Here is a 121,896-nt window from a genome sequence, read left to right on the forward strand (position 1 = left end):
CTTGTATCCTCCCCAGCGCTTAGAACGGTGCTTGCCACATAGTAAGCGCTCAACAAATGCCATCATTATTAGTAGTATTATTGTCAGCTTGTGATTTGGGGCAAATCACTTCTCTGGGCCTCAGTTCCCTCATCTGGAAAATGGGGATTAAGATTGTGAGCCCCCCGTGGGACAACCTGATCACCTTGTATCCTCCCCAGCGCTTAGAATGGTGCTTGCCACGTAGTAAGCGCTTAACAAATGCCATCATTATTAGTATTATTATTGTCAGCTGTGTGACTTTGGGCAAATCACTTCTCTGGGCCTCAGTTCCCTCATCTGGAAAATGGGGATTAAAATTGTGAGCCCCCCGTGGGACAGCCTCATCACCTTGTATCCTCCCCAGCGCTTAGAACGGTGCTTGCCACATAGTAAATGTTTAACAAATGCCATCATTATTAGTATTATTATTGTCAGCTGTGTGACTTTGGGCAAGTCACTTCTCTGGGCCTCAGTTCCCTCATCTGGAAAATGGGGATGAAGACTGTGAGCCCCCCGTGGGACAACCTGATCACCTTGTATCCTCCCCAGCGCTTAGAATGGTGCTTGCCACATAGTAAGCGCTTAACAAATGCCATCATTATTAGTATTATTCTTGTCAGCTGTGTGACCTTGGGCAAGTCACTTCACTTCTCTGGGCCTCAGTTCCCTCATCTGGAAAATGGGGATGAAGATTGTGAGCCCCCCGTGGGACAACCTGATCACCTTGTATCCTCCCCAGTGCTTAGAACGGTGCTTGCCACATAGTAAACGTTTAACAAATGCCATCATTATTAGTATTATTATTGTCAGCTGTATGACTTTGGGCAAGTCACTTCTCTGGGCCTCAGTTCCCTCATCTGGAAAATGGGGATTAAGATTGTGAGCCCCACGTGGGACAACCTCATCACCTTGTATCCTCCCCAGCGCTTAGAACTGTGCTTGCCACATAGTAAACGTTTAACAAATGCCATCATTATTAGTATTATTATTGTTAGCTGTGTGACCTTGGGCAAATCACTTCTCTGGGCCTCAGTTCCCTCATCTGGAAAATGGGGATGAAGACTGTGAGCCCCCCGTGGGACAACCTGATCACCTTGTATCCTCCCCAGCGCTTAGAACGGTGCTTGCCACATAGTAAGCGCTTAACAAATGCCATCATTATTAGTATTACTATTGTCAGCTGTGTGACCTTGGTCAAATCACTTCACTGCTCTGGGCCTCAGTTCCCTCATCTGGAAAATGGGGATGAAGACTGTGAGCCCCCCGTGGGACAACCTGATCACCTTGTATCCTCCCCAGCGCTTAGAACAGTGCGTGCCACATAGTAAGCGCTTAACAAATGCCATCATTATTAGTATTATTATTTTCAGCTGTGTGACCTTGGGCAAATCACTTCACTGCTCTGGGCCTCAGTTCCCTCATCTGGAAAATGGGGATGAAGACTGTGAGCCCCCACGTGGGACAACCAGATCACCTTGTATCCTCCCCAGCGCTTAGAACGGTGCTTGCCACATAGTAGGCGCTTACCAAATACCAAAATTATTCTTCTTATTATGTGCCAGGCTCTGTACTAAGCACTGGGGTAGATTGAAGTTAATCAGGTTGGCCACGGTCCCCATCCCCAGCGGGGCTCACGGTCTCCATGCCCATTTGACAGAGGTGGGAACTGAGGCCCGGAGAAGGGAAAAGACTGGTCCAGGGTCACACGGCTGCCCAGGGGAGGAGCCGGGAGGAGGACCCAGGTGCTTCTGCCTCCCAGCCCCGGGCTAGATAATAATAATAATCAATCAATCAATCAATCGTATTTATTGAGCACTTACTGTGTGCAGAGCACTGGACTAAGCGCTTGGGAAGTACAGGTTGGCAACATATAGAGACGGTCCCTACCCAACAGTGGGCTCACATTATTATTATTATTAATAATAATAATAATAATGGTATTTGTTAAGCACTTACTATGTGCAAAGTGGGCTCACATTATTATTATTATTAATAATAATGGTATTTGTTAAGCGCTTACTATGTGCAAAGTGGGCTCACATTATTATTATTAATAATAATAATGGTATTTGTTAAGCGCTTACTATGTGCAAAGTGGGCTCACGTTATTATTATTAATAATAATAATGGTATTAAGCGCTTACTATGTGCAAAGTGCTGTTCTAAGCGCTGAGGAGGTTACAAGGTGATCAGGTTGTCCCACAGGGGGCTCACGGTCTTCATCCCCATTTTCCAGACGAGGTCACTGAGGCCCAGAGAAGTGAAGCGACTTGCCCAGAGTCACACAGCTGACAGTGGGCCGAGCTGGGATTTGAACCCATGACCTCATTCATTCAGTCGCATTTATTGAGCGCTTCACTGTGTGCAGAGCACTGTACTAAGCGCTTGGATAGCACAATTCAGCAATAAAGAGAGACTATCGCTGCCCATACCAGGCTTACGGTTTAGGAGAGGGAGACAGACTTACGCGTTCAATCATACTTATTGAGCAGAGCACTGTGTGCGGAGCACTGTACTAAGCGCTTGAGAGAAACGGCGGGGAGACCCTCTAGAGCACACAGTCCCTCTAGATGGTAAGCACCTCGTGGGCAGGAAAGGCGTCTTCCAACCCTGTTCCGCCGTGCTCTCCCAAGCGTTTCGTCCAGTGCTCTGCACGTGGTAGGCGATCAATAAATACGATCGATTGATGGAGACAAGGAAAGGAGAGATGGTCAGGAGATGCCAGTGAGGGGAGAGAGATGATAATAATGATAATAATAATAATAATAATAATAATAATGGTAATGTTGGTATTTGTTAAGCGCTTACTATGTGCCAAGCACTGTTCTAAGCGCTGGGGGAGGTACAAGGTCATCAGACTGTCCCACCTCCGACTCCAAAGCCCGGGCTCTTTCCACTGGGCCACACTGCCGCTTCTGTGTCTCCCCCAGCCCCAAACAAGAGGCCCCGTGCAGCCCCTGCCCCTCTCCAAGCCTCTTCGGGGGGCGGGGAGGGAGCGTCTTCTACAGAGGCAGAAACGGAAGCCGGCCAGTCGGTTACATTTGTTGAACGCTTCCTGTGCGCCGAGCACCGTAATAAACCGTCGCGGTCTATTAATAATAATAATAATAACAATAATGATGATGATGGCATCCGTTAGGCGCTTACTATGTGCCTAGCGCTGTCCTAAGCGCTGGGGGGATACAAGGTGATCAGGTTGTCCCAAGGGGGGCTCACAGTCTTCATCCCCATTTGACAGATGAGGGAACTGAGGCCCAGTGAAGTGACTTGCCCAGAGTCAAAGAGCTAAGTGGCGGAGCTGTACTAAGCGCTCCGGAGAGGACGATGCAGCAGGAAATGGACGCATTCCCTGCCCGCGAGGAGCTGAGGGTCTACGGCGGGGGAGACGGACGGGAAGAGAAATTGATAGGCTGAGCGCTTGGGAGGGTCCAATACAGCGCTAAACGGACCCATTCCCTGCCCACGGGGAGCTGACGGTCTAGAAGGGGAGATGGACAGGAAGAGGAATCAGTAGACTGTGTGCAAGAGCACTGTACTGAGCGCTTGGGAGAGTCCGATATGAGTCCCATTCCCTGCCCCACAAGGAGCTGAAAGTCTAGACGGGAAGACGGACATTCGCAGAAAGAAAAATGCTGTGTGCAGAGCACTGTACTGAGCGCTTGGGAGAGTCCGATACGAGACCCATTCCCTGCCCACAAGGAGCTGAAAGTCTAGAGGGGGAGACGGACATTCGCAGAAAGAAAAATACTGTGTGCAGAGCACTGTACTGAGCGCTTGGGAGAGTCCGATACGAGACCCATTCCCTGCCCACAAGGAGCTGAGAGTCCGGAGGGGGAATTGGACATTCGCAGAAAGAAAAATGTGTGCAGTACACTGTACTGAGCGCTTGGGAGAGTCCGATACGAGACCCATTTCCTTTCCACAAGGAGCTGAAAGTCTAGAGGGGGAGATGGACGTTCGCAGAAAGAAAAATAACGTGTGCAGAGCACTGTACTGAGCGCTTGGGAGAGTCCGATACGAGACCCATTCCCTGCCCACAAGGAGCTGAGAGTCCAGAGGGGGAGACGGACATTCGCAGAAAGAAAAATAATGTGTGCAGAGCACTGTACTGAGCGCTTGGGAGAGTCCGATACGAGACCCACTCCCTGCCCACAAGGAGCTGAAAGTCTAGAGGGGGAGACGGACATTCGCAGAAAGAAAAATAAAGTGTGCAGACCACTGTACTGAGCGCTTGGGAGAGTCCGATATGAGACCCACTCCCTGCCCACAAGAAGCTGAGAGTCTAGAGGGGGAGATGGACATTTGCAGAAAGAAAAATACTGTGTGCAGAGCACTGTACTGAGTGCTTGGGAGAGTCCGATACGAGACCCATTCCCTACCCACAAGGAGCTGAGAGTCCGGAGGGGGAGACGGACATTCGTAGAAAGAAAAATAATGTGTGCAGAGCACTGTACTGAGCGCTTGGGAGAGTCCGATACGAGACCCATTCCCCGCCCACAAGGAGCTGAGAGTCCGGAGGGGGAGACGGATGTTCGCAGAAAGAAAAATAATGTGTGCAGAGCACTGTACTGAGCGCTTGGGAGAGTCCCATACGAGACCCATTCCCTGCCCATAAGGAGCTGAGAGTCCGGAGGGGGAGATGGACATTCGCAGAAAGAAAAATATTTTATGCAGGGCACTGTACTGAGCACTTGGGAGAGTCCGATACAAGACCCATTCCCTGCCCACAAGGAGCTGAGAGTCCGGACGGGGAGATGGACATTCGCAGAAGGAAAAATAATGTGTGCAGAGCACTGTACTGAGCGCTTGGGAAAGTCCGATATGAGACCCATTCCCTGCCCACAAGGAGCTGAGAGTCCGGAGGGGGAGATGGACATGCGCCGAAAGAAAAATACTGTGTGCAGAGCGCTGTACTGAGCGCTTGGGAGAGTCCGATATGAGACACATTCCCTGCCCACAAGGAGCTGAAAGTCTAGAGGGGGAGATGGACATTCGCAGAAAGAAAAATACTGTGTGCAGAGCACTGTACTGAGCACTTGGGAGAGTCCGATACAAGACCCATTCCCTGCCCACAAGGAGCTGAAAGTCCGGAGGGGGAATTGGACATTCACAGAAAGAAAAATAATGTGTGCAGAGCACTGTACTGAGCGCTTGGGAGAGTCCAATACAGCAATAAACAGACACATGCCCTGCCCAGAAGGAGCTGACGGGAAGGTGGGCTTTGTGGGGGTCAGGAAAGGCTTGAGGCTGTTGGTGGGGAATTCCCCATTATTAGTTTTTATTATTATTATTATTACGGTACTTGTTAAACACTTACTAGGTGGCAGGCACTGTAGTAAGTGCCGGGGTGGGTATGAGCTAATCGGGTCGGACCCAGTCCCCGTCCCCCGTGGGGCTCACCGTCTCCAGCGAAGCAGCGTGGCTCAGCGGAAAGAGCCCGGGCTTTGGAGTCCGAGGTCATGGGTTCGAATCCCGCCTCCGCCACATGTCTGCTGTGTGGCCTTGGGCGAGTCACTTCACTTCTCTGGGCCTCAGTTCCCTCTTCTGCAAAATGGGGATGAAGACTGCGAGCCCCACGGGGGACAGCTTGATCACCTTGTATCCCCCCCCGCCCGCAGCGCTTAGAACAGGGCTTTGCACATAGTAAGCGCCTAACAAATGCCTTCATTATTATTATTATTATTATCCCCATTTTCCAGAGGAGGTCACTGAGGCCCAGAGAAGGGAAGGGACTGGCCCGAGGTCACCCAGCAGGCATTTTGAGGGGAGCGGGCCTGGGAGATGAGCCGCGTCTTCACGCGACTGCCAACTCCGTTACGGTGTTCTGTTGGACTCTCCCGAGCGCTTAGTCCAGTGCTCTGCACACGGGAAGCGCCCAGTAAGTATCCCCGCTTGTCTGCCGTGGGGCCCTGGGCAAGTCTCTTCTCCGGGCCTCAGTTCCCTCATCCGTAAAATGGAGACGGAGACCGGGAGCCCCAGGCGGGACGGGGATTGGGTGGCTTGCGTCCACCCCAGCGCTTAGTACAGTGCTTGGCACATAGTAAGCGCTTAACAAGTCCCACAGCGGACCGTCGATGGACGGATGGAGCTGAACCAGGAAGGCCGAAAGAAGGCTTCGGGAAGTTTTTGGAAAACTGGGAGTCAGGAGGCGCCCTGGGTTCTCATCCCGGCCGTGCCGCGTGACCTTGGGCCGATCACTTCCCTTCCCATTCCGCCCCCAGGAAGCGCCCGATCAATCCCGTCGATTGATTCGGTGTGGGGGTGGGATGGAGGGATTTGGGACGTCGGGGGCCCCGGCGGGATGGGGGACGGGAAGGGGCCGCTTCGGGGGGCGCCGAGTCCAGCGGCTCTGCCCGCCGCGGTAAGCGTTCAGTAAGTACGAATTTTAAAGAAAGAAAGAGAACTAAAATCAATCAATCAATCAATCAATCGTATTTATTGAGCGCTTACTGTGGGCAGAGCACTGTACTAAGCGCTTGGGCAATCGTATTTATTGAGCGCTTACTGTGTGCAGAGCACTGTACTAAGCGCTTGGGAAGTCCAAGTCGGCAACATAGAGAGACGGTCCCCACCCGACAGCGGGCTCACAGTCTAGAAGGGGGAGACGGACGACAAAACAAAACATATTAACAAAATAAAATAAATAGAATAGATCAGAGAAGCAGCGTGGCTCAGTGGAAAGAGCCCGGGCTTTGGAGTCACAGGTCGTGGGTTCGAATCCCGGCTCTGCCATCTGTCAGCTGGGTGACTTTGGGCGAGTCACTCCACTTCTCTAGGCCTCAGTTTCCTTATCTGTCAAATGGGGATGAAGACTGTGAGCCCCCGGTGGGACAACTTGATCACCTTGCAACCTCCCCAGCGCTTAGAACAGTGCTTTGCACATAGTAAGCGCTTAATAAATGCCATCCTTATTATTATTATTATATGTGCAAGTAAAATAAATAAATAATAACAAGCAAAATAACTGGGCGCCTCCCAAGTTGACGATGATAATAGCAAAAAATGGGTCCGTAATCCATCATCGTGCAACCGTGGGTGGGGCTGGGAGCCTGAGGAACCTGGGTTCTCGTCCCGGCTCCGCTCCCCGTCTGCTGGGCGACCTTGGGCGAGTCACTTCCCATCTCTGGGCCTCAGTTCCCTCATCTGTCAAATGGGGATGAAGACCAGGAGCCCCGCGGCGGGACGGGGACTGGGTCGCTTGCCTCTCCTCCGGCGCTTAGAACAGCGCTTGGCCCGTAGTAAGTGCTTCGTGGCTCGGCGGCAAGAGCCCGGGCTTTGGAGTCACAGGTTGTGGGTTCAAATTCTGGCCCCGCCAGCTGTCAGCTGGGTGACTTGGGGCCAGTCGCTTCGCTTCTCTGGGCCTCAGTTTCCTCATCTGTAAACCAAACGTATTAACAAAATAAAATAAATAGGATAGGTACAAGTAAAATTTATTTGTTTATTTATTTATTTTACTTGTACCTATCTGTTCTATTTATTTTATTTTGTTAATATGTTTGGTTTCGTTCCCTGTCTCCCACTTCTAGACTGTGAGCCCACTGTTGGGTAGGGACCGTCCCTAGATGTTGCCCACTTGGACTTCCCAAGCGCTTAGTCCAGTGCTCTGCACACAGTAAGCGCTCAGTAAATACGAATGAATGAATGAATGTTGCCAACTTGGGCTTCCCAAGCGCTTAGTCCAGTGCTCTGCACACAGTAAGCGCTCAATAAATACGATTGAATGAATCAATGAATGTTGCCAACTTGGACTTCCCCAGCGCTTAGTCCAGCGCTCTGCACACAGTAAGCGCTCAATAAATATGATTGAATGAATGAATTAATGACTCCCAGCCCCAGGATCTACCTACTAGGCCGTCCCCTGCCTTTCTGTATGTATCTTTCATTCGGTCGTATTTATTAATAATAATAATGGCATTTATTAAGCGCTTACTATGTGCCAAGCACTGTTCTAAGCGCTGGGGAGGTTACAAGGTGATCAGGTTGTCCCACGGGGGGCTCAGTCTTAATCCCCGTTTTCCAGATGAGGGAACGGAGGCCCAGAGAAGTTACGTGACGTGCCCAAAGTCACACAGCAGACAATTGGCGGAGTTGGGATTTGAACCCATGACCTCTGACTCCAAAGCCCGGGCTCTTTCCATTGAGCCATGCCGCCTCTCTAAATTACTATGATGTGCCAATATTTATTTTATTTGTACATATTTATTCTGTTTATTTTATTGAGTTTTATTGAGCGCTTACTGTGTGCAGAGCACTGGACTAAGCGCTTGGGAAGGACAAGTTGGACTGGCTCCTTTTTCTGGTCTCTCTCTCTGTTCTCCATCTTCCTGTGTATCTCTCCTCCGTCTTCCTGTGGTTTCTGTCTCTTTCCCCCCATCTAATAATGATAATCATAATGGTGATGGTATTTGCTAGGCGCTTACTATGTGCCAATATTTATTTTATTTGTACATATTTATTTTATTTATTTTATTTAGTTAATATGTTTTGTTCTCTGTCTTCCCCTTCTAGACTGTGAGCCCACTGTTGGGTAGGGACCGTCTCCAGATGTTGCCAACTTGGACTTCCCAAGCGCTTAGTCCAGTGCTCTGCACACAGTAAGCGCTCAGTAGATACGATTGAATGAATTTGGTCGTATTTATTGAGCGCTTACTGTGTGCAGAGCACTGGACTAAGCGCTTGGGAAGTCCAAGTTGAACTTGCTCCTTTTTCTGGTCTCTCAGTTCTCCATCTTCCTGTGTGTGTCTCTCCCCCGTCTTCCTGTGGTTTCTGTCTCTGTCCCCCCATCTAATAATGATAATAATAATGGTGATGGTATTTGCTAAGCGCTTACTATGTGCCAATATTTATTTTATTTGTACATATTTAGAACAGTGCTTTGCACGTAGTAAGCGCTTAATGCCATCATCATCATTATTATTATTATATTTATTCTGTTTATTTTATTGTGTTAATATGTTTTGTTTTGTCGTCTGTCTCCCCCTTCTAGTCTCTCCCCCGTCTTCCTGTGGTTTCTGTCTCTGTCCCCCCATCTAATAATGATAATAATAATGGTGATGGTATTTGCTAAGCGCTTACTATGTGCCAATATTTATTTTATTTGTACATATTTAGAATAGTGCTTTGCACGTAGTAAGCGCTTAATAAATGCCATCATCATCATTATTATTATTATATTTATTCTGTTTATTTTATTGTGTTAATATGTTTTGTTTTGTCGTCTGTCTCCCCCTTCTAGATCGTGAGCCCGTTGTCGGGTAGGGACCGTCTCTAGATGTTGCCAACTTGCTCTTCCCAAGCGCTTAGTCCAGTGCTCTGCACACAGTAAGCACTCAATAAATACGATTGAATGAATGAATGATTCCCAGCCCCAGGATCTACCTACTAGGCTGTCCCCTGTCTTTCTGTGTGTATCTTTCATTCGGTCGTATTTATTGAGCACTTACTGTGTGCAGAGCACTGTGCTAAGCGCTTGGGAAGTGCAAGTTGGACTGGCTCCTTTTTCTGGTCTCTCTCTCTGTTCTCCATCTTCCTGTGTATGTCTCTCCTCCGTCTTCCTGTGGTTTCTGTCTCTTTCCCCCCATCTAATAATGATAATAACAATAGTGATGGTATTTGCTAAGCGCTTACTATGTGCCAATGTTTATTTTATTTGTACATATTCTATTTATTTTATTTTGTTCATATGTTTTGTTGTCTGTCTCCCCCTTCTAGACTGTGAGCCCACTGTTGGGGAGGGACCGTCTCTAGATGTTGCCAACTTGGACTTCCCAAGCGCTTAGTCCAGTGCTCTGCACACAGTAAGCGCTCAATACATACGATTGAATGAATTCAGTCGTATTTATTGAGCGCTTACTGTGTGCAGAGCACTGTGCTAAGTGCTTGGGGAGTACAAGTTGGACTGGCTCCTTTTTCTGGTCTCTCTCTCCGTTCTCCATCTTCCTGTGTGTGTGTCTCTCCCCCGTCTTCCTGTGGTTTCTGTCTCTTTCCCCCCATCTAATAATGATAATAATAATAGTGATGGTATTTGCTAAGCGCTTACTACGTGCCGATGTTTATTTTATTTGTACATATTCTGTTTATTTTATTTTGTTAATATGTTTTGTTGTCTATCTCCCCCTTCTAGACTGTGAGCCCGCTGTTGGGTAGGGACCGTCTCTATGTTGCCAACTTGGACTTCCCAAGCGCTTAGTCCAGTGCTCCGCACACAGTAAGCGCTCAATAAATACGATTGAATGAATTCGGTCGTATTTATTGAGCGCTTACTGTGTGCAGAGCACTGGACTAAGCGCTCGGGAAGTACAAGTTAGACTGGCTCCTTTTTCTGGCCTCTCTCTCTGTTCTCCATCTTCCTGTGTGTGTGTCTCCCCCGTCTTCCTGTGGTTTCTGTCTCTTTCCCCCCCATCTAGTAATGATAATAATAATAGTGATGGTATTTGCTAAGCGCTTACTATGTGCCAATATTTATTTTATTTGTACATATTCTATTTATTTTATTTTGTTAATATATTTTGTTGTCTGTCTCCCCCTTCTAGCCTGTGAGCCCGCTGTTGGGGAGGGACCGTCTCTATGTCGCCAACTTGGACTTCCCAAGCTCTTAGTCCAGTGCTCCGCACACTGGAAGCGCTCAATAAATGCGATTGAATGAATTCGGTCGTATTTATTGAGCGCTTACTGTGTTCAGAGCACTGAACTAAGCGCTTGGGAAGTACAAGTTGGGCTGGCTCCTTTTTCTGGCCTCTCTCTCTCTGTTCTCCATCTTCCTGTGTGTGTCTCTCCTCCGTCTTCCTGTGGTTTCTGTCTCTTTCCCCCCATCTAATAATGATAATAATTAATAATAATTAATACTCTAATAATAGTAGATAATAGGTAATAATCTAATAGTTATAATAATAATAGTGATGGTGTTTGCTAAGCACTTACTATGTGCCAATATTTATTTTATTTGTATATATTCTATTTATTTTATTTTGTTAATATGTTTTGTTTTGTTCTCCGTCTCCCCCTTCTAGACTGTGAGCCCGCTGTTGGGTAGGGACCATCTCTATATGTTGCCAACTTGTACTTCCCAAGCGCTTAGTACAGTGCTCCGCACACCGTAAGCGCTCAATAAATACGATTGAATGAAAATGCCAAGCCCTGTTCTAAGCGCCGGGGGAGATACAGGGTAATCAATCAATCAATCGATCAATCGTATTGAGTACTTACTGTGTGCAGAGCACTGTACTAAGCGCTTGGGAAGTCCAAGTTGGCCACATCTAGAGACAGTCCCTACCCAACAGTGGGTTCACAGTCTAGAAGGGGGAGACAGAGAACAAAACCAAACGTATTAACAAAATAAAATAGAGTGGATATGTACAAGCAAAATAAATAAATATGTACAAACATATATACATATATACAGGTAGTATATGTATACTACCTGTATGAGACAGTCCCTACCCAACAGTGGGCTCACAGTCTAGAAGGGGGAGACAGAGAACAAAACCAAACGTATTAACAAAATAAAATAGAGTGGATATGTACAAGCAAAATAAATAAATATGTACAAACATATATACATATATACAGGTAGTATATGTATACTACCTGTATGAGACAGTCCCTACCCAACAGTGGGCTCACAGTCTAGAAGGGGGAGACAGAGAACAAAACCAAATGTATTAACAAAATAAAATAGAGTAGATATGTACAAGTAAAATAAATAAATATGTACATCATCATCATCAATTGTATTTATTGAGCGCTTACTGTGTGCATAGCACTGTACTAAGCGCTTGGGAAGTCCAAGTTGGCAACATATAGAGATGGTCCCTACCCAACAGCGGGCTCACAGTCTCGAAGGGGGAGACAGAGAACAAAACCAAACATATTAACAAAATAAAATAAATAGAATAGATATGTACAAGTAAAATAAATAAATATGTACATCATCATCAATCATATTTATTGAGTGCTTACTGTGTGCAGAGCACTGTACTAAGCCCTTGGGAAGTACAAGTTGGCAACATGTATAGACGGTCCCTGCCAACAGTGGGCTCACAGTCTAGAAGGGGGAGACAGAGAACAAAACCAAACATACTAACAAAATAAAATAAATAGAATAGATATGTACAAGTAAAATAAATAAATGTGTACAAACATATATACATATATACAGGTAGTATATGTATACTACCTGTATGGGACAGTCCCTACCCAACAGTGGGCTCACAGTCTAGAAGGGGGAGACAGACAACAAAACCAAACATATCAACAAAATAAAATAAATAGAATAGATAGGTACAAGTAAAATAAATAAATATGTACAAACATATATACAGCTAGTATATGTATACTACCTGTATGAGACAGTCCCCACCCAACAGAGGGTTCGCAGTCTAGAAGGGGGAGACAGACAACAAAACCAAACGGATCAACAAAATAAAATCAATAGAATAGATCTGTACAGGTAAAATAAATAAATATGTACAAACCCATATAATATATACAGGCAGTACACACATGCTATATACTATACATAGCACTATATACTACATACACATGTACGCATATATACATACATATGCATATATATACATCTATATATAGTATATATACTACATAGCACTAGATAGCACTATAGTGCATGTATGTGCATATATGTGCATGTATATGCACTATATAGCTCCATAGTGCATATATATGCATATATGTGCATGTATATGAACTATATAGCACTATAGTGCATATATATGCACATATATATTTATTGTGTTAATATGTTTTGTTTTGTCGTCTGTCTCCCCCTTCTAGCCTGTGAGCCCGTTGTTGGGTAGGGACCAGCTCTATATGTTGCCAACTTGCTCTTCCCAAGCGCTTAGTACAGTGCTCTGCACACCGTAAGCGCTCAATAAATACGATTGAATGAATGAATGATTCCCAGCCCCAGGATCTACCTACTAGGCTGTCCCCTGTCTTTCTGTGTGTATCCTTCATTCGGTCGTATTTACTGAGCACTTACTGTGTGCAGAGCACTGTGCTAAGCGCTTGGGAAGTACAAGTTGGACTGGCTCCTTTTTCTGGTCTCTCACCATAGTGCATATATATGCATATATGTGCATGTATATGCACTATATAGCACTATAGTGCATATACATGCACATATATGCATATATATGCATATATGTGCATGTATATGCACTATATAGCACTATAGTGCATATATATGCATGTATATGTGTATGTATAGTATATAGTACTATATATTCTGTAGTGTGTGTGTGTATATATATATACACATACACACTATAGTGTGTATATATCTATAAACTATAGTATATATGCATACACACACTATAGCGCATATACATATGCACACTATAGTATATATATATATATATGTATATGTATATACACACTGTAGTATATATATATAGTCCCACGTGGGGCTCCCGCTCTCCAGAGGCCCAGAGAAGGGAAATGACTGGCCCAAGGTCACCCAGCCGGGTCGTGGGGGGGGGGCGGTGAGGGCGGAGGAGCCGGGATCGGGCGCGTCCCCTCGGCGCGTCTCCTTGCTGAGCGCCTCCCCGCTTCTGTTTCCCGCAGCCGGAGGCGCCCGGGGGCCCGGAGGAGGAGGAGGAGGAGGAGGAGGAGGAGGAGGAGGAGGAGGAGGAGGAGGAGGCCCGCCCCCGCCCCCCACCGCCCCCGCCACCCTGTCGGACATGTCGGGTCCCGTGCCGAGCAGGGCCAGGGTCTACACGGACGTCAACACGCACAGGCCCCGAGACTACTGGGACTACGAGTCGCATGTCGTCGAATGGGGGTGGGTAGCCGGAGGGGCCCGAGTTCGAATCGAGACGCGCCCCCCGGTCCTATCCCGTTCCACCGCTCCGCTGGAGCGCGCTCTCCCGGGCGCTCGGTACAGCGGTGAAGCCAACTTGGACTTCCCAAGCGCTTAGTCCAGTGCTCTGCACACAGTAAGCGCTCAATAAATACGACTGATTGATTGATTGAAGCAGCGAGGCTCAGAGGAAAGAGCCCGGGCTTCGGAGTCGGGGGTCGTGGGTTCAAATCCCAGCTCCGCCACACGCCTGCCGGGTGACCTGGGGCAAGTCGCTTCTCTTGAGCCTCAGTGACCTCATCTGGAAAATGGGGATGAAGACCGTGAGCCCCCAGTGGGACAACCCGATCACCGTGTAACCTCCCCAGCGCTTAGAACGGTGCTCGGCACATAGTAAGCGCTTAATAAATGCTGTCATTATTATTATTATTTGGAGTCAGAGGTCATGGGTTCGGATCCCAGCTCCGCCACATGCCTGCTGTGTGGCCTTGGGGGAGTCACTTCATTTCTCTGAGCCTCAGTGACCTCATCTGGAAGATGGGGATGAAGACTGCGAGCCCCCCGGGGGACAACCCGATCACCCTGTGACCAGAAGCAGCGTGGCTCAGTGGCGAGAGCCCGGGCTTTGGAGTCAGAGGTCATGGGTTCGAATCCCGACTCCGCCACATGTCTGCTGTGTGGCCTTAGGCAAGTCACTTAAGTTCTCAGAGCCTCAGTTCCCCTATCTGTAAAATGGGGATGAAGACTGGGAGCCCCACGTGGGACACCTTGATCACCTTGTATCCCCCCCAGCGCTTAGAACAGTGCTTTGCGCATAGTAGGCGCTTAACAGATACCATCATCATCATCACCCTGTAACCTCCCGAGTGCTTAGAACAGTGCTTGGCACATAGTAAGTGCTACATAAATGCCATTGTTATTATTATTATTATTATTATTATTATTATTATTATTATTATTATTATAATTATTACAGCGCTCCATGCCCAGGGAGCGCACAGCAAACACCCTTGGTGCCGAAAATTGGAAGACGTGATTGTCACGTCTCTGAGTTCTATATAATAATAATAATAATTTTGGTATTTGTTAAGCGCTTACTATGTGCCAGCACTGTTCTAAGCGCTGGGGAGGTTGCCAGGTGATCAGGTTGTCCCATGGGGGGCTCACAATCATAATCCCCATTTTCCAGATGAGGTAACTGAGGCACAGAAAATAATAATAATAATGGCACTTATTAAGCACTTACTATGTGCAGAGCACTGTTCTAAGCACTGGGGAGGTTACAAGGTGATCGGGTTGTCCCCTGTGGGGCTCACAGTCTTCATCCCCATTTGACAGATGAGGGAACTGAGGCCCAGAGACGGGAAGTGACTCGCCCAAAGTCACCCAGCCGGCAAGTGGCGGAGGCGGGATTTGAACCCGTGACCTCTGACTCCAAAGCCCGGGCTCTTGCCACTGAGCCACGCTGCTTCCCCTATATGATAAATTTATTTACTGTATATATAAATAATGCATATTTGTATACAGTTATTGTAAATTATTTACAGTAACGGCGGGCTCCCCCTCTAGATCGTCTGGGTCTGTTATAGCGGACTCTCCCGGGCGCTCAGTACAGCGCTCTGAACAGGGCGCTCAGTAAATACCGTCGCGTGCACGCTGTAAGCTCTCAGTAAATGCCACCGATGACGGTGACGACGCTCCCAGCCCTCCTGGAGGTGACGGCCAGCGGCGCGCTGAGCGCTGGACTGAGCGCCTGGAGGAGTCCAATACAGCCAGCCGACACCGTCGCCTGCCCTCAAGGAGCTGACGGCCTAGCAGTCCGCCCGTGGTATTTATTGAGCGCTTCCTGCGTGCGGAGCACTGGGTCCAAAAGAGTGGGTAGACAGGATCCCCACCCAATCAATCAATCAATCGATCGTATTTATTGAGCGCTTACTGTGTGCAGAGCACTGGACTAAGCGCCTTGACCGTCTAGCGGCCCGCCGGTGGTATTTATTGAGCGCTTCCTGCGGGCGGAGAGCTGGACTGAGCGCCTTGGAGCATCATTCATCCGGCCCCGGGGAGCCGTGAGCTCGTTGCGGGCAGGGAGCGTGGCCGTTGAGCGTTGTCTTGGACTCTCCCAAGCGCTCAGTACAGTGCCCCGCCCACGGTATATCGATTTCCCCTCATGTCAGGCCTCCCCTCCGGACCATCGGCTCCTCGTGGGCGGGGCCTGGGTCCGTTTACTGCTTTATTGGACTCTCGTTCATTCGGTCGTATTGTTTGAGCGCTCACTGTGGGTACTTCCCAAGCGCTTGAACTGTACCTTCCAAGCGCTTAGTCCAGTGCTCTGCACGCCGTAAGCGCTCAGTACGATTGAGTACTCTCCAAACGCTTAGTCCAGTGCTCTGCACGTCCCGATAAGCACTCAGTACGATTGAGTACTCTCCGAGCGCTTAGTCCAGTGCTCTGCACGCCGTAAGCACTCAGTACGATTGAGTTCTTTCCAAGCGCTTAGTCCAGTGCCTGAACGCCGTAAGCACTCAGTATGATTGAGTACTCTCCAGGCGCTTAGTCCAGTGCTCTGCATGCCGTAAGCGCTCAGTACGTTTGAGTACTCTCCAAACGCTTAGTCCAGTGCTCTACACGCCGCTAGTGCTCAGTATGATTGAGTACTTTCCAAACGCTTAGTCCAGTGCTCCGCACGCCGTAAGCGCTCAGTACGATTGAGTACTCTCCGAGCGCTTAGTCCAGTGCTCTGCACACCGTAGGCACTCAGTACGATTGAGTACTCTCCGAACGCTTAGTCCAGTGCTCTGCACGCCGTAGGCACTCAGTACGATTGTGTACTTTCCGAGCGCTTAGTCCAGTGCTCTGCACGCCCCCATAAGCGCTCAGTACGATTGAGTACTCTCCAAACGCTTAGTCCAGTGCTCCGCACGCCGTAAGCACTCAGTACGATTGAGTACTTTCTGAACGCTTAGTCCAGTGCTCTGCACGCCGTAAGCACTCAGTACAATTGAGTACTCTCCAAGCGCTTAGTACAGTGCTCTGCACGCCCCCGTAAGTGCTCAGTACGATTGAGTACTCTCCGAGCGCTTAGTCCAGTGCTCTGCACGCCGTAAGCACTCAGTACGATTGAGTACTCTCCAAATGCTTAGTCCAGTGCTCTGCACGCCGTAAGCACTCAGTGCGATTGAGTACTCCAAACGCTTAGTCCAGTGCTCTGCATGCCATAAGCGCTCAGTACGATTGAGTACTCGCTAAACGCTTAGTCCAGTGCTCTGCACCCTGTAAGCACTCAGTACGATTGAGTACTCTCCAAGCGCTTAGTCCAGTGCTCTGCACGCCCCTGTAAGCACTCAGTACGATTGAGTACTTTCCGAACGCTTAGTCCAGTGCTCTGCACGCCGCAAGCGCTCAGTACGATTGAGTACTCTCCAAGCGCTTAGTCCAGTGCTCTGCACGCCGTAAGCGCTCAGTACGATTGAGTACTCTCCGAACGCTTAGTCCAGTGCTCTGCACGCCGTTAGCGCTCATTACGATTGAGTACTTTCCGAACGCTTAGTCCAGTGCTCTGCACGCCGTTAGCGCTCATTACGATTGAGTGCTCTCCGAGCGCTTAGTCCAGTGCTCTGCACGCCGTAAGCGCTCAGTACGATTGAGTACTTTCCGAACGCTTAGTCCAGTGCTCTGCACGCCGTGGGCACTCAATAAATACGATTGAATGAACGCAGAGCACCGTAGTCCCTTTTTATCGGACTCTCGTTCATTCAGTCGTATTTTTTGAGCGCCCACTGTGTACTCTCCAAGCGCTCAAACTGTACTTTGCGAGCGCTTAGTCCAGTGCTCTGCACGCGGTTAGCACCCAGTACGATTGAGTACTTTGCAAGCGCTTAGTCCAGTGCTCTGCAGTGCTCTTAGTCCCTTTTCTAGACTGTGAGCCCACTGTTGGGTAAGGACCGTCTCTCTAGGTTGCCAACTTGGACTTCCCAAGCGCTTAGTACAGTGCTCCGCACACAGTAAGCGCTCAGTAAATGAGATTAATTGATTGGTTGCCCTGCACATAGTAGGCGCTCAGTAGATACGATCGAATGGATGAACGAAGGAGCTTCCCGCTGTCCAAGGTTGTAGGGGGAATGGTGCGGGAGACCCCGGAAAGCTCGGGGGGCGGCGGGGTGGGGGGGTGGGAGGGGGATGACGACCCCCCGTTGACCCCCGCGACCCCCGACCCCATCCCCTTCAGCGCTTAGAACAGTGCTTTGCACATAGTAAGCGCTTAATAAATGCCATTATTATTATTATTATTATTATTATTATTATTATTGGGGGGATGGGAGGGGGACAATGACCCCCCGTTGACCCCCGCGACCCCCGACCCCATCCCCTTCAGCGCTTAGAACAGTGCTTTGCACCTAGTAAGCGCTTAATAAATGCCATTATTATTATTATTATTATTATTATTATTGGGGGGAATGGGAGGGGGACGACGACGCCCCATTGACCCCCCCGACCCCCGACCCCAGGCCATTCAGCGCTTAGAACAGTGCTTTGCACCTAGTAAGCGCTTAATAAATGCCATTATTATTATTATTATTATCATTGGGGGGGATGGGAGGGGGATGACGACCCCCCGTTGACCCCTGCGACCCCCGACCCCATCCCCTTCAGCGCTTAGAACAGTGCTTTGCACATAGTAAGCGCTCAATAAATGCCATTATTATTATTATTATTATCATTGGGGGGGATGGGAGGGGGACGACGACCCCCCGTTGACCCCCCGCGACCCGGACCCCATCCCATTCAGCGCTTAGAACAGTGCTTTGCACCTAGTAAGCGCTTAATAAATGCCATTATTATTATTATTATTATTGGGGGGGATGGGAGGGGGACGACGACGCCCCGTTGACCCCCTGCGACCTGGACCCCATCCCATTCAGCGCTTAGAACAGTGTTTTGCACATAGTAAGCGCTTAATAAATGCCATTATTATTATTATTATTGGGGGGATGTGAGGGGGACGACGACCCCCCGTTGACCCCCGCAACCCCCGACCCCATCCCCTTCAGCGCTTAGAACAGTGCTTTGCACCTAGTAAGCGCTTAATAAATGCCATTGTTACTATTGGGGGGATGAGAGGGGGGCGACGACCCCCCATTGACCCCTGCGACCCCCGACCCCAGCCCAGTCAGCGGTTAGAACAGTGCTTTGCACATAGTGCTTAATAAATGCCATTATTATTATTATTATTGGGGGGGATGGGAGGGGGACGACGACCCCCAGTTGACCCCCGCGACCCCCGACCCCATCCCATTCAGCATTTAGAACAGTGCTTTGCATATAGTAAGCGCTTAATAAATGCTATTATTATTATTATTATTATTATTATTATCATTATTATTATTATTATTATTATCATTCCCAACAGGAACCAGGATGACTACCAGCTCGTCCGGAAACTCGGCCGCGGGAAATACAGCGAGGTGTTCGAAGCCATCAACATCACCAACAACGAGAAGGTCGTCGTCAAAATTCTCAAGGTCGGCGGACGGGGGGCGGGGAGGGAGATGATAATAATAATAACAATAACAATGGCGTTTATTAAGCGCTTACTGTGTGCAAAGCACTGTTCTGAGCGTTGGGGGAGGTTACAAGGGCGATCAGGCTGTCCCACAGGGGGCTCACAGTCTTCATCCCCATTATTCCAGATGAGGGAACTGAGGCCCAGAGAAGTGAAGCAACTCGCCCAAAGTCACCCAGCTGACAATTGGCGGAGCTGGGATTCGAACCCATGACCCCTGACTCCAAAGCCCGGGCTCTTTCCACTGAGCCTGTGATTCGAACCCGTGACCTCGGACTCCAAAGCCCGGGCTCTTTCCACTGAGCCTGTGAGTCTCTTAGACTGTGAGCCCACTGTTGGGTAGGGACTGTCTCTAGATCATGATCAATCGTATTTATTGAGCGCTTAATGTGTGCAGAGCACTGTACTAAGCGCTTGGGAAGTCCAAGTTGGCAACATAGAGAGACAGTCCCTACCCAACAGTGGGCTCACAGTCTAAAAGTGTGTCTATATGTTGCCCACTTGTACTTCCCAAGCGCTTAGTACAGTGCTCTGCACAGAGGAAGCGCTCAATAAATACGATTGATTGATTGATTGAGCTCCCAAGACTCTCAGCTCCATGTGGGTAGTTGACGTGTCCGTTTATTGCTGTATTGGACTCTCCCAAGACTCTCAGCTCCATGTAGGTAGTTGACATATCTGTTTATTGCTGTATTGGACTCTCCCAAGCGCTTAGTCCAGTGCTCTGTGCACAGTATATTCATTTCCCATCCTGTCTGTTTCCCTTTCTAGACTGTAAGCTCCTGGTGGGTAGGGACTGGATCTGTTTATTCTTGTATCAAAATCAGCCAGTCAGTCGATGGTATTTATTGAGCACTTACTGCGCGCAGAGCACTGGACTAAGCGCTTGGGAGAGTCCAGTAGAACAGACGCATCCCGTGCCCCCTGTGAGCTTACAATTGCATTAATTCTGGTGTGTGTTGAGAAGCAGCGTGGCTCAGTGGAAAGAGCCCGGGCTTTGGAGTCAGTGGTCACGGGTTCAAATCCTGCCTCCGCCAACTGTCAGCTGGGTGACTTTGGGCCGGTCACTTCACTTCTCTGGGCCTCAGCGACCTCATCTGTAAAATGGGGATGAAGACTGTGAGCCCCCCGTGGGACAACCTGATCATGTTGTAGCCTCCCCAGCGCTTAGAACAGTGCTTTGCACGTAGTAAGCGCTTAATGATGGCACGTACTAAGTGCTTACTGATTAAGTGCTTAATGATGGCACTTATTAAGCGCTTACTGTGCGCTAAAGGCTGGGGTGAGACTGAAGAAGGTGGGGTTGGCCCTGTCCCCCGTGAGGTTCCCCGGGCGGAGATGAAGTCCCCATCTTCCAGGGGAGGCCCGCCCCCTCATTCGTTCATTCATTCATTCCTTCTGTCATATTTATTGAGCACTTACTGTGTGCAGAGCACCGTACTAAGCGCTTGGGAAGTACATGTTGGCAACATATGGAGACGGTCTCTACCCAAGTTGAGGGAGGAAGGAAGGGGGGAAATTGAGGGAAAGGAAAGAAAGGTGAGGGAAGAAGGAAGGGGAAAGAAATGAAAGTTGAGGGGGGAAGGAAGGGGGAAGATTGAGGGAAAGGAAAGAAAGTTGAGGGTGGAAGGAAGGGCGAAAATTGAGGGAAAGGAAAGAAAGTTGAGGGTGGAAGGAAGGGGGAAGATTGAGGGAAAGGAAAGAAAGGTGAGGGCAGAAGTTAGGGGGAAAATTGGGGGAAAGGAAAGAAAGGTGAGGAAGGGAGGGGAAAGATTGAGGGAACGAGAAAAGAAAGTTGAGGGAAGAAGGAAGGGGAAAGAAAAGAAAGTTGAGGGGGGAAGGAAGGGGGAAAATTGAGGGAAAGGAAACAAAGTTGAGGGAGGAAGGAAGGGGAAAGATTGAGGGAATGAAAAGCAAGTTGAGGGAAGAAGGAAGGGGAAAGAAAAGAAAGTTGAGGGGGGAAGAAAGGGGAAAAGTTGAGGGAAAGGAAAGAAAGTTGAGGGAGGAAGGAAGGGGAAAGAAAAGAAAGTTGAGGGGGGGAAGGAAGGGGGAAAATTGAGGGAAAGGGAAGAAAGTTGAGGGAGGAAGGAAGGAAAGATTGAGAGAACGAAAAGAAAGTTGAGGGAAGAAGGAAGGGGAAAGAAAAGAAAGTTGAGGGGGGGAAGGAAGGCGGAAAATTGAGGAAAAGAAAAGAAAGTTGAGGGAGGAAGGAAGGGGAAAGATTGGAATGAAAAGAAAGTTGAGGGAAGAAGGAAGGGGAAAGAAGAAAGTTGAGGGGTGAAGGAAGGGGGGAAAATTGAGGGAAGGGAAAGAAAGTTGATGGAAGAAGGAATGGGGAAAGAAAAGAAAGTTGAGGAAGGAGGGGGGAAATTGAGGGAATGAAAAGGAAGTTGAGGGAAGAAGGGGAAAGAAAAGAAAGTTGGGGGAAGGAAGGGGGGAAATTGAGGGGAAGGAAAGAAAGTTGAGGAAGGAAGGGGAAAGAAAAAGTTGAGGGAAGGAAGGGGGAAAATTGAGGGAAAGGGAGGAAAGTTGAGGGAGGAAGGAAGGGGAAAGATTGAGAGAACGAAAAGAAAGTTGAGGGAAGAAGGAAGGGGAAAGAAAAGAAAGTTGGGGGGGAAGGAAGGGGGAAAATTGAGGAAAAGAAAAGAAAGTTGAGGAGGGAAGGAAGGGGGAAAATTGAGGGAAGGGAAAGAAAGTTGATGGAAGAAGGAATGGGGAAAGAAAAGAAAGTTGAGGAAGGAAGGGGGAAAATTGAGGGAAGAAGGAAGGGGAAAGAAAAGAAAGTTGGGGGAAGGAAGGGGGGAAATTGAGGGAAAGGAAAGAAAGTTGAGGAAGGAAGGGGAAAGAAAAGAAAGTTGAGGGAAGGAAGGGGGAAAATTGAGGGAAAGGAAAGAAAGTTGAGGAAGGAAGGGGAAAGATTGAGAGAACGAAAAGAAAGTTGAGGGAAGAAGGAAGGGGAAAGAAAAGAAAGTTGAGGGAAGGAAGGGGAAAAATTGAGAGAAAGGGAAGAAAGTTGAGGGAGGAAGGAAGGGGGGAAATTGAGGGAATGAAAAGGAAGTTGAGGGAAGAAGGAAGGGGAAAGGAAAGAAAGTTGAGGGGAAGGAAAGGGGAAAATTGAGGAAAAGAAAAGAAAGTTGAGGGAGGAAGCAAGGGGAAAGATTGAGGGAATGAAAAGAAACGAGGGAAGAAGGAAGGGGAAAGAAAAGAAAGTTGAGGGGGGAAGGAAGGGGGAAAATTGAGGGAAGGGAAAGAAAGTTGAGGGAGGAAGGAAGGGAGGAAATTGAGGGAACAAAAAGGAAGTTGAGGGAAGAAGGAAGGGGAAAGAAAAGAAAGTTGAGGGGGGAAGAAGGGGGAAAATTGAGGGAAAGGAAAGAAAGGTGAGGAAGGAAGGGGAAAGAAAAGAAAGTTGAGGGAAGAAGGAAGGGGAAAGAAAAAGTTGAGGGGGAAAGAAGGGGAAGATTGAGGGAACGAAAAGAAAGTTGAGGGAAGAAGGAAGGGGAAAGAAAAGAAAGTTGAGGGGGGAAGAAGGGGAAAATTGAGGGAAAGGAAGGAAAGTTGAGGGAGGAAGGAAGGGGGAAAATTGAGGGAAAGAAGAAAGTTGAGGGAGGAAAGGAGGGGAAAGAGTCTTAAGGGGAAGGGAGAGGAAGGGAGGGAAAGAAAAAGTAGGGGAGGGAGCAGTGGAGTTGGTGAGGAAAGGCAAAGGAACAGGAAAGCACAGGAAGGAACAGGAGAGTGCAGGCGTGGTAGAGGCCTTCCCTGAACTCTCCCGCTCCCTTCCACGTTGCCCTGACTCGCTCCCTTTCTTCCTCCTCGCTCCCAGTACTTACTACAGTGCTTACTACAGTGCTCTGCACACACGGTGAGCACTCGGTCAGTAGGGTTGTTAACGAATAATAATAACGGTGGCATTTGTGGAGCGCTTACTGGGTGCCAGGCACTGTACTAAGCGCTGGGGTGGAGCCAAGCAAATCGGGTTCATTCATTCAGTCAGTCATATTTATTGAGTGCTTACTCTGTGCCGAGCACTGGACTAAGCGCTTGGGAAGTCCAAGTTGGCAACATCTAGAGCCGGTCCCTACCCAACAGCGGGCTCACAGTCTAGAAGGGGGAGACAGAGAACAAAACATATTAACAAAATAAAATAAATAGAAGAAATATGCAGAAGTAAAATAAATAGAGTAATAAATATGTATGAACATATATGCATATATATAGGTGCTGTGGGGAGGGGAAGGGGGTAAGGCGGGGGGATGGGGAGGAGAGGGAAAGGAAGGAGGGGGCTGAGTGTGGGAAGGCCTCCTGGAGGAGGTGAGCTCTCAGTAGGGCTTTGAGGGGAGGAAGAGAGCGAGCTTGGTGGATGGGCAGAGGGATTGGGGGCATTCCAGGCCCGGGGGAGGACGTGGGCCGGGGGTCGACGGCGGGACAGGCGAGAACGAGGTACGGGGAGGAGATTAGCGGCGGAGGAGCGGAGGGTGCGGGCTGGGCTGGAGAAGGAGAGAAGGGAGGTGAGGGAGGAGGGGGTGAGGTGATGGACAGCCTGGAAGCCCAGGGGGAGGAGTTTTTTCCTGATGCGTAGGTTGACTGGTAGCCACTGGAGATTTTTGAGGAGGGGAGTAACACGCCCAGAGCGTTTCTGGACAGAGATGATCCGGGCAGCGGCGTGAAGTATCGACTGAAGCAGGGAGAGACAGGAGGACGGGAGATCGGAGAGGAGGCCGACACAGTCATCCAGGGGGAAGAGGATGAGAGATTGAACCGGCAGGATAGCGGTTTGGATGGAGAGGAGAGGGCGGATCTCGGCGATGTTGCGGAGCTGAGACCGGCAGGTTTTCGTGACGGCTCGGATGTGAGGGGCGAACGAGAGAGCGGAGTCGAGGATGACACCGAGGTTGCGGGCTTGTGAGACGGGAAGGATGGTAGTGCCGTCAACAGAGATGGGAAAGTCAGGGAGAGGGTGGGGTTTGGGAGGGAAGACAGGGAGTTCAAGGTTGGACCCAGTCCCTGTCTTCGAGGAGCTGAGAAGCAACTGAGGGTATCTGTTGAGCGCCTCAACGAGGGGTGTTTATCGAGCTCCTCAGCGAGGGGTGTTTATCAAACGCCTCAACCTGGGGTGTTTTTAGACTGTGAGCCCACTGTTGGGTAGGGACTGTCTCTATGTGTTGCCAATTTGTACTTCCCAAGCGCTTAGTACAGTGCTCTGCACATAGTAAGCGCTCAATAAATATGATTGATTTATTGAGTGCCTCAATCAGGGATGTTTATCAAGCTCCTCAACCAGGGGTGTTTATTGAGCACTTCAACCTGGGGTGTTTATCAAACACCTTAATCAGGGGTGTTTATTGAGCACCTCAACAAGGGGTGTTTTTCGAGCACTTCAACCCGGGGTGTTTATCGAGCGCCTCGACCCGGGGTGTTTACCGAGCGCCTCGACCCGGGGCGTTTACCGAGCGCCTCAAGCTGGGCTGTTTATCGAGCACCTCGACCCGGGGTGTTTAATCAATCAATCAATCGTATTTATTGAGCGCTTACTGTGTGCAGAGTACTGTACTAAGCACTTGGGAAGTCCAAGTTGGCAACATCTAGAGACGGTCCCCTACCCAACAGTGGGCTCACAGTCTAAAAGGGGGAGACAGAGAACAGAACCAAACATACTAATTATTAATAAAATAATTACCAAGCGCCTCAACCCGGGGTGTTCACCGAGCGCCTCGACCCGGGGTGTTCACCGAGGGCCTCGACCCGGGGTGTTCACCGAGCGCCCCGACCTGGGGTGTTTAATCAATCAATGAATCAATCGTATTTATTGAGCGCTTACTGTGTGCAGAGCACTGTACTAAGCGCTTGGGAAGTCCAAGTTGGCAACATATGGAGACAGTCCCTTACCCAACAGTGGGCTCACAGTCTAAAAGGGGGAGACAGAGAACAAAACCAAACAGACTGATTATTAATAAAATAATTACCGAGCGCCTCGACCCGGGGTGTTTACCGAGCGCCTCGACCTGGGCTGTTTATTGAGCGCCTCGAACCGGGGTGTTTAATCAATCAATCAATCAATCAATCAATCAGTCATATTTATGGAGCGCTTACTGTGTGCAGAGCACTGTACTAAGCGCTTGGGAAGTCCAAGTTGGCAACATCTAGAGACAGTCCCCTACCCAACAGTGGGCTCACAGTCTAAAAGGGGGAGACAGAGGACAAAACCAAACCTACTAATTATTAATAAAATAATTACCGAGCGCCTCGACCCGGGGTGCTTACCGAGCGCCTCAACCCGAGGTGTTCATCATCATCATCAATCGTATTTATTGAGCGCTTACTGTGTGCAGAGCACTGGACTAAGCGCTTGGGAAGTCCAAGTTGGCAACATCTAGAGACGGTCCCTACCCAGCAGTGGGCTCACAGTCTCGAAGCAGTTCAGACCGTTCAGTTCATCGACCGGCTCCGGCAGGCGGGCTCTGTACTGAGCGCCTGAGCGCATCCGGTGCCACGCGGCCACCCGGGACCCCCCCCCCCCTCTTCCAGCCGGTGAAAAAGAAGAAAATCAAGCGGGAAATCAAAATCTTGGAAAACCTGCGCGGGGGACCCAACATCATCACCTTGGCCGACATCGTCAAAGACCCCGTGGTGAGGACCCCCGGGACCCCCCGGGACCCCCTGGGACCCCGGGACCCCCCAACCCCGTCTCTCCGTCTCTCTCCATCTCCGTCTCTCTGTCTCTCCCCATCTCCGTCTCTCTCCGTCTCTGTCCTAGTCCCGGACCCCGGCCCTGGTCTTCGAGCACGTCAACAACACAGACTTCAAGGTAGGTGGGGCGGGCGGGGGTCTGCCCCGATGACGGGGCCTTGGGGGACCCCCCCCGTCCGTCCATCACAGCGTCTCGCACCCGTGCCCGGGCGGTGCTGGGCTCCCCCCCGGAAGGGCTCCACCACCGTCGTCATGGCTTCCCTTGGGCGGGCCGTTCAGCGCTTAACTGCGCGTTAAGGGCTGTGCTGAGCGCCGGGCGGGGGGACCCGTGGGGATCGTGTGTCCGCCTCAGCGCTCAGAACAGTGCTGGGCGCCCAGTAAGCGCTTAACAAATACTGTAACTACTATTATTACCATCATCAATCGTATTTATTGAGCGCTTACTGTGTGCAGAGCACTGTACTAAGCGCTTGGGAGTTGGTAACACATAGAGACGGTCCCTACCCACAGTCTGTTATTGTCACGATGGTCATTATCGCTTTGCGCCGGCGTGATGGGACATTCCAGGCCGAACCGGTCAGTCACTGGTACTTACTGAGCGCCTGCCGTGCGCAGAGCACTGCGCTGAGCACTCGGGAGAGGACACCAGAACACTCTTCACAGACACATTCCCCGCCCACGACAAGCTGGCAGTCCAACTTACGGTCTAAACAGCCTCTGTTCTTTCAGCTGTATTTATTGAGCGCTTACTATGCGCAGAGCACTGTACTGAGCGCTTGGGGGGAGTCCAATGGAACAGCAGAACAGACCCATTCCCTGCCCACAAGGAGCCGACAGTCTGGAGGGTGAGACGACCAGTAAGAGATGTACAGAGCTACATAAATTCACTCATTCAGTCGTATTTATTGAGCGCTTACTGGGTGCAGAGCACTGTACTAAGCGCTTGGGGGGAGTCCAGTGGAACAGCAGAGCAGACCCATTCCCTGCCCACAAGAAGCTGACAGTCCAACTTACGGTCTAAACAGCCTCTGTTCTTTCAGCTGTATTTATTGAGCGCTTACTATGTGCAGAGCACTGTACTAAGCGCTTGGGGGGAGTCCAATAGAACAACAGAACAGACCCATTCCCTGCCCACAAGGAGCCGACAGTCTGGAGGGTGAGACGACCAGTAAGAGATGTACATAGCTACATAAATTCACTCATTCAGTTGTATTTATTGAGCGCTTACTGTGTGCAGAGCACTGTACTAAGCGCTTGGGGGGAGTCCAGCGGAACAGCAGAACAGGCCCATTCCCTGCCCACAAGGAGCCGACAGTCTGGAGGGTGAGACGACCAGTAAGAGATGTACAGAGCTACATAAATTCACTCATTCAGTCGTATTTATTGAGCGCTTACTGTGTGCAGAGCACTGTACTAAGCGCTTGAGAGCAGCAAGCCGGGCAGGAGTCGAACCGACAATCTTCTGATCCGTCGTCAGACGCGACTGACTACTGACCGACTACGGACTGAATGAATAAATAAATTCATTCGGTGGTATTTATTGAGCGCTTTCTGTGTGTAGAGCACTGTACTAAGCGCTTGGGGGGAGTCCAGTGGAACAGCAGAACAGACCCATTCCCTGCCCACAAGGAGCCGACAGTCCGGAGGGTGAGAAGACCAGTAAGAGATGTACATAACTACATAAATTCATTCACTCAATCGTATTTATTGAGCGCTTACTGTGTGCAGAGCACTGTACTAAGCGCTTGGGGGGAGTCCAGTGGAACAGCAGAACAGACCCATTCCCTGCCCACAAGGAGCCGACAGTCTGGAGGGGGAGACGACCAGTAAGAGATGTACATAGCTACATAAATTTCATTCAGTCGTATTTATTGAGCGCTTACTATGTGCAGAGCACTGTACTAAGCGCTTGAGAGCAGCAAGCCAGGCAGGAGTCAAACCGACAATCTTCTGATCCGTCGTCAGACGCGACTGACTACCGACCGACTACGGACTGAATGAATAAATACATTCATTCGGTGGTATTTATTGAGCGCTTTCTGTGTGCAGAGCACTGTACTAAGCGCTTGGGAGCAGCAAGCCGGGCAGGAGTCAAACCGCCACTCTTCCGATTTGTAGTTAGACGCGACTGACTACTGACCGATTACTGACTGAATAAATAAATTCATTCGGTGGTATTTATTGAGCGCTTCCTGTGTGCAGAGCACTGTACTAAGCGCGTAAGAGCAGCAAGCCGGGCAGGAGTCGAACCGACAGCCTTCTGATTTGTTGTCAGACGCGACTGACTACCGACCGACTACTGACTGAATGAACGAATAAATTCATCCGGTGGTATTTATTGAGCGCTTCCTGTGTGCAGGGCACTGTACTAAGCGCTTGAGAGCAGCAAGCCGGGCAGGAGTCGAACCAACAATCTTCCAATTTGTAGTTAGACGTGACTGACTACTGACCGACTACGGACTGAATGAATGAATAAATTCATTCGGTGGTATTTATTGAGCGCTTCCTGTGTGCAGAGCACTGTACTAAGCGCTTGAGAGCAGCAAGCCGGGCAGGAGTCGAACCGACAACCTTCTCATTCGTCGTCAGATGCGACTGACTACCGACCGACCACTGACTGAATGAATAAATAAATTCACTCGGTGGTATTTATTGAGCGCTTCCTGTGTGCAGAGCACTGTACTAAGCGCTTGAGAGCAGCAAGCCAGGCAGGAGTCGAACCGACAATCTTCTGATCCGTCGTCAGACGCTACTGACTACCGACTGAATGAATAAATAAATTCATTCGGTGGTATTTATTGAGCGCTTCCTGTGTGCAGAGCACTGTACTAAGCGCTTGAGAGCAGCAAGCCAGGCAGGAGTCGAACCGACAATCTTCTGATCCGTCGTCAGACGCTACTGACTACCGACTGAATGAATAAATAAATTCATTCGGTGGTATTTATTGAGCGCTTCCTGTGTGCAGAGCACTGTACTAAACGCTTGAGAGCAGCAAGCCAAGCAGGAGTCGGACCGACAATCTTCCGATTCGTCGTCAGATGCGACTGACTACCAACCGACTACTGACTGAATGAACGAATAAATTCATCCGGTGGTATTTATTGAGCGCTTCCTGTGTGCAGAGCACTGTACTAAGCGCTTGAGAGCAGCAAGCCGGGCAGGAGTCGAACTGACAATCTTCCGATTCGTAGTCAGATGCGACTGACTACAGACCGACTACTGACTGAATGAATAAATAAATTCATTCGGTGGTATTTATTGAGCGCTTCCTGTGTGCAGAGCACTGTACTAAACGCTTGAGAGCAGCAAGCCAAGCAGGAGTCGGACCGACAATCTTCCGATTCGTCGTCAGATGCGACTGACTACCAACCGACTACTGACTGAATGAACGAATAAATTCATCCGGTGGTATTTATTGAGCGCTTCCTGTGTGCAGAGCACTGTACTAAGCGCTTGAGAGCCGCAAGCCAAGCAGGAGTCGAACCGACAATCTTCTGATTGGTCGTCAGACGCGACTGACTACCGACCGACCACTGACTGAATGAATAAATAAATTCATTCGGTGGTATTTATTGAGCGCTTCCTGTGTGCAGAGCACTGTACTAAGCGCTTGAGAGCAGCAAGCCAAGCAGGAGTCGAACCGACAACCTTCTGATTCGTCGTCAGACGCGACTGACTACCGACCGACTACTGACTGAATGAACAAATAAATTCATTCGGTGGTATTTATTGAGCGCTTCCCGTGTGCAGAGCACTGTACTAAGCGCTTGGGAGAGTCCAATAGGAGAATAAACAGACCCATTCCTTGCCCACAGCGAGCTCACCGTCTAGAGAGGGAGACGGACGTGAGGAGAAATCAATAAATGGAAGATACACAGCCGTGTTTATTGAGCGCTTACTCTGTGCAGAGCACTGGACTGAGCGCCCGGGGGGGTGTCCAATATAGCAGACACCTTCCCTGCCCCCCAGTGAGCTGACGGTCTACATGGAGAAGCAGCGTGGCTCAGTGGAAAGAGCACGGGCTTGGGAGTCAGAGGTCATGGGTTCGAATCCCGGCTCCACCACTTATCAGCTGTGTGACTTTGGGCAAGTCACTTCACTTCTCTGTGCCTCAGTTCCCTCATCTGTGAAATGGGGATGAAGACTGGGAGCCCCCCGTGGGACAACCTGATCACCTTGTATCCCCCCCCAGCGCTTAGAACAGTGCTCTGCACATAGTAAGCGCTTAATAAATGCCATCATTATTGTTATTATGAGTGAAAAATAAATAAAAATAGTAGGGGGTTTAGTGGAGGGAAGCTCCCCCATCCCCTAGAAGTTGGGGAAGTCACCGATTCCCCCCCGTTGCCCCGGAGTGCTCAGTACAGTGCCCCGCGCCCGGTAAATACTATTGACGGGTCGACTGGTGAGAGCCGGACCCGCTAGTTCCAAAGCGTTCAGTACAGTGCCCAGCCGCAGCGAGCGCTCAGTAAGTAGCCGTGATGGGCCCGTTGGCTGTTTGGTAACGGGGGCGCCCCTTCTCCGCCGAGTGACCTTGGATCGGTCATTTCCCTTCACTTAGAAGGACTAGCGGGGAGGGCCCGGGGCTGGGGGGGGGGGGTCAAGGATGTGGGTTGTCACCCCTGTCATCTGTTGGGTTACACGCCTGTACACGCGTGTCCACACGCGTGCCCGCCCGCGCCCTCTGTCCCCACAGCAACTGTACCAGACGCTAACGGACTACGACATCCGGTTTTACATGTACGAGATCCTCAAGGTGAGCGGGGGCGGCGGGGCGGGGGGGGGGGGGGGGCGCACCGCCGACCGGTGCTATGTACTGAGCGCTTCCTGAGCACCTGGTAAGCGCTTAATAAATCACCAGCGTCATCAGTCGTATTTATTGAGCGCTTACTGTGCGCAGAGCACTGGACCGAGCGCTTGGGAGAGTCCAGCCCGGCAGGGTTGGGAGACGCGTTCCCTGACCAGAACGAGCAACCCGTCGGGGCTGTGTATTGAGCCCAAATCAGTCGGTGCTATGTATTGAGCGCTTCCTGTGAGGCGAGCCCTGTAGTAAGCGGTCGGGAGAGTCTGATGCGAAAAGATGCGTTCCCCGCCCACAAGGAGCTGACAGTCTGTCAATCCGGCGATGGTATTGATTGAGCGCTCACTGTGTGCTATTTATTGAGCGCTTCCTGAGCACATAGTAAGCGCTTAATAAATCACCATCGTCATCAATCGTATTTATTGAGCGCTTACTGTGCGCAGAGCACTGGACCGAGCGCTTGGGAGAGTCCAGCCCGGCAGGGTTGGGAGACGTGTTCCCTGACCAGAAAGAGCAACCCGTCGGGGCTGTGTATTGAGCCCAAATCAGTCGGTGCTATGTATTGAGCGCTTCCTGTGAGGCGAGCCCTGTAGTAAGCGGTCGGGAGAGTCCGATGCGAAGGAGTGGGTAGACGCGTTCCCCGCCCACAAGGAGCTGACAGTCCGTCAATCCGGCGATGGTATTTATTGAGCGCTCACTGTGTGCTATTTGTTGAGCGCTCACTGTGTGCAGAGCACTGTGGGAAACGGTTCATTCACTCAGTCGTATTTACTGAGCGCTTACTGTGTGCAGAGCACTGGACTGAGCGCTTGAGACTAATAATAAGCGCTCTCCCCCTTGTAGACTGCGAGCCCACTGTTGGGCAGGGACCCTCTCTCGATGTTGCCAACTTGGACTTCCCAAGCGCTTAGTACAGTGCTCTGCACTCAGTAAGCGCTCAATAAATACGATTGAGGATGATGATGACTTATTAAGCGCTTACTATGTGCCGCGCACTGTTCTAAGCACTGGGGAGGTTCCAAGGTGATCAGGTTGTCCCCCGGGGGGCTCCCGGTCTTCATCCCCATTTGACAGATGAGGGAACTGAGGCCCGGAGAAGTGAAGTGACTGGCCCCAAGTCACCCAGCTGACAGTTGGCGGCGCCGGGATTTGAACCCACGACCTCGGGCTCCCAAGCCTGGGCTCTTCCCACCGAGCCGCGCTGTTTTATCGATTATTAACGTCCGTCTCCCCTTCTCGACCGGCAGCTCGTTGTGGGGAGAGACCGCGTCCACCCACTCTGTCATACTGAACTCTCCCGACCGCTTAGTGCCGCGGTGGAGGCGGGATTCGAACCCGGGTCCTCCCGGCTCCCAGGCCCGGGCTCTTCCCGCTGGGCCGCGGGGAAGGGATGAGCGTCGCGCCTCCGCCGGGGGAACTGCCCCGTTCTGAGCGAAAGCCGACCGGGTTGACTCGCGTAATTGCCTCTCCCCCCGAAAAAAATAATCCCTCTTTCCGCTCACCCCCGCAGCTCTTGGCGAGGAAGTAAAGGACGGTTTTCGTGGGCCCCGGGGTGGGCGTTACGACTCGCATAATTGCCCCCCGTCCCCCGTCCCCCCAATAATCTCTCCTCTCCTCCCGCTCACCCCCGCAGCTCTTGGCGAGGAAGTAAAGGACAATTTTCGTGGGCCCCGGGGTGGGCGTTACGATTCGCATAATTGCCCCCGTCCCCGTCCCCCCAATAATCTCTCCCGTCCTTCCGCTCACCCCCGCAGCTCTTGGCGAGGAAGTAAAGGACGATTTTCGTGAGCCCCGCGGTGGGCATTACGACTCACATAATTGCCTCCACCCCGCCCCCCCATAATCTCTCCTCTCCTCCCGCTCACCCTCGCAGCTCTTGGCGAGGAAGTAAAGGACGATTTTCGTGGGCCCCGGGGTGGGCGTTATGACTCGCATAATTGCGTCCCCCCCCCCGATAATCTCTCCCATCCTTCCGCTCACCCCTGCAGCTCTTGGTGAGGAAGTAAAGGACGATTTTCGTGAGCCCCGACGCTTACACCGGGGTGGGCGTTACGACTCACATAATTGCCTCCCCCCCACCCCCCGATAATCTCTCCTCTCCTTCCGCTCACCCCCGCAGCTGTTGGCGAGGAAGTAAAGGACGATTTTGGTGGGCCCCGGGGTGGGCGTTACGACTCACATAATTGCCTCCCCCCCAACCCCGATAATCTCTCCTCTCCTTCCGCTCACCCTCGCAGCTCTTGGCGAGGAAGTAAAGGACGATTTTCGTGGGCCCCGGGGTGGGCGTTACGACTCGCATAATTTCCCCCTGTCCCCCGTCCCCTCAATAATCTCTCCCGTCCTTCCACTCACTCCCGCTGCTCTTGGCGAGGAAGTAAAGGACGATTTGCGTGAGCCCCGCGGTGGGCGTTACGACTCACATAATTGCCTCCTCCCCGCCCCCCGATAATCTCTCCTCTCCTTCCGCTCACCCTCGCAGCTCTTGGCGAGGAAGTAAAGGACGATTTTCGTGAGCCCCGCGGTGGGCATTACGACTCACATAATTGCCTCCCCCCCAACCCCGATAATCTCTCCTCTCCTTCCGCTCACCCTCGCAGCTCTTAGCGAGGAAGTAAAGGACGATTTTCGTGGGCCCCGGGGTGGGCATTATGACTCGCATAATTGCCTCCCCACCCCCCCGTCCCCCCAATAATCTCTCCCGTCCTTCCACTCACCCCTGCAGCTCTTGGCGAGGAAGTAAAGGACGATTTTTGTGAGCCCCGATGCTTACACCGGGGTAGGCATTACGACTCGCATAATTGCCTCTCCTCTGCCCCCCCCATAATCCCTCCCGTCCTTCCGCTCACCCACGCAGCTCTTGGCGAGAAAGTAAAGGACGATTTTCCTGAGCCCCGATGCGTACACCACGATGGGCATTACGACTCACATAATTGCCTCCCCTCCGCCCCCACAATAATCTCTCCTCTCCTTCCGCTCACCCCCGCAGCTCTTGGCGAGGAAGTAAAGGACGATTTCGTGGGCCCCGGGATGGGCGTTACACGACTCGCATAATTGCCCCCGTCCCCCCATTAATCTCTCCCGTCCTCCCGCTCACCCCCGCAGCTCTTGGCGAGGAAGTAAAGGACGATTTTCGTGAGCCCCGCGGTGGGCGTTACGACTCGCATAATTGCCTCCCCCCCCCCCCGCCCCCCGATAATCTCTCCTCTCCTTCTGCTCACCCTCGCAGCTCTTGGCGAGGAAGTAAAGGACGGTTTTCGTGGGCCCCGGGGTGGGCATTACGACTCGCATAATTGCCTCCCTCCGTCCCCCCGATAATCTCTCCCGTCCTTCCGCTCACCCCCGCAGCTCTTGGCGAGGAAGTAAAGGACGATTTTCGTGAGCCCCAATGCTTACACCGGGGTAGGCATTACGACTCGCATAATTGCCTCTCCTCTGCCCCCCCCCCCAATAATCTCTCCTCTCCTTCCACTCACCCACGCAGCTGTTGGCGAGGAAGTAAAGGACGATTTTCGTGGGCCCCGGGGTGGGCGTTATGACTCGCATAATTGCCTCCCCCCCAATAATCCCTCCCGTCCTTCCGCTCACCCCCGCGGCTCTTGGCGAGGAAGTAAAGGACGATTTTCATGAGCCCCGATGCTTACACCAGGGTAGGCGTTACGACTCGCATAATTGCCTCCCCTCCGCCCCCCCAATAATCTCTCCTCTCCTTCCGCTCACCCCCGCAGCTCTTGGCGAGGAAGTAAAGGACGATTTGCATGAGCCCCGCGGTGGGCATTACAACTCACATAATTGCCTCCCCCCCGCCCCCTGATAATCTCTCCTCTCCTTCCGCTCACCCTCGCAGCTCTTGGCGAGGAAGTAAAGGACGATTTTCGTGGGCCCCGGGGTGGGCGTTACAACTCGCATAATTGCCTCCCCCTCCCCAATAATCTATTCCCTCCTTCCGCTCACCCCCGCAGCTCTTGGCGAGGAAGTAAAGGACGATTTTCGTGAGCCCCGATGCCTACACCGGGGTGGGCGTTACGACTCGCATAATTGCCTCCCCCCCACCCCCCAATAATCTCTCCTCTCCTTCCGCTCACCCACGCAGCTCTTGGCGAGGAAGTAAAGGACGATTTTCGTGGGCCCTGGGGTGGGCATTACGACTCACATAATTGCCTCCCCCCGTCCCCCCAATAATCTCTCCCGTCCTTCCACTCACCCACGCAGCTCTTGGCGAGGAAGTAAAGGACGGTTTTCGTGGGCCCCGATGCTTACACTGGGGTGGGCATTACGACTCGCATAATTGCCTCCCCTCCGCCCCCCCCCAATAATCTCTCTCCTCCTTCCGCTCACCCCAGCAGCTCTTGGCGAGGAAGTAAAGGACGATTTTCCTGAGCCCCGATGCTTACACCGTGGTGGGCGTTACGACTCGCATAATTGCCTCCCCTCCGCCCCCCCCAGTAATCTCTCCTCTCCTTCCGCTCACCCCCGCAGCTCTTGGCGAGGAAGTAAAGGACGATTTTCCTAAGCCCCGATGCTTAGAGAGAGGAGCGGCTCGTGGTGGGCGGGAAACGCGTCTGTCTATCATTGTACCGGGCTCTCCCAGAGGTGTAGTCCAGTGCCCTGCACACAGTAAGCGCCCAATAAATACGAATGAGCGAGGCGAAGCCGGGATCAGACCATCTCCCTGATTCCTGGGTGAAACGGGCTGACAGCGGGAGGGATTTCAGTTAGACGTAAGGCGGAGCCCACCGGCAGCGAAGAGGCGCCGGGAGGGAGGAGAGGGTAGAGCTTCCCGCCTCCCTCACGCGCGCGGGTCTCCGTCCCCCCCGTCCCCCCTCCAGGCCCTGGATTACTGCCACAGCATGGGGATCATGCACAGAGATGTCAAGCCCCACAACGTCATGATCGACCACGAGCACAGAAAGGTACCCGGCGAATCTCCCCCTCTCCTCCCCGCCTCCACACCGGCTGGGCACGGGGAGGCTCTCCCCATTCCCCTCGCTCTTTTGGGATGGGGAGAGGCCGGGGGGGGAGACGGTCCTCGTGGGGGTAACCCTCCACGAGAGGGGTGGGGCAATTACGAGGGGAATTTTAGTCTGGCAGGAAGGAGAGTAGGAGGGGAAGATCGGAGGCCGGGGAGAGACGGTCCTCGTCGGGGTAGCCGCAGAGCAGAGGTGGGGCAATTATGAGGGGAGTTTAATAATAATAATAATAATAATAACAACGAGGGCATTTATTAAGCGCTTACTATGCGCAAAGCACTTTTCTAAGCGCTGGGGAGGTTTCAGGGCGATCAGATCCCGGGGGCTCCCAGTCGTCATCCCCATTTGACAGGTGAGGGAACTGAGGCCCAGAGAAGCGAAGTGGCTCGCCCAAAGTCACCCAGCTTGACAGTTGGCGGAGCCGGGATTCGAACCCGTGATCTCTGACTCCAAAGCCCGGGCTCTTTCCGCTGAGCCGCGCTGCTTCTCCAGGGTTTAGTCCGGCAGGAAGGAGAGTAGGGGAGATCGGAGGGCGGGGAGTGACGGTGCTCGTCGGGGTAGCCCCGGAGCAGAGGTGGGGCGGTTATGAGGGGAGTTTAGCCTGGCAGGAAGGAGAGTAGGAGGGAAAAATTGGAGACTGGAGAGAGAGAGGCCTTGGGGTAGCCCCAAAACGGGTGGGGCAATTCCGAGGGGAATTTAGCCTGGCAGGAAGGAGAGTAGGAGGGAAAAATTGGAGACTGGAGAGAGTCCTTGGGGTAGCCCCAAAATGGGTGGGGCAATTACGAGGGGAATTTAGCCTGGCAGGAAGGAGAGTAGGAGGGAAAAATTGGAGACTGGAGTCCTTGGGGTAGCCCCAAAATGGGTGGGGCAATTATGAGGGGAATTTAGCCTGGCAGGAAGGAGAGGAGGGGAGGATCGGAGGCCAGGGAGAGTTGGCCCTAGAACAGGAGTGGGGCAATTACGAGGGGAATTTAGTGTGGCAGGAAGGGAGAGTAGGAGGGAAAAATTGGAGACTGGAGAGAGAGAGTCCTCGGGGTAGCCCCAAAACGGGTGGGGCAATTACAAGGGGAATTTAGCGTGGCAGGAAGGAGAGGAGGGGAAGATCGGAGGCCGGGGAGAGTTGGCCCTAGAACAGGACTGGGGCAATTACGAGGGGAATTTAGCGTGGCAGGAAGGAGAGTAGGAGGGAAAAATTGGAGACTGGAGAGAGAGAGTCCTCAGGGTAGCCCCAAAACGGGTGGGGCAATTACGAGGGGAAGTTAGCCTGGCAGGAAGGAGAGTAGGAGGGGGAAGTTTGGAGTCCGGGGAGAGTTGGCCCTAGAACAGGACTGGGGCGATTACGAGGGGAATTTAGTGTGGCAGGAAGGAGGGTAGGAGGGAAAAATTGGAGACTGGAGAGAGTCCTCGGGGTAGCCCCAAAACGGGTGGGGCAATTACGAGGGGAATTTAGCCTGGCAGGAAGGAGAGGAGGGGAAGATCAGAGGCCGGGGAGAGTTGGCCCTAGAACAGGACTGGGGCAATTACGAGGGGAATTTAGCGTGGCAGGAAGGAGAGTAGGAGGGAAAAATTGGAGACTGGAGAGAGTCCTCGGGGTAGCCCCAAAACAGGTGGGGCAGTTATGAGGGGAATTTAGCCTGGCAGGAAGGAGAGGAGGGGAAGATCGGAGGCTGGGGAAAGTTGGCCCTAGAACAGGACTGGGGCAATTACGAGGGGAATTTAGTGTGGCAGGAAGGAGAGTAGGAGGGAAAAATTGGAGACTTGAGAAAGAGAGGCCTCGGGGTAGCCCCAAAACGGGTGGGGCAATTACGAGGGGAATTTAGCCTGGCAGGAAGGAGAGTAGGAGGAAAAAATTGGAGACTGGAGAGAGAGAGTCCTCGGGGTAGCCCCAGAACAGGTGGGGCAATTACAAGGGGAATTTAGCCTGGCAGGAAGGGAGAGTAGAAGGGAAAAATTGGAGACTGGAGAGGAAGAGTCCTTGGGGTAGCCCCAAAACAGGTGGGGCAATTATGAGGGGAATTTAGCCTGGCAGGATGGAGAGGAGGGGAAGATTGGAGGCCGGGGAGAGTTGGCCTTAGAACAGGACTGTGGCAATTACGAGGGGAATTTAGCCTGGCAGGAAGGAGAGTAGGAGGGAAAAATTGGAGACTGGAGAGAGAGAGGCCTCGGGGTAGCCCTAAAACAGGTGGGGCAATTACGAGGGGAAGTTAGCCTGGCAGGAAGGAGAGGAGGGGAAGATTGGAGGCTGGGGAGAGTTGGCCTTAGAACAGGACTGGGGCAATTATGAGGGGAATTTAGCCTGGCAGGAAGGAGAGTAGGAGGGAAAAATTGGAGACTGGAGAGAGTCCTCGGGGTAGCCCCAGAACGGGTGGGGCTATTATGAGGGGAATTTAGCCTGGCAGGAAGGAGAGGAGGGGAGGATCAGAGGCCAGGGAGAGTTGGCCCTAGAACAGGACTGGGGCAATTACGAGGGGAATTTAGTGTGGCAGGAAGGGAGAGTAGGAGGGAAAAATTGGAGACTTGAGAGAGAGAGGCCTCGGGGTAGCCCCAAAATGGGTGGGACAATTCCGAGGGGAATTTAGCCTGGCAGGAAGGAGAGGCGGGGAAGATCGGAGGCCGGGGAGAGTTGGCCCTAGAACAGGACTGGGGCAATTACGAGGGGAATTTAGCCTGGCAGGAAGGAGAGTAGGAGGGCAAAATTGGAGACTGGAGAGAGAGAGGCCTCGGGGTAGCCCTAAAACAGGTGGGGCAATTCCGAGGGGAATTTAGCCTGGCAGGAAGGAGAGGAGGGGAAGATCGGAGGCCGGGGAGAGTTGGCCCTAGAACAGGACGGGGGCAATTACGAGGGGAATTTAGTGTGGCAGGAAGGAGAGTAGGAGGGAAAAATTGGAGACTGGAGAGAGAGAGTCCTCGGGGTAGCCCCAGAACGGGTGGGGCAATTCCGAGGGGAATTTAGCCTGGCAGGAAGGAGAGGAGGGGAAGATCGGAGGCTGGGGAGAGTTGGCCCTAGAACAGGACTGGGGCAATTACGAGGGGAATTTAGCGTGACAGGAAGGAGAGTAGGAGGGAAAAATTGGAGACTGGAGAGAGAGAGTCCTCGGGGTAGCCCCAGAACGGGTGGGGCAATTCCGAGGGGAATTTAGCCTGGCAGGAAGGAGAGGAGGGGAAGATCGGAGGCCGGGGAGAGTTGGCCTTAGGACAGGACTGGGGCAATTACGAGGGGAATTTAGCGTGGCGGGAAGGAGAGGAGGAGGGGGAAATGGGAGGTCGGGAAGAGGCTGGGGGGCTCCGGCCGCCCTCCCGCCCCCCAGCCCGGGACCCAGCGCTTCGTCCCCTTCCTCCTCCTCCTCCTCCTCCTCCCGGCGCTCAGTTGCGGCTGATCGACTGGGGCCTGGCCGAGTTCTACCACCCGGGGCAGGAGTACAACGTGCGAGTCGCCTCCCGCTACTTCAAGGGGCCCGAGCTCCTCGTCGACTACCAGGTGAGCGCCCGTCGGGATTGGGGTGGGGGTGGGGGGCGCCCGACGGGAGGCTGGGAGAGACTCCCCCCCCGCCTTCGCCCCCTGAGGATGCCAACCGACCCCTCCCCGGGGATAACTTCCCGACCTCATTGGGCACTCCCCGGGTGCGGAGCGCTGTACTGAGCGCTTTGGGAGAGTCCGGGGGAGCACAGCACATCGTCCCGCGCCCGCGGCCCTGGGCCGACCCTTGTCTCTGATGAGGAGGCGGTGAGACAGGTGCACTCACACTCACACTCACACTCTTCGGGTCAGGCCGGGCACGTGGGCACTATACTGAGCGCCCACTGTCGGGTAGGGACCGTCTCTCTATGTTGCCAACTTGGACTTCCCAAGCGCTTAGTACAGTGCTCTGCACATAGTAAGCGCTCAATAAATATGATTGATTGATTGATTCTGGGCCTCAGTTGGCTCATCTGCCAAATGGGGATGGAGCCCGTGAGCCCCACGGGGTATAACCTGATCACCTCGCGTCTCCGCTGGTGCCTGGCATGTAGTGAGTGCTTGCAGCGTGGCTCAGTGGAAAGAGCCCGGGCTTTGGAGTCACGGGTCCTGAGTTCAAATCCCGGCTCCACCCCTTGTCAGCTGGGTGGCTTTGAAAGAGCGGCTTCACTTCTCTGGGCCTCAGTGACCTCATCTGGAAAATGGGGATGAAGACTGGGACCACCTGCTGACCTAGTAACCTCCCCAGCGTGGCTCAGGGGAAAGAGCCCGGGCTTTGGGGTCAGAGGTCATGGGTTCGAGTCCCGGCTCCGCCACATGTCTGCTGTGTGACCTTGGGCAAGTCACTTCACTTCTCCGAGCCTCAGTTGCCTCATCTGTAAAACGGGGATTGACCGTGAGCCCCACGTGGGACAACCTGATCATCTTGTATCCCCTCCAGCGCTTAGAACAGTGCTTTGCACATAGTAAGCGCTTAGCAAATGCCATCATTATTAGAGCAGTGCTTGGCACATAGTAAGCGCTTAGCACATACCATTATCATTATTATTTACAAATGCACATAGTATTATTAGAGCAGTGCTTGGCACATAGTAAGCGCTTAGCACATACCCTGATCATTATTATTATTTACAAATAGCCCCCTTAGGGTCACTTATTGCACATAGTAAGCGCTTAACACATACAATTATCATTATTTTTATTTACAAATTGCCACCTTAGGGTCACTTATTTTACATAATATTATTAGAGCAGTGTTTGGCACATAGTAAGCGCTTAGCACATACCCTTATCATTATTATTATTTGCAAATAGCACCCTTAGGGTCACTTGTTGCACATAGTAAGTGCTTAAAACATACCATTATCATTATTATTATTTACAAGTAACCCCCTTTGGGTCACTTATTGCACATAGTATTATTAGAGCAGTGCTTGGCACATAGTAAGCGCTTAGCACATACCCTTATCATTATTATTATTTACAAATAGCCCCCTTAGGGTCACTTCTTGCACATAGTAAGCGCTTAACACATACCATTATCATTATTATTATTTACAAATAGCCCCCTTAAGGTCACTTATTGCACATAGTAGTATTAGAGCAGTGCTTGGCACAGAGTAAGCGCTTAGCACATACCATTATCATTATTATTTACAAATAGCCCCCTTAAGGTCACTTATCGCACATAGTAAGCGCTTAACACATACCATTATCATTATTATTATTTACAAATAGCCCCCTTAGGGTCACTTATTGCACATAGTATTATTAGAGCAGTGCTTGGCACGTAGTAAGCGCTTAGCACATACCCTTATCGTTATCATTATTTACAAATAGCCCCCTTAGGGTCACTTATTGCACGTAGTATTATTAGAGCAGTGCTTGGCACATAGTAAACACTTAGCACATACCATTATCATTATTATTATTTACAAATAGCCCCCTTCGGGTCACTTATTGCACATAGTAAGCGCTTAACACATACCATTATCATTATCATTATTTACAAATAGCCCCCTTCGGGTCACTTATTGCACATAGTAAGCGCTTAGCACATACCATTATCATTATTATTATTTACAAATAGCACCCTTAGTAGGGTCACTTATTGCACAAAGTAGTATTAGAGCAGTGCTTGGCACATAGGAAGCGCTTAGCACATGCCATTATCATTATTATTGTTTACAAATAGCCCCCTTAGGATCACTTATTGCACATAGTAAGCGCTTAACACATACCATTATCATTATTGTTTACAAATAGCCCCCTTAGGGTCACTTATTGCACATAGTATTATTAGAGCAGTGCTTGGCACATAGTAAACACTTAGCACATACCATTATCATTATTATTATTTACAAATAGCCCCCTTCGGGTCACTTATTGCACATAGTAAGCGCTTAGCACATACCATTATCATTATTATTATTTACAAATAGCCCCCTTAGGGTCACTTACTGCACATAGTATTATTAGAGCAGTGCTTGGCACATAGTAAGCGCTTAGCACATACCATTATCATTATTATTATTAACAAATAGCACGCTTAGGGTCACTTATTGCACATAGTATTATTAGAGCAGTGCTTGGCACATAGTAAGCGCTTAGCACATACCATCATCATTATTATTATTTGCAAATAACCCCCTTAGGGTCACTTATTGCACATAGTAAGCGCTTAGCACATACCATTATCATTATTATTATTTACAAATAGCCCCCTTAGGGTCACTTATTGCACATACACTTATTGCACATAGTATGCGCTTAGCAAATGCCATCATTATGAGAGCAGTGCTTGGCACATAGTAAGTGTTTAGCACATACCATTATCATTATTATTTACAAATAGCACCTTTAGGGTCACTTATTGCACATAGTATTATTAGAGCAGTGCTTGGCACATAGTAAGCGCTTAACACATACCATTATCATTATTATTATTTACAGATTAGCACCCTTGGGGTCACTTATTGCACATAGTAAGCGCTTAGCACATACCATCATCATTATTATTATTTACAAATAGCACCCTTATGGTCACTTATTGCACATAACACATACCATTATCATTATTATTATTTACAAATAGCCCCCTTAGGGTCACTTATTGCACATAGTATTATTAGAGCAGTGCTTGGCACATAGTAAGCGCTTTGCACATACCATTATCATTATTATTTTTTACAGAAAGCACCCTTAGGGTCACTTGTTGCACATAGTAAGCGCTTAATAAATGCTATCGTTATTATTATGATGATGACGACGGTGACCCCCGGGGGGGCGGGGGGGGGGCCGACGGGCGGGCGGGGCGGCGGCGGCGCCCCCCGGAGGTGACCGGGGGCACCGCCGGGGGGGTCGCGGGCGCAGATGTACGACTACAGCCTGGACATGTGGAGCCTGGGCTGCATGCTGGCCAGCATGATCTTCCGCAAGGAGCCCTTCTTCCACGGACACGACAACTACGACCAGGTGAGCGGCCCCGGGGGCGGGGGGACGGGGACGACAGGGGGGGGGGGGTCCAACGCCTGGGGGGGCGGGGGGCTGGGGGGGACGCCCACCCCGCCCTGAGCGGCGCGTCCCGTGGCTTTGGCGCAGCTGGTGAGAATAGCCAAGGTCCTGGGCACGGAGGACCTCTACGACTACATCGACAAGTACAACATCGAGCTGGACCCCAGGTTCAACGACATCTTGGGCAGGTGAGGCGCACCTTGGTCATCCAGTGGCATTTATTGAGCGCTTATTGTTCATTCATTCATTCAGTCGTATTTATTGAGCGCTGACTGCGTGCGGAGAAGCCGCGTGGGAAGAGCCCGGGCTTTAGAGTCAGAGGTCAATCAATCAGTCCTATTTATTGAGCGCTGACTGCGTGCGGAGAAGCCGCGTGGAAAGAGCCCGGGCTTTGGAGTCAGAGGTCAATCAATCAATCGTATTTATTGAGCGCTTACTGTGTACAGAGCACTGGACTAAGCGCTTAGGAAGTCCAAGTTGGCATCAGCTAGAGGCAGTCCCTACCCAACAGTGGGCTCACAATCAATCAATTAATCAATCGTATTTATTGAGCGCTTACTGCGTGCGGAGAAGCCGCGTGGCCCGGTGGAAAGAGCCTGGGCTTTGGAGTCAGAGGTCAATCAATCAGTCGACCGTATTTATTGAGCGCCTACTGCGTGCAGAGCACTGGACTAAGCGCTTGGGAAGTCCAAGTTGGCAACAGCTAGAGACGGGCCCTACCCAACAGTGGGCTCACAATCAATCAATCAATCAATTAATCGTACTTATTGAGCGCTTACTGCGCGCGGAGAAGCCGCGTGGCCCGGTGGAAAGAGCCCGGGCTTTGGAGTCAGAGGTCAATCAATCAGTCGATTGTATTTATTGAGCGCCTACTGTGTGCAGAGCACTGGACTAAGCGCTTGGGAGGTCCAAGTTGGCATCAGCTAGAGGCAGTCCCTACCCAACAGTGGGCTCACAATCAATCAATCAGTCAATCAGTCGTATTTATTGAGCGCTTACTGCGTGCGGAGCAGCCACGTGGCCCAGTGGATAGAGCCCGGGCTTTGGAGTCAGAGGTCAATCAATCTATCAATCTTATTTATTGAGCACTTACTGCATGCAGAGCACTGGACTAAGCGCTTGGGAGGTCCAAGTTGGCAGCAGCTAGAGGCGGTCCCTACCCAACAGTGGGCTCACAGTCAGTCAATCACTCGTATTTATTGAGCGCTTACTTCATGCAGAGAAGCCGCGTGGCCCAGTGGAAAGAGCGTGGGCTTTGGAGTCAGAGGTCAATCAATCAGTTTTATTTATTGAACACTTACTGCGTGCAGAGCACTGGACTAAGCGCTTGGGAAGTCCAAGTTGGCAGCAGCTAGAGGCGGTCCCTACCCAACAGTGGTCTCACAATCAATCAATCAGTCAATCAATCATATTTATTGAGCGCTTACTGCGTGCGGAGAAGCCGCGTGGCCCGGTGGAAAGAGCCTGGGCTTTGGAGTCAGAGGTCAATCAATCAGTCGATCGTATTTATTGAGCGCCTACTGCGTGCAGAGCACTGGACTAAGCGCTTGGGAAGTCCAAGTTGGCAGCAGCTAGAGGCGGTCCCTACCCAACAGTGGGCTCACAATCAATCAATCAGTCAATCAATCAATCGTATTTATTGAGCGCTTACTGCATGCAGAGAAGCTGGGTGGCCCGGTGGAAAGAGCCCGGGCTTTGGAGTCAGAGGTCAATCAATCAATCGTATTTATTGAGCGCTTACTGTGTGCAGAGCACTGGACTAAGCGCTTGGGAAGTCCAAGTTGGCAGCAGCTAGAGGCAGTCCCGACCCAACAGTGGGCTCACAATCAATCAATCAATCAATCAATCGTATTTAGAGAAGCAGCGTGGCTCAGTGGAGAAGAGCCCGGGCTTTGGAGTCAGAGGTCATGGGTTCAAATCCCGGCTCCGCCAATTGTCAGCTGTGTGACTTTGGGTGAGTCACTTCACTTCTCTGGGCCTCAGTTCCCTCATCTGTAAAATGGGGATGAAGACTGTGAGCCCCCTGTGGGACAACCTGATCACCTTGTAACCTCCCCAGCGCTTTGAACAGTGCTTTGCACATAGTAAGCGCTTAATAAATGCCATCATTATTATTATTATTATTATTATTTATTGAGCGCTTACTGTGTGCAGAACACTGGACTAAGCGCTTGGGAAGTCCAAGTTGGCAGCAGCGAGAGACGGTCCCTACCCAACAGTGGGCTCACAATCAATCAATCAGTGGTATTTATTGAGCGCTTCCTGTGTGCAGAGCACTGGACTAAGCGCTTGGGAAGTCCAAGTTGGCAACAGCTAGAAGCGGTCCCTGCCCAACAGCGGGCTCACAATCAGTCAGTCAGTCAATCAATCGTATTTATTGAGCGCTTACTGTGTGCTGAGCACTGTACTAAGCGCTTGGGAAGTCCAATTTGGCAAGATATAGAGACGGTCCCTACCCAACAGTGGGCTTACACTCTAGAACCTCTTCTTCTAAGAGGTTGCCCACCTTGAACGAGAACAAGAGAGAACCTGATGAGCTTTTTGAAGAGGCCACGGACACCGAGATAAAATCCAGGAATTATGTCGTGTACGGAAGAAGTTTGTTGAGGACCCCCGTGCCGAGGAGCCGCGGGGCCCGGGACTCAAGCGGTCCCTGTCTGCTGCGTGACCTTGGGCAAGTCGCTTGCCTGCTCTGGGCCTCGGTCCCCTCCTCTGGAAAATAATAATCCTAATAATAGCATTTGTTAATCGCTTACTATGTGCAAAGCACCGTTCTAAGCGCTGGGAAGGTTACAAGGTCATCAGGTTGTCCCACAAACATATATACGACCAAACAAACGAACAAAATAAAATAGAGTAGTAGAGTAATAAATCTGTACAAACATATATACGACAAAACAAATTAATAAAATAAATAGAATAGTATATAGAGTAATAAATCTGTACAAACATATATACGACAAAACAAATTAATAAAATAGAGTAATAAATCTGTACAAACATCTATACGACAAAACGAACAAAATAAAATAAATAGAATAGTGAATAGGGTAATAATTCTGTACAGACATATATACGACAAAACAAATGAACAGAATAAAATAAATAGAATAGTAAATGAATAGAGTAATAAATCTATACAGACATATATACGACAAAACAAATGAACAAAATAAAATAAATAGAATAGTAAATAGAGTAGTAAATCTGTACAGACATATATACGACAAAACAAATGAACAAAATAAAATAAATAGAATAGTAGAGTAATAAATCTGTACAAACATATATACGACAAAACAAATGAACAAAATAAAATAAATAGAATAGTAGAGTAATAAATCTGTACAAACATATATGCGACAAAACAAATGAACAAAATAAGTAGAATAGTAAATAAATAGAGTAATAAATCTGTACAAACATTTATACGACAAAACAGATGAACAAAATAAAATAAATAGAAGAGTAAATAGGGTAATAAATCTGTACAGACATATATACGACAAAACAAATGAACAAAATAAAATAGAATAGTAAATAGAGTAATAAATCTGTACAAACATATACGTCAAAACAAATGAACAAAATAAATAGAATAGTAAATAGAGTAATAAATCTGTACAGACATATATATGACAAAACAAATGAACAGAATAAAATAAATAGAATAGTAAATAAATAGAGTGATAAATCTGTACAGACATGTATACGACAAAACAAATGAACAAAATAAAATAAATAGAATAGTAAATAAATAGAGTGATAAATCTGTACAGACATGTATACGACAAAACAAGTGAACAAAATAGAGTAGTAAATAGAGTAATAAATCTGTACAAACATATATGACAAAACAAATGAATAGAGTAATAAATCTGTACAGACATATATACGACAAAACAGATGAACAAAATAAAATAAATAGAATCGTAAATAGAGTAATAAATCTGTACAAACATATATATGACAAAACAAAATAAAATAGAGTAGTAAATCTGTACAGACATATATACGACAAAACAAATGAACAAAATAAAATAAATAGAATAGTAAATAGAGTAATCTGTAGACATATATACGACAAAACAAATGAACAAAATAAAATAGAATAGTAAATAGAGTAATAAATCTGTACAGACATATATACGACAGAATGAAATAAAATAAATAGAATAGTAAATAGAGTAATAAATCTGTACGAACACATATACGACAAAACAAATGAACAAAATAAAATCAGTAGAATAGTAGAGTAATAAATCTGTACAGACATATATACGACAGAACAAATGAACAAAATAAAATAGAGTAGTGAATAGAGTAATAAATCTGTACAGACATATGTACGACAAAACAAATGAACAAAATAGAATAGAGTAGTAGAGTAATAAATCTGTACAGACATATATGCTACCAAACAAATGAACAAAATAAGAGTAGTGAATAAATAGAGTAATAAATCTGTACAGACATACGACAAAACAAAGGAACAAAATAAAATAAGTAGAATAGTAAATAGAGTAATAAATCTGTACAGACATATATATGACAAAACAAATGAACAAAAATAAATAGAACAGTAAATAGAGTAATAAATCTGTACAGACATATATATGACAAAACAAATAAACAAAATTAAATAGAATAGTAGAGTAATAAATCTGTACAGACATATACGACAAAACGAACAAAATAAAAAATAGAATAGTAAATAGAGTAATAAATCTATACTAACATATATACGACAAAAAAATGAACAAAATAAAATAAATAGAATAGTAAATAGAGCAATAAATCTGTACAGACATATATGCGACAAAACAAATGAACAAAATAAAATAGAGTAGTGAATAAATAGAATAATAAATCTGTACAGACATCTATACGACAAAACAAATTAACAAAATAAAATAGAGTAGTAAATAAATAGAGTAATAAATCTGTACAGGCATATATACGACAAAACAAATGAACAGAATAAAATAAATAGAATAGTAAATAGAGTAATAAATCTGTACAGACATATATACGACAAAACAAATGAACGAAATAAAATAGAATAGTCAATAAATAGAGTAATAAATCCGTCCCCTCAGAGCACTGTACTGAGCGCTCGGGAGGGTCTAGTAGGAGCCAGTCATCATCATCATCATCATCAATCGTATTTATTGAGCGCTTACTATGTGCAGAGCACTGTACTAAGCGCTTGGGAAGTACAAATTGGCAACATCTAGAGACGGTCCCTACCCAACAGTGGGCTCACAGTCTTAAAGGGACACACAGTCGTCACAGTTCCCGCCTCCCAGGAGGTGACTCCGGCGTTGGGGGGGGCGCCGCCGTTGCTGTCCATCGCGTGGTCAGTGGGGAAACTGAGGCCGGACGCGTCGTCTCCCCCCCCCCCCCTTTGCCCAGGCACTCTCGGAAGCGGTGGGAGCGCTTTGTGCACAGTGAGAACCAACACCTGGTGAGCCCCGAGGCCCTCGACTTCCTGGACAAGCTGCTGCGATACGACCACCAGTCCCGCCTCACCGCCCGCGAGGCCATGGAGCACCCCTACTTCTGTGAGTCAGGCACCCCCGCCGCCCCCCCAAAAATAATACCCCGCCTGGGTGTCATTCACTGGTGTTTATTGAGCGCTTATCGCGGGCCGAGCGCTGCGCTGAGCGCCTGGAAAGCTCAGGTCGGCAACGGAGACAGACGGTCCCTGCCCGCGGCGGGCTCACGGTCTAGAAGCGGGGAGGCGGGCGTCCAGACGAGACAACAGGCAGCAATAACTTCAATAGAAATAAGTAAAATTATGTGTGTGTGTGCGTGTGTGTAGCATCAATAGAAGTAAGTAAAATTAGAGATATATATATGTGTGTGTGTATATCTATATATATGTGTGTGTGTGTGTGTATATATATAGCATCAATAGAAATAAGTAAAATTAGAGATATATGTGTGTGTGTGTGTATATCTATATATATGTGTGTGTGTATATGGCATCAATAGAAATAAGTAAAATTAGAGATATATGTGTGTATGTATGTCTATGTGTGTGTGTGTGTGCGTGTGTGTATATAGCATCAATAGAAATAAGTAAAATTAGAGCTATATATGTGTGTGTATGTATATCTATATATGTGTGTGTGTGTGTGTATATATAGCATCAATAGAAATAAGTAAAATTAGAGATATATAGTGTGTGTGTGTGTATATATATAGCATCAATAGAAATAAGTAAAATTAGAGAGATGTGTATGTATATCTATATGTGTGTGCGTGTGTGCTTATAGCATCAATAGAAATAAGTAAAATTAGAGATATATGTGTGTATGTATATCTATATATGTGTGTGTGCGTGTGTGTATATAGCATCAATAGAAATAAGTAAAATTAGAGATATATGTGTGTGTGTGTATATATATATGTGTGTGTATATATAGCATCAATAGAAATAAATAAAATTAGAGATATGTGTGTATGTATATCTATATGTGTGTGTGCGCGTGTGTATATAGCATCAATAGAAATAAGTAAAATTAGAGATATATATGTGTGTGTATGTATATCTATATATATGTGTGTGTGTATGTATATAGCATCAATAGAAATAAGCAAAATTAGAGATATATGTGTGTATGTATAGCTATATGTGCGTGCGTGTGTGTATATAGCATCAATAGAAATAAGTAAAATTAGAGATATATGTGGGTATGTATATCTATATAGCATCAATAGAAATAAGTAAAATTAGAGATATATATATATGTGTGTGTGTGTGTGTGTGTATAGCATCAATAGAAATAAGTAAAATTAGAGATATGTGTGTGTGTGTATCTATATATGTGTGTATATATATAGCATCAATAGAAATAAGTAAAATTAGAGATGTATGTGTGTATGTATATCTATATATGTGTGTGTGTGTGTATATATATAGCATCAATAGAAATAAGTAAAATTAGAGATATATGTGTGTATGTCTATATACGTGTGTGTGTATATAGCATCAATAGAAATAAGTAAAATTAGAGATATGTGTGTGTGTATATCTGTATGTATATACGTGTGTGTGTATAGCATCAATAGAAATAAGTAAAATTAGAGATATATATGTGCGTGTGTATATCTATATATATATGCGCATGTATATATAGCATCAATAGAAGTAAGTAAAATTAGAGATATGTGTGTGTGCGTATATACATACACATATACATGTCCAAGCAAGTAAAACAGGTGTTAATATAAATAATATATTAATTATTATTATATTTATTAATATTAAAAATAATGTAAATCAAATAGAATGGTAGATGTGAGTAAATGGAATCACAGGTATGGGTAAGTAGAATTAGAGATAGGTCACGTCAGTCTGCCTGTGGCCGCGTGTCTGTGTCAGGCCGTGGCCGCTTGTGGCTCGTATGTGTCGGTCTGTACCTGCCTGGGACTGTCTGTGTGTGTGTGTGTTTGTTTGTTCAGTTGTATTAATCGTATTCATTCATTCATTCAATCGTATTTATTGAGCGCTTACTGTGCGCAGAGCACTGTACTAAGCGCTTGGGAAGTCCAAGTTGGCAACCTATAGAGATGGACCCTACCCAGTAATGGGCTCACAGTCTAGAGGGGGGAGACAGACAACAAAATAAAACCTGTGGACAGGTGCCAAGTCGTCAGAATAAATAGAAGTAAGGCTAGATTGCACACTGTTAACAAAATAAATAGAATAGTAAATCTGGACAAGTAAAATAAATAGAGTAATGAATCTGTACAGACATATAGATAGGTGCTGTGGGGAGGGGAAGGAGGTAGGGCAGGGGGGACGGGGAGAAAGGAGGAGAGGAAGGAGGGGGCTGAGTGTGGGAAGGCCTCCTGGAGGAGGTGAGCTCTCAGTAGGGCTTTGAAGGGAGGAAGAGAGCCAGCTTGGCGGATGGGCGGAGGGACTGGGGGCATTCCGGGCCCGGGGGAGGACGGGGGCCGGGGCTCGACGGCGGGACAGGCGAGAACGAGGTACGGGGAGGAGATTAGCGGCGGAGGAGCGGAGGGTGTGGGCTGGGCTGGAGAAGGAGAGAAGGGAGGTGAGGTAGGAGGGGGCGAGGTGATGGAGAGCCTTGAAGCACAGGGTGAGGAGTTTCTGCCTGATGGGCAGATGGATTGGTAGCCACTGGAGGTTTTTGAGGAGGGGAGTAATATGTCCAGAGCGTTTCTCCACAAAGACAATCCGGGCAGCAGCATGAAGTATGGATTGAAGTGGGGAGAGGCACGAGGATGGGAGATCAGAGAGAAGGCTGGTGCAGTGGTCCAGACGGGAGAGGATGAGAGCTTGAACGAGCAGGGTAGCGGTTGGGATGGAGAGGAGAGGGCGGATCTCGGCGATGTTGCGGAAGTGAGACCGGCGGGTTTTGGTGACGGCTCGGATGTGAGGGGTGGACGAGAGAGCGGAGTCGAGGATGACACTGAGGTTGCGGGCTTGTGAGACAGGAAGGATGGTAGTCTGTCTGTTTCTCTCTGGGCGTCTGTCTGACTACTAGCGTGTGACTGTGCATGTGTTCATCTTAGTGCTTGTGTGTCTCTGGGGGTCTGACTACTAGTGTGACACTGTGTGTGTGTGTGTGTGTGTGTGTGTCGGCATGTCTACTAGTGTGTGTGTGTGTGTGTGTGTGTGTCTCTCTCTGGGGGGCCTGACTACTAGTGTGTGTGTGTGTGTGGGGGGCATGTCTACTAGCATGTGTGTGTGTCTCTCTTGGGGGGGATCTGTCTGACTACTAGTGTGAGACTGCACATTTGCGTGTGTGTGTGTGTGTCTCTTGGGGGGGTCTGTCTGACTACTAGTGTGTGACCGCACATTTGTGTGCGTGTGTGTGTCTTGGGGGGGTCTGTCAGTGTGTGACTCTGTGTGTGTGTGTGTGTGTGTGTGTGTGTGTGTCTGGGGGCATGTCTACTAGCATGTGTGTGTGTCTCTCTCTCTGGGGGGGTCCATCTGACTACTAACATGTGAGTGTGTGTCTTTCTCGGGGGGGGGGGTCCGTCTGACTACTAGCATGTGACTGTATGTGTGTGTGTGTGTGTGTGTGTGTGTGTGTGTGTGTCTGGGGGGGTCCGTCTGTCTACTAGCATGTGAGTGTGTGTGTGTCTGTCTCTGGGGGGGTCCGTCTACTAGCGTGTGACTGTATGTGTGTGTGTGTGTGTTCGTGACAGAGAGACATTGAGAGACGCAGGCTGAGCGTCCCGGGGGCGCCGGGGAGAGGCCGCCCCCCGCCAGCCCCTCGGTGACCCCCCCCGTCCCCCCGTCCCCCCGTCCCCCAATCTGTTGGTCCCCAGACCCCATCGTGAAGGACCAGGCGCGGATGGGCTCGTCCACCCTGGCCGGGGGCAGTGCCCCCGTCAGCACCGCCAACATGATGGCAGGTCAGTGCCCGGCCGGAGGAGGTGGCGGGGGTGGGGGGGCCTCTGCCCCGGGGACCCCCGGCCGGGGGGTGGGGCCGGCGGGCCCGGGGCGCGACCCCCCAACTTCCTTGCGTTGCAGGGATCTCGTCGGTGCCAACGCCGTCCCCGCTGGGGCCCCTGAGCGGCTCCCCAGTCATGGCCGCTGCCGCCGCCGCCGCCGCCGCCAACCCCCTGGGGCTCCCGGTGCCCGCGCCCGCCGCCGCCGCCGCCGCCGCCGCCCCCCAATAATAGCGCCCGCCCGGCCCGGGGAGGGGGCGGGGGGGGGGGGCGGGGGGCGGCCGCCCGGCGCTTGTGGATTTATAGTAGTTCAGTCATTATAAAAAAACAAAACATGAATTTATCCTAGGCTGACTTATTTTTCTTTTCTCCCCACCTCCCCCCCTTTTTTTTCCCCCGTCCCCCCCCTTTGCGATTATTTTGTACTCACCTTTTGGGAACTCGGGGGGCTCCCCCCCCGAAAACGACCCGTAGCTGAGGGACAGAGCCGGGGAGCGGTTATCCGGTCGGGCCTCTCCCCTCCCTCCTTTCCCGGCCGGGTCTCCCGATCCCCCCTTCCCCGACACACAGACACACGCACACACACACAACGGCCCCCTCGGGATCAGGGGGTTCGGGAACGGGGGGCTTCTCCCCAACCCCGGGGATGGAGGAGGATCCATCTTTAGCGGAGCACAGGGACGGAAACCGGCCGCCGGTCCCTTCCCCATCCCCGGAAAAATTTCCTCTTTTGGACACCCCCCCCAACCTCTCCGGGTCTTGGGGCGGCGGGCCGGCGGGAGCATCCCGCCCCGATTTCCTTTCCGAACGTGGAATTTCGAAATGAATTTTGACGCTGACTCTCACCCGTCTCTTTTGTTTCCCCAAAGAGGATTTAAAAATAGCTCTCGCGCGGAAGGACGCCGAGGTAGACGCTCAACGGACGGAGACCCCCCCCCAACCTCGCGCCCCCAATCCCAGACCCTCCCCATCCCTCGGGGTTTTCCGTCTCCCGCCTCTCCCCCGGACCCTCCTCCGCATCCCCCGGAGAACGGAAGCGGGAGGCCGACGGGGGAAAAGAAATCAGATCACCAACCCGGGGACCCCGGGCCGCCAAGTATGTGGGGTCCCCCCTCTCCCCTCCCTCCCCCCAGCCCCGTCTTCTTTGCTGTGTGTATATATATATAAAAAAAAAAAAATTCCTCGTCCTTCATATGTGAAAGATCCAGTGGTGGAATTCTTTGGTGTAAATAAATGTTTGGTTTTATTTATCGAGGTTAAACTTCAGTGCCCTGTGTAAAAGGTCTCTCGGGGTGGGGGGACGCGATCCGACGGGAGGGGGATTTTCGCTTTTCCCGGTTTTCCCCCGCCCTTTGGGCGATCTGCCGGCGGGGCAGGGGTGGGATCGAGCCGAAGTTATCTCCGTTTTCGGGTCTTTTGCCGGAAAGGCTCCTCGGGGGTGACGCCTCACCGCCGTTCGGGGGATCGGAGCCGGTTCCGGGAGGTGGGTTCGACCCCGCGCCGTCACGGCCGCCCCGTCTAAGCGCGATCGTCGATCCCGTCCCTTTTCCCCCGCTCGGGTCGTACAGAGACGAAGTTTCGGGGTTGGGAGAAGGTCCCCGCCGTGCCTGTGTAAGTGTGGGAACCCCCCAAAACGGGACCCGACTCCCACCCGCTTCCGTCAGGGTGGACGGTGAGATGATGGGGCGAACCGAGGACTCCCGGGGTCGCCGCGGCCTTGGAAAAATCCGCCCGGCGCCGCCGAGGGGGACCGGGATCTTACGTTTCTTCTCTTTTGCTCTCTCTTAAACGACTCGCTAAAAAGGCAGCAGGAGAAACTTCCCGATCAGGAAATGCCGACGGGGACTCCGGGCAGGCGACGAGAACCTCCGGGCCCCGGCGTCGCGGTCCCGCGGCGGTGGGTCGGAGGCCGCTCCCAGGTCAGCCCCCTCCGCCGTGGAAAGCTTTCCCCGTTTTCTCTCCGTCAGCCTTCCGTCGCGCGTCTCGAGCCGGCTCCGTCTTGGCGGGCCCGTGTTCGAATCCCGGCGCCCCCGACCCTGGGTCGACTCTGATTGTGAACCTGCCTGATTGCGGACCTGGTCCGACCTGATGGGCTTACCTCGGCGCTTAATCGATCAATCAATCAATCATATTTATTGAGCGCTTACTATGTGCAGAGCACTGTACTAAGCGCTCGGGAAGTCCAAGTTGGCAACATATAGAGACGGTCCCTACCCAACAGTGGGCTCACAGTCTAAAAGCTTAATTCGGTGCTTGGCCCGAATGGAGGGCTTAAGACATCCCCCCCGATGTGCGTTTTATTATTTTTGGACCTGATTGAAACCGTATCCAGAGTGAGCGCCTAAGACATCCCCCCAATGTGCGTTTTATTATTTTTGGACCTGTTTGAAACCGTATCCAGAGTGAGCGCCTAAGACATCCCCCCGATGTGCGTTTTATTATTTTTGGACCCGTTCGAAACCGTTATTGTGATCATCGCAATCGAAACCGTACTCTGTGTCGGGAAGAAGGCGCTTCCTCGGAGGTCCGGAGTTATTAGAGTTTTTTGGACAAATAATAATAATAATGATGGCATTTATTAAGCGCTTACTATGTGCAAAGCACTGCTGTAAGCGCCGGGGAGGCTACAAGGTGATCAGGTTGGCCCACGGGGGGCTCCCAGTCTTAATCCCCATTTTACAGATGAGGTCACTGAGGCCCGGAGAAGTGAAGTGACTCGCCCAAAGTCACACAGCTGACAATTGGCAGAGCCGGGATTTGAACCCACGACCTCTGACTCCAAAGCCCGGGCTCTTTCCCACTGAGCCACGCTGCTTCCCAAATAAAAGCATTTGAAGCAGCAGACGGTCACCTCGGCCTGAGTTTTGGGTCCGGAGGGCTCTCTGCGTCAGTGAAGCAGAGCGCGCCTTCTCGGGGGGATGTATTGAGCGCCTGCCCATGTGCAGAGCACTGCACTGAGCGCTTGGGAGAGTCCGGTCCGTCCCAGTCGCTCGTTTGATCGTATTTTTTGAGCACTTACGGGCTCCTCTCCCCCTCTCCATCCCCCCAGCCTTACCTCCTTCCCTTCCCCACAACACCTGTATATATGTATATATATGTGGAAAGAGCCTGGGCTTTGGAGTCAGAGGTCATGGGTTCGAATCCCTCTCCGCCAACGGGCCTGCTGTGTGACCTTGGGCAAGTCACTTAACTTCTCGGAGCCTCAGTTCTCTCATCTGTAAAATGGGGATGATGACTGTGAGGCCCACGCGGGCAACCTGATCACCTTGTATCCCCCCAGCGCTTAGAACGGTACTTTGCACGTAGTAAGCGCTTAACAAATGCTATTATTATTACCTTGTATCCCCCGAGCGCTTAGAACAGTACTTCGCACATAGTAAGCGCTTAACAAATGCCATTATTATTATCACCTTGTATCCCCCAGCGCTTAGAACAGTGCCTTGCACATAGTAAGCGCTTAACAAATGCCATTATTATTATTATTATTATATGTTTGTACATATTTATTACTCTATTTTACTGGTATGTATTACTCTATTTTACTTGTGCATATTTATTCTACTTTATTTTGTTAATATGTTTTGTTTCGTTCTCTGTCTCCCCCTTCTAGACTGTGAGCCCGCTCTTGGGTAGGGACCGTCTCTATTCGTTGCCGACTTGGACTTCCCAAGCGCTTATTACAGTGCTCTGCATACAGTAAGCGCTCAATAAATACGATTGGATGAATGAATGAATGAATTGAGGACACTGAGGCCCAGAGAAGTGAAGTGACGCTTCCAAGGTCATACAGCTGAGCCCGTTGTTGGGTAGGGCCCGTCTCTAGATGTTGCTGACTTGGACTTCCCAAGCGCTTAGTCCAGTGCTCTGCACACGGTAAGCGCTCAATAAATACGATTGGATGAATGAATGAATTGAGGAAACTGAGGCCCAGTGAAGTGACTCTTCCAAGGTCGTACAGCTGAGCCCGTTGTTGGGTAGGGACTGTCTCTAGATGTTGCCAGCTTGACTTCCCAAGCGCTTAGTACAGTGCTCTGAACAAAGTAAGCGCTCAATAAATACAATTGGATGAATGAATGAATGAATGGAGGAAACTGAGGCCCAGAGAAGTGAAGTGACTCTTCCAAGGTCATACAGCCGAGCCCGTTGTTGGGTAGGGACCGTCTCTAGATGTTGCCGGCTTGGACTTCCCAAGTGCTTAGTCCAGTGCTCTGCACACAGTAAGCGCTCAATAAATACGATTGAATGAATGAATGTCGAGCACTGGACTGAGCGCCCCGGGGAGGCTGATACCACAATAATCGGACATGTTTCCTGCCCGCGAGGAGCCGGACCATCTAATATCGGGGATCCTGGGGGGGAGAGAGGATTTTTCCCCTGGGACACTGGGGGAATGATTTAATGATAATAATGATGGTATTTCTTAAGCGCTTACTATGTGCAAAGCACTGTATTAAGCGCTTGGGAAGTACAAGCACTGTTCTGAGCGGATTTGAACGGAGCCCTGGAGCCCTAAAAGGCCTGCGGTCGTCACGGGGGGCCGACGGGGCTGGGAGTCGGAGGCCGGGGGTCCTCACCCCGGCCCTGCCCTCGTCCTCTTGGGCGGGCCGCTTCGTTTCTCTGGGCCTCAGTTTCCCCCTCTGGAAAATGGGGATTCGATCCCTGGTCTCCCTCCTCCTCAGACCGGGAGGCCCGGGTAGGACCTGATGATTCTGGAACTGTGGGCGCCTAGTACAGCACCAGGCACATAGTGCACGCTTCACAGGCCCACCCCCCCAACCCCGAGTGATGACGAGGAGGAGGAGTGGACCGTGAAATAATAATAATAGGATTTATTAAGCGTGTGGCTCAGTGGAAAAAGCACGGGCTTTGAAGTCAGAGGTCATGGGTTCAAATCCCGGCTCCACCACTTGTCAACTGTGTGACCTTGGGCAAGTCACTTAACTTCTCTGGGCCTCAGTTCCCTCATCTGTAAAATGGGGATGAAGACTGTGAGCCCCACGTGGGACCACTATGTGCTCTGCACATAGTAAGCGCTTAATAAATGCCATTATTATTATTATTATTATTATTATTATTATTATATGCAAAGCACCGTTCTAAGCGCTGGGGAGGTTACAAGGTGATCAGGTGGTCCCACGGGGGGCTCACAGCCTTCATCCCCATTTTCCAGATGAGGTCACTGAGGCCCAGAGAAGGGAAGTGACTTGCCCAAAGTCACCCAGCTGGCGATTGGCAGAGCGGGGATTTGAACCCATGACCCCTGAATCCAAAGCCCGGGCACTTTCCACTGAGCCACGCTGCTTCTCTATGAAAAGGAGGAGGGGAGGGGAGGAAGTGAATTCAATCATTGTCGTATTTATTGAGCGCTTACCGTGTGCAGAGCATTGTACTAAGCGCTTAAAAAGTACAGCTCCTCTTGAGGAGGAGGAGGAAGATCATGATGAAGAGAAGGAGGACGGTGAAGAGGATCCGGAGGAGGAGGAGGAGGAAGATCATGAAGAGGATCCTGAGGAGGAAGCCTAAGAGAAGCAGCCTGGATGGAGCCCAGGCCTGGGAGCGGGAAGGTAGTGGGTTCTAATCGCGCTCTGCCACTTCATTCATTCATTCAATCGTATTTATTCATCCATCCAATCGTATTTATTGAGCGCTTACTGTGTGCAGAGCACCGGACTAAGCGCTTGGGAAGTCCAAGTTGGCAACGAATAGAGACGGTCCCTCCCCAACAGCGGGCTCACAGTCCAGAAGAAGCAGCGTGGCTCAGTGGAAAGAGCCCGGGCTTTGGAGTCGGAGGTCATGGGTTCAAATCCCGGCTCCGCCAACCGGCAGCTGTGTGACTTTGGGCAAGTCACTTCACTTCTCTGGGCCTCAGTTCCCTCATCTGGAAAATGGGGATTAAGACTGTGAGCCCCCCGTGGGACAACCTGATCACCTTGTAACCTCCCCAGCGCTTAGAACAGGGCTTTGCACGTAGTAAGCGCCTAACAAATACCATCATTATTATTGTTATTAGAAGGGGGAGACGGAACAAAACAAAACATATTAACAAAATAAAGTAGAATAAATATGTACAAGTAAAATAAATTGATAAATACATACAAACGTATATATATACAGGTGTTGTGGGGAAGGGAAGGAGGTAAGGCGGGGGGGATGGAGAGGGGGAGAGGAGCCCATAAGCGCTCAAAAAGTACTATCGAACGAGCGACTGGGACGGACTGGACTCTCCCAAGCGCTCAGTGCAGTGCTCTGCACACGGGCGGGCGCTCAATACATCCCCCCGAGAAGGCCCACTCTGCTTCAGTGACGCAGAGCACTTACTGCATGCAGAGCACTGTACTAAGCGCTTGGTAAGTCCAATGCCATCATTAGAGAAGCATCATGGCTCAGTGGGAAGGGCGTGGGCTTCGGAGTCAGAGGTCATGGGTTCTAATCCTGATGCCGCCACTTAAAGGCCGTGTGACTTTCGGCAAGTCACTTCACTTCTCTGCGCCTCAGTTCCCTCATCTGTAAAATGGGGATTAAGACTGTGAGCCCCACGTGGAACAACCTGATCACCTTGTGCCCCCCCCCCCCCCCCAGCGCTTAGAACAGTGCTTGGCACATAGTAAGTGCTTCACAAATACCATCAATTTTATTAGAGAAGCAGCATGGCTCAGTGGCAAGAGCCCGGGCTTGGGAGTCAGAGGTCGTGGGTTTGAATCCTGCCTCTGCCCCTTGTCAGCTGTGCGACCTGGGGCAAGTCACGTCACGTCTCTGTGCTTTAGCTACCTCCTCTGTAAAATGGGGATTAAGACTGGGAGCCCCACGTGGAACAACCTGATCACCTTGTATCTCCCCAGTGCTTAGCACATAGTAATAATGACGGCATTTATTAAGCGCTTACTCTGTGCAAAGCTCTGTCCTAAGCGCTGAAGTAAGCGCTTCCCAAATACATAGTAAGTGCTTGAGAAGCGGCGTGGCTCAGTGGAAAGAGCCCGGGCTTGGGAGTCAGAAGTCATGGGTTCGAATTCTAACTCTGCACCTTGTCAGCTGTATGACCTTGGGCAAGTCACTTCACATCTCTGTGCTTTAGTTATCTCTGTAAAGTGGGGATTAAGACTGGGAGCCCCACATGGAACAACCTGATCACCTTGTATCCCCCCCAGTGCTTAGCACATAGTAATAATGATGGCATTTATTAAGCGCTTACTCTGTGCAAAGCTCTGTCCTAAGCGCTGAAGTAAGCGCTTCCCAAATACACAGTAAGAGCTTGAGAAGCAGCGTGGCCCAGTGGAAAGAGCCCGGGCTTGGCAGTCAGAAGTCGTGGGTTCTAATCCCGGCTCTGCCACTCGTCAGCTGGGGGACCTTGGGTTTATCTGGGCCTCGGTGACCTCATCTGTAAAATGGGGATTAAGACTGTGAGCCCCCCATGGGTCAACCGGATCACCCTGTAATCTCCCGAGCGCTTAGAACAGTGCCGTGCACATAGTAAGCGCTTTACAAATACCAACATTATTACTATTATTATTCCCAAATACCATAATTATCATTATGAGAAGGAGGGCGATGGTCTGTCTCCCCCTTCTAGACTGTGAGCCCACTGTCGGGTAGGGACCGTCTCTAGATGTTGCCCACTTGTCCTTCCCAAGCGCTTAGTACAGTGCTCTGCACACAGTAAGCGCTCAATAAGTACGATTGAATGAATGAATGATGGCGCCTCCCGGCTTTGCGCATGCGCTGGCCGTCTCCCAGGGCGACGGGGGGGGAGACAGGGGCGTTGGATGAATGAATGAACGGACGATGGCGCCTCTCGGCTTTGCGCATGCGCTCGCCGTCTCCCAGGGCGGCGTGTTGGGGGGGGGGGAGACGGGCGTTGAATGAATGAGTGAACGGACGATGGCGCCTCTCGGCTTTGCGCATGCGCTCGCCGCCTCCGTGGGCGGGGCCGGGGGAAGACGGGCGTTGAATGAATGCGCGATGGCCTTCCGGCTTTGCGCATGCGTTAGCAGTCTCCCTGGGCGGGAGGAGACAGGGGCGTTGAATGAGCGAACGATGGCGCCTCCCGGCTTTGCGCATGCGCCCGCCGCCTCCCTGGGCGGGGCTGGGGAGGGAGACACGGGCGTTGAGTGAATGAATGAATGCACGATGGCCTTCCGGCTTTGCGCATGCGCCCGCCGCCTCCCTGGGCGGGGCGGAGGGGGGGGACAGGGGCGTTGAATGAATGAATGAACTATAGCGCCTCCCGGATTTGCGCATGCGCTCGCCGCCTCCCTGGGCGGGGCGGAGGGGGGTGACTGGGGCGTTGAATGAATGAATGAATGCACGATAGCGCCTCCCGGATTTGCGCATGCGCTGGCCGTCTCCATGGGAGGGGGGGGAAATGGGCGGTGAATGAATGAACAATAGCTACTCCCGGCTTTGCGCATGCGCTCGCCGCCTCCGTGGGCGGGGCGGAGACAGGGGCGTTGAATGAATGAATGAACGAACGATGGCGCCTCCCGGGGCGGGGCGGGGGGAGACAGGGGCGTTGAATGAATGAATGAATGAATGAACGATGGCGCCTCCCGGCTTTGCGCATGCGCTGGCCGTCTCCCTGGGCGGGGCGGGGCAGGGGGGAGACGGGGGCGTTGAATGAATGAATGAACGATGGCACCTCCCGGCTTTGCGCATGCGCTCTCCGTCTCCCTGGGCGGGGCGGGGCGTTGAATGAATGAATGAATGAACGATGGCGCCTCCCGGCTGTGCGCATGCGCCCGCCGTCCCCCTGGGCGGGGCGGGGGGAGACACGGGCTCCCCGGAGGCCGTCGGCGATTGGCCGGGAGCGGCGGCCGCGCGCAGGCGCACGGGGGCCGGGCTCGGCGGCTGGAGGGCGCCGTCGCCATGGAGACCCGCCGGCGCCGTCCGTTACGTGATGACGCAGGCGCGGTGCGGGACGTGACGTGCAGGCCGCTTGGCCAAAGTCGGGGTCGGGAGGGGCGGACATGGCGGTGGGGACCCCCGGAGGGGAACCCGAAGGACCACCGGAAGGAGGAGGGGAAGGAGAAGAAGAAGAAGAAGAAGAAGGAGAAGGAGAAGGAGGAAGAGAAGGAGAAGGAGGAGGAGGAGGAGGAGGACCAGAAGGAGAAGGAGCAAGAGCAGCAGGAGAAGGAGGCCCCATAGGCGGACCAGGCCCAACAGGTAATAATGATAATAATAATAATAATGCCTCAGTTAATAATAATAATAATAATAATAATGGCATTTATTAAGCGCTTACTATGTGCCAAGCACTGCCCTAAGCGCTGAGGAGCTTACAAGGTCCCCACCTTGTAACTTCTCTGTATCTCAATAATAATAATAATAATGTAATGTATTAAGCGCTTACTATGTGCCAGGCACTGCCCTAAGCGCCGGGGAGCTTACAAGGTAATCACCTTGTAACTTCTCTGTGCCTCAGTTAATAATAATAATAACGGCATTTATTAAGCGCCTACTATGTGCCAAGCACTGCCCTAAGCGCTGGAGAGCTTACAAGGTAATCACCTTGTAACTTCTCTGTGTCTCAGTTAATAATAATAATAATAATAATGGCATTTATTAAGCGCTTACTATGTGCCAAGCCCTGCCCTAAGCGCTGAGGAGCTTACAAGGTACTCACCTTGTAACTTCTCTGTGCCTCAGTTAATAATAATAATAATAATAACGGCATTTATTAAGCGCCTACTATGTGCCAAGCCCTGCCCTAAGCGCTGAGGAGCTTACAAGGTACTCACCTTGTAACTTCTCTGTGCCTCAGTTAATAATAATAATCATAATAACGGTATTTATTAAGCGCTCACTATGTGCCAAGCACTGCCCTAAGCGCTGGGGAGCTTACCAGGTAATCACCTTGTGACTTCTCTGTGCCTGTTAATAGTAATAATAATGGCATTTATTAAGCGACTACTATGTGCCAAGCCCTGCCCTAAGCGCTGGGGAGCTTACAAGGTACCTTGTAACTTCTCTGTGCCTCACTTAATAATAATAATAATAGCATTTATTAAGCGCTTACTATGTGCCAAGCACTGCCCTAAGCGCTGGAGAGCTTACCAGGTAATCACCTTGTAACTTCTCTGTGCCTGTTGATAATAATAATAACGGCATTTATTAAGCACCTACTGTGTGCCAAGCCCTGCCCTAAGCGCTGGGGAGCTTACAAGTTACCTTGTAACTTCTGTGCCTCAGTTAATAATAATAATAATAATAACGGTATTTATTAAGCGCTCACTATGTGCCAAGCACTGCCCTAAGCGCTGGGGAGCTTACCAGGTAATCACCTTGTGACTTCTCTGTGCCTGTTAATAGTAATAATAATGGCATTTATTAAGCGACTACTATGTGCCAAGCCCTGCCCTAAGCGCTGGGGAGCTTACAAGGTACCTTGTAACTTCTCTGTGCCTCACTTAATAATAATAATAATAGCATTTTTTAAGCGCTTACTATGTGCCAAGCACTGCCCTAAGCGCTGGAGAGCTTACCAGGTAATCACTTTGTAACTTCTCTGTGCCTGTTAATAATAATAATAATAATGGCATTTATTAAGCGCCTACTATGTGCCAAGCCCTGCCCTAAGCGCTGGGGAGCTTACAAGTTACCTTGTAACGTCTGTGCCTCAGTTAATAATAATAATAATAATAACGGCATTTATTAAGCGCTTACTATGTGCCAAGCACTGCCCTAAGCGCTGGGGAGCTTACCAGGTAAACACCTTGTAACTTCTCTGTGCCTCAGTCGATATTAATAATGATAATAATAATGGCATTTATTAAGCACTTACTATGTGCCAAGCACTGCCCTAAGCGCTGGGGAGCTTACAAGGTAATCATCTTGTAACTTCTCTGTGCCTCAGTTAATAATAATAATAACGGCATTTATTAAGTGCCTACTATGTGCCAAGCCCTGCCCTAAGCGCTGGGGAGCTTACAGGGTACCTTGTAACTTCTCTGTGCCTCACTTAATAATAATAATAATAATAATAACGGCGTTTATTAAGCGCTTACTATGTGCCAAGCACTGCCCTAAGCGCTGGGGAGCTTACCAGGTAATCACCTTGTAACTTCTCTGTGCCTCAGTTAATATTAATAATAATAATAATAATGGCATTTTATTAAGCACCTACTATGTTCCAAGCAGTGCCCTAAGCGCTGGGGAGCTTACAGGGTAATCACCTTATAATGTCTCTGTGCCTCAGTTAATAATAATAATAATAATAACAACAACGGCATTTATTAAGCTTTTACTATGTGCCAAGCCCTGCCCTAAGCACTGGGGAGCTTACCAGGTAATCACCTTGTAACTTTTCTGTGCCTCAGTTAATAATAATAATAATAGTAATGGCATTTATTAAGCACTTACTATGTGACAAGCACTGCCCTAAGCGCTGGGGAGCTTACAAGGTAGTCACCTTGTAACTTCTCTGTGCCTCAGTTAATAATAATAATAATAACGGCATTTATTAAGTGCTTACTATGTGCAAAGCACCGTTCTAAGCGCCAGGGAGGATACAAGGTGATCAGGTTGTCCCGCGTGGGGCTCACAGTCTTCATCCCCATTTTACAGGGGAGGGAACTGAGGCCCAGAGAAGTGAAGTGACTTGCCCAGAGCCACCCAGCTGACAACTGGCAGAGCAGGGATTTGAACCCGTGACCTCTGACTCCAAAGCCCGGGCCCTTTCCACTGAGCCATGCTGCTTCTCGCTTCTCAGTTGCCTCAGTTACCCCAGACTGAGCCCCCTCCTTTTTTTTTATGGTATTTGTTAAGCGCTTACTATGTGCAAAACACCGTTCCAAGCGCTGGGGAGGTTACAAGGTGATCGGGCAGTCCCACGGGGGGCTCACAGTCTTAACCCCCATTTTCCAGATGAGGGAACTGAGGCCCAGAGAAGTAAAGTGACTTGCCCAGAGTCACACAGCTGACAGTTGGCGGAGTCAACCTTGTAACTTCTCTGTGCCTCAGTTTCCTCAGTTACCCCAGACTGAGCCGGTCGGTCGGTCTGTCTGGGGCCCCAGTGTGCGAGGGTAGGGTCTGTCCAGGGGGAGAGTCAGGCAGGGCCCGGGGGGAAGGGGAGAATCTGTCTGAGCCACAGGGTCAATCAATCAATCAATCGTATTTATTGAGTGCTACTATGTGCAGAGCACTGTACTAAGCACTTGGGAAGTACAAATTGGCAACATATAGAGACAGTCCCTACCCAACAGTGGGCTCACAGTCTAAAAGGGGGAGACAGAGAACAAAACCAAACATACTAACAAAATAAAATAAATAGAGGGGAGAGTCAGACCTGGGCATTGTCCAAGGGGAGGGGAGAATCTGTCCTGGTCAGTGTGAAAGGAGAGAGTCCGTCCTGGTCGACGTCCGAGGGGAGAGTCCGTCTGAGCTACAGGATCAGAAGGGAGAGGAGACGGCCTGCCCCCCCCCCCCCGGGCAGTGTCCGAAGGGAGAGTCTGTCTGAGCCATGGGGTCAGAAGGGAGAGTCTGTCCCGGTCAGGGTCTGAGGGGAGAATCGGCCCTGGGCAGTGTCAGAGGAGAGAGGCCGCCTTGGCCAGCGTCCGAGGGGAGAGTCCGACCGAGCCGCGGGGTCAGAGGGGGGAGTCTGCCTTGGCCAGCGTCCGAGGGGAGAGTCTGACCGAGCCTCAGGGTCAGAGGGGGCAGTCAGGCCTGGTCAGTGTCCGAAGGGAGGGGAGAGTCTGTCCTGGTCAGTGTCAGAGGAGAGAGTCTGTCCTGGTCGGTGTCAGAGGGGAGAGTCTGTCCTGGTCGGTGTCAGAGGGGAGAGTCTGTCCTGGTCGGTGTCAGAGGAGAGAGTCTGTCTCGGTCAGTGTCTGAGAGGAGAGTCTGTCCCGGGCGGTGTCCGAGGGGAGGGGAGAGTCTTTCTGGGCCACAGGGTCAGAGGGGAGAGCCAGGCCTGGTCAGCGTCTGAGGAGAGGGGAGAGTCTGTCCTGATGAGGGTCAGAGGGGAGAGTCCGTCCTGGTCATTGTCAGAGGAGAGAGTCCGTCTCTGTCAGTGTCTGAGGGGAGAGTCTGACTGAGCCACAGGGTCAGAGGGGGGAGTCTGCCCCGGGCGGTGTCCGAGGGGAGGGGAGAGTCTGTCTGGGCCACGGGGTCAGAGGGGAGAGTCTGTCCCGGTCAGGGTCTGAGGGGAGAATCGGCCCTGAGCAGCGTCAGAGGAGAGAGGCCGCCTTGGCCAGCGTCCGAGGGGAGAGTCTGTCTGAGCCACGGGGTCAGAGGGGAGAGTCTGCCTTGGCCAGCGTCCGAGGGGAGAGTCTGTCTGAGCCACGGGGTCAGAGGGGGGAGTCTGCCCCGGGCAGTGTCCGAGGGGAGGGGAGAGTCTGTCTGGGCCACGGGGTCAGAGGGGAGAGTCTGTCCCGGTCAGGGTCTGAGGGGAGAGTCAGCCCTGGGCAGCGTCAGAGGAGAGAGGCCGCCTTGGCCAGCGTCCGAGGGGAGAGTCCGACCGAGCCGCGGGGTCAGAGGGGAGAGTCTGCCTTGGCCAGCGTCTGAGGGGAGAGTCTGACCGAGCCTCAGGGTCGGAGAGGGCAGTCAGGCCTGGTCAGTGTCCGAAGGGAGGGGAGAGTCTGTCCTGGTCGGTGTCAGAGGAGAGAGTCTGTCCTGGTCGGTGTCAGAGGGGAGAGTCCGTCTCCGTCAGTGTTTGAGGGGAGAGTCTGATTGAGCCGCAGGATCAGAGGGGAGAGTCTGTCCCGGGTGGTGTCCGAGGGGAGGGGAGAGTCTATCTGGGCCGCAGGGTCAGAGGGGAGAGCCAGGCCTGGTCAGTGTCTGAGGAGAGGGGAGAGTCTGTCCTGGTCAGGGTCAGAGGGGAGAGTCCGCCCTGGTCGGTGTCAGATCGGAGAGTCTGTCTCGGTCAGTGTCTGAGGGGAGAGTCTGACTGAGCCACGGGGTCAGAGGGGGGAGTCTGCCCCGGGCACTGTCCGAGGGAAGGGGAGAGTCTGTCTGGGCCACGGGGTCAGAGGGGAGAGTCTGTCCCGGTCAGGGTCTGAGGGGAGAATCTGCCCTGTGCAGTGTCAGAGGAGAGAGGCCGCCTTGGCCAGCGTCCGAGGGGAGAGTCTCTCTGAGCCACGGGGTCAGAGGGGAGAGTCTGCCTTGGCCAGCGTCCGAGGGGAGAGTCTGTCTGAGCCACGGGGTCAGAGGGGGGAGTCTGCCCCGGGCGCTGTCCGAGGGGAGGGGAGAGTCTGTCTGGGCCACAGGGTCTGAGGGGAGGATCAGGCCCGGGCAGCATCCGAGATGAGGGGGGCAGTCTGCCCCGGGCGCTGTCCGAGGGGAGGGGAGAGTCGGTCTGGGCCACGGGGTCAGAGGGGAGAGTCTGCCTTGGCCAGCGTCCGAGGGGAGAGTCCGACCGAGCCGCGGGGCCAGAGGGGAGAGTCAGGCCTGGACAGGGTCTGAGGGGAGAATAACAGGGTCTGCGGGGAGAATAACAGGGTCTGAGGGGAGAATCTGCCCAGGGCAGCGTCAGAGGAGAGAGTCCGCCTTGGCCAGCGTCCGAGGGGACAGTCCGACCGAGCCGCGGGGCCAGAGGGGAGAGTCTGCCTTGGCCAGCGTCCGAGGGGAGAGTCTGACCGAGCCTCAGGGGCAGAGGGGGCAGTCAGGCCTGGTCATGTCTGCTGTTTGACCTTATTATTATTATGTGTTATTATGTATTATTTATCGATTTATTTTACTTGTACATATCTATTCTATTTATTTTATTTTGTTAGTATTTTTGGTTTTGTTCTCTGTCTCCCCCTTTTAGACTGTGAGCCCACTGTTGGGTAGGGGCCGTCTCTCGAGGTTGCCAACTTGGACTTCCCAAGCGCTTAGTCCAGTGCTCTGCACACAGTAAGCACTCAGTAAGAATAATAATAATAATAATAATAATAATGATGGCATTTATTAAGCACTTACTATGTGCACAGCACCGTTCTAAGCGCTGGGGAGGTACAAGGTGATCAGGTTGTCCCATGTGGAGCTCACAGTCTTAATCCCCATTTTACAGATGAGGGAACTGAGGCCCAGAGAAGTGAAGCGACTTGCCCAGAGTCACCCAGCTGACAATTGGTGGAGCTGGGATTCGAACCCATGACCTCCGACTCCAAAGCCCAGGCTCTTTCCACTGAGCCACGCTGCTTAATAATAATGGCATTTGTTAAGCACCTACTATGTGCAAAGCACCGTTCTAAGCGCTGGGAAGGTTACAAGGTGATCAGGTTGTCCCACGTGTCACAGTCTTAATCCCCATTTTACAGATGAGGTCACTGAGGCCCAGAGAAGTTAAGTGACTTAATAATAACAATAATGATGGTATTTATTAAGCACTTACTATGTGCAAAGCACTGTTCTAAGCGCTGGGGAGGTTACAAGGTGATCAGGTTGTCCCCATGTGGGGCTCACAGTCTTAATCCCCATTTTACAGATGAGGGAACTGAGGCCCAGAGAAGTGAAGCGACTTGCCCAGAGTCACCCAGCTGACAATTGGTGGAGCCGGGATTCGAGCCCATGACCTCCGACTCCAAAGCCCGGGCTCTTTCCACTGAGCCACGCTGCTTCTCTTAATTGCCTAATTAAGCACTTAATAGCTTAATTAAGCACTTAATAGCTTAATTAAGCACTTAATAAATGCCGTCATTATTATTTTTATTATTATTAGGGCGGAGGGGAGGAGGGCCAAATGGGGACTCAACCCGTTCTCCCGCCTACTCAGACCCGATGAACCTGTCAGTCCATCGGGTTATTTATTGAGCGCCCACCGTGTGCAGAGCACCGGACTAAGCGCTTGGGAGAGTCCAATAAAATGGACACATTCCCCGCCCACAACGAGCTCACAGCTTACTTGGCCCTACCCCGGCGCTTAGCACAGTGTTTGACACATAGTAAGCGCCTAACGGATACCATTATAACAAAAAAAAGTCTGGACTGTCAGCTCGTTGTGGGCAGGGATTGACTGGACTCTCCCTGGCACAGTGGGTTGCGTAGGGTAAAAGCCCTCGATCAATAATAATAATCGCGCTTAGGACGGTGTTTGACATATAGTAAGCGCCTAACGGATACCATTATATAAAAAAAAAGTCTCTGGACTGTCAGCTCGTTGTGGGCAGGGATTGACTGGACTCTCCCTGGCACGGTGGATTGCGTAGGGTAAAAGCCCTCGATCAATAATAATAATCATTATTATGAATAATAATAAACGTTAAGCGTTTACCGCATGGCCGGCGCTGTACTAAGCGCCGGGGTGGATGCGAGCAGATGGGGTTGGACACGGTCTCCATCCCCATTTGCTTCCCCATAGAGAAGCGGCGGGGCTCAGTGGAAAGAGCCCGGGCTTTGGAGTCGGAGGTTGTGGGTTCGAATCCCGACTCCGCCGCTTGCCAGCTGGGTGGCTTTGGGCAAGTCACTTCACTTCCTTGTGCCTCAGTGAGCTCATCTGTCAAATGGGGATGAGGACTGTGAGCCCCACGTGGGACAACCTGATCACCTTGTAACCTCCCCAGCGCTTAGAACAGTGCTTTGCACATAGTAAGTGCTTAATAAATGCCATCATTATTATCATTATTATTATTATCACCTTGTAACCTCCCCAGCGCTTGGCACATAGTGAGCGCTTAATCAGTGCCATCCATCCCCATTAGACAGACTGTACTGAGCGCTTCCAGCGTGCGGGTCACAGGGCAGGGCGGCGGCAGACAGAGCGGGGGTGATGGAGAAGCAGCGTGGCTCAGTGGGTCGAGCCCGGGCTGGGGAGTCGGAAGCCGTGGGTTCGAATCCCGCCTCCGCCCCTCGTCTGCGGCGGGACCTCGGGCAAGCCGCTTCCCTTCCCTGGGCCTCAGTTTCCTCCTCTGTCAAATGGGGATGAAGATTGTGAGCCCCCACCCCCCACCCCCGCGGGGCATCCTCATCACCTCGTATCCCCCCAGCGCTCTGCACACAGTAAGCGCTCCATAAATGCGATTGATTGATTGACTGATGATGGCCGTGGGCGGGGACGGGTGTCCGGCCACGCGCTTAGAGCAGTGCTCTGCACACAGTAAGCGCTCAATAAATACGATTGATTGATTGATGATGGGCGAGGATGGGTGTCCGGCCATGGGACCGGACGCTCATCCGTCGGGGGACTCTCCCGCGGGCTGAGTGCCCGGAGAGCCCGATGGAGGCGGGGGGTGGTGACATACCGGTGGGTGCTGTGTACTGAGCGTCTCTCCCCCCCACCCCGGCCGGTCACCGCAGACTTGGAGGCCAAGAGGCGGCGTAAGATGGCAGAGCTGGAGCGCGCGGTCAGCCGCCAGCCCCCGGACGTGGCCGCCCTGCGACGCCTGGCCATCAGCGACGGCGGCCTCCTCGACGACCGCTTCCGCCGCCGCGCCTGGCCCACCCTCCTCAACGTCCCCGCCGGGACCCACCCCCCGCCCCTGCCCGGTAAGTCCCAGGGTCCGGGGGGCGGCGGGGCCCGGGACCCCCCGAACCCCCCACCCCAGCCCCACCCGGTAAGCGCTCGATGATGATGATGATGATGATGGCATTTATTAAGCGCTTACTATGTGCGTAGCGCTGGGGAGGTTACAAGGTGATCAGGTTGTCCCACGGGGGGCTCACAGTCTTCATCCCCATTTTCCAGATGAGGGAACTGAGGCCCGGAGAAGTGAAGGGACTTGCTCAATAAATACAATTGATTGATTGATTGAGCGCTTACTGTGTGCGGAGCACTGGACTAAGCGCTTGGGAAGTCCAAGTCGGCAACTATATAGAGACGGTCCCTCCCCGACAGCGGGCTCACAGGCTAGAAGGGGGAGACGGAGAACAAAACATATTAATGACATAAAATAAATGGAATAAATAGGGACAAGTAAAATAAATACATCTAGAGAAACAGCGGGCTCACAGTCTAGAAGGGGGAGACAAGCAACAAAACATATTAACAAAACAAAATAAATGGAATAAATATGTACAAGGAAAATAAATACATCTAGAGACGGTCCCTCCCCAGCAGCGGGCTCACAGTCTAGAAGGGGGAGACGGACAACAAAACATATTAACGAAATAAAATAAACGGAATAAATATGTACAAGACAAATAAATACATCTAGAGCCGGTCCCTCCCCAACAGCGGGCTCACAGTCTAGAAGGGGGAGACAAGCAACAAAGCATATTAACGAAATAAAATAAATGGAATAAATATGTACTAGTAAAATAAATACATCTAGAGGCGGTCCCTCCCCAACAGCGGGCTCACAGTCTAGAAGGGGGAGACAGACAACAAAACATATTAACAAAACAAAATAAATGGAATAAATATGTACAAGTCAAATAAATACATCTAGCGACGGTCCCTCCCCAACAGCGGGCTCACAGTCTAGAAGGGGGAGACAAGCAATGAAACATATTAACAAAATAAAATAAATGGAATAAATATGTACAAGGAAAATAAATACATCTAGAGACGGTCCCTCCCCAACAGCGGGCTCACAGTCTAGAAGGGGGAGACAAGCAACAAAACATATTAACGAAATAAAATAAATGGAATAAATATGTACAAGGAAAATAAATACATCTAGAGACGGTCCCTCCCCAACAGCGGGCTCACAGTCTAGAAAGGGGAGACGGACGACAAAACATATTAACGAAATAAAATAAATGGAATAAATATGTACTAGTAAAATAAATACATCTAGAGACGGTCCCTCCCCAACAGCGGGCTCACAGTCTAGAAGGGGGAGACAAGCAACAAAACATATTAACGAAATAAATGGAATAAATACGTACAAGTAAAATAAATACATCTAGCAACGGTCCCTACCCAACAGCGGGCTCACGGTCTAGAAGGGGGAGACAAGCAACAAAACATATTAACGAAATAAAATAAATGGAATAAATATGTACAAGTCAAATAAATACATGTAGCGACGGTCCCTCCCCAACAGCGGGCTCACAGTCTAGAAGGGGGAGACAAGCAACAAAACATATTAATGAAATAAAATAAATGGAATAAATATGTACAAGACAAATAAATACATCTAGAGCCGGTCCCTCCCCAACAGCGGGCTCACAGTCTAGAAGGGGGAGACAAGCAACAAAGCATATTAACGAAATAAAATAAATGGAATAAATATGTACTAGTAAAATAAATACATCTAGAGGCGGTCCCTCCCCAACAGCGGGCTCACAGTCTAGAAGGGGGAGACAGACAACAAAACATATTAACAAAACAAAATAAATGGAATAAATATGTACAAGTCAAATAAATACATCTAGCGACGGTCCCTCCCCAACAGCGGGCTCACAGTCTAGAAGGGGGAGACAAGCAACAAAACGTATTAACGAAATAAAATAAATGGAATAACTATGGACAAGTAAAATAAATACATCTAGTGACAGTCCCTCCCCAACAGCGGGTTCACAGTCTAGAAGGGGGAGACAAGCAACAAAACATATTAACGAAATAAAATAAATGGAATAAATATGTATAAGTCAAATAACTACATCTAGAGACGGTCCCGCCCCAACAGCGGGCTCACAGTCTAGAAGGGGGAGACAAGCAACAAAACATATTAACGAAATAAAATAAATGGAATAAATATGTATAAGTCAAATAACTACATCTAGAGACGGTCCCGCCCCAACAGCGGGCTCACAGTCTAGAAGGGGGAGACAAGCAACAAAACATATTAACGAAATAAAATAAATGGAATAAATATGTATAAGTCAAATAACTACATCTAGAGACGGCCCCGCCCCAACAGCGGGCTCACAGTCTAGAAGGGGGAGACAAGCAACAAAGCATATTAACGAAATAAAATAAATGGAATAAATATGTACAAGGAAAATAAATACATCTAGAGACGGTCCCTCCCCAACAGAGGGTTCACAGGCTAGAAGGGGGAGACAAGCAACAAAACGTATTAACAAATAAAATAAATGGAATAAATACGTACAAGTAAAATAAATACATCTAGCGACGGTCCCTCCCCAACAGCGGGATCACAGTCGAGAAGGGGGAGACAAGCAACAAAACAAATTAACGAAATAAAATAAATGGAATAAATACGTACAAGTAAAATAAATACATCTAGAGACGGTCCCTCCCCAACAGCGGGCTCACGGTCTCGAAGGGGGAGACAAGTAACAAAACATATTAACGAAATAAAATAAATGGAATAAATATGTACAAGACAAATAAATACATCTAGCGACGGTCCCTCCCCAACAGCGGGCTCACAGTCTAGAAGGGGGAGACGGACAACAAAACAAAACACGTGGACGGGGGTCAAATCATCAGAATAAACAGAAGTAAAGCCAGATGCACATCCTTAAGCGCTTAGTACAGTGCTGTGCACTCAGTAAGCGCTCTATAAGTACGATTGAGTGGATCATTAACAAAATAGAATATCCCCCCCCGTGCTTAGAACAGCGCTTGGCCCATAGTAAGAACTTAACAGACGCCGTAATTATTATTCATTCATCCAGTCGTATTTACTGAGCGCTTACTGTGTGACTGAATGGATCATTAACAAAATAGAATATCCCCCCGCCCCGCGCTAGCGTGGCTCAGTGGAAAGAGCCCGGGCTTTGGAGTCCGAGGTCATGGGTTCGAATCCCGACTTTGCCACATGTCTGCTGTGTGACCTTGGGCACTTAACTTCTCTGAGCCTCAGTTCCCTCATCTGTAAAATGGGGATTAAGACTGTGAGCCCCACGTGGGACAACTTGATCACCTTGTATATCCCCCCCAGCGCTTAGAACAGTGCTCTGCACATAGTAAGCGCTTAACAAATGCCATCGTTATTATTACTATTATTATTAGAACAGCACTTGGCCCATAGTAAGAACTTAACAGATGCCGTAATTATTATTCATTCATCCAGTCGTATTTACTGAGCGCTTACTGTGTGATTGAGTCATCATCATCAATCGTATTTATTGAGCGCTTACTATGTGCAGAGCACTGTACTAAGCGCTTGGGAAGTACAAATTGGCAACATATAGAGACAGTCCTTACCCAACAGTCGGCGCTCAGTCTAAAAGGGGGAGACAGAGAACAAAACCAAACATACTAACAAAATAAAATAAATAGGATAGATATGTACAAGTAAAATAAATAAATAGAGTAATAAATATGTACAAACATATATACATATCCCCCCCGTGCTCTTAGAACAGCGCTTGGCCCATAGTAAGAACTTAACAGATTGTTATTGATTCATCCAGTCGTATTTACTGAGCGCTTACTGTGTGATTGAATCATCATCATCATCAATCGTATTGATTGAGCGCTTACTATGTGCAGAGCACTGTACTAAGCGCTTGGGAAGTACAAATTGGCAACATATAGAGACAGTCCCTACCCAACAGTGGGCTCACAGTCTAAAAGGGGGAGACAGAGAACAAAACCAAACATACTAACAAAGTAAAATAAATAGGATAGATATGTACAAGTAAAATAAATAAAGAGTAATAAATATGTACAAACATATATACATATCCCCCCCGTGCTCTTAGAACAGCGCTTGGCCCATAGTAAGAACTTAACAGATGCCGTAATTATTATTCATTCATCCAGTCGTATTTACTGAGCACTTACTGTGTGATTGAATGGATCATGAACAAAATAGAATATCCCCCCCCCGGCGCTTAGAACAGCGCTTGGCCCATAGTAAGAACTTAAGAGATGCCGTAATTATTATTCATTCATCCAGTCGTATTTACTGAGCGCTTCCTGTGCGCAGAGCACTGGACTAAGCACTTGGGAAGTCCAAGTTGGCAACGTGAGAACTTCAGAAATACCGTAATTATTTATTAATGATTACTGTTCCGTTGGTTGGACGCCCAAGTCCCTCCACCCCGAGGCATCGACGGCCCCGGTCATCACCTGCCCCCCTCCGTGGATCGCCTCGCTTTAGCGCCGGCTCGCGCTTTCCCGAGCGCCCGGCACGCAGTAAGCGCTCAGTAAGTACGACCGAGCCCACTGTTGGGTAGGGACCGTCTCTAGATGTTGCCAACTTGGACTTCCCAAGCACTTAGTCCAGTGCTCTGCACACCATAAGCGCTCAATAAATACGATTGACGATGATGATGATGATGACCGTCTCTATATGCTGCCAACTTGGACTTCCCAAGCGCTTAGTCCAGTGCTCTGCACACCGTAAGCGCTCAATAAATACGATTGACGATGATGATGATGATGACCGTCTCTATATGTTGCCAACTTGGACTTCCCAAGCGCTTAGTCCAGTGCTCTGCACACAGTAAGCGCTCAATAAATACGATTGATGATGATGATGATGATGACTGTCTCTATATGTTGCCAACTTGGACTTCCCAAGCGCTTAGTCCAGTGCTCTGCACACAGTAAGCGCTCAATAAATACGATTGATGGATTGATCGATTGATTCCTCTGCCTCTCGGCTCCCTCATCTGTAAAATGGAGTTTAAGACTGTGAGCCCCTTATGGGACAGGGACTGTGTCCAACCTGATTAGCTTGAATCCCCCTGAGCGCTTAGTACAGTGCCTGATGCCTTAGTAAGCGTTTAACAAATACCATTACTGCACACAGGAAGCGCTCAATAAATACGATTGATTGATTGATTGATTGGGAGCCCACTTTTGGGTAGGGACCGTCTCTCTATGTTGCCAACTTGGACTTCCCAAGCGCTTAGTCCAGTGCTCTGCACACAGTAAGCGCTCAATAAATACGATTGATTGATTGCCACGTGACCCTGGGCCAGTCATTTCGCCTCTCTGGGCCTCAGTTTCTTCCCCTGTAAAATGGGGTAGGGGGGTCAGAGAAGCAGGGTGGTCTGAGTGGACAGAACCCGGGGCTGGGGGTCATTCATTCAATCGTATTTATTGAGCGCTTACTGTGTGCAGAGAACTGTACTAAGCACTTGAGCACTGTCAGAGGCCCGGGGTTCCAATCCCGCCTCCGCCCCCTTGTCCGCCGTGTGGCCTTGGGCGAGTCACTTCACCAGGCCGGGGCCGGGGTTCCGGGCGAACGGGAGGGGATGGGTGACCCCGCGGTCCCGCTTTTTTGTCGCCTCCCGGCAGGGAAGGAGCTACGGGAGACCAGCCCGGATTTCCAGCAGGTTTTCCTGGACGTCCGACGTTCCCTGCGACGCTTCCCCCCCGGTGAGACCCCCCGCTTCGGAGTCAGGGGCCGCGGGTTCAAATCCCGGCTCCGCCAACTGTCAGCTGGGTGACTTTGGGCGGGTCACTGCACTTCCCTGGGCCTCAGTGACCTCATCTGCAAAACGGGGATTAAAAACTGTGAGCCCCCCGATCACCTTGTAGCCTCCCCAGCGCTTAGAACAGTGCTCGGCACATAGGAAGCGCTTAACAAATACCATCATTTTATTTATTTATTGTCCCGTCCCGGGGGGAACAGAAACCGGTAAGATCCCGGGACTCAGAGGGCCTGGTTTCCCATCCTGGTCCCTGCCGCTTGCCCGCCGGGTGACCTTGGACCGGTCACTTCCCTTCTCCGGGCCTCGGTCAAACGGGAATTAAGACGGCTGTGATTCCCGGATGGGATTTAGGGTCCGGGAGAGTCCGGTCCTCGTAGGAGACGGGGCTCATAGATGTACTGGCAGCTCCTGGAGCGCAGGGATGGCGTCCGCTCGCTCTACTGGACTCTCCCCAGCGCTCAGCATGGTGCTCTGCCCATTAATCAATCCATCAATCGTATTTATTGAGCGCTTACTGTGTGCAGAGCACTGGACTAAGCGCTTGGGAAGTCCAAGTCGGCAACATCTAGAGACGGTCCCTACCCAACAGTGGGCTCACAGTCTACAAGGGGGAGACAGAGAACAAAACCAAATATATTAACAAAATAAAATAAATAGAATAGATAGGTACAAGTAAAATAGAGTAAGAAATATGTACAAACATATATACAATAATAATAATGATGGCATTATTAAGTTATGGCATTAAGTTACTAAGTGATGGCATTATTTGGTTAATAATAACGATGGCATTTATTAAGCGCTTACTACGCGCAAAGCACCGTTCTAAGCGCTGGGCCCGATCAGAGCCGCGGGTGGATGCCACCCTCCCCCTCATCCGCCAGCCTCATTCGTTCATTCGATCGTATTTATTGAGCGCTTACTGGGTGCAGAGCACTGGACTAAGCGCTTGGGAAGTCCAGGTCGGCAACATCTAGGGGCGGCCCCTACCCAACAGCGGGCTCACAGTCTGGAAGGGGGAGACGGACGACAAAACAAAACATATTAACAAAATAAAATAAATAGAATAGTAAATATGTACAGGTAAAATAGCGTAATAAATATGCGCAAGCATATATACATATACAAACATTCGTATATATGGAATATATATACATATTCATTCAATCGTATCAATATGTACAAACATATATATGAATATATACATATGCATATTAATTCATTCAATCATATTTATTGAGCGCTTACTGTGCACAGAGCACTGTACTAAGCGCTTGGGAAGTCCAAGTCGGCAACATCTAGAGACGGTCCCTACCCAACAGCGGGCTCACGGTCTAGACGGGGGAGACAGATGACCAAACAAAACATATTAAACAAAATCAAATAAATGGAATAGTAAATATGTACAAGTAAAACGGAGTAATAAATATGTACAAACATGTATACGTATGTATATGTATACATACAGTTATATCACATGTAATATATAATATAATTAATATTATAATATAATATACACAATTTATAATATAATTATTATTATATTGATATATTTTACATTGATATATTATAGATGAATTGTATTCTGTGAATATATTATTATATTGTTATTATATGTATATGTATGCATATGCATATGTTTTGTTGTCTGTCTCCCCCTTCCAGACTGTGAGCCCGCTGTTGGGGTAGGGGCTGTCTCTAGATGTTGCCAACTTGGACTTCCCAAGCGCTTAGTCCAGTGCTCTGCACACAGTAAGCGCTCAATAAAGACGATTGAATGAATGAATGAATATATACAGGTGCTGTGGGGGGGGGAAGGAGGTAAGGCGGTGGGGGGGATTCATTCATTCATTCAGTGGTATTTATTGAGCGCTTACTGTGTGCAGAGCACTGGACTAAGCGCTTGGGAAGTCCAAGCTGGCAACACAGAGAGACGGTCCCTACCCAACAGCGGGCTCACAGTCGAGAAGGGGGAGACAGAGAACAAAACAAAACACATTGACAAAATAAAATAAATAGAATAGTAAATATGTACAAGTAAAATAGAGTGATAAATATGTACAAACATATATACATATGTATATGTGTACATATACATGTTAAAACATGTTAAACAAAATAAAATAGAATAGTAAATATGTACCAGTAAAATAGAGTAATAAATATGTACAAACATGTATACATATACATATGTTAAAACATATTAAACAAAATAAAGCAAATAGAATAGTAGATATGTACAAGTAAAATAGAGTAAGAAATATGTACAAACATGCACATATATACATATGTTAAAACATATTAAACAAAATAAAATAGAATAGTAAATATGTACAAGTAAAATAGAGTAAGAAATATGTACACACATGCATACATATACATGTTAAAACATATTAAACAAAATAAAATAAATAGAATAGTAAATATGTACAAGTAAAATAGAGTAAGAAATATGTACAAGTATGTATACATATACATATGTTAAAACATATTAAACAAAATAAAATAAATAGAATAGTAAATATGTACAAGTAAAATAGAGTAAGAAATATGTACAAGTATGTATACATATACATATGTTAAAACATATTAAACAAAATAAAATAAATAGAATAGTAAATATGTACAAGTAAAATAGAGTAAGAAATATGTACAAGTATGTATACATATACATATGTTAAAACATATTAAACAAAATAAAATAAATAGAATAGTAAATATGTACAAGTAAAATAGAGTAAGAAATATGTACAAGTATGTATACATATACATATGTTAACATATTAAACAAAATAAAATAAATAGAATGGTAAATATGTACAAGTAAAATAGAGTAATAAAGATGTACAAACATGCATACATATACATATGTTAAAACATATGAAACAAAATAAAATAAATAGAATAGTAAATATGTACAAGTAAAATAGAGTAAGAAATATGTACAAACGGATACATGTTAAAACATATTAAACAAAATAAAACAAATAGAATAGTAAATATATACAAGTAAAATAGAGTAATATGTACAAACATGCATGCAAATACATATGTTAAACGAAACATTAAACAAAATCAAATAAATAGAATAGTAAATATGTACAAGTAAAATAGAGTAAGAAATATGTACAAATATGTATGCCTATACATATATTAAAACATATTAAACAAAGTAAAATAAATAGAATAGTATGTACAAGTAAAATAGAGTAAGAAATATGTACAAACATATATACATATGTATATATAGGTATATATATACATATACATATGTTTTGTTATCTGTCCTCCCCCTCCTAGACTGTGAGCCCGCTGTCGGGTAGGGACCGTCTCTAGATGCTGCCTGCTTGGACTTCCCAAGCGCTTAGTCCAGTGCTCTGTGCACAGTAAGCGCCCAATAAGTATGATTGAATGAATGAATATTCATATGTGTATATATGTTTGTGCATATTGATCCGATTGAATGAATGAACGGATATACATATGCATATATATTCATGTGAATATTTGCATATGTATATGTATGCATAAGTATAGATGCACACAGTAAGCGCTCGATAAAGACGATTGAATGAATGAATGAATGAATGAATGAATATATCTATCCAGGTGCTGTGGGGAGGGGAAGGAGGGGGGGAATATTTGCATATGTATATGTATGCATATGTATAGATGCACACAGTAAGCGCTCGATAAAGACGATTGAATGAATGAATGAATGACTATATCCAGGTGCTGTGGGGAGGGGAAGGAGGTGAGGAGGGGGTGGGCCTCGAAGCGTGGGGGTCCGGAGGGGAGGGCCGGGGGTCCCTCCGTCCGTCCGTCCGTCCGTCCATCCGTCCGTCCGTCCGTCCGTCCGCAGGGATGCCGGCGGAGCAGCGCGAGGGATTGCAGGAGGAGCTGGTGGATGTGATCCTGTGGGTGCTGGCGCGCAACGGGCAGCTGCACTACTACCAGGGCTTCCACGACGTGGCCGTCACCTTCCTCCTGGTCCTCGGCCCCGGGCTCGCCGCCCAGCTCCTCGACAAGCTGGCCACCCACCACCTCAGGTACTGCCGTGCGCGCACCCCACAACCACCACCACCACCACCACCACCACCACCACCGAGTCAGCCCTGGACAGATAATAATAATAATAATAGTGATGGCATTTATTAAGCGCTTACTATGTGCAAAGCACTGTTCTAAGCGCTGAGAACCGTTATGTGCATCTAGCCTGCGAGCCTCAAGCGCTTAGAAATAATGATAATAATAATGGCATTTATTAAGCGCTTACTATGGGCAAAGCACTGTCCTAAGCGCTGAGAACCGTTATGTGCATCTAGCCTGTGAGCCTCAAGCGCTTAGTAATAATAATAATAATAATGGCATTTATTAAGCGCTTACTATGGGCAAAGCACTGTCCTAAGCGCTGAGAACCGTTATGTGCATCTAGCCTGTGAGCCTCAAGCGCTTAGTAATAATAATAATAATAATGGCATTTATTAAGCACTGTTCTAAGCGCTGAGAACCGTTATGTGCATCTAGCCTGTGAGCCTCAAGCGCTTAGTAATAATAATGATAATAATAATGGCATTTATTAAGCGCTTACTATGTGCAAAGCACTGTTCTATGCGCTGAGAACCATTATGTGCATCTAGCCTGTGAGCCTCAAGTGCTTAGTAATAATAATAATAATAATGGCATTTATTAAGCGCTTACTATGTGCAAAGCACTGTCCTAAGCGCTGAGAACTGTTATGTGCATCTAGCCTGTGAGCCTCAAGCGCTTAGTAATAATAATAATAATAATAATGGCATTTATTAAGCGCTTACCATGTGCAAAGCACTGTCCTAAGCGCTGAGAACCGTTATGTGCATCTAGCCTGTGAGCCTCAAGTGCTTAGTAATAATAATAATAATAATGATAATAATAATAATAATGGCATTTATTAAGCACTTACTATGTGCAAAGCACTGTTCTAAGCGCTGAGAACCGTTATGTGCATCTAGCCTGTGAGCCTCAAGCGCTTAGTAATGATAATAATAATAATAATAATAATAATGGCATTTATTAAGCGCTTACTATGTGCAAAGCACTGTTCTGTGCGCTAAGAACCATTATGTGCATCTAGCCTGTGAGCCTCAAGTGCTTAGTAATAATAATAATGATAATAATAATAATGGCATTTATTAAGCGCTTACCATGTGCAAAGCACTGTCCTAAGCGCTGAGAACCGTTATGTGCATCTAGCCTGTGAGCCTCAAGCGCTTAGTAATAATAATGATAATAATAATGGCATTTATTAAGCGCTTACCATGTGCAAAGCACTGTCCTAAGCGCTGAGAACCGTTATGTGCATCTAGCCTGTGAGCCTCAAGCGCTTAATAATAATAATAATAATAATAATAGTAATGGCATTTATTAAGCACTTACCATGTGCAAAGCACTGTTCTAAGCGCTGAGAACTGTTGTGTGCATCTAGCCTGTGAGCCTCAAGCACTTAGTAGTAATAATAATAATAATAATGGCGTTTATTAAGCGCTTACTATGTGCAAAGCACTGTTCTAAGTGCTGAGAACCATTATGTGCATCTAGCCTGTGAGCCTCAAGTGCTTAGTAATAAAAAATAATAATAATAATAATGGCATTTATTAAGCGCTTACTATGTGCAAAGCACTGTTCTAAGCGCTGAGAACCGTTCTGTGCATCTAGCCTGTGAGCCTGAAGCGCTTAGTAATAATAATAATAATAATGGCATTTATTAAGCGCTTACTATGTGCAAAGCACTGTTCTAAATGCTGAGAACCGTTATGTGCATCTAGCCTGTGAGCCTCAAGCGCTTAGTAATAATAATAATAATAATAATAATAATAATAATAATAATAATAATAATGGCATTTATTAAGCGCTTACTATGTGCAAAGCACTGTTCTAAGCACTGGGAAGATTACAAGGTGATCAGGTTGTCCCACGGGAGGGCTCACAGTCTCAATCCCCATTTTCCAGATGAGGGAACTGAGGCCCAGAGAAGTGAAGTGACTCGCCCAAAGTCACCCAGCCGACAGTTGGCAGAGTCGGGATTTGAACCCATGACCTCCGACTCCAAAGCCCGCGTTCTTTCCACTGAGCCACGCTGCTGCTTAGTACAGTGCCCAAGCGCTTAGAACAGTGCTCTGCACACAGTAAGCGCTCAGTAAATACGATTGATTGAATGAATGAATGAGCCTGTCATTGGGCAGGGACCGTCTCTAGATGTTGCCAGCTTGGACTTCCCAAGCGCTTAGCACAGTGCTCCGCACACAGTAAGCGCTCAATAAAGACGATTGAATTCTTAGGAGAGAAGCCGCGGGGCTCAGTGGAAAGAGCCCGGGCTTGGGAGTCAGAGGTAGTGGGTTCGAATCCCGGCTCCGCCCCTTGTCAGCTGTGGGACTTTGGGCGAGTCGCTTCACTTCTCCGGGCCTCAGTTATCTCATCTGTCAAATGGGGATGAAGACTGTGAGCCCCCCGGGGGACAACCCGATCACCTTGTAACCTCCCCAGCGCTTAGAACAGTGCTTTGCACATAGTAAGTGCTTAACAAATGCCATTATTATTATTATTATTATTATGAGAGAAGCCACGTGGCTCAGTGGAAAGAGCCTGGGCTTGGGAGTCAGAGGTCGTGGGTTCGAATTCCGGCCCCGCCACTTGTCAGCTGGGTGACTTCAGGCGAGTCACTTCACTTCTCTGGGCCTCAGTTACTTCATCTGTACAATGGGGATGAAGACCGTGAGGCCCCCGTGGGACAACCCGATCACCCTGTAACCTCCCCAGAGCTTAGAACGGTGCTTTGCATGTAGTAAGCGCTTAATAAATGCCATCATTATTATTATTATTATGAGAGAAGCCGCGTGGCTCAGTGCACATAGTAAGCACTTAATAAATGCCATTATTATTATGAGAGAAACAGCGTGGCTCAGTGGAAAGAGCCCGGGCTTTGGAGCCAGAGGTCACGGGTTCGAATTCCGGCTCCGCCACTTGTCATCTGGGTGACTTTGGGCAAGTTACTTAACTTCTCTGTGCCTCAGTTCTCTCATCTGTAAAATGGGGATGAAAACTGTGAGCCCCCGTGGGACAACTTGATCACCTTGTAACCTCCCCAGCGCTTAGAACAGTGCTTGGCACGTAGTAAGCGCTTAATAAATGCCATCATCATCATCATCAGACACCCACAATCAATCAGTCGTATTTATTGAGCGCTTACTGTGTGCAGAGCACTGGACTAAGCGCTTGGGAAGTCCAAGGTGGCCCCCTCCTCCCTTCCCGTGTCCCGGGGGCCCGGCCGCACCGCCGCGGTCGCGTGTCCGCGCGTGCATCCGTCCGTGTCCATCCGTGCCCATCTTTCCTTCCGTCCCCACCGCCCGCAGGGACTTCATGGACCCCACGATGGACAACACGAAGCACCTCCTCAACTACCTGTCGCCCATCCTGGAGCGAACGAACCCCGACCTCCACGACTTCATGCAGAGGTGGGCGAGGCCCGGGCCGGGGACACGGCTCGCCCAAGGCCCCACGGCAGGAGAGCCCGTGGATGGCTCGGGAGGGTCCGGTAGATCCCCGCCCACGAGCAGCGGATGCACTGTGCTGAGTGCTGGGGAGAGTCCAAGACACTCGGACACGGGCCCGGTCCCCGTCCGCTCCCGGGGAAGGCTTCCCGGAGGAGGGGAGGGAGACGTTGGGCGGGGGAGATGAATCCAGGAGGGCTTCCCGGAGGAGGTGGGGCTTTCGGGAAGGGGTGCGGGGGAAGAGGCGGATCCGGGAGGGCTTCCCAGAGGAGGTGGGGCTTTCGGGAAGGGGTGCGGGGGAAGAGGCGGATCCGGGAGGGCTTCCCGGAGGAGGTGGGGCTTTCGGGAAGGGGTGCGGGGGAAGAGGCGGATCCGGGAGGGCGTCCCGGAGGAGGTGGGGCTTTCGGGAAGGGGTGCGGGGGAAGAGGCGGATCCGGGAGGGCTTCCTGGAGGAAGTGGGGCTTTCGGGAAGGGGTGCGGGGAAGAGGTGGATCCGGGAGGGCTTCCTGGAGGAGGTCAGGTCTCGGGAGGGTGTCGCTAGGAGAGGGGTGAATGAGGAGAGGTGAATCCAGGAGGGCTGCCCGGAGGAGGCGGGGAGAGCCGGGATGAATCCGGGAGGGCTTCCCGGAGGAGGTGGGGTTTTAGGAGGGCGGCAGTGCGGGGGATAGAGGAGAGGCGGGGGAGGGAAGGCTCCCTGGAGGAGGTGGCGTCCGGGGGAACCTCCCTTCCCCTGCCCGGGCCCGGGTCTTGGGGCGTCGGGGGAAGCGAGTCTCCGGCCCGGGAGCCGCAGGGAGAGCGGGGTCCCCGTCCCGGCTCCGCCCCTCGCCTGCCGGGTGACCTTAGCCCAGTCACTTCCCTTCCTCCCCCTCTGTGCCAGCTCGCAGGTGGGCACGGTGTTCGCCCTGAGCTGGCTCATCACCTGGTTTGGCCACGTCCTGTCCGACCTGCGGCAGATCGTCCGGCTCTACGACTTCTTCCTGGCCTGCCACCCGCTTATGCCCATCTACTTCGCCGCTGTGGTAGGTGCCCCCCGGGTCACCGGGGAGGGCAGCGGGGCGGCGTTAGCCTCGCGGCATCCCGCGGGGTCATCGGCATCCTGAGAGTGACCGCGGCTCGCCCGCTGGGTGGCCTTGGCCAAGTCACGGCCCTTATGGTGGCATGTATTAAGCGCTTACTATGTGCAAAGCACCGCTCTAAGCGCTGGCAAGGCGATCGGGTTGCCCCCCCCCGGGGGGCTCCCAGTCTCCATCCCCATTTGACGGATGAGGTCACTGAGGCCCAGTGAAGTGACGTGCCCAAGGCCCCACAGCCGACAAGTGGCAGGGCTGGGATTCGAACCCATGACCCCAGGCTCTTTCCACTGAGCCACACTACCTCGGTTCCCTCATCCCCGGAAAATGGGGACGGAGACCGCGAGCCCCACGGGGGACGGGGTCCGACCCGATGAGGTTGGATCTCCCCCCCGGGGCACTTAGAACAGTGCTTGGCACGTACTTCCCAAGCGCTTAGTACAGTGCTCTGCACACAGTAAGCGCTCAATAAATATGATTGATTGATTGAGAAGTGAGAGTCCGGGCCTCGGAGTCAGAAGGGTCTCCTCCCGGCTCTGCCCCTCGCTGGCTGTGTGACCTTGGGCAAGTCACCTCACTTTCCTCCTCTGGAAAATGGGGACGGAGACAGGGAGCCCCATGGGGAACGGGGACTGTCTCCAATCCGGTGTGCTTGTGTCTCCCACCGAATAATAATAATGATGATGGCAGTCATTAAGCACAAATAATAATAATAACGACATTTTATTAAGTGCTTACTATGTGCTGCGCACTGTTCTAAGCGCTGGGGAGGATACAAGGTGATCGGGTTGCCCCACGTGGGGCTTCCAGTCTTCATCCCCATTTTCCAGATGAGGTCACTGAGGCTCAGAGAAGTGAAGTGACTCGCCCCAAGTCACCCAGCTGACAACAGGCAGAGCCGGGATTTGAACCCATGACCTCTGGCTCCAAAGCCGGGGCTCTTTCCATTGAGCCACGCTGCGCTTAGTACATAGCGCTGACACATAGTAAGTGCTTTACAAATACTACAACCAGTCCCATAGCTATTATTATTTATTATTATGATTATTTATTATTATTATTATTATGTGTCAAGCACTGTACTAAACTGTACTGGGGTGGATCCAAGCCAGTCGGGTTGGACGCAGTCCGGGTCCCCCGTGGGGCCCGCGGTGTCTGTCCCCATTTGACAGAGGAGGGGACTGAGGCCCAGGGGAGGGGAGTGACAGGCCCGAGGTCACCCGGCAGACAAGAAGTGGAGGCAGGATTAGAACCCACGCCCTCTGACTCCACCCACCAGGCCACGCGGCTTCTCAAATAACGCAGTTATCGATAATTGAGCTTGATAAACAGCGTGATGATGATTGGGGGGGGGGGGCGTTATTCGGGGGGTCCTTCCCCGCGCCTGGGTGTCCCAACGGCCCGGGGGGCGGGGCCCGGGGGTCCGTGGGTCCCCCGGGGCTGAGCGCCGTGCCCGCGGCCCCCCCCGGCAGATCGTCCTGCACCGCGAACAGGAGGTGCTGGCCTGCGAGTGCGACATGGCGTCGGTCCACCACCTCCTGGCCCAGCTCCCCCAGGACCTGCCGTACGAGCGGCTGGTCAGCAGGGCCGGCGACCTCTTCGTCCAGCTGCCCCCGTCCAAGCTGGCCCGCGTCGCCGCCCAGCAGCAGCAGCAGGAGCAGCAGCGGGAGGACCACAGGTGAGACGCCCCGCCGCGCCCTGCCCCCCGCCACCACCCCCCCTCCTCCTCTTCTCACTCCTTTCCCTACCTTCCCACTCCTTTCCCATTCCTCTTTATCTTCTTCTTCCTTTCCACTCCTTTTCTCACATCTTCCTTTCCCATTCCGCTTTACCTTCTCCCTTTCCCTTCCCACTACTTTTCTCACATCTTCCTTTCCCACTCGTCACCTTCTCACTTCTTCTCCCTTCCTCCTTTCCCACTCATCCTGCCCATCCCACTCTTTCCTTTCTCATTCCTTTCCCACTCCTCTTTACCTTCTCCCTCTTCCTTCCCACTACTTTTCTCACATCTTCCTTTCCCACTCATTACCTTCTCACTTCTTCTCCCTTCCTCCTTTCCCACTCCTCCTGCCCCTCCCCCACTTTCCTTTCTCACTCCTTACCCTCCCATTCCTTTCCCACTCCTTCCTTTCCCATTCCTCTTTACCTTCTCCCTCTTCCTTCCCACTACTTTTCTCACATCTTCCTTTCCCACTCATTACCTTCTCACTTCTCCCTTCCCACTCCTTTTTTCCCACTCATCCTGCCCTTCCCCCTCTTTCCTTTCTCACTCCTTACCCTCCCATTCCTCATTATCTTCTCCCTCTTCCTTTCCACTACTTTTCTCACGTCTTCCTTTCCCGTTCCTCTTTACCTTCTCTCTTTCCCTTCCCACTACTTTTCTCACATCTTCCTTTCCCATTCATTACCTTCTCACTTCTTTTCCCTTCCTCCTTTCCCACTCCTTCCTTTCCCATTCCTCTTTACCTTCTCCCTCTTCCTTCCCACTACTTTTCTCATGTCACTCCTTACCTTCTCACTTCTTCTCCCTTCCTCTTTTCCCACTCATTATCCTCCCATTCCTCTTTACCTTCTCCCTCTTCCTTCCCACTACTTTTCTCACGTCTTCCTTTCCACTCCTTACCTTCTCACTTCTTCTCCCTTCCTCCTTTCCCACTCCTCCTTTCCCACTCATCCTGCCCTTCCCACTCTTTCCTTTCTCACTCCTTACCCTCCCATTCCTTTCCCACTCCTTCCTTTCCATTTCTCTTTATCTTCTCCCTCTTCCTTTCCACTACTTTTCTCACGTCTTCCTTTCCCATTCCTCTTTACCTTCTCCCTTTCCCTTCCCACTACTTTTCTCACATCTTCCTTTCCCATTCATTACCTTCTCACTTCTTTTCCCTTCCTCCTTTCCCACTCCTTCCTTTCCCATTCCTCTTTACCTTCTCCCTCTTCCTTCCCACTACTTTTCTCATGTCACTCCTTACCTTCTCACTTCTTCTCCCTTCCTCTTTTCCCACTCATCCTGCCCTTCCCACTCTTTCCTTTCTCACTCATCCTCCCATTCCTCTTTACCTTCTCCCTCTTCCTTCCCACTACTTTTCTCACGTCTTCCTTTCCACTCCTTACCTTCTCACTTCTTCTCCCTTCCTCCTTTCCCACTCCTCCCTTTCCCATTCCTCTTTACCTTCTCCCTCTTCCTTCCCACTACTTTTCTCATGTCTTCCTTTCCCACTCCTACCTTCTCACTTCTTCTCCCTTCCTCCTTTCCCACTCATCTCTTTTCCCACTCATCCTGCCCTTCCCACTCTTTCTCACTCCTTACCCTCCCATTCCTCTTTACCTTCTCCCTCTTCCTTTCCACTACTTACCTTCTCACTTCTTCTCCCTTCCTCCTTTCCCACTCCTCTCCTTTCCCACTCATCCTGCCCTTCCCACTCTTTCTCACTCCTTACCCTCCCCTTCCTTTCCCATTCCTCTTTACCTTCTCCCTCTTCCTTTCCACTACGTATCTTCTCACTTCTTCTCCCTTCCTCCTTTCCCACTCCTCTCCTTTCCCACTCTTTCGTTTCCCACTCTTTCCCCTCCCACTCCTCTTTACCTTCTCCCTCTTCCTTCCCACTGCTTTCCTCACATCTTCCTTTGCCACTCCTTCTCCCCTTCCCACTCCTTCCTAACTCCTCCCCCTCCCCTTCCTCCCCCACTCCTCCTCCTCCTCCCCGTCCCACCGCCCCCCGCGCCCACTGCCGTCCCCGAGTGGGTGTCCGTGTCCCCGTCCGTCCCCCCCCACCGCAGGACGGCGACGTCAACGTTCGAGGACTTCGAGCTGGCCTCGGCCCAGCGGCGGCCGGACGCGGTGCTGCGCCGGCGGGGGTCCGGGGGCCGCGGGGGCCGCTGGTCTCGGGGCCGGCCGCAGGGGCGGCCCGACGGCGGGTCCCTGCGGGGCCGGGGCCCGCCGCCCCGCCTGGTGAAGCTGGCCGTCATGGGGCTGACGGTGGCTCTGGGCGCCGCCGCCCTGGCCGTGGTGAGGACCGCGCTCGACTGGGCCCCTAAACTGGACGTGCGCCTCTTCCCCTGACCGGCCGGCCCGCGGCCCGAGACACGGCGCCACGGGGGACTGACCCGTCCGCCGGACGCCCCCGGCCCACACACCATGTTCCGGCCGAGGCCCCGCCGGGGACGAGCGAGGAAGTCGCCGCGGGCACCGAGTCGTCTGCTGGTCATCACACTCCATCCCGGCCCCACAACTGTGACCCCGACTTTGCCCCCCAACCCACTCCCTTCCCACACCTCACGCCCCCCACCCCGCTCAGGAATTCCCAGGGGCCCGGAGCCGGCACGCTCAGGCCTCGGGTCCCCGCAGATGCCGGAAGCAATTTGTAGCCCCCTCTCCCGCCCCACCCCATCCATCCCCCTTGGAAAAATAGCTCTTAACCAAACAGGCCTCAAGGGCCGGAAGAGGACGCTTCCCGCTTCCCCCAGCCCGACGTCTGAGGATCCGGGGGTCAGAGAGGACCCCCCGCCAAAGCTAGGATGGAAGACGGCAGGGTGAGGAGGGTCCGGTGGGGGGGACACCCTCCCCGCCGCTTCAGCCCCCGACACGGCCGGGGAAGAGAAGTGCCTTTAGTTTCGGGGGACGCGTCGGGGCCCCGAGACCCTCCCTCCGCCCCGGGGCTCTGCGGCCGGCGGACGTTTCACTTTGGCACTTTAAAAGGGGGCAGAGGGTGAGCTCTGCCCCCCAAAACCATTTCCCACAGCCCCCCGTCCCCAGCCCCAACCCCGGACCACAGGGCGGCCCTTTTGTGGGGAGGGGACAGCGCGGGCGTCGCGGCTTGTACGGAGCCGCGCGCGCAATAAAGCAACCGCGGGGACTCACGGAATGACGACGATGACGATGACGGTATCCGTTGAGCGCCTACTGTGTGGAAGCTCGGCTGGCCCGGCCCCGAAACCCTGCCAAGCAGGACGGAGGCGGCCAGTCCAGCCCGCCGGGCTCGGCGCTCAGTGCAGCGCCCGGCGCGGAGTAAGGGTTTCACAAAGGCCAGCGTCCTCATCGTTATTATTGAGAAGCAGCGGGGCTCAGAGGAAAGAGCCCGGGCTCGGGAGTCAGAGGTCGTGGGTTCAAATCCCGACTCCACCAATTGTCAGCTGACTTTGGGCAAGCCGCTTTTCTGGGCCTCCGTGACCTCATCTGTAAAATGGGGATGAAGACTGTGAGCCCCCCGTGGGACAACCCGATCCCCTTGTAACCTCCCCCACGCTTAGAACAGTGCTTTGCACAGAGTAGGCGCTTAGTAAATGCCGCTGTTTTTACCGTGGGGGGGGGCGAGGGGGGGCCTCAGTGGCAGTTCTGGCAGCTGGGGTGGCAGGGAATCCCGTTCACTCGGCAACCGCACCCGCCGCTGGTGTCTCCGGGGCCCTGGGGGAGACGGACGGACGGACGGGCCTCAGGGAGACGGCCCGGGGGTCCCGCTGCCGCTGCCCTCCAGTGCCCCCCGCCCGCACCCCCCGAACCGCCCCCGGCCCCGTGCTCACCGCCGGCCCCCAGCGCGGGCCCTTGGTGACCCAGCAGATCTCGGTGTGGCAGAGCGGGCAGCGCACCCAGTCGCAGCCGTCCTTCTTCTGGACCACCACCTGGCACCGCGGGCACCGCATCGCCTCCCCCCGCTCCAACAGCAGCTGTCCCGGGGACCCCGACCGACGGGCGGGCGGAGGGACGGACGGACGGGCCGCAGAGATCGGGAGACAGGCGGAGACACACGGATGGGGGGGTGGGAGAGACAAAGGCACCAGGAGAGATGGGGGTGGTATCGGGGGCGAGGAGAGAGACGGGGAGAAGGGGAGACAAGATGGTGGGGGGGGCGGCGGCACAGAGATCGGGGGACGGGTGGAGAGACGAGAGAGATGGGCAGGGAGAGAGGGAGAGACAGACCAGGAGAGATGGGGAAGACAGACAAGGTGTTGGGGGCGAGGGGAGATGGGTGGACAGACAGGGAAAAGGGGAAACAGAGGGACCAGCAGAGATGGGGAGACAGGATGGTGGGGAGACAGAGATCGGGAGACAGGTGGAGACATGAGAGATATGGACAGGGAGAGACACGTAGACCGGGAGAGATGGGGAAGACAGACAAGGTGTCGGGGGCGAGGGGAGACAGAGGGACCAGGAGAGATGGGGAGATAGGATGGTGGGGGGGGGGCACAGAGATCGGGGGACGGGGGAGAGATGAGAGAGATGGACAGGGAGAGACACAGGGACCGGGAGAGATGAGGAAGACAGACAAGGCGTCGGGGGCGAGGGGAGACGGGTGGAGAGACAGGGAGAAGGGGAGACAGAGGGACCAGGAGAGATGGGGAGACAGGATGGTGGGGGGGCACAGAGATCGGGGGACAGGTGGAAAGATGAGAGAGAGGGAGAGACACAGAGACCGGGAGAGATGGGGAAGACAGACAAGGCGTCGGGGGCGAGGGGAGACGGGTGGACAGACAGGGAGAAGGGGAGACAGGATGGTGGGGGGGCACAGAGATCGGGGGACGGGGAGAGATGAGAGAGAGGGAGAGATGCAGAGACCGGGAGAGATGGGGAAGACAGATAAGGCGTTGGGGGCGAGGGAGAAGGGGAAACAGAGGGACCAGCAGAGATTGGGGGGGGACAGAGATCGGGAGACAGGTGGAGAGATGAGAGAGATGGACAGGGAGAGACACAGACCGGGAGAGATGGGGAAGACAGACAAGGCGTTGGGGGCGAGGGGAGATGGGTGGAGAGGCAGGGAGAAGGGGAGACAGGATGGTGGGGGGGCACAGAGATTGGGGGACGGGGGAGAGATGAGAGAGAGGGACAGGGAGAGGGAGAGACACAGAGACCAGGAGAGATGGGGAAGACAGACAAGGCGTCGGGGGCGAGGGGAGACGGGTGGAGAGACAGGGAGAAGGGGAGACAGGATGGTGGGGGGGCACAGAGATTGGGGGACGGGGGAGAGATGAGAGAGAGGGAGAGACGCAGAGACCGGGAGAGATGGGGAAGACAGAAAAGGTGTTGGGAGCGAGGGAGAAGGGGAAACAGAGGGACCAGCAGAGATTGGGGGGGACACAGATCGGGAGACAGGTGGAGAGATGAGAGAGATGGACAGGGAGAGACACAGAGACCAGGAGAGATGGGGAAGACAAGGCGTCGGGGGCGAGGGGAGATGGGTGGAGACGCAGGGAGAAGGGGAGACAGAGGGACCAGGAGAGATGGGGAGACAGGATGTGGGGGGGGGGGGGGAGAGATCGGGAGACAGGTGGAGAGATGAGAGAGATGGACAGGGAGAGACACAGAGACCGGGAGAGATGGGGAAGACAGACAAGGCATCAGGGGTGAGGGCAGATGGGTGGAGAGACGGAGGGACCAGGAGAGATGGGGAGGCAGGATTGGGGGGGGGGGGGGGGGGGGGCAGAGATCGGGAGACAGGTGGAGAGATGAGAGAGATGGACAGGGAGAGGGGCAAGACAGACAAGGTGTTGGGGTGAGGGGAGATGGGTGGAGAGACAGGGAGAAGGGGAGACAGGATGGTGGGGGGGGGACAGAGATCGGGAGATGGTGGAGAGACGAGAGAGATGGACAGGGAGAGACGCGGAGAGATGGGGAAGATGGATAAGGCGTTGGGGGTGAGAGGAGACAGAGGGACCAGGAGAGATGGGGAGACAGGATGGTGGGGGGGGGCACAGAGATCGGGGGACGGGGGAGAGATGAGAGACAGGGAGAGACACAGAGACCGGGAGAGATGGGGAAGACAGACAAGGCGTCGGAGGCGAGGGGAGACGGGTGGACAGACAGGGAGAAGGGGAGACAGAGGGACCAGCAGAGATGGGGAGACAGGATGGTGGGGGGACACAGAGATCGGGGGACAGGTGGAGAGATGAGAGAGATGGACAGGGAGAGACACAGAGACCGGGAGAGATGGGGAAGACAAGACAAGGCGTGGGGGCAAGGGGGAGATGGGTGGAGAGACAGGGAGAAGGGGAGACAGAGGGACCAGCAGAGGTGAGGAGACAGGATGGGGGAGCCGGGGGCGGTGCAGAGATCGGGAGACGAGTGGACAGGGAGAGACACAGAGACCAGAGAGATGGGGGAGACGGACAAGGCATCAGGGATGGTGTGGAGGGAGAAGGGGAGACCGAGCCTCAGAGATGGGGGGCGGGAAGGGGGGGGGGGGACAGGCACCAGGAGGGAAGGGGGAGGTGAATGGGGGGTGATGGGGGAGAGAGATAAGGACAGTGAGGGGCTGGGCGAGCCCCACGGGCCGGGGAGGGGGGGGGGGTCTCCCCATCCCCCTCCCCATCGGCCCCCCTCACCTTGAGCATCTGGCTGGTCTGTGTGGCGGCCACGTCGTTCTGCGCCCGCAGGGCCAGCTCCTCCTGGTAGTCCTTGCACGTCATGTTCTCGTGGATGGCCTGCGGGAGGGAAGAAATCCCTTTTACAGAAGGGGAAACTGAGGCCCGGAGTCATCCAGCCGGATGGAGACGGGGTTAGGACCCGGCCCGGCTTCGGCTTTCTCGCTTTTAGAGTGCGGGGTTAGCACTTACTCTGGGCCAGGGACTGTACTGAACGCCGGGGGAGACGTTACAATCGGGATGGACACAGTCGGGGGGGGGGGGGGGGGGGGGCAGTGGGGAACGAGACAAGCAGCAAGGTCTAGCGGGTAATAATAATAATAATGATGGCATTTATTAAGCGCTTACTATGTGCCAAGCACTGTTCTAAGCGCTGGGAAGGTTACAAGGTGATCAGGTTGTCCCACGGGGGGCTCAAAGTCTTCATCCCCATTTGACAGATGAGGGAACTGAGGCACAGAGAAGTGAAGTCACTTGCCCAAAGTCACACAGCTAAGGGGCAGAGCCGGAATCTGAACCCATGACCTCTGACTCCAAAGCCGGGGCTCTTTCCACTGAACCACACTGCTTCTCATCATGATAGCATTTATTAAGTGCTTACTATGTGCAAAGCACTGTTCTAAGCACTGGGGAGGTTACAAGGTGATCAGATTGTCCCACGGGGGGCTCACAATCTTAATCCCCATTTTCCAGACAAGGGAACTGAGGCCCGGAGAAGTGAAGCGACTCACCCAAAGTCACCCAGCTGACAAGTGGCAGAGCCGGGATTTGAACCCATGACCTCTGACTCCAAAGCCGGGGCTCTTTCCACTGAGCCACGCTGCTTCTCATAATGATAGCATTTATTAAGCGCTTACTATGTGCAAAGCACTGTTCTAAGCACCCAGGAGGTTACAAGGTGATCAGGCTGTCCCACGGGGGGCTCACAATCTTAATCCCCATTTTCCAGATGAGGGAACTGAGGCCCGGAGAAGTGAAGCGACTCACCCAAAGTCGCCCAGCTGACAATTGGCGGAGCCGGGATTTGAACCCACGACCTCCGACTCCAAAGCCCGGGCTCTTTCCATGGGGTAGAGCCCGGGCTTGGGAGTCCAAAGGACCTGGGTTCTAATCCTGCCTCTTGCCGGTTGCGCGGCCTTGGCCAAGTCACTTCCCGTCTCTGGGCCTCAGTGCCCCCCTCTGTAATATGGGGATGGAGACCGTGAGCCTCACCCGGGAGGGGGACCGGGTCCGACCCGATTATCTTGAATCTAACCCCGGCGCTCAGCCCAGTGCCTGGCACGTAGTGAGCGCTTCGCCAATGAAATTATTACGAACAAATCCCACCGTCATTTCCAACCCAATTGGCTCGCCTCCCCCCTCTGTGGCGCTCAGTCCAGTGCCAGGCGGCGCTCAGTCCAGTGCTTGGCACATAGTAACCGCCTCACAGACAACCACAGTCATTATCACCGTGTCCAACCCATCTCGTGCCTATGCCGGCGCTCAGTCCATCTGTGTAAGTCCTTCGCAGAAACTTCCCAAGCGTTTAGTACAGTGCTCTGCACACAGTAAGCGCCTGGCGCTCAGTCCAGTGCTTGGCACATAGTAACCGCCTCACAGACAACCACAGTCATTCTTACCGTGTCCAACCCATCTCGTCCCTATGCCGGCGCTCAGTCCATCTGTGTAAGTCCTTCGCAGAAACTTCCCAAGCGTTTAGTACAGTGCTCTGCACACGGTAAGCGCCCGGCGCTCAGTCCAGTGCTTGGCACATAGTAACCGCCTCACAGACAACCACAGTCATTCTTACCGCGTCCAACCCATCTCGCGCCTATGCCGGCGCTCAGTCCATCTGTGTAAATCCTTCGCAGAAACTTCCCAAGCGTTTAGTACAGTGCTCTGCACACAGTAAGCGCTCAATAAATACGATTGACTGAATGAACGAGTACCACAATTATTCCCCCCGCGTCCAACCTAATCCCGTCTCCTCCCCGGCGCTCCGTCCAGTGCTTGGCACAGAGTAAGCGCTTTGTAGACGCCACGGTTCCACCGGGACCCGGTGATTTCGCGTTGACCCGGGCGCGCGCGCCCCGCCGTCAGCTGTGTGACTTTGGGCAAGCCACTTTACCTCTCTGTGCCTCAGTTCCCTCATCTGTCAAATGGGGATGAAGACCGTGAGCCCCCCGTGGGACAGCCTGATCACCTTGTAACCTCCCTGGCGTTTAGAACAGTGCTCGGTACATAGTAAGCGCTTAATAAATGCCATCATTATCACGGTGGGGGCTTCAGGGTAAGCGCTCCGCGCGCCCCGCCATCTGCTGTGCGACTGGGCGAGTCACTTCCCTTCTCTGGGCCTCAGTTCCCTCCTCTGTAAAATGGGAATGAAGACCGTGAGCCCCCCGTGGGACAACTTGATGACCTTGTAACCTCCCCGGCGCTTAGAACGGTGCTTTGCACATAGTAAGCGCTTAATAAATGCCATCATCGTTATTATTATTATTATTATTCTCTGGGCCTCAGTTCCCTCATCTGTAAAATGGGGATTAAGAGTGTGAGCCCCACGTGGGCAACCTGATCACCTTGTATCCCCCCCAATGCTTAGAATGGTGCTCGGCTCATCGTAAGCGCTTAATAAATGCCATCATTATTATTATTATTATTATTCTCTGGGCATCAGTTCCCTCATCTGTAAAATGGGGATTAAGAGTGTGAGCCCCACGTGGGCAACCTGATCACCTTGTACCCCCCCCAATGCTTAGAATGGTGCTCGGCTCATCGTAAGCGCTTAATAAATGCCATCATTATTATTATTATTCTCTGGGCCTCAGTTCCCTCATCTGTAAAATGGGGATTAAGAGTGTGAGCCCCATGTGGGCAACCTGATCACCTTGTATCCCCCCCAATGCTTAGAATGGTGCTTGGCTCATCGTAAGCGCTTAATAAATGCCATCATTATTATTATTATTATTATTCTCTGGGCCTCAGTTCCCTCATCTGTAAAATGGGGATTAAGAGCGTGAGCCCAACGTGGGACAACCTGATCACCTTGTATCCCCCCCGGCACTTAGAATGGTGCTCGGCACATAGTAAGGCTTAATAATGCCGTTATTATTATTATTATTCTCTGGGTCTCAGTTCCCTCATCTGTAAAATGGGGATTCAGACTGTGAGCCCAACGTGGGACAACCTGATCACCTTGTATCCCCCCCGGCACTTAGAATGGTGCTCAGCACATAGTAAGCGCTTAATAAATGTCATCATTATTATTATCATTATTATTATTATTATTATTCTCTGGGCCTCAGTTCCCTCATCTGTAAAATGGGGATTAAGAGTGCGAGCCCAACGTGGAACAACCTGATCACCTTGTACTTCCCCCCAGCGCTTAGAACGGTGCTCGGCACATAGTAAGCGCTTAGTAAACGGCGTCATAATGACAATTAATCCCGGGGCGGGGGGTCTGCGCACCTTGCAGAGGAGACAGTTGAGGCATAGTAAGCACGTAATAAATGCCATTATTATTCTCTGGGCCTCAGTTCCCTCATCTATAAAATGGGGATTAAGACTGTGAACCCAACGTGGGACAACCTGATCACCCTGTATCCCCCCCAGCGCTGAGAATGGTGCTTGGCACATAGTAAGTGCTTAATAAATGCCATCATTATTATTATTATTCTCTGGGCCTCAGTGCCCTCCCCTGTAAAATGGGGATTAAGAGTGTGAGCCTAATGTGGGACAACCTGATGCTTTGTATCCCCCCCAGTGCTGAGAATGGTGCTCGGCATATAGTAAGCGCTTAATAATGCCATTATTATTATTATTATTTTTCTCTGGGCCTCAGTGCCTTCATCTGTAAAATGGCGATTAAGACTGTGAGCCCAATGTGGGACAACCTGATCACCTTGCATCCCCCCCAGCGCTGAGAATGGTGCTCGGCACATAGTAGGCGCCTAATAAATGCCATTATTATTATTCTGTGGGCCTCAGTGCCCTCATCTGTAAAATGAGGATTAAGAGTGTGAGCCCAACGTGGGACAACCTGATCACCTTGTATCCCCCTCAGCGCTGAGAATGGTGCTCGGCACATAGTAAGCGCTTAACAAATGCCATTATTATTCTTCTGTGGGACTCAGTGCCCTCATCTGTAAAATGGGGATTAAGACTGTGAGCCCAACGTGGGACAACCTGATCACCCTGTATCCCCTCCAGCGCTGAGAACGGTGCTCTGCACATAGTAGGCGCTTAGTAAACGACGTCATTCTGACGATTATTCCCGGGGCGGGGGGTCCGCGCACCTTGCAGAGGAGGCAGTTGAGGCATAGTAAGCGCTTAACAAATGCCATTATTATTATTATTATTATTCTCTGGGCCTCAGTTCCCTCATCTGTAAAATGGGGATTCAGACTGTGAGCCCAACGTGGGACAACCTGATCACCCTGTATCCCCTCCAGTGCTTAGAACGGTGCTCGGCACATAGTAAGCGCTTAGTAAACGGCGTCATTCTGACGATTATTCCCGGGGCGGGGGGGGTCCGCGCACCTTGCAGAGGAGGCAGTTGAGGCATAGTAAGCGCTTAACAAATGCCATTATTATTATTATTATTCTCTGGGCCTCAGTTCCCTCATCTGTAAAATGGGGATTAAGACTGTGAGCCCCACGTGGGACAACCTGATCACCTTGTATCCCCTCCAGCGCTGAGAACGGTGCTCGGCACACAGTAAGCGCTTAGTAAACGGCATCATTCTGACGATTATTCCCGGGGCGGGGGGGGGTCCGCGCACCTTGCAGAGGAGGCAGTTGAGGCATAGTAAGCGCTTAACAAATGCCATTATTATTATTATTATTCTCTGGGCCTCAGTTCCCTCATCTGTAAAATGGGGATTCAGACTGTGAGCCCAATGTGGGACAACCTGATCACCTTGCATCCCCCTCAGCGCTGAGAATGGTGCTCGGCACATAGTAAGCGCCTAATAAATGCCATTATTATTATTCTGTGGGCCTCAGTGCCCTCATCTATAAAATGAGAATTAAGACTGTGAGCCCCACGTGGGACAACCTGATGACCTTGCATCCCCCTCAGCGCTGAGAATGGTGCTCGGCACATAGTAAGCGCCTAATAAATGCCATTATTATTATTCTGTGGGCCTCAGTGCCCTCATCTATAAAATGAGAATTAAGACTGTGAGCCCCACGTGGGACAACCTGATCACCTTGTATCCCCCCCAGCGCTTAGAATGGTGCTCGGCGCATAGTAAGCGCTTAATAAATGTCATTATTATTATTATTCTCTGGGCCTCAGTTCCCTCACCTGTAAAATGGGGATTCAGACTGTGAGCCCAACGTGGGACAACCTGATCACCTTGTATCCCCCCCAGCACTGAGAACGGTGCTCGGCACATAGTAAGCGCTTAGTAAATGGCGTCATTATGACGATTATTCCCGGGGCGGGGGGGTCCGTGCACCTTGCAGAGGAGGCAGTTGAGGCGTCGGCAGACGGGGCAGAGGAAGGCGTCGTCGGGGCCGTCGAGGAAGCACCAGCCGCGGCAGTCGGCCGTGCGGCAGTGGAAACTGGCGGGGCTGCGGTGCTCGGCCAGGCTGACCCCCAGCTCCAGGAAACGCTCGTACTCCTCCGGGCTCGCCAGCTGATGACGATAAATAAGAACAATGACATTTATTAAGCGCTCACTATGGGCGGGGGGGGGCGTTTGCCTAAGCGCTTAGTACAGCGCTCTGCACACAGTAAGCGCTCAATAAATATGATTGTCTGTCTGCCACTTGGGGTTTCTGCCCGGCTTGGGGCCTGTGCCTGACTGTGGGACCATTCATTCATTCATTCGGTTGTATTTATTGAGCGCTTCCTGTGTGCAGAGCACTGGACTAAGCGCTTGGGAAGTACAAGTTGGCAACGTATAGAGATGGTCCCTACCCAACAGCGGGTTCACTGTCTAGAAGTGTCTATTACCTGTATATTCTATTACCTGTATATATGTATATATGTTTGTACCTATTTATTACTCTATTTATTTTACTTGTACATATCTATTCTATTTGTTTTATTTTGTTAGTATGTTTGGTTTTGTCTCCCCCTTTTAGACTGTGAGCCCACTGTTGGGTAGGGACTGTCTCTATACGTTGCCAACTTGGACTTCCCAAGCGCTTAGTACAGTGCTCTGCACACAGTAAGCGCTCAATAAATACGATTGATGATGATGATGATGCTGGGGGAGGTTACAGGGCGATCCGGTTGTCCCACGGGGGGCTCGCGGTCTTCATCCCCGTTTCCCAGATGAGGGAACTGAGGCCCAGAGACTTGCCCAGAGTCTTGGCGGAGCCGGGATTTGAACCCACGACCTCTGAATTCCAAAGCCCGGGCTCACTGAGCCGTGCTGTTGTCTCCCCCTTTTAGACTGTGAGCCCACTGTTGGGTAGGGACTGTCTCTATATGTTGCCAATTTGTACCTCCCAAGCGCTTAGTACAGTGCTCTGCACACAGTAAGCGCTCAATAAATACGATTGATGATGATGATGATTCTCTATGAGGCGGACGCCCCCCCGCTCCCGGCCCCGGATCTTACCGCCCGGATCTCCCGCTCCTGGAGCTTCCCCGGACAGGAGTAGACGGCGTCGATGTAGGGGCAGGACACCTCCGCTTCCTGGCTGCTGCGGATGGTGCCCAGCAGGCAGTCCCTGCCCGGGGAGGAGGAGGAAGACAAGCAGCGGGGCTCAGTGGAAATAATAATAATAATAATAATAACAATAATAATAATGGCATTTGTTAAGCGCTTACTATGTGCAAAGCACTGTTCTAAGCGCTGGGGGGGGATACAAGGTGATCAAGTTGTCCCACGTGGGGCTCACAGTCTTCATCCCCGTTTTTACAGATGAGGTAACTGAGGCTCAGAGAAGTTAAATGTGGCCCAAGGTCACACAGCAGACTTGTGGTGGAGCAAGGATTCGAACCCATGACCTCTGACTCCAAAGCCCGGGCTCTTCCCACTGAGCCACGCTGCTTCCCAGTTGTCAGCTGGGTGACTCTGGGCGAGTCGCTTCACTTCCCTGGGCCTCAGTGGCCTCATCTGTCAAGTTGGGGATTCATTCACTCGTTCATTCAGTCGTATTTATTGAGCACTCACAGTGGGCAGAGCACTGGACTAAGCGCTTCGGAAGTCCAAGTTGGCCACATCTAGAGACGGTCCCTACCCAACAATCAATCAATAGTATTTATTGAGCGCTTACTGCGTGCAGAGCACTGGACTAAGCGCTTGGGAGGTCCAAGTTGGCCACATCTAGAGACGGTCCCTACCCAACAATCAATCAATCGTATTTATTGAGCGCTTACTGTGTGCAGAGCACTGGACTAAGCGCTTGGGAGGTCCAAGTTGGCAACATCTAGAGACGGTCCCTACCCAACAATCAATCAATCGTATTTATTGAGCGCTTACTGTGTGCAGAGCACTGTACTAAGCACTATGGGAAGTCCAAGTTGGCGACATAGAGAGATGGTCCCTACCCGACAGTGGGCTCACAGTCTAGAAGGGGGAGACAGAGAACAAAACCAAACATATTAACAAAATAAAATAAATAGAATAGATATGGACAAGTAAAATAAATAAATAAATAGAGTAACAAATCCGTACAAACATATATACAGCTATACAGGTGCTGTGGGGAAGGGAAGGAGGTAAGGTGAGGGGGATGGAGGGGGAGAGGAAGGAGGGAGCTCAGTCCAACAGTGGGCTCACAGTCTAGAAGGGGAAGACGGAGAACAAAACAAAACATATTAACAAAATAAAATAAATAGAATAAATATGTACAAATAAATTAGAGTAATAAATACATAGAAGGTCAAGGTACAGTGAGTAGGTTGGCATTAGAGGAGCACAGTGTGTTGGCTGGGCTGGAGGAGAGTAGTGAGGTGAAGTAGGAGGGAACATATTTTGTACATATTTATTACTCTATGTATTTATTTTACTTGTACCTATCTATTCTATTTATTTTATTTTGTTAGTATGTTTGGTTTTGTTCTCTGTCTCCTCCTTTTAAACTGTGAGCCCACTGTTGGGTAGGGACTGTCTCTAGATGTTGCCAACTTGGACTTCCCAAGCGCTTAGTCCAGTGCTCTGCACACAGTAAGCGCTCAATAAATACAATTGATTGACTGATTGATTGCACAAGGTGATTGAGTGCTTTAAAAAAAATCCTATAGGAAAACCTATTTTAAGTTTCAGGACCCAAAGGAAGTTAAGAGATAATAATTTCAGTGAAAAGAAGAGGACAAGATGTTTGAGAAAGTTTCCGGGAACACAAGGCGGGAGCAGTTCAGGGATGGGAGATACCCAGGCTATTTACCTCCAAGATTTGAAATCAATCAATCAATCGTATTTATTGAGCGCTTACTGTGTGCAGAGCACTGTACTAAGCGCTTATTTGAGAGTCTGAAAAGAATTCTGCCGCAGACCTGGAATTTGGCAAGGAGCTAGCTGACAGCAGGATTTAAGACTTGCGGTTATGCATCACAACACGAGAGTGTGTGTGAGATGCCGTGTCGCTTAGTACAGTGCTCTGCACATAGTAAGCGCTCAATAAATACGATTGATGATGAGAGAGCAGGGTCTTTTGGTAAAATACAGGGAGAGTTTCTAGACGGAAAGGAACTGCAGTATCCCAAATTACAGAGCGTTTGGATATTCATCATGAATTGGTTAGACTATTCAATCAATCGTATTTATTGAGCGCTTACTGTGTGCAGAGCACTGGACTAAGCGCTTGGGAAGTCCAAGTTGGCAGCATCTAGAGACGGTCCCTACCCAACAGCGGGCTCACAGTCTAAAAGGGGAAGACAGAGAACAAAACCAAACATATTAACAAAATAAAATAAATAGAATACATGTGTACAAGTAAAATAGAGTAATAAATATGTACAAACATATACACATATATATGTATATATACATATGTACTATATCATCATCAATCGTATTTATTGAGCGCCTACTATGTGCAGAGCACTGTACTAAGCACTTGGGAAGTACAAATTGGCAACATATAGAGACAGTCCCTACCCAACAGTGGGCTCACAGTCTAAAAGGGGGAGACAGAGAACAAAACCAAACATATTAACAAAATAAAATAAATAGAATACATGTGTACAAGTAAAATAAATAGAGTAATAAATATGTACAAACATATACACATATATATGTATATATACATATATACTATATAATACACATACTATATAATACATATATTCATAAACAAACACTCATCAGTAACTACAATTATATAAAATGAAGTCAGCCTAGTGCTGCATCTCAGAGATTTAACAATGATATAATGAGAGCCTGACATCAAATGACAAACTATTCTGAAACTTTCAGTACTTAACGCCTGACATAAATACACTGCCAAGTTAAATCTCCTTTAGTGATTTTCTTCTGACTGTGAGCCCCCCGTGGGACCACCTGACCACCTTGTAACCTCCCCAGCGCTTAGAACAGTGCTTTGCACATAGGAAGCGCTTAACAAATACCATCACTATTATTATTATTATTAAGGGTTGGGAGATGCCCCTGGATCGGGACTCGGTTGGGGAGGGGACACCGAGGCCGGGCCGGGAAGACGAGCGAGAGGACGCCCTGCCCACGGCGAGCTTCTGGCCTCATAATAATAATAATAATAATGACAATGACACTTGTTAAGCGCTTACTAGGTGCCGAGCACTGTTCTAAGTAGGGAAGACGAGCGAGAGGACGTCCTGCCCACGGCGAGCTTCTGGTCTCATAATAATAATAATAATAATAATAATGATGATGGCACTTGTTAAGCGCTTACTAGGTGCTGAGCACTGTTCTAAGCAGGGAAGACGAGCCAGAGGACGTCCTGCCCATGGCGAGCTTCTGGTCTCATAATAATAATAATAATAATAACAATAATAATAATAATAATAATAATAATAATGGCATTTGTTAAGCGCTTACTAGGTGCCGAGCACTGTTCTAAGCAGGGAAGATGAGCGAGAGGACGCCCTGCCCACGGCGAGCTTCTGGCCTCATAATAATAATAATAATGACAATGACAGTGGCATTTGTTAAGCACTTACTAGGTGCCAAGCACTGTTCTAAGCAGGGAAGACAAGCGAGAGGACGTCCTGCCCATGGCGAGCTTCTGGTCTCATAATAATAATAATAATAATGACAATGACAATGGCATTTGTTAAGTGCTGACTAGGTGCCGAGCACTGTTCTAAGCAGGGAAGACGAGCGAGAGGACGTCCTGCCCACGGCGAGCTTCTGGTCTCATAATAATAACAGTAATAATGATAATGATGATGGCACTTGTTAAGCGCTTACTAGGTGCTGAGCACTGTTCTAAGCAGGGAAGACGAGCCAGAGGACGTCCTTCCCCTGGTGAGCTTCTGGTCTCATAATGATAATAATAATAATAATAATAATAATAATGATAATGATGATGGCATTTGTTAAGCGCTTACTAGGTGCCGAGCACTATTCTAAACAGGGAAGATGAGCGAAAGGACGTCCTGCCCACGGCGAGCTTCTGGCCTCATAATAATAATAATAATGACAATGGCATTTGTTAAGCGCTTACAAGATGCCGAGCACTGTTCTAAGCAGGGAAGACGAGCGAGAGGACGTCCTGCCCATGGCGAGCTTCTGGTCTCATAATAATAATAATAATAATAATCATAATGATGATGATGATGATGGCACTTGTTAAGCGCTTACTAGGTGCTGAGCACTGTTCTAAGCAGGGAAAATGAGCGAGAGGACGTCCTGCCCACGGCAAGCTTCTGCTCTCATAATAATAATAATAATAATAATAATGATAATGATAATGATGATGGCATTTGTTAAGCGCTTACTAGGTGCCGAGCACTATTCTAAACAGGGAAGATGAGCGAGAGGACGTCCTGCCCACGGCGAGCTTCTGGTCTCAGAATAATAATAATAATGATAATGACAATGGCATTTGTTAAGCGCTTACTAGGTGCCGAGCACTGTTTTAAGCCGGGAAAATGAGCAAGAGGACTCTGCCCATGACAAGCTTCTGGCCTCATAATAATAATAATAATAATGATAACGATGATGGCATTTGTTAAGCACTTCCTAGGTGCCGAGCACTGTTCTAAGCAGGGAAGACGAGCGAGAGGATGCCCTGCCCATGGCGAGCTTCTGGTCTCATAATAATAATAATAATGATAACGATGATGGCATTTGTTAAGCACTTCCTAGGTGCCGAGCACTGTTCTAAGCAGGGAAGCCGAGCGAGAGGATGCCCTGCTCACGGCGAGCTTCCGGTCTAATAATAATAATAATAATGTTGGCATTTATTAAGCACTTACTATGTGCCAAGCACTGTCCTAAGCGCCGGGGAGGTTCCAAGGTGATCAGGTTGTCCCACGGGGGGCTCCCAGTCTTCATCCCCATTTGACAGATGAGGGAACTGAGGCCCAGAGAAGTGAAGTGATTTGCCCAATGTCACCCAGCTGACAGTTGGCAGAGCCAGGATTGGAACCCATGACCTCTGACTCCAAAGCCCGGGCGCTTTCCAGTGAACCACGCTGCTTCTCTAATAATATCGATGATAATGGCATTTGTTAAGCGCTTACTACATGCCGAGCACTGTTCTAAGCGCTGGGGGGATACAAGGTCAAAAGGTTGTCCCCCGTGGGCACACGGTCTTCAGAAGCAGCGTGGTTCAGTGGAAAGAGCCCGGGCTTTGGAGTCAGAGGTCATGGGTTCAAATCCCGGCTGCACCGCTTGTCAGCTGTGTGACTTTGGGCAAGTCACTTCACTTCTCTGTGCCTCAGTTACCTCATCTGTCAAATGGGGATGAAGACTGGGAGCCCCCCGAGGGACAGCCTGATCATCTTGTAACCTCCCCAGCGCTTAGAACAGTGCTTTGCACATAGTAAGCGCTTCTAGACTGTGAGCCCGCTGCTGGGTAGGGACCGTCTCTCTATGTGTTGCCAACTTGGACTTCCCAAGCGCTTAGTCCAGTGCTCTGCACACAGTAAGCGCTCCATAAATACGATTGAATGAATGAATAATAATTATTATTATTACTCATCCCCATTTTCCAGGTGAGGGAACTGAGGCCCGCCCACGGCCGGCTTCTGGAGCACCGTACTGAGCGCTCGGGCGAAGCGGAAGGGGGGCACCGGGGGGCCGGGGGTCCTACCTGCAGAAGGCGTGGAGGCACTCGCGGAGCACGACCCCCTGGCCGGGCTCCAGGGTGGTGAAGCAGATGGGGCAGTCCACGGGCCCGTCGGTGGGCACCAGGTTCTGGGCGTCCACCTCCACCAGCTCCTGGTAGTTCCCCTCCTGCTGCCGCTGTCTCCTCTGCGGCCAAAAAGGGGCGGGGGTGACCGTCGGGGTCCGGCCCGCTTACCCTCCGCTTCCTTCCCCTTCCTCTGAGGCCAAAAGAGGGACCCTGGAGGTCCGGGCTACTGCCTGAGCGCTTCCTTCCCTCCGCCACGGTTCTGGGCCACAGAGTGAGTGCTTCACAGGTACCGTTGCTCATTCATTCACAAGTACCATCCGTCCATTCATTCATTCATTCACTAGTACCATCGGTCCATTTATTCATTCATTCACAAGTACCGTCGGTCATTCATTCATTCACAAGTACCGTCAGTCATTCATTGATTCACTAGTACCATCGGTCTATTCATTCATTCACAAGTACCATCGGTCATTCATTTATTCATTCATTCACAAGGACCGTTGGTCATTCATTCATTCACTCACAAGTACCGTCGGTCCATTCATTCATTCATTCATTCACAAGTACCATCGGTCCGTTCATTCATTCACAAGTACCGTCGGTCATTCATTCATTCATAAGTACCGTTGGTCATTCATTCATTCACTATTACCATCAGTCCAGTCATTCATTCACAAGTACTGTCGGCCATTCATTCATTCACAAGTACCGTCAGTCATTCATTCATTCACTCACTCACAAGTACCGTCGGTCCATTCATTCATTCACAAGTACTGTCATTCATTCATTCATTCATTCACAAGTACAGTCCATCCATTCATTCATTCGTTCACTAGTACCGTCGGTCCATTTATTTATTCATTCATTCATTCACAAGTACCGTCGGTCATTCACTCATTCACTAGCACCGTCGGTCCATTCATTCATTCACAAGTCCCATCGGTCATTCATTTATTCATTCATTCACAAGTACCATTGGTCATTCATTCATTCACTCACAAGTACCGTCGGTCCATTCATTCACAAGTACCATCGGCCATTCATTCATTCACAAGTACCGTTGGTCATTCATTCATTCATAAGTACCGTTGGTCATTCATTCATTCACAAGTACCGTCGGTCATTCATTCATTCACTAGTACCATCAGTCCAGTCATTCATTCACAAGTACCGTCGGTCATTCATTCATTCACAAGTACCATCAGTCATTCATTCATTCACTCACTCACTCACAAGTACCGTCGGTCCATTCATTCATTCACAAGTACCATCGGTCCATTCATTCATTCACAAGTACCATCGGTCCATTCATTCATTCATTCACTCACAAGTACCATCGGTCACTCATTCATTCATCCATTCATTCATTCAATCGTATTTATTGAGCACTCCCTGCGTGCAGAGCACTGTACTGAGCGCTTGGGAAGTCCAAGTTGGCAACAGAGAGAGACGGTCCCTACCCGACAACGGCCTCACAGTCTAGAAGACGGAGGACAAAACCAAACACGTGGACGGGTGTCAAGTCGTCAGGACAAACAGAATTAAAGCTTAGAAGCCCGTCATTCACAAAATAAACAGAATAGCACCAATAAAATAGAGTGATAAATCTGTACAAACATATATACAGGGGCTGTGGGGAGGGGACGGAGGTGGAGCGGGGGGGGGGGGGATTCTCCCTGCTCCTCCCCCCCCGTTCCTCAGTCCCCCCCCCACCTAATCAATCAATCAATCGTATTTATTGAGCGCTTACTGTGTGCAGAGCACTGGACTAAGCGCTTGGGAAGTCCAAGTTGGCAACATAGAGAGACGGTCCCTACCCGACAGTGGGCTCACGGTCTAAAAGGGGGGAGACGGAGGACAAAACCAAACAGACTAACAAAATAAAATAGAATAGATATGTATAAGTAAAATAAATAAATCAATAAATAGAGTAATAAATCTGTACAAACATATATACATATATACAGGTGCCCACCAACTGGCCTCCTCCTCTTCCTCCTCCGCCCCCCCCCCGTTCCTCAGTTTCCCCGCCCACGCGGCCGCTCGGGCCTCTTCCTCCTCCTGCCGCTCCCGCTCCTGGGGGTCCCGGTTTTCCTCAGTTTCCCCAGGCGGCCCCCGCCCCGGTGGTAGCGCCTGAAGGCCTCCTCCCCCCCGGCCCCCCCCCGGCGAAGCCGGTTCCTCAGTTTCCCCGGTCGGCACCTGGTGGTAGCGGCGGAGGGCGTCCTCCTCGGTGCGGATGCGGGCGCGCTCGTCGCTGTCGGGGCGGTGGGTGGCGGGCACCCGGTAGCCCTCGGGCCGGGCCCCGCAGCAGATCTCGCACCCGGGGCGCGTCGGCTTGTTGACGAAGGTGCAGCCGGGGCACTCCCACCCCACCTGCCCGGGGGGCGGGGGAGTGATAGACTAAGCGCCCCATCGGAACGAGGGAGGCACGGAGCCAGGGGAAGGCCCAGGTTGGGACCCGGAGGCGGGGGAATTGCCGGGTTGGGCTGAGGGAGCAGCGGGGCTCAGTGGAAAGAGCCCGGGCTTTGGAGTCAGAGGTCATCCATCAATCAATCAATCAATCAATCGTATTTATTGAGCGCTTCCTGTGTGCGGAGCACTGGGCTAAGCGCTTGGGAAGCCCAAGCTGGCAACACAGACGCACAGTCGAGAAGGGGGAGGTCATGGGTTCAAATCCCGGCTCCGCCGACTCCCAGCTGGGTGACTTTGGGCAAGCCACGTCACTTCTCTGGGCCTCAGTTCCCTCATCTGGTAAATGGGGATGAAGACTGGGAGCCCCCCGGGGGACAACCTCATCACCTTGGAACTTCCCCGGCGCTTAGAACGGTGCTTTGCACATAGTAAGCGCTTAATCAATGCCATCATTATTATTAGTATGAGAGAGGCCCGGAGACGGGGGGATTGCCGGGTTGGGCTGAAGAGAGGCCCGGAGACGGGGGAATTGCCGGGTTGGGATGAGGGAGCAGCGTGGCTCAGTGGAAAGAGCCCGGGCTTTGGAGTCAGAGGTCATGGGTTCAAATCCCGGCTCTGCCGATTGCCAGCTGTGTGGCTTTGGGCAAGCCACTTCACTTCTCTGGGCCTCAGTTCCCTCATCTGTAAAATGGGGATGAAGACTGTGAGCCCCCCGGTGGGACAACCTGATCACCTTGTAACCTCCCCAGCGCTTAGAACAGTGCTTTGCACACAGTAAGTGCTTAATAAATGCTATTATTATTGTTATTATTATTATTGGGAGGCCCAAGGACAACAGGGGAACTGCCGGGTTGGAATAAGGGAGGCGTGGAGGCAGGGGAAGCCCCGGGTTGGACAAAGAAAGGCCTGGGGGCAGGAGAAATAATAATAATAATAATAACAATAATAATAATAATAATGGCATTTATTAAGTGCTTACTATACGCAAAGCACTGTTCTAAGCACTGGGGGGGATACAAGGTGATCAGGTTGCCCACAGAGGGCTCCCAGTCTTCATCCCCATTTGACATATGAGGGAACTGAGGCCCAGAGAAGTGAAGTGATTTGCCCAAAGTCACACAGCTGACAACTTGTCCTTCCCAAGCGCTTAGTCCAGTGCTCTGCACACAGTAAACGCTCAATAAATACGATTGAATGAATGAATGAAAGTGGTGGAGCCGAGAAATGCCAAGTTGGACCGAGGTAGGCGCGGGGACAGGGGAAGCGCCGGATTGGACAAAGAAAGGCCTGGGGGCAGGGGAATAATAATAACAATAATAATAATAATAATAATAATAATGATGGCATTTGTTAAGCACTGGGGGGGAGTGCGGGCTTGGGAGTCAGAGGTCATGGGTTCGAGTCCTGCCTCCCCCACATGTCTGCTGTGTGACCTTGCGCAAGTCACTTCACTTCTCTGTGCCTCAGTTCCATCATCTGTAAAATGGGGATTAAGACTGTGAGCCCCACCTGGGACAACCTCATCTCCTTGTGTTCCCCCCAGCGCTTGGAACAGTGCTTTGCACATAGTAAGCGCTTAACAAGTACCAACATTATTATTATTATTATTATTATACAAGGTGATGAGGTTGCCCCCTGGGGGGCTCCCAGTCTTCATCCCCATTTTCCAGGTGAGGGAACTGAGGCCCAGAGAAGTGAGGTGACTTGCCCAAAGCCACCCAGCTGACAACTTGGACTTCCCAAGCGCTTAGTCCAGTGCTCTGCACGCAGTGAGCGCTCAATAAATACGACTGAATGAATGAATGAATGAATGAAAGAATGAAAGAAAGTGGCGGAGCCGGGAAATGCCAAGTTGGACCGAGGGGGCGCGGGGACAGGGGAAGTGCCGGATTGGACAAAGAAAGGCCCGGGGGCAGGGGAAATAATAATAATAATAATAATAATGGCATTTATTAAGTGCTTACTATGTGCAAAGCACTGTTCTAAGCGCTGGGGGGATACAAGGTGATGAGGTTGCCCCCCGGGGGGCTCCCAGTCTTCATCCCCATTTTCCAGATGAGGGAACTGAGGCCCAGAGAAGTGAGGTGACTTGCCCAAAGCCACCCAGCTGACAACCTGGACTTCCCAAGCGCTTAGTCCAGTGCTCTGCACGCAGTAAGCGCTCAATAAATACGACTGAATGAGTGAATGAATGAATGAATGAATGAAAGTGGCGGAGCCAGGAAATGCCAAGTTGGACCGAGGGGGCGCGGGGACAGGGGAAGCGCCGGATTGGGGGGAGGGAGGGAGGGAGGATGGGGCGGGTCTTACCACGGGGGGTCCGGGGTCCGCATCCACCTGGGGGTTTCCAGCGGCGGGGCCGGGCGGGGGGCTGCCCGGGCCGGCCGTCTCCCCCCGACCCCGGGACTGGAGGGTGATGTCGCCGAATCCCAGGTCTGAGGGCAGAGGTCAGAGGTCAGGACCCGAACCCACACCCCCACCAGCCCCAGCCTAACGGGGGGATCCCGGGCCTGGGGGTCAAAAGGTCCGGGGTTCTAATCCTAGCTCTGCTCCTCATCCTCTGCATGACCTTGGAGAAGTCATTTCCCTTCTCTGAGCCTCCATCAATCATCAATCAATCAATCGTATTTACTGAGCGCCTACTGTGTGCACAGCACTGGACGAAGCGCTTGGGAAGGACAAGTTGGCAACATCTAGAGACGGTCCCTACCCAACAGTGGGCTCACAATCAATCAGTCAATCAATCGTATTTATTGAGCGCTTACTGTGTGCAGAGCACTGGACTAAGCGCTTAGGAAGGACAAGTTGGCAACATCTAGAGACGGTCCCTACCCAACAGTGGGCTCACAGTCTAGAAGGAGGAGGCGGAGAACAAAACCAAACATACTAACAAAATAAAGTAAATAGAATAGATAGGTACAAGATAAATAAATAGAGTAATAAATATGTACAAACATATATAGATATATACAGGTGCTGTGGGGAAGGGAAGGGGGTAAGATGGGGGGATGGAGAGGGGGACGAGGGGGAGAGGGATCCATCCCCGGCGCCGAGAAACACGGTAAGCACTTACCAGATACCATCCTCGCGCTTAGTCCAGTGCTCTGCACACAGTAAGCGCTCAATAAATACGATTGAATGAATGAATGAATGAATCCTCGGGGTAACAGGATCCATCCCCAGCGCCCAGAAACACGGTAAGCGTTTACCAGATACCATCCTCGCGCTTAGTCCAGTGCTCCGCACGAAGTAAGCGCTCAATAAAGACGATTGAATGAATGAATGAATGAATCCTCGGGCTAACGGGATCCATCCCCGGCGCCGAGAAACATGGTAAGCGCTTACCAGATACCACCCTCGCGCTTAGTCCACTGCTCTCCACACAGTAAGTGCTCAATAAATACGACTGAATGAACGAATGAATGAATCCTCGGGATAGCGGGATCCATCCCCGGCGCCGAGAAACACGGTAAGCGCTTACCAGATACCATCCTCGCGCTTAGTCCAGTGCTCTGCACGCAGTAAGTGCTCAACAAATACGATTGAATAAATGAATGAATCCTCGGGATAACGGGATCCATCCCCGGTGCTAAATGAATGAATCCTCAGGATAACGTGATCCATCCCCGGCGCTGAGAAACATGGTAAGCGCTTACCAGATACCACCCTCGCGCTTAGTCCAGTGCTCTGCACGCAGTAAGCGCTCAATAAATACGATTGAATGAATGACTGAATGAATGAATGAATCCTCGAGCTAACTGGATCCATCCCCGGCGCCGAGAAACACGGTAAGCGCTTACCAGATACCATCCTCGCGCTTAGTCCAGTGCTCTGCACGCAGTAAGCGCTCAATAAATACGATTGAATGAACGAATGAATGAATCCTCGGGCTAACGGGATCCATCCCCAGCGCCGAGAAACACGGTAAGCGCTTACCAGAGACCACCCTCGCGCTTAGTCCAGTGCTCCGCACGCAGTAAGTGCTCAATAAATACGATTGAATGAATGACTGAATGAATGAATGAATCCTCGGGCTAACGGGATCCATCCACGGCACAGAGAAACCCGGTAAGCGCTTACCAGATAGCATCCTCGGGATAACGGGGTGTCAGCGCGGTGCCCCCGTCCCGCCCGGTCCCGGGGGTCCCCGGGGTGCCCGCCCGTGCCCGCGCCCGCGCCCGACCCTGCAGGGCGCGGATCTGTCGCTGTCGCTGGAGGTCCCTCTGGCTGAGGTTGGCCCGGCGGGCGGAGCGCAAGTAGAGGAAGGCGGCCTGCCCATCCCGCTTCAGCCCGTGGGCCAGGAGCGTGTCCTCGTCCCGCGGCAGCCGCCGCCCGATCACCCACTGCTGCAGGCTGGGCGGGAACCCGTACTCCACGAACACCTGCCGGACACAGGCGGGCACCTCGCACCCGGCGCCCGGGCCGCGGGTCCGAATCCCGGCTCCGCCAACTGGCAGCCGGGCGGCGGGGGGGCGAGTCGCTTCGCTTCCCTGGGCCTCAGGGACCTCAACTGGGAAATGGGCCCACTGTTGGGGAGGGACGGTCTCTGTGTGTTGCCAATTTGGACTTCCCAGGCGCTTAGTGCAGTGCTCTGCACATAGGAAGCGCTCAATAAATAGGATTGATGATGAAAATGGGGAGGAAGACTGGGACAACCTGATCTCCCAGCACTTAGAACGGTGCTTGGCACATAGTAAGCGCTTAATAAATGCCATCATTATTATTATTATTCCCCGTCCTTGTCCTTTCTCCGGCGCTCAGTACGGCGCCCCACACCCCAAGGGTGCTTAATAGATCCCAGGACAATGAGCCCACTGTTGGGTAGGGACCGTCTCTAGATGTTGCCAACTTGGACTTCCCAAGCGCTTAGTACAGTGCTCTGCACACAGTAAGTGCTCAATAAATACGATTGATGATGATGATGACTCAATGTTAGAGTGGGAGGCCCTCGTGGGTGAGGAATGGGTCATTTCTCCATCTCGTCCTTTCCCCGACGCTCAGTACAGTGCCCCAAAACCCCGGGGGTGCTCAATAATCCCAGAACAACTACTACTACTACTACTACTAACAATAATAATGATGGCACTCTCTGGGCCTCAGGTCCCTCATCTGTAAAATGGGGATGAAGACTGTGAGCCCCCAGTGGGACAACCTCATCACCTTGTAACTCCCCAGCGCTTAGAACAGTGCTTTGCACATAGTAAACGCTTAATACCATCATTATTATTATTATTATTAAGCGCCTACTACGTGCAAAGCACTGCTGTAAGCGCTGGGGAGGTTGCAGGGTGATCAGCGCTTAGTACAGTGCTCTGCACACAGTAAGCGCTCAATAAATACGACTGAATGAATGAACGAGGTTGTGTCACGGAAGGCTCCCAGTCTTCATCCCCATTTCCCCGGTGAGGTCACTGAGGCCCAGAGAAGTGAAGCGACTCGCCCGAAGTCACCCGGCTGACAGCTGGATTCGAACCCGTGACCTCTGACTCCAAAGCCCGGGCTCTTCCCGCCGAGCCCCGCTGCTTCTCGAACTCGGGGGTCAGCGTGGGCGGGGAACGAGTCCCTTCCCCAGCGCTCAGTACAGTGCCCCGCCCCCGGTGGGTCCTCAGTAAGTACCCCGGCCCACCCCCCGGGCCCCGGCGTGTACCATGTCCTTGACGGAGGCTAGCGTCATATCCGGGCGCAGGGTCAGCCAGATGGAGAGGTTTTGCATCTGGGGGTCTTCCACAGTCACCCACAACCTGTGGGACATGGTGAGGACGCCCCCAGGGAGGGCCGAGGGGCAGGCGCCGCTGGATCAGGGCGGCCAGTACACCCACCCCTGGCCCCCAGAGACGGAGCCATTTATTCCCCTGAATGTCCTGTTGGCCGGCAGTCTGTTGCGGGCAGGGAATGTATAATAAATAATAATAATAATGATGGCATTTATTAAGCGCCTACTATGTGCAAAGCACTGTACTGAGCGCTGGGGAGGTTCCAAGGTGATCGGGTTGTCCCACGGGGGGGGGCTCACCGTCTTCATCCCCATTGTACAGATGAGGGAGCCGAGGCACAGAGAAGTGACTTGCCCAAAGTCACCCAGCTGATAAGTGGCAGGGCCAGGATTCGAACCCATGACCGCTGACTCCATAGCCCGGGCTCTTTCCACTGAGCCACGCTGCTTCTCTCAGTAATAATAATAACGATGATCTTTGTGAAGCGCTTACTATGTGCCAAGCACTGTTCTAAGCGCTGGGGAGGTTACAAGGCGATCAGGTTGGCCCACGGGGGGCTCACAGTCTTCATCCCCATTTGACAGATGAGGTGACTGAGGCTCAGAGAAGTGACTTCTCCCCCTTCTAGACTGTGAGCCCACTGTCGGGTAGGGACCGTCTCTATATGTTGCCAACTTGGACTTCCCAAGCGCTTAGTACAGTGCTCTGCACACAGTAAGCGCTCAATAAATACGATTGAATGAATGAATGCAAGTGAGCTGCCCAAAGTCACACAGCTGATGCGTGGCCAAGCCAGGATTCGAACCCATGACCTCTGACTCCAGAGCCCGGGCTCTTTCCACTGAGCCACGCTGCTTCTCTGTGTCTTTTTCTTGTTCCCTCGTCCTCTCCCCAGCGCTTAGCCCAGTGCTCCGCACGCTTTACGATCAAATGAACGAATGAATGAATGAACGTCTCCCCCCACCCAGGCGGTGGGGGCAGGGAATGGGTCTGTTTATTGTTGTACTGGACGCTCCCGAGCGCTTAGGCCAGGGCTCTGCGCCCAGGAAGCGCTCAATAAATAGGATCGAATGCATGAATAAATAATAATGACGGTACACATTAAGCAGCGTGGCTCCCTGGAAAGAGCCCGGGCTTTGGAGTCAGAGGTCATGGGTTCAAATCCCGCTCTGCCAACTGTCAGCTGGGTGACTTTGGGCAGGTCACTTCACTTCTCTGGGCCTCAGTTCCCTCATCTGTAAAATGGGGATGAAAACTGTGAGCCCCCCGGGGGACAACCCGATCACCTTGTCACCTCCCCAGCGCTTAGAACAGTGCTTTGCACATAGTAAGCGCTTAGTAAATACCATCATCATTATTATTATTAATATTATTATTAAGCGCTTACTATGTGCAAAGCACTGTTCTAAGCGCTGGGGAGGTGACAAGGTGATCAGGTTGTCCCCCATGGCGTTCCCAGTCATCATCCCAATTTGACAGATGAGGGAACTGAGCGGCATGGCTCAGTGGAAAGAGCACGAGCTTGGGAGTCAGAGGTCATGGGTTCGAATCCCGGCTCCGCCACGTCTGCTGTGCGACCTTGGGCGGGTCACTTCGCTTTTCTGAGCCTCAGTTCCCTCATCTGGAAAATGGGGATGAAGACTGAGAGCCCCCCGTGGGACAACCTGATCACCTTGTATCCTCCCCAGTGCTTAGAACGGTGCTTTGCGCATAGTAAGCGCTTAACAAATGCCATCGTTATTATTATTATTTGAGGCCCAGAGAAGCGACTTCCCCAAGGTCACCCGGCTGACAAGTGGAGGGGTTGGGATTCGAACCCACGACCTTCCAGACTGAGCCCCCTCCTTCCTCTCCCCCTCCTCTACCTCTCCATCCCTCCCGCCTTACCACCTTCCCCTCCCCACAGCACCTGTATATATGTATATATGTTTGTACATATTTATTACTCTATTGATTTCTTTTACTTGTCCATATCTATTCTATTTATTTTATTCTGTTAATATGTTTTGTTTTGTTCTCCGTCTCCCCCTTCTAGACTGCAAGCCCGCTGTCGGGTAGGGACCATCTCTCGATGTCGCCAACTTGGACTTCCCAAGCGTTTAGTCCAGTGCTCTGCACACAGTAAGCGCTCAATAAATACGATTGATTGATTGATTAGTACAGTGCTCTGCACAGTAAGCGCTCAATAAATACGATTGATTGATTAATACAGTGCTCTGCACACAGTAAGCGCTCAATACGATTGATTGATTGATTAGTACAGTGCTCTGCAAGCAGTAAGCGCTCAATAAATACGATTGATTGATTGATTGATTGAAATGAGGACTTAATCAGGGGAGGCTTCTTGGAGGAGGTGTGATTTCTTTTTTCTTTCTGACCTTGAAGGCGGGAGAGAAACCATGGTCTGTTGGACTTGAGGAGGGGAGGGCATCCAGGGCTAGAGGCAGGGCCTGAGTGATGAGATAGACGACACCGAGGTATCCCTTTCCTTTACAGAGCTGTATTTATTTATGTATTTATTTATTTATTTTACTTGTACATATGTATGAAAGATATGTGTTTTTAAATGTCTTTAAATTTAAATTTTAAATTTTTAAATATGTATTTTTTAAAAAGATATGTATTTTACTTGTACATATTTACTATTCTATCTATTGTATTTTGTTAAGATGTTTGGTTCTGCTGTCCGTCTCCCCCTTCTCGACTGCGAGCCCGCTGTCGGGTAGGGCCCGTCTCTATCTGCTGGCGACTTGGACTTCCCAAGCGCCTAGTCCAGTGCCCTGCACGCTGTAAGCGCTCAATAAATATGACTGAATTAATGAATTCTAGACTGTGAGCCCACTGTCGGGTAGGGACCGTCTCTCTATGTTGCCGACTTGGACTTCCCAAGCGCTTTAGTCCAGTGCTCTGCACACAGTAAGCGCTCAATATCAATCAATCAATCGCATTTATTGAGCGCTTACTGTGTGCAGAGCACTGGACTAAGCGCTTGGGAAGTCCAAGTTGGCAACATGGAGAGACGGTCCCTACCCAACAGTGGGCTCACAGTCTAAAAGGGGGAGACAGAGAACAAAACCAAACAGACTAACAAAATAAAATAAATAGAATAGATATGGACAAGTAAAATAAATAAGTAAATAAATAGAGTAATAAATATGTACAAACATATCATCATCGTCATCATCATCAATTGTATTTACTGAGCTCTTACTGTGTGCAGAGCACTGTACTAAGTGCCTGGGAAGTACAAATTGGCAACATCTAGAGACAGTCCCTACCCAACAGTGGGCTTGCAGTCTAAAAGGGGGAGACAAAACCAAACATGCTACAAAATAAAATAGAATAGATATGTACAAGTAAAATAAATAAATCAATAAATAGAGTAATAAATATGTACAAACATATATACAGGTGCTGTGGGGAAGGGAAGGGGATGAGATGGGGGGGGATGGAGAGGGGGACAAGGGGGAGAGGAAGGAAGGGGCTCAGTCTGGGAAGGCCTCCTTCCTATATATATACACACACACACACACACACACACACATGTGTGTGTGCATATGTATATGTACATATATATATGTATATATGCATGTATATCTGTACATATATACATATATATACACGCATATATGTGTGTATATACACATGCATATATATACACATACATATATACACACATATATACATACACATATATGTGTGTATATGTATATGCATATATATATACACATACATATACATATATATACACACACACATATATGTGTATATATACATGTATACATATATATGCATACATATGTGTGTGTGTGTATACATATATATACATATATATACACACACACACACACATATATACAGGTGGTGTGGGGAAGGGAAATCTGATTGACTGAATGAATGAATCTGATTGATTGATGGATTGATTGACCTCTGACCCCCAAGCCCGGGCTCTTTCCACGGAGCCAGGCGGCTTCGGGAATGAGTGCGGAGGGGGAATTTGGGGGGGGCGGGAACGGGGGGGACCCCACCTTATCTCGGGCTTCGGGTCGGCGTCCGTCTTCAGCTTCACGGCCAAGGGGGCGCGTTGTCCGGCCAGCCAGGTGGCACAGCTGACCGCCGCCTTCTCGTCCCCGCCGGCCACCGCCCGCGCCAGCCTCTGAGCCATCTCCTCCACTGCGGGGGCGCGGAGGGCGTCAGGGAGGCGGCCTCCTCGGGGCCCACCCCCCCACCCCTTTATTACTAATAATAATAATAATAATAATAATAATAATGGCATTTATTAAGCGCTTACTATGTGCCGAGCACCGTTCTAAGCGCTGGGGAGGTTACAAGGTGATCGGGTTGGCCCCCCCCGGGGGGCTCCCAGTCTTCCTCCCCATTTTCCAGCTGAGGCCACTGAGGCCCGGAGAAGTGAAGCGCCTCGCCCAAAGTCACCCAGCTGACAAGTGGCGGAGCCGGAATTTGAACCCAGGACCGCTGACTCCATTCCTGGGCTCAAGCGTCTCAAGCGCTCAGTACAGTGCTCTGCACACAGTAAGCGCTCAATAAATACGATTAGAACAGTGCCCAGTGCTTAGAACAGTGCTTTGCACATAGTAATCGCTTAACAAATACCATTATTGTTATTATTATTATTATTATTGATTTCCACGGAGCCACTCTGCTTCTTCACCTCCGTCTCCCCCCCTCTGGACTGTCTGCTCTTGTGGGCACGAAAGGGGCCCGTTTATTGCTCTACTGGACTCTCCCAAGCGCTCAGTACAGTGCTCCGCACTCAGTAAGCGCTCACTACATCAGATTGAATGAATCAATATCTTTTCTTTCTTTAATTCTGTGAATGTCCATCTCCCCCTCTAGACTGTGAGCCCGCTGTTGGGTAGGGACCGTCTCTAGATGTTGCCAACTTGGACTTCCCAAGCGCTTAGTACAGTGCTCTGCACACAGTAAGCACTCAATAAATGCAAGTAGTAAGCACTTAATAAATGCCATTATTATTATTATTATTATATGTATATGTATACATATACATATGCTTTGTTTTGTCGTCTGTCTCCCCCTTCTATCATTATTATTATTATTATTATCTCCCCCGGTGCCGGGCACATAGTTAGCGATTAGTAAGTACCATTGTGGGGGGAAAAAATAAGAAAGTGGGTCCTCAATAAATGCCATTGGGGGAGAAACAAAAAAACGGCCAGCCTCTCTCCCTCCCACACACAGAGACGCTCGCAAACACACATACACAAACACGTATAGACCCACACACATGCAAACATATAGACAAACGCACATATATAGACACATAGGTACATAGAATCACACACAGATTCACAGACCCGCACACACACACACACCCCACACACAGAAGCAGACACACACACACACGCAAACATATAGACAAATGCACATATATAGACATATAGGTACATAGAATTACACACAGATTCACAGACCCGCACACACACCCCCCCCACACACAGAAGCAGACACACACACACACACAAACATATAGACAAACGCACATATATAGACACATAGGTATATAGAATCACACACAGATTCACAGACCCACACACACACACCCCACACACAGAAGCACAAAGACACACACACATACACACACATATAGACAAACACACATATGTAGACACATAGGTATATAGAATCACACAGATTCACAGATTCACAGACTCACAGATTCACAGACTCACACACACACACCCCACACACAGAAGCACAAAGACACACACACACACGCAAACCTATAGACAAACACACATATATAGACACATAGGTATATAGAATCACACACAGATTCACACACACACACACCCACACACCCCCCACACACAGAAGCACAAAGACACACACACACGCAAACATATAGACAAACACACATATATAGACACATAGGTATATAGAATCACACACAGATTCACACACACCCCCACACACACACCCCACACACAGAAGCACAAAGACACACACACACGCAAACATATAGACAAACACACATATATAGACACATAGGTATATAGAATCACACACAGATTCACACACACCCCCACACACACACCCCACACACAGAAGCACAGACACACACACACGCAAACATATAGACAAACACACATATATAGACACATAGGTATATAGAATCACACACAGATTCACAGACCCACACACACACACCCCACACACAGAAGCACAAAGACACACACACACACACGCAAACATATAGACAAACACACATATATAGACACATAGGTATATAGAATCACACACAGATACACACACACCCCACACACAGAAGCACAAAGACACACACACACACGCAAACCTATAGACAAACACACATATATAGACACATAGGTATATAGAATCACACCCAGATTCACAGACCCACACACACACATACACACCCCACACACACAAGCACAAAGACACACACACACAATCCCACCTTTCTTGGTCTTCTCGTCCATCAGAGACCCCCAGGGCCTGGAAGAAGAAAGCCAAGTTCTTAATAACAATGAGAATAATAATGATGGTAACAATAAGAATAAGAATTAATAACGATGGCAATGATAATAATGAATAATGATGGCAATAATAATTAATAATGATGGCAATAATAATAATAATAATAATGGCAATAATAATAATTAATACTGATGGCATTTGTTAAGCGCTTACTATGTGCAAAACACTGTTCTAAGCGCTGGGGAGGCTACAAGGTGATCTGGCTGTCCCAGGGGGGGCTCACAATCTCAATCCCCATTTGACAGATGAGGGAACTGAGGCACAGAGAAGTTAAGCCAATGTGTTGCCAATTTGTACTTCCCAAGCGCTTAGTACAGTGCTCTGCACACAGTAAGCGCTCAATAATTACGATTGATGGATTGATTGATTAAGCGACTTGCCCAAAGTCACACACGCTTACTATGTGCCGAGCGCGGTTCTAAGCGCTGGGGGAGATACAAGGTAACCAGGCTGACCCCGTGGGGTTCACAGTCTGCATCCCCATTTTCCAGATGAGGGAACTGAGGCCCAGAGAAGTGAAGCGACTTGCCCAAAGTCACCCAGCTGACAGGTGGTGGAGCTGGGATTTGAACCCGTGACCTCACAGTCTAGAAGGGGGAGACAGAGAACAGAACCAAACATATTAACAAAATAAAATAAATAGAATAGATATGGGGAAGCAGCGCGGCTCAGTGGAAAGAGCCCGGGCTTTGGAGTCAGAAGTCATGGGTTCGAATCCCAGCTCCGCCACATGTCTGCTGTGTGACCTTGGGCAAGTCACTTCACTTCTCTGAGCCTCAGTTACCTCACCGGGAAAATGGGGATTAAGACTGTGAGTCCCACATGGGACAACCTCATCACCTTGTATCCCCCCCCAGCGCTTAGAACAGTGCTTTGCACATAGTGAACGCCTAACAAATGCCATTATTATTATTATTATTATATGTACAAGTAAAATAGAGTAATAAATCCATACAAACATATATACATATACCCCAGCTCCGCCAATTGTCAGCTGTGTGACTTTGGGCAAGTCACTTAACTTCTCTGTGCCTCAGTTCCCTCATCTGTAAAATGGGGATTGAGACTGTGAGCCCCACATGGGACAACCTGATCACCTTGGAACATCCCCAGCGCTTAGAACAGTGCTTTGCACATAGTAAGCCTTAATAAATGCCATTATTATTATTTTATTATACAGGTGCTGTGGGGAAGGAGGTAAGGCGGTGGGGGGGGGATGGAGGAGGGGGAGAGGGGGAGTTCTCTTGTCCTCTCCCAAGCGCTTAGTACAGTGCACATTTCTAGACTGTGAGCCCACTGTTGGGTAGGGACCGTCTCTAGATGTTGCCAACTTGGACTTCCCAAGCGCTTAGTCCAGTGCTCTGCACACCGTAAGCGCTCAATAAATACGATGAATGAATACTGAGTGCTCAAGAAATATCCCTCCGCCACGTGTCTGCGTGTGTGTTCGCGTGTCGGGGTGGCCGAGGGTTCGGCGGGGAAAGTTGGGGGGGGTGGGGGAGGAGGCGCTCAGTACAGCGCTCTGCACACAGTAAGCGCTCAATAAATACGACTGAATGAATGAATCAACATCATCATCATCAATCGTATTTATTGAATGCTTACTATGTGCAGAGCACTGGACTAGGCGCTTGGGAAGTCCAAATTGGCAACATATCATCATCATCATCATCAATCGTATTTATTGAGCGCTTACTATGTGCAGAGCACTGGACTAAGCGCTTGGGAAGTCCAAATTGGCAACGTATAGAGACTGTCCCTACCCAACAGTGGGCTCACAGTCTAAAAGGGGGGAGACAGAGAACAAAACCAAACATACTAACAAAGTAAAATAAATAGAATAGATATGTACAAGTAAAATAAATAGAGTAAAAAATATGTACAAACATATACACATATATCCAGGTGCTGTGGGGAAGGGAAGGAGGTAAGATGGGGGGGATGGAGAGGGGGACGATAGAGACAGTCCCTACCCAACAGTGGGCTCACAGTCTAAAAGGGGGGAGACGGAGAACAAAACTAAACATACTAACAAAATAAAATAAATAGAATAGATAGGTACAAGTAAAATAAATAAATCAATAAATAGAGTAATAAAGATGTACAAACATATTGAATGAAACATAATGAATGAATGAAGAGGGGTTGTTGGGGAAACGCCACCTGGACCTGACCTCTGACCCCTGGACCACGGAACAGCGGCCCCCCAGAAGCAGGCCGCGACCTCTGACCTTTTGACCTCTGACCTTTTGACCCCTGACCCCCCAAGAGGCCCCCCCCAGTCCCTCTCACCTACCTGAGCGACGGCCACGACCGGAAGGAGGAAGGCCGAGCGGGAAGGGGCGGGGCCTCAGGGAGCCCCCGGCTCCTGATTGGCCCGCGCCCGGGTGACGTCAGCGCGTCCCCGCCGAGGCCCCGCCCACCGGAGGGGACGCACACGTGCGCGCCGGCCCGCGCAGGCCGCGCCCCCTGCGTCACGTGTCATCAATCCATCAATCAGTCGTACTTACTGAGCGCAGAGCACTGTACTAAGCGCTTGGGAAGCACAAGTGGCAACACCTAGAGACGGTCCCTACCCACCAGTGGGCTCACAGTCTAGAAGGGGGAGACAGAGAACAAAACCAAACATACTAACTGTTGTCCACAGCGGAC

The 121,896-nt window shown here is 50.5% G+C and overlaps 3 protein-coding genes across 4 annotated transcripts; 2 read left to right on the top strand and 1 right to left on the bottom strand.

Annotated features, from left to right (window-relative positions):
• The first annotated feature begins 13,699 nt into the window (after window positions 1–13,699).
• CSNK2A1 (casein kinase 2 alpha 1) lies at window positions 13,700–52,485 on the top strand. Its single transcript, XM_038750060.1, has 12 exons — window positions 13,700–13,822; window positions 19,248–19,359; window positions 25,923–26,024; window positions 26,152–26,202; window positions 30,781–30,840; window positions 35,712–35,795; window positions 39,220–39,330; window positions 42,682–42,783; window positions 42,910–43,010; window positions 48,238–48,386; window positions 52,132–52,218; window positions 52,337–52,485. Exons 1-12 carry the CDS (start codon window positions 13,722–13,724, stop codon window positions 52,483–52,485), a joined length of 1,209 nt encoding a protein of 402 aa, XP_038605988.1. The 5' UTR covers window positions 13,700–13,721.
• An 8,473-nt stretch (window positions 52,486–60,958) lies between these two features.
• Window positions 60,959–88,858, top strand: TBC1D20 (TBC1 domain family member 20). The gene is made up of 9 exons (XM_038750062.1): window positions 60,959–61,158; window positions 61,313–61,410; window positions 69,457–69,645; window positions 75,269–75,349; window positions 79,268–79,454; window positions 82,794–82,895; window positions 83,809–83,950; window positions 85,474–85,679; window positions 87,779–88,858. The coding sequence occupies exons 1-9, from the start codon at window positions 60,959–60,961 to the stop codon at window positions 88,059–88,061; spliced, it is 1,488 nt and encodes a 495-aa protein (XP_038605990.1). The 3' UTR covers window positions 88,062–88,858.
• A 281-nt stretch (window positions 88,859–89,139) lies between these two features.
• RBCK1 (RANBP2-type and C3HC4-type zinc finger containing 1) lies at window positions 89,140–121,555 on the bottom strand. 2 transcript variants are annotated; one of them, XM_038750217.1, is made up of 14 exons: window positions 121,541–121,555; window positions 119,165–119,202; window positions 116,733–116,877; window positions 112,638–112,731; window positions 111,174–111,372; window positions 109,301–109,425; window positions 106,778–106,951; window positions 104,534–104,694; window positions 98,908–99,019; window positions 97,795–97,974; window positions 92,315–92,413; window positions 89,519–89,662; window positions 89,298–89,402; window positions 89,140–89,174 (listed from the first exon to the last, which is right to left on the bottom strand). In XM_038750217.1, the coding sequence occupies exons 2-13, from the start codon at window positions 119,184–119,186 to the stop codon at window positions 89,322–89,324; spliced, it is 1,536 nt and encodes a 511-aa protein (XP_038606145.1). In that variant the 5' UTR covers window positions 119,187–119,202; window positions 121,541–121,555; the 3' UTR covers window positions 89,140–89,174; window positions 89,298–89,321. The 2 variants fall into 2 exon arrangements, with proteins under 2 accessions (XP_038606145.1, XP_038606146.1); XM_038750218.1 differs by lacking the exon at window positions 121,541–121,555 and adding an exon at window positions 121,419–121,459.
• Window positions 121,556–121,896: the final 341 nt, after the last annotated feature.

This window comes from Tachyglossus aculeatus, chromosome 8 (genome assembly GCF_015852505.1).
Source record: "Tachyglossus aculeatus isolate mTacAcu1 chromosome 8, mTacAcu1.pri, whole genome shotgun sequence".
Lineage (NCBI taxonomy): Eukaryota > Metazoa > Chordata > Mammalia > Monotremata > Tachyglossidae > Tachyglossus > Tachyglossus aculeatus.

Excerpts from the sequence above, each read along its gene's own strand:
- CSNK2A1 (XM_038750060.1), top strand. The coding sequence starts at position 13,722 with ATGTCGGGTCCCGTGCCGAGCAGGGCCAGGGTCTACACGGACGTCAAC. Across the intron at positions 30,841-35,711 it reads ACATGTACGAGATCCTCAAG|GCCCTGGATTACTGCCACAG; the intron begins GTGAGCGGGGGC and ends TCCCCCCTCCAG. Across the intron at positions 42,784-42,909 it reads GACACGACAACTACGACCAG|CTGGTGAGAATAGCCAAGGT; the intron begins GTGAGCGGCCCC and ends GCTTTGGCGCAG.
- TBC1D20 (XM_038750062.1), top strand. The coding sequence starts at position 60,959 with ATGGCGCCTCCCGGCTGTGCGCATGCGCCCGCCGTCCCCCTGGGCGGG. Across the intron at positions 75,350-79,267 it reads CCTGCGACGCTTCCCCCCCG|GGATGCCGGCGGAGCAGCGC; the intron begins GTGAGACCCCCC and ends GTCCGTCCGCAG. Across the intron at positions 85,680-87,778 it reads CAGCAGCGGGAGGACCACAG|GACGGCGACGTCAACGTTCG; the intron begins GTGAGACGCCCC and ends CCCCCACCGCAG.
- RBCK1 (XM_038750217.1), bottom strand. The coding sequence starts at position 119,186 with ATGGACGAGAAGACCAAGAAAG. Across the intron at positions 104,695-106,777 it reads CCCTCCGCCGCTACCACCAG|AGGAGACAGCGGCAGCAGGA; the intron begins GTGCCGACCGGG and ends TTTTGGCCGCAG. Across the intron at positions 99,020-104,533 it reads TGCCTCCACGCCTTCTGCAG|GGACTGCCTGCTGGGCACCA; the intron begins GTAGGACCCCCG and ends CTCCCCGGGCAG.